Source organism: Tachypleus tridentatus, chromosome 8 (assembly GCF_004210375.1).
Source record: "Tachypleus tridentatus isolate NWPU-2018 chromosome 8, ASM421037v1, whole genome shotgun sequence".
Lineage (NCBI taxonomy): Eukaryota > Metazoa > Arthropoda > Merostomata > Xiphosura > Limulidae > Tachypleus > Tachypleus tridentatus.
The window spans coordinates 118,409,602-118,531,497 of NC_134832.1; the positions used below are offsets into that span (position 1 = coordinate 118,409,602).

At 31.5% G+C, this 121,896-nt stretch overlaps 3 protein-coding genes across 6 annotated transcripts; 1 reads left to right on the plus strand and 2 right to left on the minus strand.

Annotated features, from left to right (window-relative positions):
• Positions 1 to 5,950: 5,950 nt before the first annotated feature.
• Taf8 (TBP-associated factor 8) lies at positions 5,951 to 28,015 on the minus strand. Of its 4 annotated transcripts, XM_076451148.1 has the most exons (8): positions 27,662 to 28,015; positions 15,368 to 15,466; positions 14,318 to 14,380; positions 13,091 to 13,215; positions 12,611 to 12,758; positions 12,185 to 12,295; positions 11,224 to 11,369; positions 5,951 to 10,117 (listed from the first exon to the last, which is right to left on the minus strand). In XM_076451148.1, exons 1-7 carry the CDS (start codon positions 27,828 to 27,830, stop codon positions 11,269 to 11,271), a joined length of 816 nt encoding a protein of 271 aa, XP_076307263.1. In that variant the 5' UTR covers positions 27,831 to 28,015; the 3' UTR covers positions 5,951 to 10,117; positions 11,224 to 11,268. The 4 variants fall into 4 exon arrangements, with proteins under 4 accessions (XP_076307263.1, XP_076307262.1, XP_076307265.1 ...); XM_076451147.1 differs by lacking the exon at positions 5,951 to 10,117 and having other exon boundaries at positions 11,162 to 11,369; XM_076451150.1 differs by lacking the exons at positions 5,951 to 10,117; positions 27,662 to 28,015 and adding an exon at positions 19,983 to 20,097 and having other exon boundaries at positions 11,162 to 11,369.
• A 20-nt stretch (positions 28,016 to 28,035) lies between these two features.
• Positions 28,036 to 42,685, plus strand: LOC143223314 (isocitrate dehydrogenase [NADP] cytoplasmic-like). Its single transcript, XM_076451146.1, is given in 13 exon segments — positions 28,036 to 28,192; positions 28,304 to 28,343; positions 29,609 to 29,646; positions 29,649 to 29,714; positions 31,898 to 31,984; positions 35,358 to 35,518; positions 36,698 to 36,844; positions 37,064 to 37,131; positions 37,741 to 37,809; positions 38,335 to 38,486; positions 40,131 to 40,271; positions 41,816 to 41,978; positions 42,361 to 42,685. Coding segments are annotated over 13 exon segments (1,230 nt in total). The 5' UTR covers positions 28,036 to 28,176; the 3' UTR covers positions 42,443 to 42,685.
• Positions 42,686 to 44,407: 1,722 nt separating this feature from the next.
• Positions 44,408 to 109,572, minus strand: LOC143223993 (kinesin-like protein KIF2A). The gene is made up of 23 exons (XM_076452458.1): positions 109,371 to 109,572; positions 107,501 to 107,596; positions 93,672 to 93,713; positions 88,693 to 88,787; positions 87,138 to 87,206; positions 82,481 to 82,562; positions 77,326 to 77,427; positions 76,151 to 76,304; positions 70,527 to 70,630; positions 68,835 to 68,997; positions 68,369 to 68,459; positions 67,834 to 67,897; positions 66,271 to 66,362; positions 62,341 to 62,483; positions 61,903 to 61,977; positions 58,083 to 58,218; positions 55,355 to 55,465; positions 51,882 to 51,949; positions 49,026 to 49,146; positions 48,612 to 48,713; positions 46,810 to 46,882; positions 45,561 to 45,623; positions 44,408 to 45,222 (listed from the first exon to the last, which is right to left on the minus strand). Exons 2-23 carry the CDS (start codon positions 107,559 to 107,561, stop codon positions 45,143 to 45,145), a joined length of 2,091 nt encoding a protein of 696 aa, XP_076308573.1. The 5' UTR covers positions 107,562 to 107,596; positions 109,371 to 109,572; the 3' UTR covers positions 44,408 to 45,142.
• Positions 109,573 to 121,896: the final 12,324 nt, after the last annotated feature.

Consider the following 121,896-nt stretch of genomic DNA (forward strand, 5'->3'; position numbering starts at 1 on the left):
AAATTTTATATCAAAAATTATACCTGGTGTTAAAATTTGTTGATCTACGGTATGGATTCATGTTTGGTGGATCTTTATCTTGGGATTAGATTGCAATTTAGGAGGACGATCTGGCATGGAGTGAAAAGTACGACTTTTGGAACCTTGATTCTTGTGTGTTTAGGACTTCTTGGCCAAGTGTGAATATTCAATGAAACAGCCGAGATGTACTTTTCCCTGCTTGTTTGTTTATTTGTAATTAAGCACAAAGCTAAACAATATGTTATCGTTTGTGATATTCTTATCACGAGTATCGACACCCGGTTTTTATTTTTATAAGTCCCCAGATTTACTGCTTCGCCTGTGAGAACTATCTGCCAACCGATAAAACTTTACCACTACTTTAACAAAATATGAAGTACCTCCATATTTTCCAGATGTAATCCTACGGATACCAATATGTGAATTTATAAACCGTTGTCTATGACTCCTTTAATTTCCTGAGTAGTAGCAGAAAGAACAATGTTTCATGAGAGGATAATGAACAGGCGAAGATCTGACAGAGGGACAACAGTTTACTTGTATTTCTGAGATCTAAGAAAGCCATAATTAAATATAATCTTCAGATCCTAGAGGTTGAAAAAATCACCTATTTAGAGCAACTGTGTTTTATATACTTGAAGTTTCGCAGGAGGTTTATGGGTTCGTATAAAGTCACAAATTTATAGACTAGAATACGAAGACGGCATCAAATTGGAAAAAAGTGTTGTCAGGTTCTCTCAGTTATATTTTCTGATTTAAATCAGTTCGTCTGCTGAATGTACTCTGAATAAAATGAATATGTTTTGTAGTCCCGTGTCTGTTTTTCTATGACAGATATTTTAGTTTACATTTTTCTACCTTAATTCGAAATAAGGTTGAGAAATGACCAGAAATACTCAAAAATGTTTAATTTTTATTCATCCGTCGCGAATGTATTTTATTTGGTCAACTGGCTTATTATTAGAGACAACATAATTAAAACAATGGTTGGATGGATTTTTTATTTGAAAATCTTGAATTTTCTTCTGTAAGACTTCAAATACATCTATTCTGTGTCTGTTTCAGTATATTGTGTATAAAACAGAGAAACGTTACTGATATAGAGGGCTCTGCTTCTTGAATCCAGAATGATGAAATCTGGTTGGTTGTTTTTTATTCTTTAATCTGCAAATTACTAAGTTCTAACCCCATGTTTTTCTTTAAAACTTTTTTGTTTTTGTTTTTAGCAAGTAAAATTTTCTTAATGTTTCCTGTTTTGTAGTTGTTGTATTTGTCAATGATTTTAGGGCTATTTCAGTCAGCTTGATGTATTGTATCAATAATACATTCGCAAATAGTTGAAGTATTTGTGTTCATAAAGCAAAGTGAATCTTTAGGTACTTTACGGCATTGTCTAGCATATTATTTTACATAGTTGCAGAAGTATTCATAGATTGTTTTATACCGAAAATATATTGTGAATAGTTTATCCACCCAGATTTAAAGCGAAATTGTATTTGATTCCCCCCCTTCTGTATAGCTAAGTAGTTGCTACTTGCAATTAAGCACAAGGCTACACAATGAGCTACATGTGCTCTTCCCACCACGGGTATCGAAACTTGAATTATAGCGTTGTAAGTCCGTAAACATGCCGCTGTATATATCTAAGTTTGGGAATAAAAATAAATAGTTATTCTTGTACAAAGTTCACCGGTTTGGTTTGTTTGTTTTTGAATTTCGCACAAAGCTGCACGAAGGCTATCTGTGCTCACCGGTTTGGAGCTCAATATCATCATCTGTGTGACTTGTTGAAGTCACAAAAACTGCCTAACGCATTATGAAGTGATGTTTGCAAAGCAGTGACAGGTCTTCATTCATGTTTTGGGTATAATACAGTTAGCTTGTTTGCTGGAAAACTGAAAGTATTGAGATTAATGATATGGGATCCAAAGTTCCTGGAATCATTTGCTTCACGCGGAAAGGTTTGGGCCCTTCTGGATGAAATGTTCAGTATTGTTCTTGTTCAAGAGTTTACTTTTCAACTGTGCTGTTTGTTGCAATACGTACGTCGTTCATATTACCAGGCGTTGAAGTACGTCAACTCCCATATACCAGGCGTTGAAGTACGTTAACTCCTTTATATTCATATCCCTAGTGAAGAAAACAGGTGGGCAACAAATCTCAGTGATGATCTCGTTGTGAATTAGATGACACGTTCCCCATTTTTAGTAGTCTTCCTCAGTTTGTTATCATGCAGGTGTCCTTGACTGTGTCACCCTACTGATCACACATATATTATAAATGGCTAGATTTGCAGAGAAGTGTGGAAACAAATTACCTGTACCAGCATATGTACCAGCTTTTCTCTTCTCTTACAGCCATCTTCCATTACAACCTATTTATATCCATTGGTTATTTTTGTGAATTTTGTTGGTTGAAATAGTACCAGTATTCTGCTTGATTTTTGTTTTGCTTATCTCAGAATATAAACTTTGTACTGAATGAATATATGTATCAGTTTAATTAATTAAACACGCTTTCAATTTTAATTTTTTTATTAACAATTCTCATGTCTCTTAGCTTGAAAAGCTTTATGTCCTAGTCATTAGCATTATGCATGTTTTCTTCCGCCATTTTCACAGTGGTAGCTTGAGAAGGCTATATCTGATAATCAGAAAATTAGGCATGGACATTGTATAGGCCTGTGAAAAGAAGCCTGTTGGTTTTGAACCTGGTTCAACAATCAATTTTGATTTAAATTATATATATATATATATTCTTAAATCAGACAATGAAATCCAATAAGGCCTGTTGTTGTGGCTATATTGGATTTCATTCTTACCGTGATAAGTCTGAAAATCCTCGATCAATTTTCGCGAATGGTGCAGACAGTTGATAATCCTGTTAGAAGAAGCTCATTGGTTTTGAACTCGGTCGGAAATCAAGAAAAAATGTCGGATGATCATCTTGGATTTTCTTGTCACCGCAGAAGTCTTGGAGTGCTCCAACCAACCATTTTGACAGTTAGTGTAGACAATCAATTTTTCTGTGGGAAAAAGTCTGTTGATTTAAAGCCAAAACAATATAGGCTATATGGATATATTAAGACAAAATTGGATTTCCCACTGACAGGAATACCAGACATGTAGTTCTGGGCTTTTATTACTCAGTTCTCACAAAGAAACATTGCTGCAAATTAAACTTAATTTAAAATACATTTTGTAAAAGTTACTTTGGATTTAGATGCCCAGATAAAAAAATAATTTCTACTTTTGAGGGAGTGGCAGTCACTTTGATAAATATTTGCCAAAAGTAAAATTAGTTGTGCATCTCAAATGTCTACTACATAGTTTCAAACACTTTAGATACGGTGACGTTTAGTTTATTTCTCTGTTTGGTAATCAAATTTCAATTTTGGAGATCTGGCTCATAGACTACAACTTGTCAGTGAGTAATTTAGTGTTTATGTTGCAATTTTTTCAACAACCGAAACGACTGACATTTTTTGTAATATTAGTATATCCAATTTCAATAAGGTTTTGAAAGAGATCTAAGAAAACAAAAGCGCGATGTCCGTTGTTTTATCATTATTATTTTGTTGTTGTTTATTAAGGAAAATGATATAACACGTTTGTCAAATCACAGTGTGAACAATATTATCCTATTTGACACAAAATGCTTCACTTTGTTAAACTGAATTATCAAACAAAACCTTCAAATTACATTTTATTTTTGAATTGTAATTGTATGTGAGTAACAGCTGATTGTAAATGAAAAATATTTTTAATATTTAATGGTTTGTTTGTTTTGAATGTCGCGCACAGCTGCTAGAGGGCTATCTGCGCTAGCCGTTCCTCATTTGGTAGTGTAAGACCAGAGGAAATGCAGCTTGTCATCACCACCCACCGCCAACTCTTGGGCTACTCTTTTTACCAACGAATAATGGGATTGACCGTAGCATTATAACGCCCACACGGCTGAAAGGGCGAGCATGTTTGGCGTGACGTGTATTCAAGCCTGCGACCCTCAGATTACGAGTCGAGCGAATATTGAATGGACATGTCTTCTGAACGTCCACCTTTAATTCGATTGTTATGTCTTCTGCTAAACAAATAAATTTTATTCACATGTACTAATTGTGTTTTTTCTGTTGTATTTTTAGTGTTGGTCCCAGTTAGTATGTTAAATTATTATTTCTATGCTTGTAACTTACATTTATATTCGGCATGTACATTGTCACTTTCTACTCAAAATTGTTAATTATTAGAACACATTTTGGGTCGAGAGAATTTATTTTATGAATCTTCTTGAAAGTGACCAATAACTTCAAATTCCGTAATTCTCTATACGTGAAATATATATACTTTGTACGTCGGTCTGTATGTACGAGGGCTGTTCAAAAAATACGCGGACTGACGTCATAAAACAAAATGTACTTTATTTAGAAGTTACAGGCCTGGGACTCCTTCAAAGTACTCTCCTCCCCAACGCACACACTTATCCCAACGGTGTTTCCACTTGTTGAAACAGTCCTGGTACGCTTCTTTTGTAATGTCCTCCAGCTCCTTCGTCGCATTTGCCTTGATCTCAGGAATCGTCTCAAATCTTCTTCCTTTCAAGGGTCTTTTGAGTTTGGGGAACAAGAAAAAATCGTAAGAAGCAAAGTCAGGTGAGTAGGGGGGCTGGGGAAGAACAGTGATCGAGTGTTTGGCCGAAAACTCGCGAGTTCTGAGGGCTGAATTTCGCAGCAACGCGGTGCATCTTCAATTTTTCGGTCAAAATCTCGTAACAAGATCCAACTGATATCCCACACTCTTCAGCAAGCTCCTGACAGTCAGACGTCGATTTGCCCGCACCAGGGTGTTGATTTTGTCGCCGTGTGGGCGTTATAATGTTTCGGTCAATCCCACTATTCGTTGGTAAAAGACTAGCTCAAGAGCTGGCGGTAGGTGGTGATGACTAGCTGCCCTCCCTCTACTCTTACACTGCTAAATTAGGGACGGCTTGCGCAGATAACCTTCGTGTAGCTTTGCGGAAAATTCAAAACAAACCAATATTGTTGCGTAAATGAAATTTCGAGAAACTCTCCTTACACCTATAAATATAGCCAACACGACGCGCCAAGACAGTATATATTATGGGTTTGCTATAGTTGAAGTACATTAAACCTTGGAAGCTATAATTATGATTAATGCTTATTAATCTTGTACCTCAAATATTTGACCAGGAAAGTTATCGATTTAACTTCAGTGAAGTCGCATAATACATTCATATTTTTACGAAAACATCACAAAACTTCACTGGTAGAAAACTCGGCATGTGACTGGCGAAGAAATAATAATACAAAGCTAGCTCGTTGTTAAGTGGATTGTACTTACATCAACTCGAAATTAATTCGCTCATCGTGAACCCTTGATAAGATACTAAGGAAGTTCCATATCAGATAGCAGACTCAATATTTTTTATAAAGCTTTTTCATGTAAATTATTTATAATAACCGTTTTGTAAATTGCGTTATTGTTTGTATTTTAAAACATATCTGAATTAAAAAAGAAAACTGTGTATCAACCTTGTTGTCAAATACAATAAATTGGATACGAAATTAAAACAAACAAAAAAGTTACCAATAATGCTTAATATTTTTGTTATAACTACATTTATATTTCATTTAATATACTGAGATTATAATATTCAACGATAAAGTTGTTCATTTCTCTTTGTGCAGTTATTTTTAGTTTTTCACAGCATATCATTAAAAAATAAAATAGCTCGTGTTCAATAAATTTAGAATTAAATATTTTGATCATACGTTTTTGAACCACAAACTGTCTTCCTTTGCCTATAGATAAAGTATTTTATCCATGACCGTAAACATACTTGTGTACCAGTTAAACAAAAAATTAATTGTAGTTTTTTTTTTCTTAAATCCTATGAATTAAGTACATGTCTATTTATAAAAACTGGATATTTATTTTTAGAATGGAAAACATCTGTAAATATTATTATAAGTAGATAGAAAAAAAACAGCAGTTTCATAATCAAACATTTTAGTTATCTCTTTGAAAACCTTATTCTTTTTAGAATATTTATTCTACATTTTTAACGTCAAGGTAAGCAATATTTCACAAAAATTAGCCATTTCTTGAATTGATCAGATAAAATAATTGTTTAAATCATGTGTGTAATGATTTTATTAATTACTAGCCATATTTAAAAAAAATCAAGAACTTCTTTACACATATAGATGAGTGGAACTTATTTTATACACGTTTAAGATCAGTAAAATCTTGTGCACATGTATGAAACAAATATTTTGATTAATTAAATTGAACTCATAACATTTATAATAATAATAATATATTAAATGCATTACTTCACATTATATGGTTAACAACATTAAAAAGGCTTTGAAATTAAATCATTTAAAGAAAAGGGTTGGTCATAAGCAGGTGGGTGTTTGAAAGGAGTGTGACAGCTATAATTGGTAAACTAAATGCCCCGTTTTATTCTACAATAAGATATTAACTAACAAAAGAAAAATCTTGTGTTTTATTGATATTTATCTTATAATTATTAAATTCATTAAGCATAAGAATCTGTATTAGTTAGCTATAATTTCTTAATTCTGAACTTATATGGGTGTGTAAATTCTTTACTCTGCAATATGATCAAATAAAAAAATCTTAATACCAAATACCTAATACACTTTTGTATTAAGTAGAAATTTATTTGAAAGCGTCACCCTTAGGTGGTTGCTTTTCAATTTCGAGTTTAAAATGTGTAATAACTCCATTTTAATAAGTCACTATCAAATACTTGTATTAATACATTTTACAAAATAACTTATGAATGAAGCATCACAAAGAAACCTGTTTAATTGGAGAAGTTCAGCAAGTTTCATATATTCTATACAAAACACAAACAGTTATTGTAATACTAAATAAATTATGATACCCAAGATCAACTTCCCCATAAAAAAAGAACTGGTTGTTTTATATTTTAAAACAATTGAAGCATAGCATGATTTTTCCAAATTGTGAAAGTGTGTCATCTTTTCTATAGTATTCATGCAGCACAGGTATATTGCTCCAAAAGTTTATCCAATGTATTTTACACATTGCTCTTTGAAAACTGCTAACTTAACTACTTCATTGTTAGTATAAACATTATGAATGATCTTTCAACTCCAGGTAATGAGTTAAAGATGACAGATATAGAATATATCAGTTGCTTTTAATTCAAGATAAATATGTTCCTAAAGAGAAGGAAAGAAGAGAAGATGAAACCTAACTGGCTCACTGAGGATATGAAAAGAAATTCAAAATTACTGCCATGAATTTTTAAAGTTTATATTGAAAAATTTACAGAACAGGAATGCTAGATATTTTATGGTTAAAAAACAAATAAATTGGAGCTCTTAAAAGTACTTAAGAGAAACCACTGGCTAATACTGTTAAACAAGATTTTTAAAAGTAAATTAAAATTAATCAAAATGTTAAAATGGGGACAGGTCTCAAAATGATACTGATAATAGGTTTTGATTGAAGATTATTAGATGGCAAAGTTTTTTTACATGTTTTTACAAAATATTAGCAATATTCATGAATATGGGCAATTGTATAAGAAATACTGGAAGGTGCTCTGAATCATAGTTATTGGCTTTGCTTTTAAGGTTTTAATTGAGATTTTATTTTGGTTAGTATGGGGTGTTTTTGGAATGGCATCTATAATTTTCTTGAATATCTAAGCCTCATATTATTAATCAGTAACATTGGTTTACCCACTGAGTGAGTTAAGAAAATTAATTCACACAGTTTATTAGCAGATTAGTGAAAGTGATAGTGTTATTGATTAAGTACTAAATATGTCAATCATCTTGTTTTAAGTTGTGTCCTAAATATGAGGAATTTTTAATAAACAAGTGACTTTGAGTTTTATTAGTTTTAGAATTTCTGTTGAAATATTACTTGGAAACCTAGGCATAACTAGTAAGTGTAACCCATAGAATATTATATTTAAGAAACAACTTATCTTCAGTGGACTGAACTTTGCATTATGTTGACAGAGTATTCAAGAAGAATCCCACCAAAAATAAAACTAATGGTATAATTTTGGTGAAAATAGAATTGAAATGAGAATAAACTTCAATATTTTGACACATTTTTGAAGTAAGATTGAAAATTAGCAAGTAAGTTTGTTTTTGAATTTCATCCAAAGATTCATGAAGGCCATCTGCACGAGCCATCCCTAATTTAGTAAAGACTAAAGGGAAGGCAACTAGTCATTACCACCCACTGCCAACTCTTGGACTACTCCATGCCAAGCCAAAAATTAACTGCAGATTACAAAACAGTAAAGAGAATAATTAAAAAATTATTATGAAGAAAGAGAAAATTAAAAGAATAAAAATAAGAAAATATTTGATAAAGATAAGAAAAGAGAGAGACAAAGAATTGAAAAAAGATCAAGGGATAAGAGAGAGGAGTTAACAAGAAAGGTACAAAATGGAATTATGAGTTAAAACAAAAATAAATTTAATTGAACACAAGATCAAAGAAGTAATTGATCTGCAGAAGGATTATAACAGCAAAACTGAAGTAGTACAAAAAGTCATTATGAAATGCAGAAATACTAATGATGAAACTGGGAAAGTACAATGATACATTAACAAAATAAAAAATGAAAATACAAAAGGATATTTATATGTGGATAAAATATCTGAGAACTGGAGTGGCAAATACAAGGATTAACCCAGCCATACAGATCTCTGTAAATCCACCAAAGAATTACAACTTTAAACACGTTGTTACTATGGGATATGAGAATCAATTTGATCAAAATCTGGTTTGTCATCTATAATGAAAGAACTTTTCTGTACTATTCTATATCACTACCTAATCCAGTTCCAGAAGTTAACAGGCCAATTAAACAGCATTGCCTATTGAGAAATAAACAAATTTTGATTGGAAAATACAAGAAGAGGCATGTCTAAATCAGTTCTAAATTATTTCTAAAGTGAATAAATGATGTAGTTAATCAGCTTTTCATTTTGCTGTCCATTTAAAAGAACCAGCTTTAACAACATTAAAAAAAAACTTTCATTTAAGACCTGTAACAACTATTAAGCATTTTACAAACCAAAAATAGAGTGAGGATTAATAACACATTATTATTTATGCTTATTTTTACACTACTTGTTTATCATTTCTTTTTTACTCGTATTAAACCTGCTATTATTCAGAAGAGTTGGTGAATTACATTTGGTCATATCAAATTAGAGAATTATAGTTTAAGTAAATAATACCTGCAGTATCTCCAGCCTTCTTTTGTTATTTCTTACAGTCCCTATTTGCATGCATTTAAATATATAGTTGCTTATTTATCTTACTTGCTGGCTTCTTTTATGATCAAGTATGAGCAAAACATTACTTGATATGACAGCTAACTTTATATATTGTAATGATAATAAACATAACTATTAGCTAGTTGATATGGTTCATGATGGTTTACTGTACCAATTGTCTATAAAAAACACCTTAGGTGTGAAAAATGTGTGGCTAAAAAAGGATTGAGTGTGAAACTTAAAGGAATGAAATACAAATTGACAGAAAAATTTAATAAATCAGGTTTTGGTTTTTAACTAACACTACTTGTAGCTTTCTGCTTTTCCCAAACAAAAACTTGAACATGATGTTTAGGTTTAGCTAGTCCTAAAGATAACAAATGTTTTCTATTTTTTTTAACATATTACATTATTTTAAGCATAAATAGTTAGTGATTTAACAAGTTATCCTTCAAAGTAATAGGGTTTGAAGCAATAGCAGGCCACCTTGTTATTATAGTATGTGTATTTATCCATGTAGAATAATGTCCTTTGGCAACTGATAATGAAATGTAGACTGCCACCATATACAGAACCTTTGTTCATGATTTATTTAATAGAAACTGTTACTAACAATAAGTAGAAACTAGAACCAGACTAAATAAACATTCAACTAGCTCTCACTTTTGTCTAACTTGTATCATTGTTCAAAGGTGAAATTGTACCTTCTGGATCTCCAATTTTTCAGAATTCCCTGCAGTTCAGTTTTTTTTAAACTCAATGTTGTGGTTATTTCTATAACAGTAGAAAAAATTATTCCGTAATGCAAAATAAATCTGAATTTCTTGACAACTCAGTATGTATTATTACAATTTTACTTCTTTAAAATTGCCATAAAATGGTTTTAGTAATGTTGTAGAAATGAAATTATTTACCTATAGGCCTAAAATTTGTGATAAAAATCTTGCAAACTGTGGATGTTTTTTAAACTACTTTTTAATTTGTATAAATTAAAAATCAGAGATATATAAAAACAGAATTTCAGATCCGTCTTTTGTTTTTCATAAGTCACTGTTCAAGGGGCCTTTTGTTCAATAATATGATCTCAACGATGAGACAAAAGATTTGCTGAAAAGGTAATTGCACATGCAATATAATATTTTAAATGCTAAAAGCTGGTGAAAAATTAGAAACAAATAGGCCTAAAATTTGTGATAAGAATAATGTAAACTGCAGATTTGTTTATAAATCTTTGATAACCTGCCCATTTTGAATTCAAAATCACAGGTGTAAAAATAGCACTTCAGATCTATCATTTGTCTCTCACAAACCACTGCCCAAGAGGACTTTTGTTTAGTGCAAGAATATGTCAGTTTGGCTGGATAATGAAATACAAATGATTCTGTAAAAAGTTACAATTTAAATGCTGACAGCTGGTGAAGTATTTGAAGCAAATAGGCCTAAAATCCAAAATAAAAATCTTGCACACTGTTAAAGTATTACAAGTATTTCTACCTTTGAACAGAATAATGGGTTAGAAGGTTCTCAAGGTCTAGGTCAAAATGTGGCAATTTAAATACATTTATTTAAGTTCTTCAGTGTTCAGTTGGTATGAGTAACTATATAAGTTTTTTTAAAATTAATAAGGTAGAAATCCTGAGCACAAATTGCTTTGAATTTAAGTTGGATTATAGAATATAAGGTTGGTTGAAATCAAAATTTACTCACTTGTCTACCATATTATTTAAACATGCTTTTCTAACATATTCCATGAAAATGTATTCTTCCCAGAGAGACTACATCATGAGTGCATTATAAATAAAGTCAAAACTCAAATACTGAATCTAAGAACTGCTGTATTTATAAGAAAGAAAGTATAAAACAGGAATATATACACATACTATGTATTTCTATACAACTATGTATCACTCCCTACAAAATTCCTTTCAACGTCTGCGTTTTCTTGGCATCTTCACAGGACGTAAGTAAGGACTGTCCATCATATCCATATCATTATCAGCTTTACTGGAATTAACATCATCCGATCCTAATAAAAAAATAAGCATGTGAAATTAGCAGTAAAAACACACAAAAAATATTTCAGTAAATATCACTGTTACATCATACTATAGAAATTATATAAAAGTCTTCAATAACTTATATCTATGAAGTAACAAATCAACACCTCAGTAAAACTACAGAATAAAATAACCTTGCATACTGAGTATAATCTTCTTTACCTCTGTATACATGGGTGGGGGTCAAAGTTCACATGCCATACAACACGGTATTATGTATTTTATGTCAGTTATCAATTATTCATTTTACCCTAAATTATAAATTTAGCAAATTTGTGGTAGAGAAGGGTAAATATCAGAAACAGGCCAATAAAAAACTGTGTATATACAATTTAGAGGTTACAGAAAGTATAACATGCAAACTATATGATGGAGAAAAAAACTACATTTATTTTATACATGAACATCACCTTGCACTCTGATTCATCTGAGTCCGAGTGATGTTATCAATTCACAGACATACTTTGAGCACAAATACTTTCATAACAATTTTTTTACATACAACAGACTTATAATTATTACTAAAAGTTTACAATATTTTGTACAGATTCATGTATTAAATACAAAATTATAGCCAACATTCCTTCAACAGGAAACTAACCTTGTGTAAATTTGGTTAATTATTATATCCCAAAATATAAAATATTTCACCAATAACAAAAAATGTTTAATTTAGCATCTGTAAAATAACAGATACCAGTTGCCTTTGAAGTGTATGACTTTGCCAAATGAATGGTCTATGCATTAGAAATATTGAAGTGTTATTTACTCTTATGTTAACTACCTGTAATAGGTAATCTCTGATCTCTGTTACTTTCCCCTTCTTCTTCATATACCTGATCCTTAGGTAATAAAGCACTCAAGCATGGATTGGCTAAAGGCTTGCAGGCTATTACTGTAAATACAATTAAGTACTGAGCATATACTATTATATTTTAGTTAAATCAGAGTTGATCTAATTTGATTTTCCAATTAAGCACACATTTACTTGAATTACTTTTAATAATACTTTTAAAATCTAATATCTAAAGACCTAATAAAACATTAGACATTAAGTGCCAATGGATACAGTTTGCACTGATGCCTTGGATTTTTCAAACTTAAAAAAATCTTTTAGTATAAGTCACAATAAAAATCATGCAGTTTTTTTAAAGTAGCCAATAAATATTTTTTTGTATTTAATACAAAATTTTTATCATCAAAATCTTACAAGGGAACAAGTTTGTGTCATCAGTAGACAAATTGTGTGTATCGCCTGTTTTAGCAATAAACCTCGTCAGAGCTCTTTCAACATCCCGCTTCTGACTTGCTGCTTTTTCACGTAAAGCTTCATACTCGGTCACTGGTTGTTTATATGTCTATTAAACCAAAATAAAAATGTTAATACAAAAAATAAACTGAATAAAATATTCTATTATAAAAATAATACATGAGGGTTTCATTCTTCAAATTACAATTTGCAGAAATCTTTAAAAACATAAAAATATATTATGAAAATGTTTCTGAGAAAAAAAACTTTTAAAACAAATTTTATACATATATATAGCCATTTAGAAATGTTTCATAATTTAAATATAACAAGAAACTTAAAGGCAGTTGACATTTACAAAACAGTAAAGAATCTTATAAGTGTGATATTTAGTGATAATAATCTAGTAATTAACAATTTCCAACCTTTGAAATAACTTACTGGGGTGCGAATGTAAGCATGTGGATCAGGAAATGGAGGATAGTGTTCTGGAATATAACTAGGAAGTGGACGTTTTTCTCCTGCTTGGAGAATTTTGGAGTTGGATGGTGAAGGTGTAACTGATACTAACAAAAAGAATAATATAATTAGATTCAACAAAAACTATTCTGAGGCCTAATAACCTATCAATCTATTCAAACTTAGGTCCTGATTACTGCAAGTTCAGAAAAGAACAACCTGACCTTAAATCTCATCTGTCAAACACAAGTATTTCTCTCTTTTAAAGAATTCTCACATTGGTAAAAATAGAAAACACTTCTTTTCAGCTTAGCCAAATAATGAATGTTTTACCTATTGACACTTAGAATGACAGAACTATGAAAAATAACTTATACATAAGAAAAGCAAACATTTAGATATGTTATCAATATACCCACCTCCAGTGTTGTTATGTATTATAAGTTATCCCAGATGAGTCTCTGATTTATGTTATGTATTACAATTTCAAATAGCTGGAAATTTTAATTTAGAAGTTAAAGAACGTCAATATGTATCATACATTTTAATATACAAATAATAATATAATTTATAATGACAGTTATTACAAATGATGAATTATATACAAAAGTTTGACAAACAAACAAAACTGAGTCTTCTATCCAATCTGGAACAGAATATTTTATTAATGGTTTATGAAAGTGAATCAATTCTATGTTGATACACGGATACAATTCACTCGATGAGGAAGCTGGCTAACTGCTTCACTGGGTTCATCCAAGTTTTTCACTGACAAAAATATCTAATATTCTTATAGAAATACTAGAGTCCAAAGTTCATTCTCTGAAGTTAAATGGTTTATAATGTTCAAATTCTATAGTTTTCTGATAAATAACTATTTATCACAGTCATGGCTTTTAAGGCTTATGGTATATTAACTGTAGCAAACCAATAATATATCACTGTCTTCCCACATGTTGAAATTTATAAACTTGAAGGTGAGGTTTTGAAAATTCAGTTGGCAATAATGTAAAACATACATTATTGATTCTTATACTTGAAAATCTTCTACAAATTTATAAAATAGGCAGGACTTTCTTAATACACATTTAACATGTTACATGTATTTCTAAATATATATATACCACTAAAACAAACATCAATATTAAAATGAATATACATTAGTAAATCCATTAAAATATGAATTACCAAACTAAAAGAAATACTTGCATGTTGGTAGGTTAATTCTGTTTGGTCTTTTAGCATAAGATGGGATAGAATCAATGTTGATCCCTAAGAAACAAAAACTACATTAAAATACTGTAAGTCTAGTGTTAAAATTAAAATTTGAAACAGTACAGATAAAAACATTTTAATTTCTTTGACTATTTCCAGAAAGACTGCAAAGTTTTACAACCTTCTAGGTTAACTTTTTTAGCAAAAACCTGAAACTCCTTGATAAATAATTACGTTTATTTACCAAATACTTTCACAAAAAGGGAAAATTCCACAAATCCTCATTACTCTTAAAATATCACTACATAAGCAAATAACAATAGTTCAGAACACAGTCTTTTCCACTTCACTGCTTAAAAACACTAGCAATGGGAGGACATTTAATATTCTGCAGCTCCTATGAAAAAAACTATTACTTCCAATAATGTTTTACCCTTTAATAAAGCAACTTATCAAATAATACAATTCCAAACACTTAGAAAACTCTAACTTATAGTATTAAATATCAAACTGTTCTATTTAACAAAAGTTAATTGAATTATAATGTTTTAATAAACTATGTTATTTTTCCAAGTAAATATTCCCCATTTCTTAAGAATCATCTGATGAATTTGGTTATGTTGTGTCATTATTTTTGTTTGTTCGATGCTGTTAAGTTAATCTATAATATAAACCTTTAGATTTATAATTTTTAACAAAGTTTGTTAAAAATATTTCATCTAATAAACAGTTATTTCCTGTCCATAAATGAGAAAACCAATACATAAAACTGCTGTCACATTTACAAGTAAAGTGCATCATTAACTAAATTTTAGAACTACTGCTAAACTTAAGTTTACTGTTTCAAACTGGCAGCAACGTAAAGAATAATAGGAGAAAAGCTTAGCTCCACTTGCATACCTTCTGTTAGCTGTGGGGTTCTAAGTAAATTAGAAACTTTACTGAAATATAATTATTTTATACATAAGTATGATTGTGCATGAGAGTCACTTTCACAGTTACAAAAAAGTTATAAAAAGTATTTCATGTATCTTGCCTTCTTACCCATTTCTACAAGCGCCATAACGATGTCACCCACTACCGGCTGAGTCCGTCCACTTAACTCACAAAACCCATGAGTGCTTCTTGCTATTTCACTAAGACCTAAACAAAATATGAATATGACAAAGGAGTGAAATTTAAATATCACATACTAACTAAGGAAGTTTATGTTATTTCAGTGAGGATTAAAAGCTATTTCTAACCCGTGGCAACATTTGTTGCTTATGAACTATAATAAACGAATACTGAGTGATCTTATCAGCTAATAGTAATTTTGTAAAATCGATTACTTCAGACAAATATCAATTCTAGCTATTTAAAGTACGAATCATAAATAAATTTCTACCTTTACAGCAACATATAACCTTGGTAAGAGAAAAAAGGAAAGAAATTTCATGTAACGAACAGTTTTAATAAAAACATTTTGTAATTTCAGGTTGAGAAATAGTAAAAAACAAGTACAAGTATTCAAAAATTTGAAACAGGTAGCTGAAAGTAAACTACAATTTACAATTACAAAAAACTGAAATTTTATGAGCTTTTAAATCCAAGAAACAAAATATGCTGTGCTCTGTGGTTAGAAAACAACACTGGTAAACTTGGTCTAAAAGGCTTAATTAAATATTTCCAATACAAACAAACACATTCAGAATGTCTAATAATTTACCAAAAACAAATGCATATTTAAACTGCCTTTTAACGAAACCTCTAGTGGCAGTACGAGTTTGTTGTACAGTTAAACCACATAAGGATGTATACTGCGTTAACCGCGGGGAATTGAACTCCGTATTTTAGCGTTGCGAGTTCTACTGGGAGACAGCAATTTGGGAGTTCGTAAAGCTGATTTGTCAATATTTCAAACTGCTAGCTATTAGCAACCGAACACGTGTGACATACAAGCTTATATTTTATTAATTACAAGCTCAAGGATATCAAATTGTATTAAATCACAGTAGTTTTACATATATTCACAGCTCCTCAGTTGTGTACTCAACTGCATAATATTAAATAACATGCCAGGTGGGGCAATTTCAGGTAACACAAACCTAAAAATATAAAATCAGTAACACTGCAAAACATATGCACATTCGCTATTTCTTTTTGTTACTATAGTAATGATTTTGCCACGTGATACTAGCTGGCATTTTATCCAACAGTTCAATATGTTAGTTATTATTTAAACTGGTACATTTCCAGTAACTCGAAAAGACACAAAAGATACTTAGCGACCTCGACCTTTTAAAGCAAGCACTAAATATAACACACTGTTATCGATTTTCTGAGTTTTCTAGGCCACACATGCACCTAAGTGTTTCAGTACGATCCGTTCAAGGTTAGCCTGCTCTTCTCTAGAGGAAGTAACTATGTAAATCTAGGGCGCATTATGGAACAAAACGAATGCATCCCTGCACAACGGGCGCGACTCACAGGGAAATAGACCATCCACGCATATTCATCGTGGTCAAGGTCGGGATGGGAGAATCCAAACTGTTACGATTACGAGAGATAAGGGAGAGCAACTGGCTTATACTGTTACCCCCTGAAATCATCTCAACGTGGTTGATACCAGATAATCCAATCAGGAACACTTTGTACTCTTACGTCATTTTCTATCCGAGTTTAATCGTTATGAGTACAACGTTTTATAAGTTTAATTAATGAAAATAATGTAACTTTTATCAATTATTTGAAACATTAAAATTAATATATTAAAAGACGTTAGAAACTACTGAAGCTAATTATTACAGATAAGGAGATCAAAACAAGTCAACATGTTAAAAAGTAAAATCACACAAATATAACAATTTATAACCAAAAATTGACACAAAATAATCAACACGGACGACTGACCGAAAAACATTTAGAGGTTTCTCCAAGTCTCCTTACTTCTGTTTATATTCCTAACTTTACACAGAAATATTAAAATTACAATTTATACATTTTCATTTTAAAAATTCTAGACATCAAAATTTATTTTTGACGGTTATTTTTACAACTGAAAACACGCTATACGCTACGCTACAATTTCTCTTAATTAATGTAAGAAGCAAATTTGTACATGTGGTATCTTCAACTTAAAATAACAATTATCAAAAACTGCGGACATACATATACCATTCTCAGTTTGCACCTAAAGAAGAAAGGTCCATCTTTAGAACGTGTTGTAAGATTTTTATTCATTTCTACCTAGACTTCTTGAACCTACGTGTTGTTCTAACATCATGAATATACTTTATTTAATGGCTTAGTCTTGACATACTTTTCTTGTTTTTTACCTGAAGTAGTAATGTCTTAGAAAAAAACGTGTTGAGTCCCCAGTGCAACCCCTCCCCCGAAACGCAGTATTCTCGAATTTCTTTCTTTCACATTTGTTTGCCCCCCGCTAGTAGAGCGGTAAGTCTTCGGATTTACAACGCTAAAATCAGGGGTTCGATTCTCCTCGGTGGGCTCAGCAGATAGCCCGATGTGGCTTTGCTATAAGAAAACACACATTTGGTTTACTTAAATACAAAGCTGAACAATGCACTATATCGTCTCACGCTCACAGCTGAGTCACTGAGAAGCATCGCCTATAGCGTTCGTAGTACACGATTAATCAAAGTACGAGTTTGAAAAACAGTTATAACTAGATGCATGAATTTAATAACACCAAATTATAAATTTCGGAGAAATTCAAAAAAAGGAGAGAGAGAATGATAAGAACTAGTCGTCAATATAAATTATGAAGTGCTATTTATTTCATGGTATAAAATAGTTATACATGCAAAAATAGTTCATGTAATGTTTTTATATCTGTTACAGTCAATGTTGCAAACGAATGGCTTACGGTCAGAATTAAATGCTCTATATTTAACTTTATACGCTCTTCAAGGAACGAATTAAGACTAACATGTCCTGACTGTCCACTGTACTCGGTTGTTGCGACCTCGCGAGGACAATGCTGACACGTTTTAACACAAAATTACCTCACTGACCTAATATCACAAAATCTCGTGTTACACTTACCTCATTACAAACAGAACGTGGAAAAGAATGTGTTAAGAAAGCGTTATTCTGTGCCATTGCCACTACTTAATGTAGTTACACTGAACGATTCTAAAATTTAACCTTCGGTTATACAAGGACTTTGACATAATTACTTAGACAATGTTGACCCAATAAATACTTGAAACGACGTTTATGAACCTTTTCAATACCAGAAACCAGCTCACTACCTTTATAAATTATTCCAGATAATTATAATTTAGAATTTATTATGAATAATTTTCAGGTATTGTTGTTTTTGTTTTTCAATGGAGGGTGAATTTCACGGACCGTTAATATGGTTGTGACGGAAGAAATGAAAGAAAATACAAATTAGAACGCCATAATCTGACTTCTTCGCGTTTTCATATTTCCATAAAGTCCTTTTAAGTTTAAAAGTTTGAATGTTAATACATTAGTTTGAAGTAACACGTTATAATCTTAAAAGCTACCACGCTGTATATACAAATAAAAATTGCGTAACAATTGTAGTTAAAAATTAAAGAGCCAGTTGTTTTATTTCCACAAGCGTTTTTGTTTGATTATTGTTAAGCACAAAGCTAAATTATGGGCTATCTGTGCTGTGTCCGTCACGAGCATCATAACTTAATTTTTGGCGTTATAAGCCTTCACACATAAGCTGCCACTGGGAGGTACAAAATAACCAGTAATGATATATGCAGTAAACATAACCCTCAGTAAATTCAACAAATTTCATTTTTATCACACTAAAATCTCTATCAGAATAAAACGAACGTTCAAAGTAAAGAGTACTTTATACATTTATTTCATATTAAGAAATACACTAACAGCAAATTCGAAAATAAAATACTATAAACCAATAAAGTGTTTCATTCATATAAACAAATTATCGTTGGAGTTCACAGTTGGTTTAATCAGCGAAAACTAAAACTTAGTTGAAAAATAATTTGTTGAATCAAAATTGACTAATCATAAACTAAGGACAAACATAAGAAATTATAAACTGAAAATGGTGAGTCACAATAATAAGACCTATGATCTTTATACGGTTTGCTATCTTAGCAATTAAAACCTGGCCCTCCCATACTGGGTTGAGAGGCTCGGGCCACTTATCATCTTTCACGCCCCCTGGCTATAATAATAATAAAATGAAACATAAAGACAAAATAAAATAATAATTAGCCCGAAATAAAAATGGAATATAATTTGAATATTAACATTTAATAAATGCGATTTTAGCCTTTTCTGTGCATAAAAAAATTGCAAGACTTAATAAATGCAAAAAATAACAAGTGTCTTAATCTGAGGCCCCTTTGAACTTGAGGCCTGGGCTAAATGGCTCTACTGCCATCCCTCTAATTGCCTGTTACAAACTATAATAACTTTTTTCCAAAATACGCGATCAAAAGAATGAACGAATTTTACACTCACATGCTAGTTAAATATTCACAACGTGAAATATACCGATTACAAATTAAAACCGTAATCACTCTATTTTAAAAATAAGGTTCTAAGAATTTACCTTTAATTTTTTAACTTTTATTTAGAATATCACTAGTATAGTAACAGTACTTATGTTTTACAAATGTGTGAGCAAAACAATAAAACTTGCGTTGCAACATTATTCACTCGTTCCACAGAAACGCTGATATCACATTTTATAAAATAGCACAAGCTGAGTCGTATTATTCCTTGTTGTTGAATATCAAGGTTACTTCAGTTCTGATAGAGGTCACACTTACACTAAAAAGACACGATATAGAACACGTTATGTAGGACAAGGCCATAATACTGGCAAAAGGAAAGTGTTAAAACAATTGATTACGCCCATCACACGCTTCAAGGTTACGCCGACCCCCAGTAACGGTAGTGAACCAAGAGACGACCGTGAAATCAGTCAGCCAATCCAAAGAAAGATTATCCACACGCGCATGCGGAATACGACCTGCTCAATGGAATTTTCTTATTTACATATATATTTATATACAAAGACACACAAAACTTAACGGTTATATTAACTTTAACTTGCATTGTAAATAATTGATAATTGGGAAAATAAAACTTGAGGAAATACACCAAAGTGTAAATACAACGTCGCGTATCTACGAATAATAATCTCTTTACTAGAAGAGATTGTACTACCATCTGTTGGTAGTGTTTTATAATATTTTTTACTTTTTTACCTATTGATTTATGCGCTATAATGAGAAGTTTTAATATGAATATGTAATATAAAATACATATTGCATTGCAAAAAAGGAACATGATGCAAACTCCGAAGCAGCTCCTATAAATTCTAAAAATATAATTTTTGCCTCCTTTTTAACACACTTAAAACAGTACAAACGCTGTCATAACAACCTCTCTATATACCACTCTAAAATCAAGTAAAAAAATTGCAAAAATTAAGTATGATGTAGGAAAAACAATGTCAAAAAGTAGAGAAATACCACAGGATAAACACAAAAACATACAAAAAAAAAACCTACATAAGAGCCAAAAAGTACTGGACCATTCTGACAAGCTTATGGTTATTAACCTCTGTAATACTGTATAGTGCTATTCAGTTTGAATGCCTTTCAGCAGTGGGGGGGGTGTTATAATGTGACAGTTAATCCCACTATTCGTTGGAAAAAAAAGAGTAGCCCAAGAGTTGGCAGTGGGTGGTGATGACTTCCCTCTAGTCTTACAAATTTATCTAGTCTTACAAATTACCTGCTAAATTAGGAATGGCTACGGCAGATAACCTTTGTGTAACTTTGCACGATATTAAAAAAAAGAAAAAAGAATCAAACTTGAATTCATGCAATTAGCAGAAATTCAACATTTAGTTGTAGAAAAACGTTTTTCTTGAAAAAATTTGGGTACTTATGAAGTGCTTTTTTGTATGCTTTTGTGTATTTATCCCTACCTTGTTTCTTTAATTGTTTATATTGACATACCTACACCATGCTTAATTTTTGGAAAAAGTTTTTCATTACTTGTTTCTTCCCCTCTTTTACTTTTAAACAGTTTCATTAAAGTAGGTTGATAAGTGAATATCTTAGTTATTTATGTAATTCATAGCAATTTTGTCAGTTTCTTCATTGTCTTTGTAGAATGGCCTCAGATATTGATATTTTACCACACAAGTGGCTACAATAAATTATTAATCACCACTGGTCATAATGTTGACTTCTTGGAAGTTAATGCTGTGGAAAGAACATATGGAAAGTGTATAGCTGTATCATCCCTATATTCATGTTTGCATTCTTTTGTTACTACCATTCTCATATCACTTTACACTTGCAAAAAGTTCTTTACTACTTGTTTTGTGATGTATTTTCCCTATGATTTAAAGTTAGAGTATTCTATGAATGTGTGTAATAAAATTTAATATTATACAAACTGTTTTCACTCCTTCACTTCCTATATAACGTAAGGGTTGCCTCCATAAATACACCAGTTCTACAGTTTACAAAGCATCAAATATTGTACGTTATGATCATCCAATGTTCATCTATTATTGGCTGGTAATTCCTGTTACATCCTGTATTTTACTTTTTTTTTTTAGAGGAACAACATATTTCTGTAAGAAAGCTAATTTTAGAGATAATATTGACACCATTTACACAAAAATTATGATTTTTCTAGTTTTTGTTTTTTAGCTTATACTAAGCGCTACCATGCTTAGTGATAAGCCTGTTCTCAAGTGCTCTTAAAATGTCTGTTGTATTAAAGCCATTGTCAACATTTCACACACTTTTTGGCTAGTATAAGAAAAGAAAAACAAATGCTTTGGCTTTTTAGAGAGATTCCAGTTCTCCACTTTAGCAACATTCAATAATAGCAATTAGGTGTTTAAATAAGGTTATAACTCAACATTAACAGTTAATTGTTAGCATCATAGAGTAATAGATTGAATGTAGCAACCATTTTTTCTCCATCCATCCTTACATACACTAAACACTACAGCACTTAGTGATTCAAATGACAAGATTTTTAAACCTAAATTGTCCCTCAAGGAAATGAGCAACAAACATGAAACTTAAGTATATCTTAGATGTACCATTTATCATAGACTAATGTAATGAATCAGTTTTATTGGTAATGCATCACCAGTTACAATCTGAAGAGCATGAGCAAGTTAGATTTAGACTTTGATCAAAACCAACTAGCCTAAAATAATTACATGAGATAAAGAAAAGTAATCAGTATATTTCCCATTGATATATTAATTAATGTTTTATATTTCTGTAAAACTGAGAACTACACCCTATACTTCAATTACTGAGAACAATAAAAAAGGTAAAAACAATTTCAACTGGTGGATTTAACTGTCAATGTACATGACATCCAAGAATATTCTGAAGGTTTTTATGGGACTCAGATTACAACTTTTTTCTGTTTAACCCATAACCTATATGATATTTTGTTTAAAATCCATCACAATCTCAGCTATTACAAACCTTATTATCTTTATAACCCTTTCAAAGAGATAGAACAAAGTTTACACTTATAGTTTCTTGTTGTTCAAAGTACTACTAACAATGTGAAATACACTGACTACAAATTTAAACAGTGTATTTCTTGTTGGTCAAAGTACTACTTACAATGTGAAATACACTGACTACAAATTTAAACAGTGCAATAACTCATCTTAATGAAATAAGATTCTCAAATGTACATTTAATCTTTCAATTATATTTATAATATTATTTGTACAAGTATTAATATGTGCTGTTATATTATTTGTACATTCCACAGAAATACTGATAACACAGTTTATAAAACTGCACAAGGTCACTCTAGTTCCAATGGGTCTAACAACTGAACATCAAGGTTACTTTGGTTTTGGACTTATAAAATCTTTAATTCACCAGTTCTCATGTTAGTCACCCACAATTTTGTGACAGATGTGTCTAGGATTTATAAAATTGTTAGTATAGCAGTTTTCATGGTAGTCACTCACAGATTTGTAACAGAGGTGTCTAGGATTTATAAAATCTTTAGTTCATCAGTTCTCATGTTAGTCACCCACAGTTTTGTAATAGATGTGTCTAGTATCATTATATCACTGAAGAATAATTCTGCTCCTCAGAAACACAAAAGGTTCATAATGTTCATTTATGCTAATGGGTCATTCCATGCCAACTTACCCAGGACTTCCCAGTTCATGTCATAGATTTCCTTGACAAAATGTAAGCAGAAACTTCACTTTGATTTCTTCAGCCATGAAATACAGCTTTAGGATTTTGCATGGCTGAATAAATCAAAATGAAGTTGTTTTTGCTCAAATTTTTTCAAGAAAATCTATGACATTAACTGAGAAAAAATTCTTTTTCCTGGGTGAGTTGGCATGAAACGACTCTAATGCTTTCTCACACCATATCTGAACATCCATCAGTACAATAATAAACAACAACATAATGCTAAACATGTTGTTTACCTCTGGCTCTTCATAAACTGGGTAAACTACACTACAGAATAGTTGGTATAAATCTTTACAACTTGTCCATTAGAATTGGAATTTTCCAAACAAGATCAAAGCAGAAAATAACTGTGATTTACATAGAATACTTATGTAAATTTTAGACATAATTTCTTGTTATAATAATTTTATAAAATATAAAGAAATACAGTTAAAATCAGGTTGAATAACATTTTAAGTAAACAAAACTTATTTAAAATTATACACTGTAGTGAAAAAGAAACTCTATTACATTTCACACCTAATAAGTTCTTCAATAATGATAACAAACTGAGTGCTCTTGAATTTAGAGAAGAAATGTGGTATTGTATCACACAATACATTATTAGATAAAATGAAAATTTTATGGATAACTCAGAAGAGATATTACATTAATATAGATTAATTTCTAATTATCTAAAAGAGCACAGATGTTCTCTGTGTGGAGTATGTCTGATCGAGGTTGTCTCAACACAGACTTCCAATGGGGAAGAGGTAGAAGTGGGTATTCCTTTAGATACTGAAGAAGTGGAGATCACACTTGAGCTGGCTAATAAGGTGCAACCAAGAGAATTTGACAGGGAATAAAACAAATCAGTCAAAACCTCAGACAACAGCCAAATTGAGGGAAAGGCATATGGATGTAAACCTGTCTAATCCTGACTAAATGCATCTACTGTCAACACTTGAGAATGAGGTACTGGACACTAAAACAACTGCAATTGATCTCAGTTTGGGTTTCCAATAATCAATGCCTTTGAAACTCATTGGAAACCCAAACTGAGATAAAATTAACTGAAAAACCTTGTGACATGGCATCCACTCTGTTAGAAGATACTGGCTAGGTCTAGATAAGTGATCTGCAATTAAATTCATCAATCCTGGAACATGATATACTAAAAAAGTTGTATGATGGTAATGAGCCCAAAAGAGAAAATCCAAGGTATGAAAACAAGTCTCAAGCATGTATGCCTCCTTGCCAAAAAATAGGAGGTACAACTGTGGATTCATTGGAATGTATCATGACAGTTTTTCCTTTCAAAAGAGACAATCTAGAATCACTACCTGGTGTACTGCAAGGAGTTTGAGAGCACTGATACAGAGGGTTGACTTGTCTTCCATCTAGGTTCTCCTAACCTTAAAGCTAAGCTCACCATCCTTGAAGAGATGCACTTGTGAATAGATGGATCTCAGAAATGAGGTGATGGAATGTGTACCCAAATTCTAATCCAATCACCATATGCAATCAATTATGTTGCTCCTGAGTAAGGAGACAGGATGATCCAACAGATTGGAATGCCTAAATCATTAGCTATGCAGTGGCAACTGAAGGAACAGATAATATCAGGGAAAGCCTCAACTAAGAGTGACCTCTCCCTTAGCTGACAACAAACTCCAAATAGCAGAAGTGAAAGACAAGGTCTGGTTGACTTGTGTAGTAGAAACATTAACTCAAAGTGTTTTTATTATTATTAAACAATGTATAATAATAAACTTAAAAATAACTGCAAAAATGCTGACCACATTCAAAATCACAATGTAAACAGTAAATAAGCACAATGCTTCTGTTGATAGAAACCAGTGCCAAATGCTTTGTGAAGAAAAAGAGATTACATTATTGGAATTAGGTGCTTACCTAAAGTACCTAAATAGAGGATGCTCTGAAGATGGTGGAGAAATCTGCAAATTAGAACTTGCCTAAGGCATACGAGTGAGGTATAAAAGACTAGAAGCAAGCATTCTCAATGCTTAGATGGGCAAAGAGTGAAAACCCTGGTGATCGAGAAATAGCTATGGCATCAGCAGATGACAAGTATATTTTTAAACTATAACCTCTTTATACTTGCATTAAATACATTTGTAGGTACAACTTACAATCCCATTTGTCATACCACTAGTAACGGTACTGTTTGGATAGCTTAAGAGACTGATCAATCATCACACCAAGATCCTTTCTTTCATGACATTGTTAAGGTTATTCTTTCTCAAATTATGATAACCCACATGCATTATCTTCCATTTATCATAACTAAAACTCATCTGCCACTTATTCATCCAATTCACTAAATAATCTAAATCCTTTTATAAAGCAACAGCATCTTTCTCACAGTCAAAAATCAAGACCTTAATATCATCAGCAAATTTATGTAATTTATTGACTATTCCCTCATCTGTTATTAATTTAATGTATTAAAAAAAAAAGGGCATAAGCCCTGAGATGTCACACTTGTGAAATTAATCTTGTTTGACTAAACTCCATTCACAACTACCCTTTGCTTTCTTCCATCCAACAATTCAATGTTTTTTAAGGTAAGAAGCCCAAACCTAAACACAATACTTCAAATGTGGCCAAACCAGTGACCTATACAATGACCTTATAACATCTTTAGACTTGTTTTTCAACATATAGCATTCATTTTTACCTCTGTTAATATAAAATAATTACAATTTTAAATTAATAGTGATTATAAACAGTAGGAAGTTGATGTTTTGAAGACAAAAATGTATGAACAATTAGAAGACCTTGAGTAACAAGAAAGATTTGATCTGAATTATGATAAGGTGAGACAGTTAAAAGGAAAGCAAAAAGGGGCTGTAGTAACACTACTTTGACTGAACTAGAATTAAGAGCCAAATGGAAAGAACATACAGAAGTGTTATGTGATAGAGAAATTGATTTAGAATTAGGATATAAAGTAGAAGAACCTGAAGTACTGTATTTTCCAAAGTGAAGTAGGATAAGTAATAAAGGTCTTGAAGCCAAAAAATGTTGAAGAATGAAAAACAAAATACTAACAGAACTAGTGAAAAAACTGGAAGACGAACCAAAAACGAGTTTAAAGAATTAAGTAATGAAATATTAAAAGGGAAAATGGCCTGAAGTAAACATTTTCCATAAATTCCTGATAACACTTAAGAAAAATAAAAAAAGGAATATATCAGAATGTAAAACCACAAAAACATCTGCTTAGTTTCTCGTACACATTGAAAATAACACTAGGGGAACTCTAAAGATAAACTGAATCAAAGGGAAAAGCATATATTTGCAAAGATCAGCAGTTTGATTCAAGAATATATAAACATGGAACACAAGATACAACTGGAGTGATTAGAACAATCACTGAATGATATCTGGAATGAAAGAAAGATGTAACTCATACTTGATAGCATATATGGGTCCAAACTATTGGAATTGCTAAAAATTATTGGAGAGAGAGACAATTAAGATTATCTCTATACATGGAACAAACAGCTGTGATAAGACTACTCAATGGTGAGACAAAGGAAGAAAGAGCAGAAAAAGTAGTCATACAAGAGTTGTTCAATATCTATATATACATATTAATATATATTCCAAAGCAATTTTGCAGGGAGCATGGGAAAACCTTGTGTAAAGATTGAAAGAAAAATGATCAAGGCAATCAGGCTTACTCATGATATGGCTTTGGTTATATGTTAAAAAGGAGGGATAATTGAATTACTGAACTAAGTAGTTAAGAATGAAGATCAATGTGAAGAAACAAGGACAGTGAAAGTAAAAGAATGATTATATTTGAAAATGGATAAATGAATGATGTGCAACAGTTTTATTTGGGAAGTATAATAGATAACAGAAAGAGCTCTAATGAAATAAATTCAAGAACTGCCATATGAAAAGAAATATTTAGAGTTTCTTTTAGGAATGCCAAATAATATAACGTATAAAATTCTAGTCTGTATTTTTTAGCTTTGACTTTGAGTAAGTTTTGCTTATTGATATAAAAAAAACTGGTATTTACTATTTGGTTTACTTCATTAATTATCAGTATACAAACAGCAACAACACACACAAAATATCTTACAACTTTGAAGAATCTCTGTCAGAGTTTCGAGAGCCATTTTTTCAGATGCATGAAATCCTGCTTCCATACAGAGAGAACTAACAGCAGCAAAAAGTAATTTTCTTCGCGCATTTCCGCTTTGTACGGAATTTGACTGTTCATTAATTCCTGCCATAATATTTTCATGCATTAGAAAATCTAACAAATAAATACTGTTTCACAAATGCTATCAATTAGATGAAAAGAAATTATTATTTTCAAATTACCGTGTTGTTCTACAACATAAGTTATAGCAAATTCTCAATTTCAACTTTATAACAACTTGAAAACTAGTAAATCAAAGAGGCTGCCATGACAGATAAACAGAGCCACCTATTGTAATTACAAGTGCTGCTACCTATTATAAACAAGTTGCTTGAGTTGTTTATTTCAGCGTTGCCAGTCGAGTGTAGTGCTGTTTCAGTCAGATACACCATTTTATTTTAACGAATTAGTGTTAATAAACACTGTTTAATGAAATTCGTTTAATTGGTAATATGGGGAAAATAAAATGTAAGACAAAAATAAAATACATGTTCAATAATTTGAATTGTTTAACGCCACAATGTAATAGTTTTCCTTAATAAAAGTTAATTAACATTGCTTTTCCATATTTCTTTACAGGCGGACCTATAGTCGAAGCTAAAGGAGATGAAATGACAAGGTGAGAAAATTTATATTTTTGAAGTTTTACTTTCAGTGTGAACACGTTACGACTTACTTCCATTGGGAGTTTGTTGAGTTTTATATTTAGAGATGAGGAAAATTTGATAAAGCATAAGCTGATAGTAAAGGTAGTAAATTCGGTTGGCCTTGATTTTTTTCCACGTCATTGAAGAGAACATTTGGGTTTTTCCATGGTCATTTTTTAAATCATGAGGAAAAAATATGAGAAAAGGCAAACTTAGAAAACCAGTTAGACTTTCACCTAATTATAATTAAGAAAACTGAGAATTATATTTAAATACATTTCTGAGCAGTGTTGTTCAAGTACAAATTTAGCCAATATAATCATGAAATTTGGTTTCTGTTACAAAAATTATAAAGTTTAATTTGTATTATTAAAGTGTTGGATATTAAATTGATTTAAATTATTATTTTAATGTTTATAAACATTATTTTATATGAATGTATGATTCAGTTACTGCAAATGTTTCTGTTAAAGTTCTGTTCTTATAAGTCAACATCTTTGTTTCAAACAGATAACTTTTTCTTATGATAATTTTGAGTTTTTTCATAATAATTTTATTACTCAACAGGATGTGTCTTCTAAAACTTTTGGAAATATATTTAACTACAGCCTCAGGTAGTTATTTTGAAGGTAGTAGTGTTGTAACACAATAATATCATGTTAAATAACTGATTTTGGTATTATGAAAGGTTGTAGGTTTCACTTTTCAAGAGTTCCTTAAGAGGAGTTTATTTGTAATTACTATACCTGACTTTTAAAAAGCTTTTCTTTGTATTTCTGAATTTTATGTATATATTTGGTGTTACAGTTGTGTCCCATTGTGATAAAATTATGTATCAGGACATAATTTTGTTATAGTTATGTTATAATTTTTATAACTGGTTGGTTTATATTTTCACTTTTATTTCACTTTATGGGTATTGTTTGTGTTAGATTTACCTGTGATTTTTTGTTCATTTCATTTTACTATCTCAATGAGGAGGGTTGAATCCTTATATGGAACTCTTCCTATAATATCTTGTCTAAAAGATTATTACTTTTAAAAACAAAACAAAAATTTTAAATTTTAAAAAGTGTAGTACTATAAGGTTTTTTGTTTTACTTAGTTATGCAGTTCAAACACAGAATATTCCAGTAACATTTATCTGTAAAGTTACATGCTTAAATGTTATATTTTTGTATAGCATGTTTGCAAAATAAACTATATCACAATACTAAGAAAAAATTTCCTTAAACAGAATAATATGGGAACTGATAAAAGAGAAGCTATTGTTTCCATTTTGGCTATGGAGATTCATTCCTTTGACCTTGGAATTGAAAATCGAGATGCTACTGATGATCAAGGTTGGCAAGAGTTTATAAAACAACTAGTAATGAATCGCTAATAAAAAAACTGTTTTCAGTTTAGAGTAGAAGTAATTTCTGTTCTAAATGTATTTGATACAAATTTAGTGTTTAATAACAAATAACACATTTTGTGTACAATTCTGGGTATTTTCTGAGGAAAGATAGAAAGGTTCATTGTACATAATTTTAAAACTCTATTATTAGATTAATAATTTACTGTAATAAAGACCTAGATTATAATTTGCTGCTCTGTGTATACACATTCTATTGTAATTATTTATTTTTATGGAAGGTATTGGAATAGGTCTGAAATATATTGGTATTAATTCCATAGTAGTAAGTAAAAAAATTGAGAAATTTAAAATATATAAAGCATCAGGGTTTGACCCAAATTTTCCCCAAAGGTTTAAAAGGAAGACAAAGATCAGATATGCAAGATTAGAGAGTAGAAAAGTGTACAAAGATTGGAGAGTTAGTAGTATTACTTTAATTTTAAAGGGGATGATCAATGTTGCCCTGGAAATTATCAATCAGTGAGCTTTATTTTAATAGTAGGGCAAATCCTGGAATCTCATAAAAGAATATTTACAACATCTTATAGTAAAATATGATATAATGTAAAAAAGTTAATATGGATTCATCAAAGAGAAATCTTGCCTTTCTAATCCCTAATCTTATTCAAGTATATGTTATCTGGATGAAGAAAAGGGTATGGATTTAGTGGATTACAAAAACATTAGCAAAGAAAACCACATTAGTATGGGCTTGGGAAAGGCTAATTAATTGAATTGTGAGGTGGCTGGATGAGAAAAAAACAAACAAAAAATTGTTATAAAGCGAGTCCAATTGTACTGAACTCTTTTGTTACTAGTGAAGTACCTCAAGGATCAATGCCTGGGGGTTTACATTTTCTTTTTTACATTAATGGTTTTGATCGTCATAGTTAGCAAAGAATGGTAAAAATATTAAACTATTTCTAGCTGTATTAGCACTGTTGAGATATTATAGAATGACTTGGATCAGTTGGTAAGTTTGACAGATATTTGGCAAATGAGTAATGAATGACTAATTAATTACATTAAGTGTTAGATAATGGATTACATGTTTAATATAGAGGGCATGGCCAAGTGCAGCCAAAGAGTTGGCAGTGGGTGGTGATTACTACCTGCCTTCCCTCTAGTCTCACACTGCTAAATTAGGGAAGGCTAGCACAGATAGTCCTCAAGTAGCTAAGTGCGAAATTTCAAACAAGTTTAATATAGAAGGGAATAAACTCTACAGCATGACTGAAGAAAGGTATCTTGACTTAGTGGTGAATAAGCCACTTAAGACATCATATTTTGGGACATTGATTACATGTAAAAGAGATATTTATCTCTATATAAAAATCACTAATGAAGCCTTAATTGGAATACTATATATACTTTTTTGTTTCCTTGTCTAAGAAAGGACATTGACTTATTGGAGGGAGTTCAGGTAAGTGCTTATAGAATGATTCCAGAGGTAAGAGGGTTATCACTAAAGTGATAGGTTACGATCTCTGAATTTATTTTCATTTGAGAAAAGGAAGTGTAAGAGGTGAAATTGAAGCTTACAAAGCTATCTGGGGAATCAATAGGATTAAAACCACTGATTTCTGTGTGTTCTATTTTGAAGATAAAAGGATAAGAGAACACAAATTTAAAATTTTGGAAAAGGTAGGCTTAGCTCCAGTGAAGAAAATTTTACTTTTTTGACAGTGTGATTGACTTATGGAATAAGTCACCATATGTATTGGTGAAGTCCATAACTTAGTTTACAGGGGTATGAGAGAGAAATTGAAGATTTTGCTTTTCTTGCTACATTTATATAGTGGATGTGTGTGTATTTGAACTTATCTAAACATGTTTAATAAATACAAAAATGTTCATTGGTTGGTTGTTTCAGATGTGATTTACAAGCTGAGGTAAAAATATTGAATTTTTCAGAGAACTTCTTGTGGTGTTTTGTATATATATTTGTCTTATATAATATATAATTCTTAGTGAGTGCAAAGTTTGAAAAGTTTATTTAGAAATTTGTAAAGCCAGATAATTTTATTGAAGAAAAAATCCAAATGTGCTGTTAAGAAGTGAGGAAGTGTTGGTGGATATTACACTTGGATTAACAACTCACATTTTTTCTTGTTTTTTACAATTTAGTAACTGTAGACTGTGCTCATGCAATACAAAAATTCAATGTTGGAGTGAAGTGTGCTACCATAACTCCAGATGAAAATCGGGTTGAAGGTATGTTATATTTTTTTATACACAGAAAACTTCTTTCTTTTTTTTGCATCATATTTACTAATTCAACTCTTTAATGACCTTATAATACACCAGAATAGTTCATGTAAGAAATTCAGAAGTTTTTAGTTACATAAGCAAATGGGTTTTTGTAGTTTTGATTCTGATGAGCACTGTAAAGGAAATTTACTTATTTTGAACTTTATTGGATAGGTATGTAGGTGTAAAAAGTACTTAATTTCTTTGATAGATTGTTTAGGCAGAGTATTCATGATGAAACTTTGTAGAATGGACAGTAACTACCTGTTGTGGAGACACAAGTGTAGAAGTCGATGTTTCGAAAGTCTTCCGCCTTTCGTCTTCAAGTTTTGCTTAATTTATTTGGATTTAGTGTGTAGTTTTTGTGGTTGAAGGGTGACTTCAAATGATTTCCTGTCTCCCTGTTTTTTTATTAGGTTCTTATAAAAAATTTGTTAAAGAATGAACAAACACAGCTGGAGATGAAAAAAGGTGCCCTAGTGTGCTTATTTCTATGCCATGTTTTGTCTGGTAGAGCCCCACGTAGTGTGCTCCTTTAATTTCTCAGTGTGGTGCACTTTCAGTTATGAAAGTAGACTTCTAGTTTATTTCTTGGACTGGAAAAATTACGTGATCTACTCTGACTAAAACGTATGGTCTTGTGATTCTGATCCAGCTTTTGTATTCAAGAATCCTGATCTGTGAATGTCTACCTGGTTTATCATTCTAAGAGTATAATCAAGTGCAGTATTTATTTATTTTTTACATACAACCTTTAATTATTATTATAGAATCTTTTTGCATTCTACGTTCATGTTCCGAGTTTGAACTTTAAAGAGACTACATAAAATGAATCTTGATATCATATCACTGAATTTGTGACAGTTAAAGTTTCTTGTTATGAGTTGGTGACTAGAGAGCAGATTTCCTAATCACCACCTCCAGTTCATTTTTAAATTAATTATTTATTATTTCAGCATGTGATCATAAATCAAAATATGGTAGAAGTGTCTTTAAAGCTCCTGATTTTTAAACTTATTTATGAAGTATGGTCATCAAGAGTAGCTTGATATTGTATCTTTAAAGTCAGAATGCTTGTGCATACCACTGATGTTTCCATCATATCAAATAACTCCAGAGGATTGATGGATTTTTTTTACGACCTTATGAACACCAGATTAATATTCTGATAAGTGATTAGAATAACAAAAACAAGCATAACCTGAAAGTGTTTCTCTCATTAGAAACAAAAGTACATACTGGAACCTTCCATGCTATGTAACTGTGCAAGCATATGCACAAGTGCCTGCAATGGGCCAATGAATGAGTGTAGCAATATAATTAAGATCAGAAGAATCTAGATCATATTATCATCAAAAGAAAGAACATTAAACATATTTTACGGTTATTTTGTTTTGGCAGTGAAGTAAAATTTTAGCAATTTGTGCTGTATTCAACTCTGAGAAACTAAGGGAAGTTTTTAGCTAACTTATACATATATAGATAGCCAGTTAAATTCTAGTAGTTTTGAGATGTTCCATTTCTGTACATAATATCAAATTACTTTCAGATATGAATTTTGTTTGTAGACATCCAATATAATGTGAAAAAAGTTTGTTATTGAAGTACACTCCTGAGTACAAATAGGCCTAAAAACAAAAGTAAATACTAAATTTTTTGTATTTAGGTTCATTTTTTTATTTATTTTTATGCATTTTGTAATAAAACTAACTAAAATAGAAAACATTCTCACCTGCACTAATTTGTGTAATTCACACATTTTGAGATACGGTGATTTAATTTGATCTGTTTGTTCAAACTTAGATGTCCTGCTGTGTTATATTGAGATTTTTGTGTATTGTGGGAGGGCCTAAGCACATTGTAAAACTAAAAGGAAGCAGATGTGAAAAGATTATAAGCTAAAGCTGTTAGGAAAAATAATTGTGATTGTCTGTTACATTCTAGAAAGAAAAGTAATAAATTATTAAACCGTTTTATTTTCATGTTAATGTATTGATAGTGTTGCTAATCAAAACTTGTTAGATATTTATCTGTTTATTTTACTGTCTGTTTCTAACTGCCTGTACATAGATAGAATACTTGGTTGTAAACATCTTATTTAGCCTTAGAGGTACCTCCTGATTGCAATGAACCAAAATCAATGGTCGTGATTATCTGTTTGTGTTGTGGATGATGGTGTGTGACTCATTTAGGTGTCTAAGCAACTGTTTCATTGACTTAGAAGTGATTCCACATATGTGATACCTGTAGCCAATATATATCTAAAAAAATGGCTGGTATGGGTAGAGAAAGCACTATTTAGAGGAGCAAACAACGTTGTTTGTTGCTCTACATAGTGCTTTCTCTATCCATACCAGCCATTTTTTACATATATAATATTCTCTACAAGTGGGTTTTCTTGTCATTATGGATTATTCTGTAGCCAATATAGATTCTAATCATGTGATGGCTCTTTACTATAACTTTGTTTGTTTGTAATTAAGCACAAAGCTACACAAAGGGCTATCTGTGCTTTGCCCAACACTGGTATCAAAACCCAGTTTCTAGTGCTGTAAGTCTGCATACATACTTTTGTTCCAAAGGGGGGGGTGCTACAATAACGAAATCTCATCTTTGAGTTTTAACCATGGCCCATGATCATTTCAGAGCACTTTAAAGTGACATTTCACACAAATCATTATTTGAACTACTACATCTATGCATGTGTGTATGTACAACATAGTCTAATTGACTAACTACTTGCATTATATTGTATTACATAAATGATCATCAGTTACTTGATTTGCACAATAATGAACAAATTGAGTTGATTCATATTATTTTGTAACCATTGTTTTTACTGTGTCCCAGATATAGTATCATAACTTATCATAAATCTCTGATCTTCACAGTGTAGCATATGTAATTGAACATGGTGAAATTTTGTTACATAAAAAAATCACTCTTAAGTTTACTGTTAATGTTTAATTGAATTGAAGAAGTTTTTTTTCATTTGGTCTATTTCTTTAGAAGATAAAGTATATTTTAGAGAAAAATTATTGATACTTTCTGTCTTGGAACTCTATAGCTTTGTCAGTTTCTTGTAAATTTTAAATAGTTTTAATGTAAGTGCTGTTGGGTAATTTTTAAATCTTTTTGCCAAATTGCTTTGTTTTGCTTTTTTTACTTTTATGATTTTTAAGGAAATCCTTTTTTATGTTGTTTAAAAATTATCATATAGTAGAGCATACATGTTAACTTTTATAAAGGTATAACCTGTTTTTGTAACTTCTTTTCTAATATTGAATATCTGTGAAGTATGCACAAGATTTATCATCAAATTCAATTTCAAAAATAGAGTTTAAGTTGAAGAAAATGTGGAAATCTCCAAATGGAACAATTAGAAATATTCTTGGTGGAACTGTTTTTCAGGAAGCTATCATCTGTAAAAATATACCCCGCTTGGTTACTGGGTGGAAGAAACCCATTATCATTGGTCGTCATGCATATGGAGATCAAGTAAGAAACAATTTGCAATGTTCTTTTGGTGTATTTATGTTTAAAGCTCAAGCCTTTGAGATTTTTATACATTAACAATATGTTAATCCAATACATTTTTATTTATATTTTTTCAATTATATTTCAAAACCATCAGAGATAATTTCAAGCACACACTAGCAGTAGTTTGTATGTTTATTTCAAGTAAATATCTGTATGTTTGGATTTAATTTGTTTGGAAATTGAATAGATATTGAGATTGCTCTTCATAGTTGCATTAACACCCAAGTCTTTAAGCCTTTGTCTAAGCATTTCTGATGAATGAGAACAATTTTAGACTGCTATCGCTATATGATATTAAAGCATTATCTTCATCCATGTTAAAATCATGGATTGTTTTGAAAACTTATTATTTCAATAAATTAGTGCTTAAAGAAGTTTTTAATTAACTTTGAGAAATGATGTATGGAGACCATTACTAGTGACCAATATGATGAAAAATATAAATTATTTAATGTATTATTATTGAAATGATGTAAAGTCATAGTGATTTAAGAAATAATTCATCTGAATGATATGAATTTCTTCTGTCTCAACTTTTCTGCATGTTCTGTCGAAATAAGCCATAAGTTATAACTATTTGTACAAAAGCAAAGATTTTGACTAATGGTTGACTGGAATTCTAAATTTGGAGTATAATTTTCATTACACATTGGAGTCAAATTTTTAATTTAAAAATATTGAGTAATAACTTTAATCACCTTGTTCTAATAAAGATTTATTTCAGATCTAATCAATTTTATCAATCAGAATAACCAGTTCAAATTATTTATAAAACAACAATAAAAATATTATAGCTTTCCATATCTCTAACTTCATGTTTTTTCATAACTTGAACTAATTCAGGTATAAAACTAAGTAATTGTGTAAAATACATAATAAATTTACCTTAAAACTCTTAATAAGTAAATAAATAAACTCGCACTGTATACAGTTTTTTTTTTGTTAATTGAATAATTACTAATTTAAACACTTCCTGTGACATTTTCATTGGCTGAGCATGGTTTAAGTGGTTAGCCTACTATACTGTGATTAGAGTATTTAAGTAGATAGAGGAGGGTGCTTTTGACTAGCACTGGTTTTTCCTTTAGTCTACCAGTTCAAAATTTATAGTTTATTGGTGTGTTTTTTTCTTACCAGTACAAAGCTACAGACTTTGTTGTTCCTGGATTGGGAAAATTAGAAATTAAATTCACACCATCTGATGGAAGCAAACCAATTTGTCATAGAGTATTTGATTTCCAGGATGGTGGTGGAGTAGCTCTTGCAATGTACAACACAGATAAGGTGAGCTGCATCTAATAACAAGTGAAATTTATGCTTGAATTTTTAAATGTAAATAAACTTTTAAATGCTGTTCTTAATGACATGTCCTAACCAGATTGTTTTTTATAGAAATTAGAATGTAACTAATTCAAAGAACTTTTAATTATCAATTAGAAAACTGTAATTATCACAGTAAAAAGAGAAATCTGTAATTGTATAATGATTTCAATTTATTTTCAGTCTATAAGAGACTTTGCTCACAGTTCATTCAAGTTTGCTTTAGAAAAAGGATACCCACTGTATATGAGGTGAGGGTAAAAGGTTTTTCAAAATCACCATGTACACATTGCTGAAAGAAAAATAAACGTTAAATCACCATGTACACATTGCTGAAAGAAAAAAAAGCGTTAAATCACCATGTATACATTGCTGAAAGAAAAAAAAACCCGTTAAATGGTGTTAACCTTCAATATTAATAAATTAATTTTAAACTAGTTAGGAAAATGATTTTTTATTGAAAATTCTAAAATGTCTGCAAAGTAAACAGGCTTCACATATTCAATTGTATTCCAAATTTGTTATGTCGGTGAATTTACTAAGGTTATTCTGTATTTATTATATTAATTTTATAAAATGTGTGTCAACTGCATGATGCTTAATTCTTTTACAATATTTCAAAAAAATAAAATATTTTTATTTACAAATATTTGCATCAAGTTTCTCAAAATTTGGCTGAATAAAAGTATTACAAGAGTGAAATAACATATGTCAAACTTAGCAGGATCAGATGTTTTTTTACAGCCTGGTAACGTTGTTTCATTATTACAAATTTTTTAATTTCAAGTTTTTTATTTTTGCTACTTTGTGAATGTATGATCATTTATATACAATTTAAGTCCTGCTATAAATTTTTTCAGTACAAAAAACACAATTTTAAAGAAATATGATGGTCGTTTTCGTGACATCTTCCAAGAAATATATGAGAGGTTAGTGAAAGTAACTTTGCAAAACTGAGTTTAATTTTGAGACTTCAAACTTTATTTTAAGTAGATATGATAGTTTTGGGATATTTAGAAATATTATGTTATCAATAGATTTGTATAAATGTTAACATTTTAAGTAGTTGAAAATTAAAAAGGACTTTTAAGTTGTCCATAAAAAAAAAATGTCTTCTCAAATATATTTATCTTGTGTACAAACCTTGATAGAAGTTTTGATCCTAATATATTGTGGTATAAGTAATAATTTAAATTAAATTAAAATTGAAATCTCCTTATTTATTGTTAATATTTGAAAATTTAAAAGTTTTATTCAGATATTTTTTTTATGTGACAAATAAGACCTTTGAGTTTTCTTTTAACTTTATCTGAGGCTTTTGATTTTAATAACTCCAAGAACCATATGAAAGTATACAAACGTGTGCTTGAAAGTAGTAAGTCAGTATGAAAATACCATAAGATACATTGTATAATGTCTTCTGATTATCATATTTTTTTGCATTATTAATCTAGTGATTATAGAATGAAATATGAGGCCAAGAACTTGTGGTATGAGCACAGATTGATAGATGACATGGTTGCTCAAGCCTTAAAATCTGAGGGAGGCTTTGTTTGGGCTTGTAAAAACTACGATGGAGATGTTCAGTCTGACTCAGTAGCTCAAGGTGAGTATGTTATACAAATTAATAATAATACATTCATCTTCTCATTAATGGCTTAGTTATTAAATACGATAGTTTTATATTCACATAATGTCTGTTCCATTGTTTTTTCGTACTTCTCCCCACCCATTACATATTTGCATATTGCTTTGGTGTTTTGATCATTTAGTTAGTTGTTTCTCTCCATGAATAATCAAGATCTTACAAAAAACTGTGGTTTAAATATCCATTAGTTTTCAAATTAAATGATTTAAGATTGCAATGTATTGAGAGAATATGTGAGTATAAATGATAGTCAATTTGTGACTTTGTGTTTAGAATTGAAGTGTGATATTCGTGTACAGTGATATCCTTCAAGTAGTTCAAAGTGTCAACAAGATGTACATTCTGGTAATGTACTGGGGAAAGTTCAAAAACAAACAGCAAAAGAAAAACAAACACAAGGGAACAAATAGACAAAATTTAATTTACTAAAATGTATGTTTAGTATATAGTGACTGGCTTCTCTATTCCAAATAATGATTGTATGTACTGGATGTTGGGATGAGGGTGCACAGGTGACTGGTAGTAAAATTTCTACACAGGACAAAGATAGAGAATCGTGATATACTGAAATAGTGCACTTTGAAATTAGACAAAGATTGTAACTGTGTTATGTACAAGACTGGCTATTTCAAGTAAAATATACAGGAATTTCTCTCCAGTTCTTACAAATCTGTATTACCTCTTAAGATGGGCTTTATTCCTTTAGGGGAGTATAAACCAGCCACAGGTTCAAAGTGATACATGCTTTGAACCATTATTTTTGAACCTGGTTAAAGATAATGTTTTATCTACATGCAAAATGATTGCATGAAAATTTACCTGAATATATGTGATTAAACTTACGTTACAATAAGTTATACAAGTGTGAGAATATAAGCGATTTCAGCTAAAATACCAGTACATTTTTGGATCACATGAAACAGTGAGAATATATTGTATGTTTATTCAATAATAACATTAAAGAAAAGTTTTTATGTAGTTTTTTAGGTAAAGAAAGTTACTAACCACATATATGAAAACAAGAACTAAATGTTAGTACAGGTAAATTTCAAAATAAATATTTGTGTACAGAAAATTACTATGTTCATATATTTGTAAGTTTGTAATATTTTTTTAAAATTGCAATAGCTGGTTTAGTGGCAAAAAATATGTCTAAGCAAAATGCAAAAACAAGTAAAAAAGTATGCGAAAGTGACTGTTGTTATAAACAAACATGTTATTCAATTTATATAACCTACGTGTATGTATTCCATCTAAGTGACTTCTTATGTAATGTCTTGAGAAATATTATTTTAAGAAATAAGACTAATAATTACATTTTTTTCTCATAAAGCTGGTTTTAGAGAGCATAAAATTTCAAACATTAACTTCTGTTCACTTTTCAACTAAGTAATATTAGTAAAAGAAATTTTGAATTTTTGAAAGTAATGATACTAATGGGAGTATTAGGCATTTCCTTTTATTTGGTCTTAGCATGATTCCCTCGTCCATGCTCTATTGTCAGATTTTAATACTTTGATAAACGTTTGAAACTGATACTTTTTATGCTGTTTCTTTGCCAAGGTGTTTAAAGTACATGATTCTGTATGTTTGAATATTTAGGTTACGGTTCTCTTGGCATGATGACAAGTGTATTGATGTGCCCTGATGGGAAAACAATAGAAGCTGAGGCAGCACATGGCACAGTCACGCGCCACTACAGATTTCACCAACAAGGAAAAGAAACATCAACCAATCCTATAGGTGAGAAAAAAGCAATCTTTTTCCCTCAGGTTATTATGAAAGTCTTGAAATATTATATTGATTAAATACAAATTTAAGTGTAAACCTTTTTAATTTTGACACCATAAACATAAAACATGTTAAATCCATTTTCAAGGCTCATTTGATATAAAAGTTTTCATTTAGGTTGTGGACAAGATGTCTAAAACTAATATGTCCTTTGTATCAAATGTATTTTACCAATGTTTTGGTGTTTATTAGTATCCATGAAGAGTACATTAGTATTTATTTCATAATCTACTCTATTACATGAACAGTGTATCTGTAATAGGTCAGTCTTGACCACTTTGCTAGTTTATTGGTCCATAAAGCTTTGTTTAGTGTCCAGTCTATTTAATAATTTGAAATGAGAACAAAATATTTTAGAAGTGCATTTGACGAAGACTATATATTAAAAAGAAAAAAAGAATTCAGCATACTTTATTCATGGGCAGATAAATTGATAATTATTTTTTATGATCAAATTTTGTTAAACCTTTGTTGGTTCAGTGGTAACTGGGTGATAGCCAACTCATTGACAGTAAATTATGCAGAGAGACAGATTGTTGACTGAACAAGTTCTCGAAATATCAACTTGTAACAGCAGATTGTCGACAATTGTGTCCCGAGATGGATTTGTTATTGTGTTTATATAGGGGGAAATGCATGCATGTTTACATGTACCTGTATCAGGTTTACGATGTATATGAGTAATTTGTTGCATTTTTGTTAAGTACAAAATACAATGATTCAATACAGATGAAACACTATAATGCCAATGGAACAAAATTATACCCCATGCTCCTGAGATAGAATAAAATCTGTGCATTGTCAAAGAATTCTTGATAGTATGTAACCACATTCTGTATTCATTCATTTCTTGTCTCAGACTTTTTGCATAAGTTTTGCTTGCCAGTATTTATCTGTAGTATAGTGGCTTCAATGTTATGCTGCTTCTTTCGTGTTTCATTCAGTAATGAAAACATCAACACGCTTCTCTTGTTCACCATTTTGTTAGATTTGTTATGTCATCCTTGTACAATACTATTAGTCCTAGTAATGATTTATACAGTAAAGAAGCTACAGTCTTGTCAAAAGGTTGAGCTAATTATTCTACTTCAATAGCCGTAAGCACTCATCGTGCTTGCTATCGGCAATACTACTGGTTCGTTCACAATATTGCCATGTCAATGAGTCTCAGCAAATGGATTATCACTGAGTGGTCTGTGAACTGGTAATATTGTCAAAGAATTTGTCCTGTCACCATGTTGGCTATGCCAAGTTTATCCTGAAATCATTTATTTCCTATGAACATTATTTTCTTTATCCATAAATTTGAGAAGTTGATATTAATTGACAGTTAAGATGACTTGTGTATAATCAGAGCCCCTGAAGTCTAATTGGTTGTATTGCAGTAACATACAGACTTTAAAATTATTTGTATTAGTTCTAATGTAAGGTTTATATTTTTCCATTGTATCATACAGATCAGGGAAAGGAAGTCATAATTTTAATTTTTTTTTCAGCATCAATATTTGCCTGGACTCGAGGATTAGCTCACAGGGCAAAACTTGACAATAATGAAGATTTAGCAAAATTTGCTAACACTCTTGAAAGTGTTTGTATAGAAACCATTGAGGCTGGGTACATGACTAAAGATCTTGCCATCTGTATCAAAGGTCTTAGCAAGTAAGATTTTTTTTATCTCCTTGTATGACTAAAGATGTGGTTTTGGATATAAGAATTTTGTACATGGAATCTAGGAACTCCTCCAATAAATTTAAGTTAATCAAATTACAAACAAGATAATATTATTTATACTTTTAATTAGGCTTAGGGATGAATTTAATGATTGTTTTTTAAGTTAAAAGAATACTGAATGTTTAATTTCTAAAACTCAGAACATAATTATATATTAAAGTTCTCATGTAGATTTTGAATATTTAAGATTCAATCACCTGTGAACAGCACAGATAGCCCTTGAGTAGTTTTAAGAGAAATTAAAACATCTGAAAAAAGATTTTTTAACTTGCATATGTGTTTGACTTTTTTTTCCCCATCTTCATTGCAGTGTAACACGATCAGATTATCTTAACACCTTTGAGTTTTTGGACAAGCTAGCAGAAAATTTGGTGAAGAAATTAGAGCAATGACTACTGAAAAGTTCCAAAAGTCTACTGTGAATGCAAATTATACTGACCAAGGGTTTTAAATCTTCAGGTTTTTGTATTACTTATAATCATTTAGGGTATTCCAAAATAATTAAATACCCTTTCAATATTCCATATTCCTTTGTAATAATAATATATTTGAGGTGTACTGTATATGTTGTTTCTTATTCTGGACAATATGATCATGTAATATTGCATTCATATTAAAAGCAGGAACTAACTACATTAGATTGTTTTGTTTTAGATTTATATTAACTTTGTGAAACTTGAGTATGCACAAGTTATCATCACATGCACCACAAAAGGTTTGAAAAAAAAAAAAAAGAATATCTAGTATTCTCAGAAAGATGCTGGAGTACTTTAGTTTCTGTAATTAAACTCAATGAGCCAAATGATAAGATAGATGTAACTGGCTCTAGGACAAGAGTTTATCCTCTTTGTCACATAACTAGGTAAAGTACCTTCAACATCTTGACTTTGCTTTTCATTTTATCCTGTGGCTAAATACGAGTTGCTTTATTATCAGTTTAATCAGTTACCGGTCTAGTCAACAGTGGCAAGAGGTATTATCGCACATGGTTTTCAATGAAGTTACCAAGATACAATAAGCTTATCTAGATTCTTTTGACTCAGTGTATAAATACAGGCAAACAAAGTTTGATCCTATCTCATCATTTCAAAGTTGGTAAGTACTAATCCGATGCATCAGTTCGGTTTTGACACAAACTTTCAATAACAAGTGCAATATACGGTAGAATTTTTTGGACAGACATAACTGGATTCACCATTGAAAGATTAGTTATAATGCAAGATCTGCATCATAAAATGGTTTTATTCATTAATTTACAGATATAATTGTATTTTAAGCACATAAGGATATTCATTTCCTCAGAAATGTCAGTCAAATTTGAAAGATTTGTAAAGGTATTGAAAACAGTAATGCACATTAGTATAGTTACAAAATCCCTTGGAAGTTATTGTATTGATTGATGTTCATAGATTTTCAATAAAACAAAACTCATTATTTAATTATTCAAATTGTATATGTAGAGGTATATGCACCAGAAGTAATTAACCTTTAAATAAATGTTTCCATGTTAAAGGCTTCTCAATTTTAAATATTTTAGTTGCAAGTCTCACTTAACCATTCTTTCTGCCACAATGAATGTAGTCAATTTTCTAGCTTTTTAGCCGGGTTTGTTTATATTTTCGTCTTACAAGTTCTCCTACAATTTTTCTACTCCAGTGTTCAACATAACAATTAATGCCTTCAGTTCCTATAGATCCCATTAGTTTTTTAAACTGTTTGCATGACTTTGCAGTTTGAAGGTTAATCTGCCACAGATATATCTTGAAGTTCAAAATGTTGTACTTACCATAAACATTACCATCTAGGAATCAATAATAAACTATACTTAATGAGCAGATTCAGTATACATGAAAATTTAACTGAAAGGTTTCTCATCATCCTTTAAATACTATATCCATTGTGCAGCTAGTATATAAAGATTGAAATACACTATTGGTGCATACTGTGACAGGAGCTATCCTAATTCAAGCATTACATCTCAAAATATTTTCTTGTTTTTCCTTAAGGAAAAAGTTTCATAGTAACATGCAACACCTCTAATTTAAATGATAAAATTTCAACATTGTCTTTTGTTATATAATAAATTGTAATATTAAAACTGAACATAGAAGAGTTAAAATTATTTTGAAACTGTTTAATTTTAGAGCCAAATATTCATTAATTCCAACAAAAGTTTGACAAACTTCCCCAACCTACAGACCTGAATCTTTTTTCCATGCACTAAAAATTCAACTGAGCAAATGAGTTTCAGAAATATACTGTTCTGAACAACTTTCATAGCCCTAAAAATTAAAGAAAGTATTATAAGTTCATTAGCAAAGTACATAAGTAAATAGTATTTTGTACCACAAAAGACCTTTTATTGAACAATAGAATCTTTATTCAGAAATAGCAAAAGAATTTTTGTGACACCTTTAAAAATAGGTTAGAATGTAATACAATTTTAAGCAAGAAAACCACCATATAAAATTAAGAGGGCAAAAGCTCTCATTCAAGAGGAAACTGTACAATTCTTAAACTACTGTACAAGGTTCATCACAGAACTTAAAAGTAAACTGAGTAAAGAAAACGATGGTCCATGTTTCACTAGAATATGTTTACCCATCTATAAGAGAGATGAATAAGGATATTTATCACAAGCTAAATATTTTGCATATATACATAAATAATTATTGTAGTGTTAACTAAGTTTAAAAGAAAAGAAAAAGATACCAGTTTTGTCTAAGTATCTAACAAAAAAGTTTTCTTGGTTAAAAAGTTCCTCCACTAGAAAATTGCTTATTAAATTATTCTACCTAAATGAGCAAGAAGTTGTGTGTAAGTCTGTGATGATGTTTTTCAACTTTGACTTGCTGCTTCTCACCACACAGCATTGTTCCAAACTGTTGGAAGTGATTTACAGCTACAGTACTACATGCAAACATACACACATGCCTGTAAAAGGAAATTAACTGCAAAATAAGTGAAAATACAAGGCTATCAGACATTTTATACAATTGGTCCCCCATGGGGAATAATACAAGTCTCTATGTTGCTTGTTGGAGTGGACGAAAAAGGTCAGGAGAGAGAGAGAGAAAAGAGAGATATTCACTTTATTTAGTTGGAACACGTTTGATGTTCTTACTCATCTGTTCTTCTTCTGCTAATTGTTGGCGAAAAGAGGTGACTTTTTCTGTAGAGAAATAACAATGCATTCAACAATTGATTTCTCCATAAAATTTGGTCTTTAGCAACACATGAAAAAATCATTTTCTCTTGTACTCAAAATTAGTCTTAGAGATGGAGTTTCAACCTATTTATAGAATAAGATTACAAGTAAATTCACTGCTTTGTATTACTTCCTAAACTGAAAATTGTAACCTTCACATTTTTATCTTTGGAGTTTACCTACATCTTCGTGTAAATGCAAGTGAAATACTGAACATATATGATGGCATTCTATGCCCATCTGACATCACCCTCTTCAACTGTGAGAAAAAATATTACAGTCCAAAAACTCATTTAAATTACCTTTAAAACTTGCCAGAGTTTCAATCTTCTCTGATAACAGATCTTCCACTTGCTGAGCATAAGCTGTTAAACAAAAACAGTCTCTCTAAGAGAATCAACAATAAATGTGTTTCTTCTAATTTATGCCCTAAGTTTCCTTTAAAATATTCATTGTTCTTGATAACTTTTGGTCAGTAACTAAATTCAAAATATACAATCATCATGCGATAAATTATGATGTGTTTACGAAAAAAAAAAAAAAAATATATACACACAGTAAGTTTAGATTTTTTGAGCCTATACGTTTGAGTAAATGTTAGAGCCATACAGCATTGCAATAGGTTATTCCTCTGACTAACAGGGGTTTCCCCCCGGGGGGCCGCGAAGCCTTGGCAGGGGAGTCGCATAGCCTTGTTAGAAGTAGCTTGGGATAACATTAATTTTATTTCATCAATTACATTTTCATGTTGTGAGTGTCAAAAGGTTGGGAACCCCTGGACTATAAGGTCAGTGGATTATATCAACCTTGTGATCCAATAGTGATGCAAGAGCATTTAAATGTTAAAATAAGGTGGTCAATCTACACACAAACATTCAAACTGAAGATGAAATAGATTGAACTGAACATAATACATCATTTGACTGATTAAAATTTTAACTTTGTATTGTTTATAAGTGGTATGGAGAACTACTGGCAACTTGTTAAAGAGGGGATGTTGACATGCGAGGTATGACAATGGTTCCAGTTTATGGCTCCATTAACAAACAAGATTGAAGATAAGAATTAGGGTTTGCCTTAGCAATATCTGTACTATAACAAATTTAAATTTTATTCCGTACTTCTCAAATGTATGGCAAATAAACTGACCTACAGAATGGATCTCATGATTTTCATTGTGGAGGAGATTGAGGATGTTTAAAAACATTTTATAATAAAATAAAAAACTTAAAAAAATTATGATATTAAAACTAGATTTATTAAATTACATTATGATGCCAAACTTATTTGTATATGTTGATAATAAAGTACTTTACGTTTGAATGCAACTTTAAAAAAGTCATGAGATGCTTACTTTGACCTACCAATAGTGAGAGGATTAATGTTTTTTTTGTACTTGAAACTGTACAACATACATTCACTCAAACTATCATGAGAACTGCAATTTCTTATACAACAAAATCACAAAATAAGTAACAGAAGAATGGAATATTGGTTAACTTATGGGCAGTATTTTAAACAAGTGCAACTTTCTAAATATATGAAACATACCATCAACATCATAATCAACTTCGTTTGCCATGTTCAGCAGGCTGATATCAACTTCTAACCACTTATTACTTGCCTAAGTAATAAAAAAAAAAGAATTGTTGTTTACAAGTAAATATTTACCTCTACAAGCAATAAAAGTTAAATAATTTTGTTCAGTTTATTTAATGCTTGAAATGGAAAACTTTAGTAGCAGTATGGAAAGCCAGTACAGTTGTAGAGTTTTTAATAACCCTTATTTTACTTGACACTTAAAACAGTTATAAGACCTTGAGTCCAGGTGAGAATTAAGTTCTTAGCCATATCATGCACAATGTATAATCACCATGATTGCTGTCCTAGACTAGTTGTCTTTGAACATAATTTTTGCTTCAATATCTTTGTAGAAAAGTCCATCAGTTTTTTTTTTTTCCAGCAACAATCCTGACAAGCACTTTTAGACAATGTTCAAATGTATTTTTAGAATAAGTTAACAATGGGTGAAGAAAATGGAGTTCAAAACAAATGTTTTCTCCAAACAAAAAGCACACAAATAACCATAAATGATTAAAAAAAATTAAAGTGATGGCAAAAAATATAGATTAAAATACGTTTGCTATGCCACGCAGTCACTTAACATCTCATTTAGAGCACTGATTTTTATACAACTTTTTTAAATAAACCACCAAATGTTCAATGCAATGTATTGCCTTCAGTTCACATCTGGTCCACAATGAATTTTTAATTTTATATTAAAAGTTAAAAACTCATTGTAGGATGCAGCCAATAGACCATACTTTGCACATGTCTGGTTTAATGAATGAAGCAGTGGCCTTGTATTTTTTAGTTTTAAAGTGACAAATAAAATAAAATATGGAATTATAAAAATGCAAAAGTAATAATAAAAAATGATAATGCTTAATGTCTGAAACTTCAGTTAAAATAACATTAGTAAGTGATACATCAGTCTTTCAATTTCTCAGTTATTTTGGTTCAACAACATGGAATTTTATGTAAATGTAACTGATATATTATGAAAATTGAATAGTACAGGGCTATTCAAAGGTCATATCCCATAAAGGATTACATGGAATGTAATGAAACATTGCATTGCAACTGTTCTTGTTATTGCAGTTTTCAAATTCTCTGTACACTTCCTTAAAGGAATGTATATTTTAAACGGCCCTGTGTATTAACAGATGACCTATAAAGTAGAACAATGAAGATTGTCAAAATAAAAAAAATATATAAACTGAAGAAAAAACAACTGAAAATGTTGCATTTACTTAAGTACAAAAGCAAAAAAAACAGTAAGTAAAACAAAAAGTAGTTTATTTTGTAACCAGAATAACTTTGTATTTTAAAAGTTTAGTGTCCTTTCTGTTTTTATGTTATTTTAAATTAAGTTGACTTATTGGTAGTAAACCTGTTGCAAACACCCCAAAACAATACAAGGCTAGAAAATATTAACAACTATCAAAGCAAAGGACAACTCAGACCCTTTTATATTGAATATCATTGTTAAACTTATCATATTCAAGCAACAATTTAGTTGAAAATAAAGTATGTTTATTGGATATTAATTAAAATATGTGTTTTTTTAAAAGCATAAACTAGATAGTATTTAGAAATATAATTTAAGTCTCATGCAAATTTTAGGAATTGAGGAGAAATATCAATGGTATCCTATAGTCCAAAAAGAATTGAGAATTACAATTTGTTACAAAAGTTACATTGCACATAGTTTCAAGGTCAATTAATAATAAAGCCTTTATAAATGGACAAATGTTTGTCTTACAGTTTATTAGATTAAATGCTAAGCTTACATCAACAACAGTTTTGTGTATGTCCAAAATCTCCTCTTCCATCTTCTGGAGGTGAGATATTGTAGCATGGAATGTGACAAGATCATCTGAAAGCTCTTCCTCCTGACAGAAAAATAAAGTGTAACATCTACTATTGGATATAAAAAATATTATTAAATAACTTATATTTTATTCAACAATTTTCAAGCATCTTCATGCTATTTGTGACTAAATCTCTTTCTCTTTTTCACTTATTAGCTTTAAACTTAGTTGAAATTCTACCACACTTTATATAAAACTAACTATAATCCAACACAACAAAAATAAAAACTACAGTGTAAAGGAAGCATATGTATGCTCTGTTAATTGTTGCAAAGTCTAGTTCTGTTATATATGTTAAAATTGTCATAACATAATAAAACACAATTAACTTACATTTTTAGATCTCAAAAGAGCAAAATCATCATCATCATCTTGTGTCATCATCTCTTCATCTTCATTTTGATCAGGTCTAATCTCAGGGTTTTCAGGATTATCCACCCCTAATTCTTTTACCCTACAATAAATAAAAAAATACTATAAGTGATAATTGTTTGGTTAATTGGCATTTAATGGCATAAAGTAACGAGGCCATCTGCCACAAACAGGTGATAAAAAAATGAATAAATCTTTGCAAAAGAAAAAAGGAATTGTTTCATTTCTTTTGGAAGTAAAAATTCCATGAAGTGTTAAGAAGGTAAAAAACAATAAAAACATAGCAACAAATATACAACAGCTAAAAGTAAACAAGGTAAAAACAGTATGTGCTAAAATATGGGATTTCTGCTTTGTTTTTATTTTTGGTGTTGTTGAAACCCCAAAAAAAAGGTAAAGCCTAAGTAGAATTAAAGAGCCAATAGCCCATAAAAAGCTAAAAACACAGTCAAGTAGGATAGTGTCACTGTCACCCATGACACTATTCAAAGTCAATGGTACATTCTGAGTGTAAACATATCTAAAATGGTGCAGCCACTCCCAGTCACAGCAATGGCACAAGAGTAAAATGTGGGCTATTATGACAAGACCACACAATGGTGCATCAGTACCAGATAAAAGAAAATGAAGTGTTACAAAACTGTGACCAACACAGAACTTTGTCACGAGAACTTCCTCCTTACAATCCCTGTGGAAACTACATGGCCAAAGATCAATTGTAGGTTAGATCTGGAAAAGCTTGTTGGAATGTTCTTCATCCCAAGCCAATTGCCAACTGGAGTGAAGCCAGACCTTTATCACAGGACTGTAGTCCATACACAGAACAGACCCAGCAATAGTGGCACCACAGCAGACACACATAGCTGAGGTGTTGGTGAGCTCATTCCTCTGAATGCCGATGTGGCCCACTATCTGTATAAAATGGATATAAGCAGATGACAAAACAAAATTGGGCATGGTGGTTCAAAATGTTAAGAACAGGATAGGTCACATGAAGCAATTCCAGCACCTGCAGACACCTAAGAGAGTTTGTGTAAACAGTATAGTCAAAGTACTGGTTAACTTCCACATGATCCAAGGCAAGAGAGATGGCATACAATGTAACACTGAACACAAAAAACTGTAACAGGGTCTGTACACAACAAGTGAGCTATAAGAAACAATGGCAGAGCCCACAGAGCTCCATGACTTTGAACCATCTGTATATAAAAGTCACAAAGAGATAATTCGAGACATTTGGCAAATAGAAGATGGTACTTCCAGTCTGGAGTATCCACCTTCTTCAAGGGACTCAAAGAAAGATCACACATAGGACTAGTAACATGCCATGGAGGAATGGGCCAAACACTAGACTCTGAAACATCATCTAATGCCAGATCCAAGTCAGTCACATGTGCCCCCAGGTAGAGGTCAAAGGTGGAATAATGGACCATCTTTTAATGAATGGAACAGGCCACCAAGGACAGAAAACACAATCCTAGGTGAGGTGCTTTAGCAAGGAACACACTTTAGCAGTATACTGCAGAGAAAGATGCAAATGTCAAAGATGTAGAGGTGGTAAAACTCTGGACCAGCAAAATACAGAATGCTCCCATACAGAACCAAAGCCCCTCAGGGTGAATGGGGTCCAGTATTCTAAACACAAAAATCCTGGCTAAACCATAGACAAGAGACCTGTAACTGGGTTTTGATCTTATGAGGGCACAATAGATCTTTAGCATAGAACACTGATCAGCTCTCCAAGAGGTGGAAGAGAAGTCACAGAAATTGTTCAGTGCCATGGTATCCCTGACACAAAGCTGCTTGAAGTGTGTGGAATAAAAGTCACCCTGCAACCAAAAACAAGTCCCAAGAATTTCAATTCTGGCACCACGAGAAGAACATTGTCAGTAGGAGTGGGGAGATCTCTGTCAGAAGATGGTGAGTGTAGTGACTGTGGTCATGACAATGTAGATTTGCAACTGAAGGACAATGGAGAAAGACCTCAGCAGCCACCAGAAACAAAAACAAGAGTTGGCATGTACTTGTCAATTTCCTTTTTCACATAGGGCAACAAGCTCTGAAGATAAGTCTGAAAATGACTCTTCAGGAGGCACAAAAAAGTCAGTTTGCACACACACCAAAGTAGCAGAGTGGAAGACAGCACCATAGGTTTTTGTCAAAAGTTTCAGTGCCGCAGGATAGGACATGTTGTTAACAGTATTCAAGCACTGTACCTCTTTTCCCTCTACCCACTTGAGACAAGAATGAGAATAGGAAAGTGGAGGCCATAGCAGTTAGGTTCCTGGTCACATATATCTGGGTCATGGTCTTTGCCACCACAACAGGCTCATCAAGTGGACATTCAGATCCTAAAGGAAATCAACTGAAAAGATGTTTATTTTAAATTTCACACAAAGCTATATGAGGGCTATTTGTGCTAACCATCCCTAACTTTGCTGTCAAAAAACTAGAGGAAAGGCACCTAGTCATCACCAACCACCACTAATGAATAGTGGAGCTGAAAGTCACATTACAATACCCCCACAGCTGAAAGGGCATACATGTTTGGTGGGACAAGGATTGAAACCTGATGACCCTCTATTTGCAAATCAAGCATCACTTGGCCATGCAAGGTTCAAAATGTGATAAAATCCTGGTACTTATAAAGAATGGGCCTCTCTTCTACAGATAAAAAAAAAAAGAGAAACTGTTTTTTAAGTGACTTATAAACCAATTTCATCCTGCATCTTATCATAATCACATACTGAAATATTAATTCTTCATACTTCATTAAAGTTAATCATGTTTAAAAATAAAATATTGAACTAACATTACCTATCTGCATATCGAAGGGTATTCAATGAATGCTCACAGGAACTCAAACCAGGAGAAATCATTGCTATCTGTATATGAGAGAACAAAATAATGTAATAAGAAAGTAAAATTATAGCACAGCAGTATGTTAAATACACTTTTAATAGTACTGAAGGAAATCACAGAAATTAAAAACATTTAAAAAAAGTTTCATATCCAGATTGTGATAAGACCCAATAGATAGCAATGTAATAAAGTAGTGTTTCAAATAGAACTTCCTTTTTCTCTGTTATACAGAATGTGTAGAACACTGTCTAAATTGTAAGTTTATAATAGTTGGGAATTTCTCTCTAATACAATACATTTTCAAAGTTGAAGTTTTATAGAATCAAAGTTTGCACAGTGTGGCTCACCACTACTCTTACAATATACATATAAAATATCATGAGACAAAATATTGGTAACTTTTGCCACTAGATTCTCTTACGAACTCAACTGCAAATTTCAAATATCAAACCAATCAAGTCACTGCTACAGTCTTTACGCTAAAGAGACAATTTAAAAATTACTTACATCAGTTATATTAATGAACAGAAGCTTACTATCAAAGCTTACAAATCTTTGTCTCATAAAGAGGCTGTGCATCTAAGCATACATGATTTCTAGTACTACATACAGCATTTAAAATTACAGCAATTTCAAGTGATATCTTACAACAGTTTACAACATTAAACTTTCTCTAACCATTAATTTAGGTACCAATATATTAATTAAACTCCTTTATACTGTTAAGTCTATTGAACAGCACAAGAAATATATTAATAACTCCTTTATACTGTTAAGTCTATTGAACAGCACAAGAAATATATTAATAATTCCTTTATACTACAAGTCTATTGAACAGCACAAGAAATATATTAATAATTCCTTTATACTGTTAAGTCTATTGAACAGCACAAGAAATATATTAATAACTCCTTTATACTACAAGTCTATTGAACAGCACAAGAAATATATTAATAATTCCTTTATACTGTTAAGTCTATTGAACAGCACAAGAAATATATTAATAACTCCTTTATACTACAAGTCTATTGAACAGCACAAGAAATATATTAATAATTCCTTTATACTGTTAAGTCTATTGAACAGCACAAGAAATATATTAATAACTCCTTTATACTACAAGTCTATTAAACAACAAAATGTAAATTCAAGCAAAAATTACTTGCAAAGTATGGCAGTATAAAAAAGCAATTTCTTTATATTTTTAATGTATTTATATATAGAAAGTCTAGCTGATGTGTGGAAAGAATTTACACTTTTTAGCATCATGTCAAAGTCAAACATAAGTTGTACAAGTGAGATAACAGTTTGTTCACAATAATTCTGTAACAATCTGATTCACACATCCAACATGTATTTGACAATAAATCCTCTTAAACTAAACATATAGAAAGTTTAGGTGAAGAATGTTATTCAGTACTTTTTTTTTTTTATGAACAATGTATTAAAGCATACCTTAAAGTCTGATGAGACCATCTGTATGAAAAGAGGTTATATGTTATCTTATGAATTATTTGGTTCAGTATACTTTTTGTTTTGATTACTGGTCCTCAACAATCCAGGGTTCTAGATTTTAATAGTATGCTGTACATCTCTTTCAGTATAATTTCTCCCCTTCTTGTGAAATTTTGAGGTAAGTTGTTTCTTGTGTTTTTCATGCTAAATTACTTTAAAACTTCTTAGTTTGTGTTCCTACATTGTCTGGTCATTTTAACAGGATCTTCTAACTAATGTTGGGTTGTATCATTATTTACTTTGTTAACATCTAGAAATCAGTGTTGCCCAGAACATACATAACCAAGAAGTTATCTTGTTTTAAAAGTAGTTCATTCCTCGAGGATTATCACTTGTAATCAGCCCTCTACCACGACAATTCCCTCCTATTACAAAAACTTACTAAAATGTACATTCACAAATTTGGCAAACTTTTAGTAAACATAACAAGTCTGTTGTACATACAAAAAACAGGAATTGTAATAAAGTACTTAGTACTTACCAAGTCAATTTGAGTGCAAGGTAATTTCAGAGCTAAGAATAAAACTTTTTTCATCTATAATTTTCATATTTGCATGGACAGCATTGTGTAAAAAAACACCTATGAAGTTGCAATCATACCACACTAAATACACAAGGTTGTTTCAATGTAGAAAATTAAGTACCGTGACAAGTTTTTTTATATATTTTGTTTTAAGTTCTCTTATATAACCTAACAAATTTTTAAATTTTCGCATATTACTTACCTTTTAGAAAATTAAGTAACAATGAATAAAAGAAAGTTAATACATACATCTGAACTTAGGTCTTATGACATTGACAGCAAGGCACTTTTTAGTTTTTGTGACTATGTTGTCTATAAAAATCATTAATATTTCTTTCAAATATTCATGTTAGAACATAAAATTATCATGTATAAGAGCAGAATATTCTATGCCTATTTCAGTATAACTGGCTTTCAAACTGTGCTTTAAGTAAGCTAAAACATATCACTTAGCTGCTTGAAGCTGAACACTAAACTGATGCTGAATATACACTTACAAGTGATAAAACAAAATAAACTGCACAACGAATCTTGTATAAAAAAAATCTGCTCATTCTTTTATCTTTAAATAATCCAATAACAATATCAGAAAAAAAGTATTCACATTTTCAGAGAAAATAGTATGAGAAGGGAATCTCATGTAAGTTTGATATTATTCTTATATTTAAGTAAACCAAGAAGTCTGGAAGTTCTAAATTTACATTCTGATATCTTCATATTCATAGCACATATTTGTAATTAGTTGAACTTACAGAAAATCACACAACTGTAAAGAGGAAACCTAATACAGACAAGTTGGATCATAGACATGTCACATAGCACAGAGAAAAGAAGGTTGGAAATTAATTAAAATTCTCTTTTGAAATTAAAGCCTATAGAATATCAAAATAGAAATTACAAACCACTCTGATACCAAAGATGTAAAAAAAACAATGATAAAGTAATCCCTCACATAAAGTGATTGGAAATAGAAAAGCTTGACAAATGTCAAATGAAGCTACTCAAACTGGGGCAAAGCATGATGCCTGTTGCACTTTACCAGCCCATCCAGTCATCTTTTCCCCAAGTTTTGGGAATACAAGAATAATGCTTTTGCTTTTTGGTCAACAACAATGCATTTATATGATTCAAATAATAGTTTTATACACCAGATGTTTATAAAATGATGTATTCCACAACTGTACATGTGTGTGTGTAGAGGAGATCCTAATAATATGGAAAGTTGTGAAGATGTATACTCAATAACATTATTAATCCCTGTGAAGTTGTTAAAAAATTGCAGTTCTTGCTTAATGTTAAAGGGAGACTGCAATTATGATATAAAGTTCAGATTATGAATTATTACAAATATCTGTTTTACATATAATACTGTTTGATGTGAAATACTTACCATACATGTACGAGAATTCTCTCCAATGAATGAATCCCTCAAAACCTGGGTTAGTTTACTTGCTCTGAAAGGCAGATGAGCTCCTTTATGCCCCAAAGCTCGAATACACTCCTGAAACAGAAAATAGTTTCAGAGCTCGACTCATAAAATTCAATGCAAAGCATATTAATCTTTTTTATTGGTTAAATAAATCGGTCTGTTAAAACAAAGGACAAGAGAGATATGGTAAAATTAGTGACCAAAAGTCATTACCAGAGTTAAATATTCACATAGCATCTCATTAAAATACTACTTCCATACTCCAACTTTTTTGAAATGTATTATTAATTTCAGACAAAATTAAAGAAAATGGAATTTGTGCATAATTTACTACACTGCTAAGTCCACAGTACTGTGTTTGAACTATTTTAAATACAAACACAGCACTGAAGAATGTACCTAAGCAACAAAAGATGAGAAGATGTTAAAATATGAGGGTGAAATAAAGAAACCTATGTTAGTATTATAAATTAAAACAGTGAAATATGAATCAAAAGATAGATTGGACTATTTAAGAAATGTTTTTACCTTCATGGCTTTGTTTTATTGTTGTTACATTTCATCTTGAGGTACCTTTAAAATTCTATAGGTCAGTCTGACCACTCTTATTGAGCTTATCTTTTATAACAGTCGATCTTTTTCATTTATATTATTCAATTATTTGTTTTTATTTTCATCGATAATATTAAAACTCCCCTTTTATATACCTGGTATAAGTAGGGTCAATAAATGCATAATCATAAAAATGTTTAAAAAAAGCCAAATAACAACTAAAAAATTCAAACTCAAAGTGATCATTAAGAGTGAATTTTATGACCCCAAAAGTATTTTTGAATGAAATAGTTTATTTTATGCATCAAAGTATATGAATAATGCAGTCCTATACATGAAAATACTCATATTCACATTACCATTTTTTCTTGTATTTCAGCCCATCCTCAGTTTATATTAATGCATATTTTGATATGTTATGAAATACTGTTAAAAACTAAATTGAACATTTAAAACTGTGAATTTAATACTTTAATATTTAAAGTTGTGATAACTCAAGGTTTTCTTTTTAATCATCTTATCTACACATGGACAAAATGTAAAACACCTACTATCTTGTTTCTGTTGCCCTCATAACCCAACTGACCTGAAAGTGATGTAAAAATATAATTTTTTTCTATATATACTCTTCAAAAAAAGAAATGCAAAAGGGATATTTTTGTTATTTTAAAGAGAAATATATGTAATAATGTTACAAGCTTAGAGTATGTGATGTTACACGTGTTAAGGCACTGATTGTCAGACCAAAATTACAATAAAAGTTGTGCACTTTGAAAACGGAGGAAAACATCGGATTTTTTGCCAAAACGCATGCGTGTCCAATAAATTTGTTTGAAAGATCTGCATGTTCTGCAAGTGCAACATTTGCAAAATCCCTATAAAAGTGATGGGTTCTCGGTTTCCATAGCTCAGTGTTAAGCCACCAACACGCAATACAGTTATGCCAAGACTGACTGAAGCACAACGCAACAACGCCATTGATCACTTGGAAGCAGGCAAATCTCAATCAGATGTTGCCAGAGCTGTGAATGTCCACCCAAGCACCATCACAAGGCTATGGAATCGTCACCAACAACATGGATCAACTTGTGACCGTCCACGATCTGGCAGACCTTGTGTGATCGCGCCCGCACAAGATCGCAACATCCAGTTACGTCACCTTTGAGATAGGACCACCACTGCAACGTCTACTGCCTCAACCACACCAGGGCTGCGTAGGATTTCCGATCAGACCATACGCAACCATCAACGAGATTCTTAGGCCCCATGTGCAACCCATCATGGTGAACGTCAACAACGTTTTTCAACATGACAACGCCCATCCTCACACAGCCCGACTCACCACTGTCTTCTTGAGACACCACAACATCAATGTTCTTCCCTGGCCCTCCAGATCACCAGATATAAACCCCATCGAACATCTTTGGGACGAGTTGGACCGACGTCTACGACGGCGACAACCTCAACCGCAGACTCTACCTCAGCTTGCAGCAGCTTTGCAGGCTGAGTGGACAGCTATTCCACAGGATGTGATTCGTCATCTCATCACTTCCATGGGCAGGAGATGCCAAGCAGTTATTGATGCTCACGGGGGGCATACTCGTTATTGACGTTGAGTGACGTTAAACTTCACCTAGTGAGCGTGGACTTCACCTTTGCAGACTTTGGACGTTCATCAGTGAACGTGCAAAGTTTCACACGTCATACAGAACTACCCGGAATAAACTTGTTAACAATATGTCTCGAATTCTGCCTTTTGCATTTCTTTTTTTGAAGAGTATATTTCAATGAGTTACTACTTGAGTAGTAAACCTGATAACCATTTCTGATTTTCCAGTCCCATTTTAGAAGTTTCTGTTAATAATTTTTAACATTAACATAAAGAACACGAAAATTTTAAAAAATAAAATTGCTCAAAGACCCAAAATAAAATATATAAAACTTTTCACTTAGTACAACTTTACAAATAAATTCACAAAAAAGTACTAAACATTTAGTGAAAAGTTTAAATATGTTGTTTGCATGTCATAGTCAAAAGATAAGAGCACAATTTGTTTATGAAGCTCACTGATCTCCGATGCAAATCTGAGAGCTGAAGCAAGAAGCCATCACTGATAAGATACAGAAAAGGTCTAACCTTAAGTGCTAGCAAACTTTTATTGATTTCTGCACCCTCCATTCTAGTCTGCCTGTTTGCACTAAGGGTGTCTGCTCCACGTTCATTCCCTGCCAGGTCTATTAAGGAAAACTTTCCGTGAAGTCGACCTGTCATCCTAATGGATAAAAATATATAATTAATCTTGGTGAAAAAAATAAGAAGCTTTAGTTAACAAAAAATAGCTATTTTTCAATTTCATGAATAACATGGATATATTGTTGCAGATTAATGTATCAAAAACATTTTACCCTAATCCACACGAGCTCCATTTCAAAGTTAACTTTTTTCTCTATTATATCCACAAGTCTGACATCTTTGTTGACTCGTTTAACACAGAATCAGTAAATTTGACCAACTACATAACATTTTTTGTACTCATTTAGTCTTTACAGATTTGATACTATTAACTTTTAATACACTGTGCATATCTCCACAATTTGTGGCAATCTTTCAGTTAACAACACGAGTCTTTCATGTACATTTAAATCAGTGAAGTACTTTTAATAACCTCCAATAAAGATTTGTACATGAATACATTGATTACTTTCAATCGTTTGTTTTCAGTAACACTTTATATTTTTTATTATTTTCTCTACCTTCTCTCTGTGCAGGAGTGGTCAAATGGACCAACTTTGTAACTAACAAGAAAAGAAATAAATCTAAATTACCCCTTTCTTCTTTCTAGAATGATTTCAAATTGTCACATGAAACTTCATTCATTTATCCTGAGTAACTTTAAACTTATAACAGAATACATATCTATAATTAAATTTTACTGTTTTATTAGTTTTTGAACTGTGTAACTACTTCCCTCACTATTATAAATTGTAAATCACTTGAGAAAGGTGCAGCTCCCATGCGTGACTCATAAAACATTTTAATATTTTTATTATTTAATTTACCTGATCTAATCTAAACTAACCTAAAAAGATATTTTTTTTAAATTTTGGTTACATTTATAATAATAAGTAAAGAATAAACATGAAAAGCAAGAATTTGCTTACCCAGTCTTTTTTCTTACTGTTGACTGTCAAGGACAGTTAAGCTTGCTTGTTTATACTAATGGTAGTAATGCACTAAATTTTTATTTAATTAAATAACGCATCAAAGAACATATGCTGATAATATGAAAAAGTAGACAATTTCCACCAACTTTCTAAACTTCTGTGGCTTTCTAAAATGTGACAAGAGCTATTACAAATTCATTCAAGCTATTCATTAGTTTTCCCTCTTAGCAAATTGATAATTATCTGTTCAGTACACAACATTAAAGAATACATTCATTTAATAAATGAAAAGCTTGTTTTTATATTGGTTATGGGTAATACATAATTAAACATATAAACAAACTACTAACAAATCCTGAAAGAGAGCATGTGACAGGTGGGTCTGGTTTTCTATTTTACAGGTCTGTTACCAAACAAAATTGAAGGTTATAAATAGATTTATTTGAGCAATGACAATTTTATACTGATTAATTTACATTTAATTTCATACATTTTGGAAGGGTGGTGGAGAGAATAGAGAAAAGAAGATGCCGAGAGAAAATGTGTTACACACTGAGAAATTCAGGGTTGTTTTTTTAAATATTTCCTAGTAGAATTAAGTATTTAAAACTTGTATACTATTAAAATATGAATTATTAATTGGAATTTATGCTATACTAATTGGTATAACTTAAATAAAAAAGTTTAATAAATATTTGATTGTAAGACACTGAATACTTGTTGTGCCATGTGCAGTAAGGGTACCCGTGGTGATAGGGTCAAGTAATACACAACAAAATGCCTCATACACAATTACATGCTTGTATATTTACCAATGTTTAAAACTGCCATCATATTATTGGAATAGTTTATCAGTTAGTGTATTTAAAGCCTACATAAGCCACCTGTAAAACCATTCATAATAACTGTTTTTATAAACAGAACAATTATCTATTTTTAAAAATCAGTGGGTTAGTTAAGTACCTATTTACCATTACCAACCCATGATATGCAAAAATGACACTTTTACCATTAAAAGAAATAAACTGCTAAAGTGTTAATTCTATGAGTCTACCTCAATCTTAATACAATGTTTGTTTCTTATAGCATCTGCACCCACAGCATTACAGAAACTAAATTTTCATTTACATTTACTAAAAAAACTAATTTCTGGAATACAGTTAGTGGACAACATGAAGAAATTAAAAAATTCATAAAACATCTGTACAGAAGAGATTATAGAACTAATGTATATCAATACCATACAGCTTATGATTTATTCAGGTCCTTTTTTAAATTCCTTTATGAATACAATAATTAATTTTTACCACAAGTAACTGTACCAGTAAATTATGGTTAAACAAAGCTGTTTATAAAATTATTTTTTTGCTGATCAAACTTCTTATCATATTTATATTTTCACTTAGCATACCATAGGACTAATACTACTTCAAGACCAGTATATAAACCCATTAAAACAAATTGTTTACTGTCATGTGGATAAATTACACTGGATGGAACTGATTAAAAGTATCATTACTGGCTGTTAGTAGAAAAGAAATTGAAACCTTAATTTTCTTCCTCAAGGGTAACACTTTATTTAAAATATTACATATAAATGGTACTTTTTCTGAAAATGAGCTACAGGGTAAACACATTACCATTCTCAAGATGACTGCAAATAAGCAGAGACATTTGAAAGTCAAACAAGAAAATTTTGTGCTTTGAAATTTAATGTAAAATGATAAATTCTCAAAAATGTGGAAAAACTTGCTTATCATAATAAGTTTCACAGAATTACTGAAACTAACTGCCTAGATATTTAGTTTTGTATATGTGTGACAATAAACCAAAATAATGAGTCAACATCTGGAACCTTAGTGTGATGGAAAAAAAAACAACAAAGACCAAATATTAAGTAGGTGTATGCAAATGCAATAAAGAAAACAAAAATGAATACACAATTAAAAACACTTAATTCAGACCAATCTATAAATTCATGTTATAAGCCATAGATTGGTCTGCTTTAAGTATTTTTAACTGTGTATCTGTTTTATGTTTATGCACTTTTTAAGATATTGCTCAACATGCAATAAACAAAATGTTTTCTTTAATTTGGCATGTTCAGTTAGAGAAGTGCATTTACTATAATATAATAATATAATTAAACACTATATTTATAATGCTGTAGTTATTTGTGAAGAAACTGAAAATAAATCTCTTAAGCTTTAGTAAAGGGGTGGAAGGGAGTATAAAAACTAATTAGAAGTACACAATAACTGAAATGTGAACACTTAATGGGTTAAATGTATCTACTACATACAAAGGTTTCTCTAGATATTGTATTGTTTCTACCACAGAATTATAGTCTGTGTTATAAAGAACATATCCTAAATATGAACTTAAAAGGAAATTGTTATTCACTGTCTTCAACAATTATAAAACTCAAATTAATTTTACCTAATTTATAATTTTCTGGACTATGGTCTTAAATGATAAAAATGAATATAAGCAGTCTGTACTTTTCCAAAAAATGGCATCTACTTATATCAGTCATTCAAATAATGGAATAAGAAATTAATGTTATTATAGATACACAAAAATATATTTTAAGTTGTGTGGCTTCCTCTCCCTCTTTTCTATAATTTTTTTGGAACATATCTGACCACCATTTTAAACACCATGAAGTTGTTTTTCATTAGGCAAAAAATATTTGGGTGGTTATACATATTACTTATATAATCTATATTTTTTATTTGAAAAGGAAAATAAATTTGAATATTTAGAGAGAAAGTAATTCCATTATTAATTACCTCTTTTTTAAAATAATCTGGAAAACAGCATGCGACCTTGACGAGTGCTGATTGGCTGAAGTCTGCCCTGATGTCCTGCATGAGAAAAATTTAAGTTCATTTTGTGTTTAGGCTATATTAACTCAAATGTCATGATAAATTCTACACATTATAAAAACAAAACTACACCTGTACAATATATTAATATATTATAGCTTTTATTTCTAATGTCGTTGAATTAAAACTGTTATAGTTAAAGACTAAGTTTTCACTGCATTTTTCTTGTATAACTTAATTTAAAATGAGAAAGAACACCAAAATATTTGAATTTGTGGAAATGTATTACAGACCTGATGGGTTTCTTCAAATCAGGTTTAATCAAAACCATTATTAATTAAATACTGAACTACTAATCCCTAAAGTACACACTCCTCTCACCTTCACCCAAACTAATCTTACCTGACACTGTTACCATGTTGAATTAGCTTAAGCACATCATCCACACATTCTACAAGGTTTTCCTGAAGGCCAACAACTTGCACCTGCTGTTTGCCATCTTCCAGGACTCGTAATTTAGATTTATTATTCAACAAATCAAACACCTATGAATATACATGTGAAAACAACAGACTCAGCATAACATATACAGATGATAAATTTCAGGGTTAACCACACTTACTACACCGAATTCAAAAGATTCATTTTTAACATAAGGAAAGGTTTAAGATACTTGCACAAAATCGTATATTAAAAACTGCCTTACACAAATCATTTTCTCAACAAAATGTAAATTTCCTACTGCCAGTAATCTTTTTAGATTAAATGAACGATGTGATAAGGCTTAGCTGATTTCAACTCTAATATAACTTCCAACTGAATCATTTACACAGTTTGAAGTAAATGACATTTTTCGGCCTCAGAGTTGAAGCCTTTATCAAATCAGCATGGTACAGCTTATTTTTATAGCATGGTCCTCTTAGTTAGAAATTGTTGTGTTATATTATTAGCAGATGTGTTTCTTGTTAGTGTGGCTGTGTTTCTTAGATCTGATATTCATATTTCAGTAAGTCCAGATCACTTTGGTTTTGGGTAAGAAAAGTCCCAGAAATTCTTCAGATATACACAATTGTGTGAAAGATTGTTTTTATACACTGTATTGAAATTTACACTTTTGGAAGGTTTTTATAAATATTTGAAAAAAAGGTTTAACTTAGAATTTTTAGAAGATTCTCTGTAGTTTGTGCCTTAGTTCTGATATACGTTAATGGTGGAATTAGGACTTCTATGATTCTGATCAAGTGGTCATATCACCTTAAGGTATTTAGATATTAGGTTAGATTTAACCAATGGTCTGAAAGTTTTTTTCCTTCTTTTATTCAGTTTTCTTTATAAAGTTTAACTCTTTCAACACAGGCTCAGTCAATCTGACTGACCACATGACCTCTTTGTACTCATTTAATGTCTTTATGGATTTAATACTTCTTTCAACATTGTGTGTATGTCTTTATAAAATTTGACAGTCTTTCAGTTAATATTATAAGTACTTTACATACAACAATCATATTTTTCAGTGAACTACTTTTAATAAATTAAATTTAGGTTTGAACATTAACATATTAAGTAGTTGTTTTGAATAGTATGATTTTCATGTTAACATTGAAAATACTTTTCTTAATCTCAAAAACCTCAAATTTCCTTTGTGCAATCCATAAAACCTCCTATATACATTTCAAAGGTTTCTTTTCACTAACAATTTAATTTTTATTGTATTGTTACCTTCTGACTTGTGTCTAACTACTATCCATGCTATTATAAGTTGTAAATCACTTGGAGCATGTGTGGATCACATTATACCATTGAATTACATTACTCACATGTTCCTTTCAAAGTTGCCTCATTCTTTGTGAAACATTATGATATTTATTTTACTTAATGTAATCTTAATTAACCTAAAAATATCCCAATTTTTACATTTTAGTTGTTGTTTTGAATTAAGCACAAAGCTATACAATGGGCTATATGTGCTCTGCCCACCACAGGTATCGAAACCTGGATTTTAGCATTGTAAGTCCTACATTTTAGTTACTTTTGAAATAACAAATAAAGAATAAACATGAAAAACAAGAAATAAAGTATTTACCTTATCTTCTTTTTTCTTGCTATTGATTGTCAAGGACATTTAACCCTCATAACATTTATATAAGGTTATGGGTTAAAGGCCATGTAAATCACCTTTATTGACTTGCATTCAAAATTTTATTAAACTACTATTTTGTGATATGTCAATAAGTTTGGAATCAAATTGTAGATTATAATTCAAACTTCATTGTTAAATTAAGAAATTAACTCGCACATAAAAGTTAATATTACAAGAACACAAATATAAATGTAAGGGAGTCTTCTGATATGTTGAATGCAGCAGTGTTTAAAATTAGATGTTTATGTCAGTATACTAGGCCTACAGTTTCGTACAAATTTGGAACTCAAATTATTAACATTAGCAAGCTGGAACATAAAATAAGAACCTGATATATTTTTATTTTGCTGAGATATGGCTTATGTACTGAATCAAACACAGTGGTCCTGTTAACCTCTTTCCCTCATGGAAAACGGTCCCCTTATATACACTTAATTCAATATATGACATGTGAATAACTAACAGCTTATAATGCTCCCAAAGTGGTTTTCTCAGCCATTTTAATCTGTGAAAAGGCTACTGTGTTCCTTCAATCCAAATTTTCAAGGAGGTATGTTTTGTCTTTAGTTTGCTCAAAGTTTCATATTTTTTTAAATATAAATACATCTTACTTACTAAGCTTAATAAATTAGTGGAATTCTATGGTATCAGTTTAGTTATTCATTATTTTTTTGTTATTCAACTGTATATCTAAAACTAAAAAAAAAATTTGTTTGATATCCTTCACATGTGTAGCAACCCTATGTCCAACAGCAACTGAGTACAAAAGTTATAGCGAGTAGAGATAGTTATTTGCGTTACTTCTTGATTTATTGTTCTATATTAAAAAAGTTTAATAATTTATTTCTAAATAGTAATAATCTATATATCTTTAACTAATGTATAATAATTTAAATGCAACTGTATATTACAAAATACTAGTCTACTAATGTACAGCAAAAACAGGGAAGACTAAAGGTCAGTGTTATATTACTGTACATGTAACATGAGTATACATACACTGCATCGCTAAAAGTTGTGTAATGTTAGCTAAGCATGACTGGAAGGTCAATATATTAAAAAATGATAAATGTATATAGCATTATGAGACTTAAGCTGCTTAAACATTCATATTTTTGTGTTGTAACATGTAGTCATTCTGGCACGAAAAAAGCATAATTTATATTTATTTCATAATTGTTTTCATGGTGGTTATGAGGTAAGTCAAGTGACAGTTCCCACACAGAGAATAGAAAATAACCAAATATAGTCTTACTGAAAACAAACATTTGAAATGTATTTAGGAGGTTTCAGAGATTATACAAACATTATTAAAGTTTTTGGAACAAAGAATGTTTTAAAAATCATAATAAGAAATCACTTTGCACTCAGACTAGTACTAAAACAGACTATTTTCACAAACATTTAAAAAATATATCATTTAAAGAATCTGATTATTTGTATGCAAAGTACCTGTAAACATAACTAAATATATACCACACTTTGTGGGAATAAACATACTGTACCAAAAGGTACAGTGAAAACACTAACATGTGCAAGTGTAACTCATGTATATTACACTAAGCCCATAGCAAAAAGGCTAAGCCAACTTCTTTATGCTAACAGTAGTAATGCACTAAATAATTTTTATTTAATAATGCACCAACTATACAATGCAAAAACTATACAATTTCCTTTACCTCTCACAATTTTTGTTAAAAATTTATCCAGTCTAGTCATTAAGTTTCTCACTGGAATGCTGGTTGTATACTGAGTGAAACTGACTCTCTGTTCAGAACACAACATTATGCAATATACTGGTTGATAAATGAAAAGCTTGACTTTCTATTGTTTATAGGTAATATATAATTAAACAAAAGAGAACTATCAACAAATCCTGAAAGAGTTATCTGAAAGATGAACAGTAAATTCATAGCAGGCATGAGCAGAGATTCAATAAAGAAACTTATTACTTGTGTCTTTTGAAAATACATTTTTAAGTACAGTCTGTGAAAGACAAATGATTCATAAATAATTCAAATATGAATCATACAGACATTCAAGCAAACAAAGTGTAAGAGAGATTTCTGTATACAAAATAAAGTTATACATGAAAGTATCTAAATATATACTATATATAAGGAAGAAATTAAATATTTAAATTATTTTATCTGTAAGAATAAGTTATGGTCTTCTGTTAACATTAAACCTACTTTTCCACTATATATTTCAAAAAAACTGGATGTCACAATCAAATCTTCACTTTGGTATTTAGCTGAATTCAGAAACCTGAAGACATCTTTTGCTGTACATGAAAGAACAGAATGTCAGATATTATCAAACCAAAATAAAATATATTAACATTTGTTTACTGCATTTTTATATCAACTATTCAAATTTTATTGACTTAAATACATCAACTAAGCATAAACAATTATATCTACCAACAAACCAATAAATCATATGTACACCTTCTGTTATTAGCTAGTTTTATCCTACTTGAGTTAAAATTTAACTTGAAGACACTTAAGTAAATAAAATTGGCAATGCCAGTGGCCCTTAAGTTTCAGATATAGGCATTCTTAATTTGAACTACTGACTGAAGGAAGGGTAATCAACCAGCAGAAATCATAGCAATTTAGAGCTTTCTACAGCACATAGAACTGGCTAACATGATTGATTCTAATTTTTATAAAGTTTCCACAACTAAAAGTATACAGTATGGTTAGTTATTTCAAGAGGTTCACTGTTTGAAATGTGAACTACAGTCCCTGTTAACTACTAGGCAATTCCTAATCAGTACATGAACTGAGTTTTCAGATACTTACTTTACTATACAACAATATGATACAAATGAAAGAGTAAGAATGTACAAACAGATAAACACTAGCAACATACCATCTACATTTCAATCATTAAGTTGTCTATTAAGTGTATTGTATAAATGATAAGAATTGCCACACTGAGAACATTCTTGGTTGAAAGCAGTTTACAATATACGAATTGTATAAATCTGTGAGATACTGATAAGTAGCAGTTTACATTTTTTTACTTTCTCATTGTATAAAAAAATCTTGTTATAATCAAGATATTAGTAAAAACAGACCAAAAAAAATGAAATAAAATATATTAATTATACTAGTTGTTTAACTATATCATGTGGGACAATGTGGTTTTACAAAATTAAACAATACCACAATCTTGGATATCTTTCACAATAAAATGTTATTAAAAGGGGCATCAAGCCCAATGGAGAACATTCTACACATTTAGACAGTAACTTCTGTGGGATTTCACACATGCTAACAAGAACTGACAGAATATTCACATGTAAATCACAATAACTTTTTATTGAATTTGTATTTTAGTGGTCCATGACAGTTTAGGGAGGCAACAATCCAGTCCCTGCACAACTGCCATTTTTGTTAACTTATTTAACATGGATTTTTATCTTTGTGTGTGTTTATATATCAAAGCCACATCAGGCTATCTGCTAAGCCCACCGAGTCGAATGGAACTCCTGATTTTAGCGTTGTAAATCCCTAGACTTACCATTGTACCAGCGAGGTTTTTTTTTTTTTTTTATCTTGGTTACCAATAAAATGGTGCATTTCACTAGTCACAAACACAACCATCTGTTTTTTTTTTTTTTTTTAATATTAACTTTATTAAAGAACTATATCTAAATACTTCCTCTATAGATCAGGAAAACAAGACAATTTAAAATTCCAGACTCTTGTACAGCTAACAGCATGAAGAACAATCATAATACTGACCTGCTAGAGCATAGATACCTTTGGTACAATCTTGTGATTTTCCATGAAAGTCTCCTCCCATTGTCTAAAGGAACAAAGATCAAAAAGAAAAATGTCCTACATAAAAGAACCACACAAATAATTTATTGAAAACAAATATTAAAGGTATGTATATCTTTCATTGACAAGGACAACATACATCAAACCAATCAAAAGCCAATACCAATTCATATAACACAGAAAAGCAAGTTTATAAACTACAAATGTAAAGTACAGAAAATGATTTGTGCAAGAATAAAGAAACACAAGAAAAACATGTTCCACCTGATTTATTCAGATAAATTAAAAATATAATTGTTTTTATATCATTATATTTTAAATCTTAGGTCCTGTTATAAAACAATTATCTTCACACTAACATTTTAATATCAAAAAGTTAAAATTCCTAACCCTATTCCCCCCACACACACAGCCACAATTACTTAGAGTAAAAATATGCAGTTTTTATAAAATTGCAAACGTGAAAAAAGATGTGTAAATTTCCAGTAAACCATACATGTGTTTTCCCACTTCCAGTTTGTCCATATGCAAAACAGGTTGCCATTCCACCTTCAAATATAGTTTGAACCAATGGCTTAGCTGTAAATCTAAAAATATACAAATATTTTTCATGATTTACCAAATTTGATGTGGAAAAAAAAAGTAAAACGCTAAACAAGTTTACTTTAAAAAAAATATCTTAGCCATGAAAGCATTAACAACACAATTCTAATCTTTAAAGTGATTAAAAAGCTAGTACTGTTGGAACAAAACACATTCCAACATACAAGACACTTTACTATTCATGATTTGCATCTTAAAGATATTATTTCAGTTTGGATATACCAGATAATGCTTATAAAAATTCATCAAGAAAGAGAATCAAATGCTGTGATTTCTACCTTGTTAGCTGTTAAAAGAAATTTATGAACATTAATGTAGACAGTTTAATATATGCATTTAATCATAATTATCTCACTTACTTATATACTAGATCGTTATCAGATGACTCATCAAAAGCATAGTCAAATCTAAATACTTGGTTTTCTAGGTACTTGGTCAGATCAACCTTAAGCTTGGGCTCATGGACTACAATGTGTTCTTTATTTGGTACAGTAATTACATCCACTTCTTTTCTTGCATTTTCTGTTTAAAAACATGAGTACAATAATGCTATAAAATTTAGTTTCAGTTGTATATTTGTTGTATTTTTCCAAAGAAAGATTTAACTATGTATAATCAAGCAGCAGCTACTGTTTCTACTCAAGCAGTTATCAGTGAATTGAAATAACTTTAGTATGTCAAGTGAATATTAATTTTCTAAGCAATCATAATTTTTTTTTATCAGTTTAAGAGTCTACTTTAATCATTCTATTAAATAATAAGTAAACAGCAACCCCTTTTCTTTTTAAAGAAATTTAATATTAATTTTAAGTTTTAAATAAAAGGCACTGTTTTCTTACTAATAAACATTTATCTATAAGTTATAAAAACAAGTTGTAATGCTAGATATTTTTGTTTTACATTCTTGTAAGTTATTTTCACAGAACCCTACAACCTCAGCAGGATGAGTTTAGCATACAGGTGTACCTATAATTTTCAATTTTCTACTGCAATTTCTCACTCAGTTATCCTTGTACAGTACTTACAGTTAGGAACTTTAATGTTTAAAGAAATAATGGATATTCCCAGAAATCTAACATTTTTGCCTGTATTAAAAAAAAAAAAACATTCTGGTAGTTGTAGATATTAGACATAATTCATCCACAAAACAAGTAGTTGTCCATAATTGTTACATGATCCTTTGTTAAGTGTTATTATTGCATCCTACTCAGTCTATACTTTAACCTTCTTCAAGATGTTATATTCACTTTTATATTTTCTTATAGATCCTGCAGATTCCAGGTAAATATTTGGCCAAAGAACTTTGTTGAATAATAGGTATTTAGCCAAAATATTATCCTTAACTCTGGATACCAGTAAATGCATGAAATTTTAACATTTATCATATATTAAATTTGTAAGTGATTAGGATTGAAAAATAGCTATTTTTGATCAAAAATTAAGTGGGGAAAACCTTCCAAAAACTTCCAACAGCATAAAATTAATAATTAAAAATGATTCAACAATTTTTCTTTTAGTGACAAATAATTTTTAAAAGAAAATAGCTGAACAAACACTTATCATGGACAAACATGTTTAAACAAAGGAAAATGTCTAACTTCCAGATTCATTAACTACCAAAAAATCATATGTTACTTTTTTATGCTTAATTTATACATAGAAAACCTCTCTAAAACTATCCATACTAACATTTTTAATTTTCTTTAATTCTTTGACATACTCAATATACAAAGTTATTATTCATACATCAATGTACATCTACATAAATTTTATATTCATGAATTATAATTTAAACAATTCATTTCTTCTGTTCTATCTTACAATTTAAACTTACAGAAAATGTTATCTCTTTCTAATGCATCTACCATAAAAGATAAACTAATTATTTTTATTTTATTAATTATACTTACAATATTTACCAACTTGTTTGAATTTTTTTTTTAAATCTAGGATATTCACTTGTCTGTTAATAAGCTTTTTTTTTTAATAACTGTAGTGAAACAATTCATCACAACAAGAAATCTGAATTAAAACTAAAAACATTTACATACCTTTCTTATTTAAAGGTCTTTTCCTGACTGCGACACAAATCTGTTGGACCTGAACAGGATCATTCATTGTTATAGGCCTAAATTCTAACTGAGCTCTGTATTCTCTGTTGAATATCATATTAAAAATATTATGATCACCAAAATATCTATAAATGATTTAATTATTCCTGTTGTGTTACACCTCAAAATATTTTAACCATGAACAAGTAATATTCATATTTTTTATGCATTGATCACTAGTCTGGCAAATAAATATCTTTTCTTTCATCATACCAAAAGGGCATTTATGCCATAAACATTTTTCAGTAGTGTAAAAATAAAACTATCTTTATATCTCTAAACCATAAAGACCTAGTAAGCTAACAGTTCTGTTACCTTACAAGGTCTACTGAAGTGTAAAATTCATTATTTGATTGATCAATACAAATTTCTTAGATTATGATATAGGACTATCTATCATGTTTTATACAAGGTTGAAGAATACCAAAAGGATCACATAAGGGTAGGATTACACTTCACATATATGGTAAAATTAAATCAAAATATACTAGAACCCTTTACTTACATGGTCATTCTCAATCAGGTACATTTTCGTTGGGGATTTGTACAGGGCTAGATTTGAGTTGTATGTTCTGAATATTACTTTTTTCTTTTCTTAATGAAATGTGTATGAAACCAAACAAATACTTAATCTTCTACCTTGCATGGATTATATAAATTGAAAACCAGTTACCTTATGCTGTTTCATAATTCAGATGATGTCTAAGGTATGATTCACTAATATTTAATACATATTTTAGTATATTGTACGTATAGACCATTTTTTGTCATTGTTTTTAACTTCAGTTAACCAGTGAATAATTTAGTTGAAATAGATGAAAATCTAACTTATTTCTTGAATATAACTAAGAAGCTATCTTCTAAATGAAGCAGCATCTCTGATTGGTATAAAAAGGATGACCCCATGGTTACAGACATCCATGAATTCATTATAAAAATATCACCTAATCAAAATATAAGTTATGTGCTTTATCTGTAATTAATTCATGCATACAGAACAAGTTTAACTGTGGTGATGTTTGAAAGTGAGAATGAATGAGTTATCCTGCAAGAAATTGCAATAGTCATTTATAGTAAACCTGTCAAGTATCTGTGAAGCTACTGGTCATTAGCTGACTAACTCAAAACTCAATATAGTATATAATTATCAAATTGTTCATCTAAAGTAGAATTGTTTTCTTAAGAAAATTAGCCAAAGCAAACACCAAGATGTTTTTGTTTTAAGAATTAATCCTCTTTCCAATAAAATTATCCTGAAATTATCACAATTACATCAGTGTAATTAGAAAATAATTTTATTTTATTTGCCATAATTCACATAGATACCTCATGCAACTTGCTTAATGATATAAGTTAAGAAATAAATAATAACAGCACTGTCACAATTATACTAAATGTTGCAGCAAAATACATAATTAAGGAAATACTATAACCTTTCATGTTCATGCAGAAGCAGCCATCAGTTTGGTAAAGATTCATTAACACAGAACCTCTAACTACATATAATTAATGCAAAAGGAACCATAATTTGTGGTTTCTAAAGAGGTACATTCTCTCTCTCTCTCTCTCAAGTGCTGACCATATTTTATAATAAAAATATTTCTTCTTGTTTAATAAGAGTAGTAATATTTTATTAAAACATTTTTAGCCCACTTAATTTTTAACATTTTTCTACACTACAAATACATTTCCAATAGATACCTTCTTCTATCCATATAATACCTTTTGACTTGTACTGCCCTACATTTGCAAAATGTTAAATTCCAATATAATACCTCACTACCACTTACATAATAGCAAGAATCCCACAACGAAATGGTGGGGAGCAAGCACAAAAGTTGCCTAGATGAGTACTTTTTGGAAGACATCCAAAGACACACCATGCTGTGTGACATTCTAATGTATATGACTACACTCATGGGAGACTGCACCCCATCTTGTACTAAATATACTCCTCACCCATTGTTAAAATGCATGTTGCTAAGTCACGCAGAAAAGATGCACATCTGACCTTTAATCAGATGTACCAGATGGTGTAGTGTAGCTACAGTCATCAGAATATGTGATGTTCCCTTCAAACATACTACCAACATCTTAGAGAAAAAACTACAATCCATAATAGACGATGTAGGTATGGTGAAACTGGAACAACTAGAGCCCATGAACAAACCAAAGGTAAAGTCTGGATACTGGAGAAATTGGAATATAAAGGTATGGATCCAAAATATCAACCATAGTCATCCATAGACATGGAATGAATGACCATTCCAGAGCAAGGAAAGACTTTGATAAACTGTAGGAGGTTGATAAAGCAGTTGAGGTTGAAGACATCAATAACATGAAACCAATTCCCTTTTTCTTTAGGACAGCAAACAGTGGGAATAAAAACCCAGATAATGGTCAAATACCTGTTCTTTAGGATCTTTGTTCAAGAGATCTGAAATTGCTCTGGAGAGATGCTGGCAAGAAAATGGATCTTTAGAAAGGAGAAAAATGTGACAGATAAAATGGGGAGGAGCAGAAAAATCCCTCTGTTAAAACCTTGTTAAAAGTAGCCACACCAATGAGCAAACCTTTCCAACTGCACCCCTTATGATGCTGAAACCCATGAGAAAATCACAGACCTTGGAAAATACAATGATGAATTATTTGGAAACTTGCATCAGAAATATGAGAAGGTGGCATCAATAAAGGGGAAGTTGCAGATGGTGAGATCTGGTAACAGGAGAAGGGGACAAATAGGAAAAACAAGAAACAATGGAGTAGAGGGAAGAATGTTGATGTTCAGCATCCACTTGAGACTCTAAAGTATCAGAGAGATCCCTGAAAAAGACTGGCACAAAAAAGGAGTCAGATATAGATTATGTACATAAAAAGTTGGCAGATGCACATGAGACAAGATAGCATCTTTGCCAAGAAGATCCCAAAAACAAAGAAGCCATGTATGAAGAGACAAGGGGTGAGGAAGATAAGAGCACCAATGTAGAAGAAAGCAGGGTGTGTGCATCTGCTGAAAACTCCTTAGAGGAACATTGGATAGTCTCAAAAAGGTGAGTTGATGAGAGATAAAGAGGGTGTAGTGAATGTGATGTGAAAATATGATGACTAGTGAAAATTGTAGTGTGGTAGCATATTCAAAGGCTAATGCATGAATCAGAGACTAAGGTCCAAGAATTCAAAAATGTAAATTCCAACCTAATATGTACCAAAGCATGACAGTCAGCCAAAAGAAAGAGCTGAGGCATGTTGGTATCTGAACACAAAATGTACAAGCAACTGTCCAGCATGGACTTAAATATCAGTTAAGGGAGAAAAACTAAATAATCTGACACTGAAGTTAGATGAAGAAGAGAGGTAGAGGAATCACAAGACACAGAAAAGAAACAAGTAATATAGATGAAAAATCATTTCCAAAAATGGAAATGCAGAATGAGGTAGATTGAGAGGTGTAGAATGGTAAGTCACAGCAAAAGCAGGAGGTAGAAAGGTTGTCTAAATCTTCCTTTTCAGGAACAGATTATCCAGAAAAAGGGAGATTTGGCTGCAGTTACAAAGACAGAACTGGCTATATGATAAACTCTAACTAGGTCAAAAGCCTCATCTGCTAAAAGTGTGTAACCTAAAGTTACAGAAGTAGTAACTGTTGTTGGATCAGTTGTGGCAGGATCCATACCAGAAGCCACTATAGTAACACTAAATCAAGAGTTCATTAAAAGTGTCAATATACTTCTACTTAGAGAAACTGCACACACATGATAATAGGGAACACAGGGCAGAAATTGAACAAGACTGCGCATAGGAATGCCAAATCAAAAAGTGATGAAAGTGCTCTACAATATAGAAAGATTCAACTGCACTAAGAATGTATATTTCACTTGCTGGCTGCAACACACCTATACCATGTGAAATCATGTGAGAGCAAGGCGATAGCATTAAAGCTAGTTATGAGTGATAATTGCAAAAACAGAAGGCAACATATGCTGAGAGAAGCTATTATTTGAGAATATGTAAGATATGTTATCAGAACATTTCAAATTAATGGTGAGAATGGTTGGGTAAAATTTAAATATTTTACTTTTGTATTTGTTTATTCTGCAATCTCTTCCTCCAGTTCTGGAACTAGCAAGATCAAACTTGACAAGTGAACTCTCAGTGGCTACAGATTGTCCATCCCTGTTTATATTGCAATTCCCCAGAAGTTAACACAGACAACATGGTCATAAATAGGTTGTCAGGGTGGCTGAACCCAAATATTGTATTAAATTGTATGTTCCTAGCTCCCCTCAGGATCCTTTGGAGCATTATGAATAAGTCAGATTTTCTAATGTGGTTTGATTTCAGGTTTGGACTACTTGGGATAGCTGTAGAAATAACTGGGGACAATGAAAGAGCTCAATCAGTATATACTTGGGCCTCTATGAATGATGAGAAGGCCTATAAATCCTGCATCTGGAAAAAATGTATTTTATGCTAACTAGTTTAATTTTGGCAAGCAGTCAAGCTCAAACATTAACAAGGTAAGAGTTTAACAATATTATGTATAGAAACACCAATTTCATGATTTCTAATGTTAGCACAAATCAATACTTCATTGTGAATATAGGATGCTTTCAATGTATAAACTGCTCATACTTAATGTTTAAAACTAGTACAAGTTTTTACCTGATAGCAAAAAGTATGTCAGGTTCTTACTTTTGTTTACAAACATTATTTTCATCTAATATAAAGATTACAAAAATGTTAAAAATTATATGTACACAGATAAAAGCTTACACATAGAATTACAATTATATACACTAAAGGCTAGAGTATCACCTGTTACTCCCACTAATACATAAAGTAGTGATTTGGGTTCCTGGATGAATATTCACCATCTTAAGTTTCATTATTAATTTCAACCCTTATTCCTGTTATTTTGTACTAGTATGGTTGAACTAATTTTTCTCTACAGAACAGTAAGTTTATCCTATAACCTGAAAAATCCCATCTGAATGGATTCCATTTTGTGTCATTTTTATATGTACTTTTACTCTTAACTAATTATTACATTAATAAAATATGAAAATGAGTAAGTGACTGATAAAGAACTCAAAACAACTTGAAGGGAAGAGAAACTTATTTTGAGAAAAAGTGTGTATCCATAAAACTTTGTTTCAATAAAGTTGTTTTCTCCATATTCTAAGCATATTTTTTATCACATAGGAATTTGTGCTCTGATATATTACCCTTTGGATAAGCTACACAGCAATAGAAAGAAAGTGACTTAGATTGTGTAACTTAACTGTTTTTCCCTGAAAGCTATGAAAGTGATACAACTTAAAAGCAAAGTTCACTTATGAAACAAACTTCTACCCCTCTCCTTGAAGATTTTTTATAATAATTTTATATTAAAGCTTGTATATTGTTTTCTTTTAAATATTTTGTCCTATAAAGCCAGCACCTCGTGTGTTTCAGCAGTTCAGTAATCATCTAAGCAAAACAGCATATTATCTGGTTAAATCAATTATTACTTTTTAAAGTAATGATGAGGAGAGATATAAAATGAAAAATGTAAACATCTTCACCTTATCATTCCAATAAATTCCCAGTTTGGATTTCCAGGATCTACATTCATAAGCTCTTGTTTTTCTGCTTTCTGTTCTGCCTGTCGCATTCTCCTTTCTTCTCTCTGTTTCTTAATTTTGTCCACTTCTTTAACAACGTTTGTTCGTCTCCGGGCTACCAATAATGAAAAGATTTACCGTCTTAACACCTACACTTTAAGGTTAATAAATATGCAGAGAAATATATATATACATATATTTGCAATTTTAGTTTTGCATTTCAATAAAGAAATACAGAAATGAACATGCACAACAAGCAACTCAATGAAAAACTTGTTTTAAAAGCTCAGGAAAAGCATCAAATGACTATGAAGGCAGAGTAACAATCAAATAATAGTCTGTAAACTTAAGATAAATATTTCATTACGGTTTCTCTTCTGTAAACTGAATTACAATTGTGTGGTACTTTCAGACATCTAGGACAAGGGTGTGAACACCTCAGTTTCTACCCAGAAGAAAGTAGAAACACTGATTGTGATTTTACAAAAGGCAATCAACTACTATCTCTCCCTCACCTCTTACAAAATCAAATTGGACAAAAATTTTGATTTTACAAATGGCAATCAACTACTATCTCTCCCTCACCTCTTACAAAATCAAGTTAGACAAAAATTTCTTTAATTTACTGTTATCATTCTAAAGTTAAAATTTTAATTTCTTAAAAAAACAACTTAATTTTCAAGTGAATCACATGATAATAAACATGAACACTGTTCCATAATTTTTTTTTATATTTTGCGCTATAAAAAACCTAAATATATTAGATAAATTATATCTGTTTTTGCTTTGAATTTATATCAAGAGCAATTGAAATTCCAACCATTTCAATAAAAATTCCTGCCAACAAAAACTATTTTCTTCTCTTGGAATGTGTGTGTGTGTGTGTGTGTGTGTGTGTGTGTGTGTGTGTGTGTGTGTGTGTGTGTGTGTTTATACAAACACACAATAAATCCTTTTATTTGATTTTTATTATAACTTAAATTAATATTCATAAGTTCAATAATCCTTTTTTTTCTTTTAAAAAAAAACCAAAACAGGGACCAAACTAGAGCATACATGGTGCATTGGTGACTACTGTGTTAGCCTTCTGTGTTGGTTGGAGTGGTCCAGTTGTGGTAACAGGAGGAGGAGCCATCACTGTATTGTTGATATGGTTAGGAGCGGCACCTGGGAAGAGTTCTCAGAGTACCCATTTTGTAGCTGTGCACGTGCACAGGTCTGACGAGTTCGAACTGACCCTAATCACATAACAGATGGATACACACATAAGGAAGCACAATAAAAACAAGTTAATTACACTGATATAGAACTAACAGCAATTAATATGCACATAATTCTGTGATATAAAAAAGGGAATCTTACTGAAAACAACTTACAAGATAAACGTTTTAGAAACAAAACTATTTTTCTTTTTTGTACATCAATAATCACATGTAACTTTGTTTCTCTTATTAATTTCACTTCCATTGAAATGACCAATATACAGTTATCATCAAAAGATTGCATACCCTTAAGGAAGCTATAATTTTCCCACACAGAAAATGTATATCCAATAGGTGCTTACTTCCTTTCATAAGATTAGCTGTTCCTGTTCAGTGATGTCACCTATATGCAAACGTTTTCTTTAGACAGGATACATGCCTTCTGCTCCCCCCATTGAAACAAGTTTCCAACATGTCTTTAATGCAAAAAATCATGCATTGCCTCCTCCCAAATAAAAGCATGACATGCTCACATAATGCACGTGGCTACCTCTACCAATTATGGCTTCAAAGTTTGGTAGAATAGATCAACACCAGAGAAAAATTGGGTATAAGATGCAGAACTTAAATATTGGGAAATAGAATATGTGACCAAGGTTGATGAACAAAGAAAGGAGAAAGTGGAAGAGTGACCAGAGAAGAGAGGAGCAACTGTTATAATCATTAGAACCGAAGTTGAGCTGGCCAATAATGAGCAATCAAGAGGACCTGACAAAAGTGGAGTGGATGATAGAAATCAGCTAATGAAGTAACTGGATGAGTGGGTAAACATAAAGATACTTATGTGACAATCCTGGTTGAAGGCATCAACTACTAGAGCCTGTGGATGAGGTACAAGTGACCAAAAAAAAAAAAAAAAAAGAAACGTAACTTTGTGTTGAAGCCTGTAGTAAAGGCATCCACATAGAGAAAACCCCATCAAATGCAAAAATCCCTGTAAAGGAGAAGATCTAATGCCAAATACATAAATGTCACAGCTAGAAAGATAATCCACAACTAGACTGAAAGCACCTGGCACATGACAGGCAATAAGGCAATGATGACATGATTGGGCCCAGGATAAGAGATACAACATTTGAAACCAGAAATCACTGGACCACATGCCCCCTTGGTGGTTGATATGTGCTACCACCATAAAATTATCTAAATGAACCATCACCAAACAATGTCAGGCAAGAAGAAGAAAGTGATGCAATGCATGATGTTTGGCTAGAAGTTTATGAGCAGTAATATCCAAAATGCTTTTTCCACAGGACCAAAGCTTCCTGGTGATTGACCCATGTCTCTTATCCCTGAAGAGATCTGTCCACAAAAAAATGTATGTCCAGATGTAGGGGAGGAAGCTGCATGCCTGCTGAAATACAGGCCTTGACCAGCTACCAAAGCAGATTCTCTTTCAGTAGAGGTAAGAGAACCTAGCAAGGTTCCACCATTTGTAAAATGCCCATAAAATGGATTGCATATGGGTACAACAACAGGAAACCAATGATGTCTTTGAAGATTCTATCCCCAAAAGCAATAGAACCTCGAGAGCTGAAATTTGGAACTCAAATTTTTGGAAATCTTGGATCCTGTACAGCTTTACAATAACTAATAAATTTCTGTATAGTCTTCAGATGATTTACTGATGATGACAGCAATCATCCCATTTCACACCCTCTATTACATTAATTAACCCTTAAACAGCAGAAATGTTGTAGGTAGCAGCATTAATTGATGATGGCTGCTGTTTAATAGTTAAGAATATTCATCACCTACAATCAAGAATTTCTTAGAATTAGTTTCTATATTATCATTAAATTTCTAGCACATTATAGACAATACAATTAAAGCATTAAAGGGTGTGAATATTTCTGAAATAGTATTGAAGTTTTTGAAAATACAAGCAAAATAAATAATTAAAGAAGTCTTTCTTTTAAGTGCTTACCTCATCCACAAAAACAAGCCTTTTATTACAAAAGATTTTTTCCTATAATTATTTGTTTAAGATATTTCTATAAATTATCTATTTACATTGTATAAACTTTTGACAACTGTAATAACAGTCAAAATAACGACACTTTTTCACACAGAAAAATACAGTATTTTTTATTAGATTAATAAAATAATTAAAAATAATCTTTTTCATTTTTGTGATTTTAAAACCCATCAGTTTATTCCCTGGGTGCATTAGAAAATTACATGAAGGTTGTTTAGAATTAATATTATACAAAGTAAACATGAAAACAGAAGACGTGAAAGTTAACTACACAGTTTGTTTTGAATTTCCCACAAAACTACACAATGGCTATTCATGCTAGCCATCCCTAATTTAGCAGTGTAAGGCTAGAGAGAAGGCAGCTAGTCATCACCACCCACTGCCAACTCTTGGGATACTCTTTTACCAATGAATAGTGGGACTGACCATCACCTTATAATACCCCCAAAGCTGAAAGAGTGAGCATGTTTGGTGTGATGGGGAATCGGACCTGCACAACCCTCAGATTGTGAGCTGAGCAATTTAACCATCTGGTCATGCTGAAAGCCTATGTCTAAATAGTAATCACTAACATTATAACAAAACTTAAAGTTAATCCAAATACATTAACATAAATTAACTCATATATATCCATGCTCGAAATGAAATTGATGTATTTGTTCTTACTAATCATTTTGATATTCTCCTATGTGCTTTTGGTTATATTAAATTTCTCCTGAATATTTAACATTTAATCTTTTTGCTTTTGTTTTATCTCTCTCACTCTGTGTGTGTGTGTGTGTGTGTGTGTGTGTGTGTGTGTGTGTGTTTAGATATAATTTGTTATAAAAAAAAGCCTAAACACACACACAAAAAATGGAAAAGCAAAATATTTTAAACAAAAGAAAATGTTTTGCTTTTCCAGTATATGGTTTACCCTCTTAATAGCAATGTACCACACCCTTCTATTATAAGAATTATCCCTTCACAGTTATTCAGTTTTGTAAAATTTGCAATAAATTACAATATTTTATTATTAATGTTGAAATACCAATACAAAAATTAATATTTAATGGCTTTAATAAATAAACTTTAAATAAAATTAAAATATTCTGCAATAAATATAAGAATATATTAAAATATAAAGAAATAAAAATTAAAAAAATTTACTAAAAGTTTCTGATAATTATTTTTTGTTGTGGATAAGGTCATTTGAACAACTTGTCACAACTTTTTTGCAGATGAACACCTTATCGCATATGAAGGCTTGTTAAGAGTCTGAAAATTGGCAGTTACAGTGGACTTAATGGGTGGTAGTTGGGAGTTATACTAGTTAGTTTGAATAACTGATTGGGTCCCTTTATACTAGTATAGTTCATCTACTGTGCTACTAATTAGTGCCTTACCACCATAATGGGGGCTTGAATGCCAATTTCAGGAGGTAAGTTTATTTAACTTACCCCAAGTGGTAGTTCCTTATTAATTGTTTTTCTTCTTTATTACTTTGGAGAACAGTAGTCACTGTCCTACAACTGTCTGTAGGCAGTGATGGACGATATAGATGTGAGATGTTGTGCACTTAAGCAACCACATCTTGCTCTCTTAATCTGTATTCCTTTGATTATTATTAAATTATTTGTCATGTAAGATTGGTGAATGGAGGGTAAAACTGACAGATGATGTATTCCCACTACCAAGTGGATCCTACTTCTGCAGCCACCTCCAAAACCCAGGTTTCATTTTATATACCACATTATAGCCTGTACCCTGAGAATCCTTTTGATTGATGCAGTGTTTCTTATTTTTGTTTTGGCTTGTATTTGTTTATATCAAATTATTTCCAATAATTTTCCAAACATATCTTTCACCTGGATAAAGTTACCAAGTTTTCCAACAACTTACATCCTATGTTTCACATTATTTTCAAACATTTATGTTGGGTCACTATATTATCATCACATTAAATATCAGTGAATCACTCTGAACCAGTATGTAAGCTACAGAGCACTGTAACTCATTCTGCACTAAAGCCATTACACTGCTTAAACACACTACTCAAAACCACTACTTAAGCCAGATGAAACTCACCAGACATAAAGAGAATGCAAACTTAGCCTCTATTTAGCATCCAGGAGAGCTACATAACTCCTCAAAGCAAAGTAAAAGATCAGGAGAACAGTACAAGGAGATAAAAAATGATAGGTTTATATAGTTTCAACTATATTCACTTCAGAAAATTTAACATTATCCTTACAAAATATTAGTCAGAAATATAATCTAAAATGTTTTGCTTGAAAGAAATCACCAAAACAGTAAAAAGCAATAAGGAAGACACTTGTGCCAACAAAAAATCAATAAATAATAATCAAGAAATAAGCAAACATTATTTTCTACAAGGTTTACAATCAACTGGAAGGATGCAAAGACTAAACTTAGAACCCACTATGTCTTCCAAAACCCAAACAAGTGATAATTTAATAATGTAGCAACAAAGTGTAGAAAACGTTAGGCTAACTTAGTAAGTACACTGTGAAAACAAAAAGAAACTTTTTTTTCTCTATTCATAAAATACTCATGACTGATGCAAAACTGTGAACTTCCAAATACACTGAAAGCAAACAAAACCTTTTAATGGGCTATACTTTACAAACCACTGATCCAAATGAGTAAATATTTTAATTCAAATTTAATTTTCATAACTTTACTTTCTCGACAAAATTTTACACCAATTAAGTAAATCCTGGATGTACTGTTGCTTTTCAAACAAAGCACAAATTATTTATGATATATTTTTTGTTTGTATATTTTAATTTAGAAATTTTATTCTAAACCAGGCTTACAGTGAAATTTTAACTCTGCTCAATGTAAAAGTAAGCTAGTAACAGCAGCTAATGTTCCTAATACTGGCTTTTAGACAAGTCAAGCAAAACTTGATTTATCTATAGACCTACATGTGTAATAAAAAAAAACATTTAAAATAACATTCCTTAGTAAAGTCATTAGACAACTGCATACAAACTGTTGATGTATGCAAGCAATAATTTTTGGGTTCCATACATTTTTACTATTTACCTGAAAGTAACAAACCAATTTCTGAAATTCTGATAACTTGTTTACCTTGTTGTTGCACAACTTGAGAAGGCCTTGGAGGAAGCTAAAAAGAGAGAGTAAGTGGAAATATATATATATGTGAAATTAACTAAATACATTTAAATGAAGTTGAACAAGTAAATAAAATCATGAAGAACAATTGCATTAGAAACAGCAAATCCCAACCTCTGATTAATTATATTATAACCATAATTCTTTTAAAAAGCCAAAACAAAGCACGTTAAATTTAAAAATTAAACAAAATATGCAGAAATTTAAAAAAGATCCTAGGGTACAAGCTACATTGTATGGTTAAAAGCTACAATTATGGTTATAAGAAATCAGACACCATTTGACTAAAAGAGCTTTGTTTTTATATTAAAAATGTTCTTAACAAAGTAGCTCATAAACATTTAACATATTTGTCAAACATGCTTGATACATTGCATAAACCACAACTAAATGTAAAAATTTTGTGAAATAAACATCACATAAACAAACCTTTTACTTTTTTACACCAATAAAAGTTTAAAACAAATAATAATTTCCCATTTCTCAACAGTTCTCACTAAACTTACAAAGAAAACTGACAAGATCTTTACATATATTTATATATAAAGATTTTTATTAATAAATGACTATTATATAAAAACATATGGAAATCTAATGAAATATTTTATTCAGTAGATGAACATTACACAATGTTTTGTACTTTCCATGCTCAAATTTACAAACCTACATGAGGGTCATAGTAAAATAAAAGGTAAAACAGAAACTGAAAAATTAATCCAACTAGAAATGTATTCTCTTGCAGCTCAAACAGTACTACATGTTCATTACAGCCAAGAAAACAAAATTACAAATCTTATGCAAAAACTGCTTTCCATAAATATGATATAGTGAAGAATCTTAACAAGATGAATTAAAATGTTTTTAATACTACTTGTTTGATAGTTATTTACCTGATTGTTTTCTTCATCCTCAAAATGATGTGGAAAAGATTAAAAACCAACATGATGTCATTAAAAATGACAAGTAATAACATATCACTAGTAAAAATATTGTTTAAAGTACATTTGTTTGTACTTAAGATAGATATGAATACTTAACACTGTTACTATAATACATTAAGAGAAACTAATTTTACAAGTTACAACTTTGGACACTAATTGTAGCTTCAAGGTAAATAATATTAGCCTACATTAGACTAACATCTGTTAATGAATGCTAATATATGTAAAAATAAACTTGGGACTGCATATGACCAGTCTTTACAGTTAAGAATTAAAAAATAATGTCCTTGTAGGATGAGCAATTCTGAATAAACAAGAATTTAGAAACTACAAGAAACAGAGATCTTTAACTTGCACAAAGTACATGTTCCCACCATCATTTTAACTCAAACCACAAAAGATGATGCTATATGTTCTAAACCATTTGTTTCACAGCAAAATTTTAAAAAATGTGCAAAAGCAGCAGTTATAAAAATATTTCATAATGAAAGATTAAACCATCTGTGAAATTTTCTTTTCTTCACCAAAATGTGTAATTTCAGTGAGAAAAAAAAAAAAAGAATCTATGAAGGACATAAGGGCCCATTATTTCTTTTCATTGAAATGATATGTTTTGGTGAAAACAAAGAAATATTCACAAAAATTACAAACTAGTCTGCTGCTGATATAATAATAATAATTACAAATAATTGTGATTATACAGTGCTATTATAAAAACACCTAAAACATTTTAGGCTATTAGTGATATTAGAGGTGATTACATAAAACATACAAAATATTAATTTTTTGATTATTAATTTTTGGTTTTTATCTTAATATACTTTACCCAAAAATTTTTCATACTTTCCATTACAAATATTAAAATTAGAACAAACTGGTAGAAATAAATTTTTAACTGAAGTATTGGAAAAATCAGATAAAAAAACTCATGGTATCCATATTTATTTAAGATGTTAAATGCTACCGATGCTCTATACTTTGTTACTTCTTACTCTACTTGTATGTAAGTAAACATTGCCAAATAGCAACAAAATTAGACAGTCCTCACGGTAGTGAAGAAAATAACTGAACATTCACTTCCTTTCAACGTGTTACTTTATTCCATCAGCCTCCATGTAGCAGTCTTTCAATAAATTGTAAATTAGCTCATCAGACCCATTTTATTTCCTTCACTCTTCAGTTTTTTTTTGATACTTCAAATAATGTTTTATTTTATATATTAAGATACTGACTTACTTTTTCTCTATGCTTGACTTCATAAAATCATCTTTATAACAACATTTTGTTTTCATCAAGTTAATTATGATACAACCCAGCAATGATCACAACAATCAGACTATGAGTGGAGATAGTATCAGGTAATAATGTGATCCAATCATATTAAAATGATGCAATGTTAGGCCATTATTTACATTATTATTGATCAGCTATTCTTTAATGGTATTCATACGAGTAGTATACGGTTGAGATCTGTGCGTTACATTGACAGAGACAAAATAAATAAATTCTAAGCAAAATTATTTTTGTATTTTCAGAACTAGTACCCTAGAAGTACTGAAATGGTAGACTGAAAATCTGATATAAACCAGTAAAACTACACTCTAATAAAGTAAATTAAAAAAAAGGTGGATGAAGTTTCTGGCAAAGTTTGGAATAAATTAGAAATGTACTTCAATGTATCCAATAAATATCAGCAACTACAATACAGTTGAACCCTGTTGTAGATGTTGATAAACATTTGTTTATAACAAACAAATATTATAAAAACATTCCTTTCTAAACTTATTAAAGACACCCATAATAAAATAGTGTTAAATTATTTTCAGAGAACTCTTGACATTTGTAGTCATCTGAATAATAACACTATGTAACAAACTTTTTTACTTTTCCTTGTTCCTGGGGAGAAAGTGTTATTTCCCAATTGCTTATGCCTAACATAAATGGAAAAGACCTATTTTTCTCTTCAAACTTTGCTTTTGTGACCTGAGTAATGAAATTTTCAAATTTACCCATTTTCCAGAACATTCCAGGTAGATTCAGTGCTGAGTAGTTGATAGAGAATTTTCTTGAACTTTCCATAGTATATATATATACAGATGCTCACCACTTCAGTTTAATTCTAGTTGCCTAAGTGAGCACATAGACCTATCTGATTTTATCAGGGATTGCATCAAGAAGCTGCAAGCATTCTCCAGATGCATTCTACTATGTATGTAGCCAATTTATCAAGACAAAAGCAAAAAAGTACTCTGTGACAGCATCTGCCAAAATATGTGAAGCCTACAAGAAAGCACTGGCCACAACAGACGGAGTTCTCTGTGAGAAGGCACAATGTCAAGTGTGAACCACTAGTAAACCTCTACAGGATGTTCCTGCCAGTGCACATAAAATTGGGTCTTATGAAACAATATGTCACAGCTCTTGATAAGGAGTCTGCAGCCTTCAAGTACCTTTGAGACTTCTTCCTTAAGCTGTCAGAGGCAAAGGTCAAAGTTGGTATCTTCATTGTACCACAAATAAAGAAGATCCTGGAGTGCACAGAATTTCCCAAGAAGCTCAGTATGAAGGAAAAAAAAGCTTGGGACAGCTTTGTTGCAGTGGTTCGGGTCTTCTTGGGCAATCACAAAGCTGAAAATATGGAGCTGATTGAGGCTCTGGTAAAGAACTACAGCAAAATAGGCTGCAGGATGTCCCTGAAAGTCCATATCCTTGATGCTTATCTTGATAAATTCAAAGAGTACATGGGATCATACTCAGAGGAGCAAGGTGACTGCTTCCACTGGACTTTGAATGTCACTACCAAGGAGCTTATAACGAAAACATGATGGGAGACTATATTTGGGGCCTGATACGTGAAAGTGATTTACATTACAGTTGCAAATCTCGAAAAACTACTCACTTCTTAACATTTTTGTATAACTTTAGTATAAATACATGTAAATCTTGATTCATACGTTGTTTTATTCAGACCTTATGTAAATGAAAATGTAAAAATTTGCCCATTTTTACATATAAAATAGGTTAATTTCTAAATTATCCAGGTCACAAAAGCTAAGTTTGAAGGGAATAATGGCCATTTTCTGTACTTTTACAACATAAGCAATTGAGAAATAACACACACTATCCAAGAACAAAATTTGTGTTACACAGTGATACAAATGTTCATAAAAATTCACATTCTATACCTGTTGTATATAGTATGTTTAATACATACTATTGCAAAAGCCAAGTCAACCAAATTATTAATATGACAAGTAAGATACTGTTATGCAATCTGATTTCTTCTCAAAATTAAATCTTTTTTCTCATTTGTCAAAACACTTAAAATGGTGTATAAGCTACAAATAAAAAAATAGAGTACTTCAAGTAATTCATTATTATACAATTTTAATATACAAGTATGTGAAAATTAAGTAAACATAAGAACAGAATGAACTTATATCAGCATGTACATATAGTATATATAACACAGTGTGAGAAAATAACATTCATAACATTCTACCGTAATATGGAAAGTTTGTGTTTATATTAACATGTATGGTATAATCCAAGAACTACTTTGAAACCAGATGTTAGATAACTATTAAAATCTTCCATAATAGCTTAATATTTAGTTTTTGCCCTACCTTCTTGTTAACATTCCTAGGCACTTCACATATTCCTGGATTAAGTGAAAACAAGGTATCATACTCAATCTACAGAATAAAGATACCTCATCAATGTTTTGCTTATAGTAAATGTCACACTAACAAATACTAAACCCACAATACAATATTCTGATATCTGTTGCATAATATCAAATAAAATACAATATAACACAATGAATGCATAAAGTGCAATATAGAAGAGAGTAAAAGAAGAAAGTACAAGTATGATGGATTCAATTATTATTCTATATAATATAACATTATCATATATCTTATTATAATGGTGAAGTTAAGATGAATTTATACAGGTATATGCATACAGGTGTAATGCATTACATGTCCAAGGTAAAATTTATTCTGTACACATTCACTGTACAGGAATGATGCATTCCGTGTTCATTGTAAACTTAACAGGGATTCTACACATACTCAATGTAAATGTATTATATTTTTCCAATGTAAAGTAATATTGATTCTATTTATAATAAAAGTATGATGCTTTATGGCAAAGATAACATGGATCTAATGCAGTTCATTACTGGGAGTGTTTGTTGAGGTTAGACAAAAAAAGAAACTTCATTTTACTTTATATAATATCTATATTTTTCCCATTCCCTGTAGTATTTCTATATTTCCTGTAAGTTCATACAAAGAACCAAGATTATTTGTCGGCAAAAGACTACAAAAAAACACTAATGAAAAAACAAGAAGACTTTCAAAGTGATACTATAAAAAAAACGAACAAATAACAAAACCAGTACCTTAAAAGCAGGTCAGAACAGTTAACATATTTAGCAGGAAGTGCATGCACTGGCATGAAACTTTTTTTTTCCATGACAATATCATTCAGTTACATGTCTCCTTTTAAATATGCCTATAATAAGCCTGTTTAGAAAATTTAAATATTTTTTTTTTCTTTCAATAAATACATAGTAGCTGTAACAACCAAAGTAAAATGCACATACACACTTAACACTGCAAAATTTTTAATATTTTGTTTATTTAATCCATGAAAGGACTAGAGAAGAGCTTACAATAAAATTAAAGTTACAAAGTTATGCGATATTCACTGTTTATCTTTTCCAACTTTCCTTAAAACATAGAAGATATTTCACATTCCCTCTTAATGCGAGTAAGTGGTAAGTACAACATCTTATGAGTCACAGCTGTTCCTGGCATAAGTCTAGCCTTTCAGGAAATATGCAAGTCATGGGAATTACACACATGTAAACCACAGTTTTTTCACTAACAAGTAAATATAAACCTACACTGCTATAATGTTTTATGGAGTACACAGAACCTCAAAAAATGATATATTATTACTCTTAAATTATTTTATTTTAAAAGTGCACAAATGAAACTACTTTATTTCAAGCAGTTTGTATAATAACCAAAAGAAACAAAATGAGTTTTATTTATTTATTTATTTTGATTGGACAACTTGTTTCTCAAGTTTGTAATTTAGCCATATACTATGCCATAATAAAACAATATAAATTATGAATAGACTATCATAACTGCATTTTAAACTGACCTCTTTTCCTTTTGTTTCTCCTCGTTCAAACCATTCAACAGTAACACTTTTTGTGGCTATATTAATACCACTAATCACAGCAGAATGTATACGACCTGTAACAACATTATAAATTACTGAATACATTTAGATAAATATTTCAAGAAAGAAATAAGAAAACAGTATCTGCAATAGTTTTATCTTGTAACTTTAGAATATAAGTAATATAACAGCATGAAAGTTGATTTTTCCAGAAAACATTCACAGTTCACATCCACAAGATTTACACATACAGCTGTCAAGTGGGCCTTTTGACACAATATAATTTTGACACACACTGATTGACAGTATACTATATATAACAAAATTTAAATAATTACAATAGAAGCCACAAATGATTTTTGTCAAAGTATACCATAAGATGTATAATTATAAATAAAGATAAGTAGTCACATAAAAATAAAACTAACAGTTTATTCAGTCAACAGTTCCAAGCAGAAACTGTAGTGAATACACTTGTATTTTTATTTTAATTCAGAAGATAGCTTCATTACAAATAAAAAAACTACTCTTTAAAGTATGTCATTACCAGCCATTCAAGTTCTTACAATTTGAGCAAACAAACAAACAAACCTTTGACAAAAATAATTAAAAGATCAATCATGAGGCAGAAAATTTATGTGGTAAACCGTGAACATTGTAAAAATATCTTTATAGACATTTCAAAATTCCCTAATGTTAGATATTTCACCAAAATGAAAAAAAAAACATTTTCTGAACAGCTTCCATTAAATACAAATCACTCAGTTTAAAATGATGATTAGCAATCACTTATTTCAACACACAATTCACTAGTCATACTATTAGGTTGAGGAATAATTCGTGAGCGTTTTTAAATAATTTCATTCAAGCATTACATGCAAGACTATACAATACTTCAATGCATGAACACATTACACCCAAAACGTTTATTATGATACTTTATTTCATGTAATACCTAGGTATATAGTATGCATTGTTTTAAATGAAATTGCAAGAAATTAAATGCGAAAAGCAGATGGTGTCGAAAATGCTTGATTTTGTCCACTTGACAGTCCATTTAATGAGCTGAAAATGAAAGCAAAAATTAAAGACATATAAAAATCAAACACACCATCTATTAGAGCGAAAAATTATCTACCAAATGACATGAAATATTTTGCAAAAGCATTTCATTTATGAATATATTTGTTTAACTTGAAAAAATGCTCACGAATTATTCCCAAACCAATAATTTTGTTCATAAACTGCACATTGATGGTTGTGATAGCAAATGCTGAACACCTACAATAATTATTTGAGGTTAATATACATAAATTACATTTTATAAGTGAACATTTTCTAAAACTGAAAATGTATTTCCAATAATACTTTACTCCACTGACATTAACTATTTGTTGATTTCCAGGGTTTCCACGTTTTGTCCATCTAAGCATTGAGAACACCTGCTCCAGTCTCTTATACCACATTCAAATGCCTTAGGCCAATTATAATTTACAAATTTTTTTAACCAACTTCAATACACCCTCTAAGTACTATATACTAGCTCCTCATTCCAATAATGTAATCATTTTATCAAGATATAAACTGGCTTTTAGTGGGGAGGTAGAGCAAAAGAATGTCAGTAGAGGTAAGCATTACTGGAAATACATCTTCAGTTTAGAAAAATGTTAACTGGCAAAATACTATAGGTAGAATCTCACATCAAGAAATGAAGGGGCCAGTTCAGGCATGATCTATAGAGAAAGCATCTGTGTAGAACTGGAGCACATCCAGAAAAGGTATGCTCTTCACCTGAAACTTAGTTCCTATATCAAATGTAGAATAGAATATGAGTAACTGTCAGTATAAGCCAGCCCCCAACCAGATAGCTGAGGTTCCATACCTCAGGGATAGAATTAAAGTGTCATGATACCCAAATCCCACACTTTTGATTGGATCCCAACCTGTAGCCATAGAGTAATGCATTTCACACCACTGGAATCACAATAAGAAAGTAAGCAACACCTAAATGGACACTTTCTTCAGCTCGGAATGATCAGATCATGAAAGCAGTACTCAACGAAATAGAACTCATCCAGTCTGGAATTATGAACATTCATCCTCATTCCCCAACCAAGTGGAGAAGGAGTATTCTGCTTGCCCATGGAATTATGAAGATGACATGCAACCTGTGGTTAACCAAGGACCTAGGATTGGACCACTTTACATTTGGAATTATAATGAGATGTTTGTTTGTTTTTTGAATTTCGCACAAAGCTACTCAAGGGCTATCTGTGCTAGCCATCCCTAATTTAGCAGTGTAAGACTAGAGGGAAGGCAGCTAGTCATCACCACCCACCGCCAACTCTTGGGCTACTCTTTTACCAACGAATAGTGGGATTGACCGTCACATTATAATGCCCCCACGGCTGAAAGAGCGAGCATGTTTGGCGCGATTGGGATGCGAACCCACAACCCTCAGATTATGAGTCGCACGCCTTAATATGCTTGGCCATGCTGGGCCTATGATGAGATAGTGGTCCACCTTCCACAGACAATATATGAAACCAACATTGATTAAAGAGTAGAACCATGCAGTCCCCAACTAGATAGCTTTGTGTCAAATCTGAACCAGAGCTATGAGTAGGTTACCATGAAAGCTGGTACTATTCCTACTGACATTTGGGAAAAAAAACAACATCTAGGAACCCTATATAGTAGGAGGGCCCCCAACTTCATCCTCTTCAACAAGAGTGGAAGAACACACTCAAACACTCTGGAGGAAAAAGTCTATGTCTGCCACTCAGTCAATGGAAACTAGGAGTGGTAGAAACTCCCAAGTTCCACTAGTAGAGTCTGGGACAGGTGGGTAAAATACACTGGGGAGTCCTGATAAGTGCTCTGGAAACTATGGAATAGGTGAACCAAGTTCCCTACATTTTAAAAAGCAAACTAATGCTGATTTATTCAACCAAAACATTGGCAGGGGTGGGTAATGATCCCAATTAGCTTTATTCATGATTGTAAATGAGTGGTGGTCCATAATAAGGTAATACCATCTTGTAAGTGCCTAGATTGTCTTATGGAACACTCCATTTTGACAGAGTCCATTGCAACCTGTAGTTCTTATAATGAAAGTGGTTGCTAGTGCAAAATTGAGAACAGAAAACATACCTGCCTGAGCAACACAGTTGGATCCAGTGAAAAATACAGGGACCCTGGAAACAAAAGAGTATAAGATTGAGAAAAACACCTCTGGTTAAGGTCTAACAGATGTAGTCAAAATAGCAAGGGGTAATCAAAACCCTTAGGAGAGGAAACTGACAAATAGAAGGATCTGAAAGAATGAATAATCAATTCTTAGTACTTCAAAATGAGTTAGTATGAGCCATATAACATTTAAAGCCCCTGACAGGACATAAGAAATTATCAGGACTGGCACAATCACAAAGGTAAGAAATGGTTAGCAAATGGATTAGAGAGAAGCATTTTTTCCCTTCCCTGGCTGCCAAAGTCTTTAAGAAGAAAATACCTATCAGAGAAATGATAGTCCCATGCACATGAATTGCAAACAACTCTGATCAATGATGTCCACAGGCCAACAACAACAACAAAATTACAATTTAACAGAAGGATGAGAAAAAACACAAAACTAAAGAGGATAATAAAACTCATGTAAAATAATTGAAATTCTAATTTCATAATTGAAAAGGTTGTTTGAGCCAGAGACTATGAAAGGGTTTTAGTAGACCTGATAAAAATGGGGATTCAAAAACCTATTAAATTCCTCTTAATACACCACTGATGATAAATACTCCATTTCTGCTGATAAATGATTATGATTGGCCTATGGAGAGATTTAGTTAAATACAGAGAAACCTTGGAAGATTACCCCTTATGTTGAGCAAAGGACCACATAACTTCCAAGCATGATCAAGGTTGTCTCAATAGCAACTACCATCGTGAAAGAGGCATAGGTGGATACTCCTGCAGATACTGAAGAAGCAGAAGCCATGCTTCAGCTGGCCAATAAGATGCAGCCAAGAGAACTCAACAGAAAATAGAATGAACCATAGTCAGAACCTGAGGCAATAGCCAAATCAGGGGAAAGGCATACATATGCAAACCTGTCCAGTCCTAAGTGAACAAATCTACTGCCAATGTTAAGGATGAGGTATTGGAGACCTAAAAAACTGCAGTTGAGAATTATGAGTTGCAAAGGCATCAATCTTAAAAGGGAAACTGAGAGTAACTCCACCAAAATACCTGATGTAACATGTGTTACATTTGAAGAATCTAGTTAGATAAAGGAATATGATCTGCAATTAAACTCATCACTCCTGGAACATGGCATGTTAAAAGACTGATGTGATGGAAATTAGCTCATTAGAGAAGATCCAAGGTAAGAAAACAAAGGTCTCAAGAATGTATGCTTCCTTGCTGAAAAATCCATGGGATTGTCAGAATGTTTCATGATAGTGCTGTTTTTTTATTGTTAAACAATGTATAAATATAAATGAAAAAATAATCATCGAAACACCAACCACATTCCAAATCATAATGTACATAGTAAATAATTACAATGCTCCTGTGATAGAAATCCATGCCAAATGCTTTCTTAAAAAGAAGTGATTATGTTATCAGAATGGTGTACTTGTATACAATACCTAGTTAGATGGTAGGGAAACTTGCAGATCAGAATTTTCCTCAAGCATTTGAGTGAGTTATAAGAAGATTTAAGCAAGTGTTCTCAAAGCTAAGATGGACAAAGAGTGGAAACCCTGGAGATCAAGAAATAGCTATAGTGTCAGTGAAAAGTATGTATGTTTTGGAAACAAAGTTTACACAAAAAGAACAAATTCAGACATTTTAAATTTTAATTATCCACTTAACTGTGGTTTGACATATATTTTACAGTACTCCCATGCCCTCACACTACAAATGGGACAAATGTTTCCCACTGTCAGTACTGTTTACACCTTTCTCTGTTGTGTCCAGGTTCATTATCTTGACTGTCATCACTAGATGGAGAGATAGCATCCTCTTACTTCATTGCCTCTTCATCATCACACATTTGAACACCATATGACTTTGACAATCTTCTAAACTATCAGAGTCAAGTCTATCAAGCATATTTACATAAAAATTATGGTTACTACTCACCACTATATTTTAACAGATCTAAACTACCATTTAAGTATCCACACCAATTCTAGCATTTTCAATGTTTCTGTTTTATGCCCATTTGTGCTGTTTTTCATGCTGCTATTGGTAGAAGATTTAAATAGTGTGGACAATACAAGACATTACCAAATATCCTACAGGTCTGGCAAAAAACAAAAAAATGTTTCATTATGCTACATCTCCCAGTTGAGATTTAACACAATGAGACTCAATGTTTAGGGACAACAAAGAACCTGTTGGTCCATCTTGAATGTCCCATCCTCTGAGGCAAACTATTAAATAAATAAATTTAAACAAAATTAAAGCCAGTCCTTATCATTCATTCAAGCTTTCCTTTGAACCCACTCAAATTTTCTGTCTCCATAAGCTCAGAACGTATGCATCTGTCTTATTTAACTCTGTTTTCATCTCTCAGTTGCTCAAGATGTGGAATGCTGCTTAAGTCTTCACAAGCATAAATTGAAGAAAAAGCAGAATTCAATAACATAGACATTTCATAATCAGATACAAGACTTCCTTTATCATCACTCGAAGATCTTATCTCCATCCTAACATTTTATTTACCCTCAACACACTTAAAAATTAAAAGTAATAATTTTTTTTGTTTTCAGCCAAACTTTTTTCATACATCTTTTTGGATGTCCTAATTTCTTATCTGAAGAACTTTCTTAATGTTCTACATCTTCTACAAGGCCAGTCAATTTAAATTTCTTATATTTGTAATGCTTTTCTTTAATTATATTTCTCATACTTTTGTGCATCAACCTGGTTTTTCATATGCAACTACCTTTTTCTTTCTGTAAGGAATATATTTGTTTTGAATACTGAAAACCTTTTTTTCAATTTTCCCATTTGATCAAACACCTCAGCTGCCCAGTTCACAACAGATAATTCTTGTTGCACCCATTCTTTTTTTTTTTTTTTGAAATTTGGAATCAAAATATTATTACTGATTTCCATATGCAACAAAACAAAGTCTAATACAACAATAATCACTTGTATTGAGGTGTTTCCCAATTTTTACCCTCTCAACCATTCCTACTTTAATAGTTAACAATAATTATTTCTACTCTGTTCTTTGGCCAGCTGGTGAAAAACTCCATCTTACACAGTTTCCAGGAACCTCTCTCTCTCTCATGGTGTGATTCTCACATTTCCCAATCACTATATTTGAGATTAAAATCATCCATAATTATGGACTTATTAACAGCTCAAATCTTAATTTCACTATAAAGTTTCTCACTAATTTCATCTGATAGTCTGTAACAAATTCCTATAAAGGTTTTTTTTTTTTCATTTGATATCCACTAACAAAAACCCAAATGGATTCAATCTCCTTGCTATTATCCTTAACATTCTCAACTATTCAACAGGATGTAACTCACACTTTACATATAGAATCCCACCTCCCCCTCTCATTACTACCCTGTCCCTTTTAAATAATCTATAACCATGTATTTAAAAAATACTTTCATCAAAATTAAACATTTAAACACTTCACTTGTTCCCATTTTATCACAATCTATTCCAACTAGTCCCCTCAAGTCATCTAATTTATTTGTTACACTTCCAGCATTACAGTCATAACAAGTAAAACTATTCTTATAACTTTTATCCTGATTTCCTTTGTCAAACTTTACTCTATCTCAAATTTAGTTCCTGGCCCTCACCACTACCTAATCCTAGTTTAAAACATCCCTTACAGCTGAGTTAATAACTCTTGCTAATATGACAAACTCTATTCTACTTAAGTGTAAACCATCCATTCTAAAGAGTTTTCTCCTCCCACTTAGCTGATCCTACAAGTCCAACCAGTTAACCTGCTTATCCTTGCATATTAATTTAAGTCTAGCATTTGGTCCTAATGGGCTACTCAAAATTCCATATCCACAATTAATTCTTGGAAGTTTCCCTGACACAATTAATTTATGGCCTTCATTTTTTTTTTTAATTTTAATCAACCCTTTGTATTTATTAATCAACTCTTCTGATTTACTCTTCCCTATGTCATTAGCCCTTATGTGCATAACGAAAACTGAATTATTGCCAGTTTCCTTCATTATATCTCTTGCTCTGTCAGTTATGTCTTTCACCTGTGCTGCAATATAGCATACTCTTAACTCTTTTCCCCTTATTTACCCCCACAGACTATTCTATCCACATGCCATTACAAGGAATTGCATACAATTATAACATCTGAGTTCATAATCTATATCCTTCTCTATTCCTTTTGTTTGCCCCCTTTTACATAAGTCAACAGCTGAAATATGTTGCTCAACATAATAGGATCTTTACAATGGTTCACTATTTTAAACCCTAATTCTACCCTTTCTAACTTCCTGACTGCCATTGTCAATTTTAGCTGATGTTTCCCTTGCATGTAAAGTTTTAAACTCTTCTCAAAATCCTACTGTCAATTCTCAGAGTTTTTATGCATCTCTTATCTCATCTTTAGTTAGTATAGCCTCTAGCTCTTCACCAACCTGCAAGCTATATATATAAATTGAAAATCCTCACTATTAGCTTCCTGACAAATGCATAGTAGTCCAGAGTTCTCTAATAAATCTCACTCATTACACCTATCACACCTAACAAACCAAAAACGGTTAACCCCTGGATGAGTCTTAACCATTGTATTATTTTGTAGAATTAAAATAAACACTCAATCCTATGGTTAACTACCAGCAGCATGTTGTTGACACTGTTAAGCCTAAGTTTGACATCTAGTTTTTAGACTGCATTTATTAAATAAAACAATGTAATTGATTTGTCTTGTAATCTCACTAAGTTCAATTATAACTTGAGTTTTTTCCTATTAGATTTGTAAGGAAAAACTAAGAATTAAATTTTTTATACTCCAGAATAAATTGAAATTATTTTAACTTTTATCTAGATTACTTTAAAACTATACTGATTAATTCAAAGTACTAAATTTTATAGCAGAAATATCCTTTTTGGAAAAAACTACTGAAAACTTGATTACACTACACACCTAACTTTCAAAATGTTAAAACATATGATACCATCATTGTAAAAATAAAATATACAATGGAAAGCTATAAACATTAAGAGTGTTGTTAACACAGAAATTCTATATTATCTTAATATATGTTGCAGTTTTATTCTTATTCATTAATGATTTTCAAACTCTGTTAGATGAAAACTATAACTGCATACCAATTTTAAGTTGTTAGTTTAGTTTTGAAGTTAGAGCTATATTTCAACTATAAGAAAAGTAACACTGAAACAAAATGTTAAAATACTATATGCTAATGTTTCTGATAATACAGGGTGTTCGGAAAGTCACTGTGCACTTATATATTTATTAACAGACAAAACTGCACAGTGACATTCCAAACACCCTGTATATTTCTCTTGTTATAATAAGACCTCCAACTCAGAAGTTACTATAATTACTATAAGCAGAAACCAGACAATTTAAAGTAGGACGAATTTGTCATCGTTGTTGTCCTATTTTGTAGTTTCACATTTTGGACATTTAAGATTTTGTGTCATACATTCAAATCGGCTGTTAAGATTTAGATCATTTCTACTCCTAGGATTATTGAACTACAGTGAATTAACTCCAACTTGCCAACATTAATTTAAAATTTACAGTGACATGAAGGTTACTGTGAATTTTAACAAAAGTCAAGCACTAATTATGTAGATACTGTATGTCATGCCTATCTTATCTACTTTTATATTATTATTTCATGGCAAATAAGATACGGTTCTGTGGTTCTTGTACTGTTTACAATACCATGTCCATTAATAACAGTAAGATCACTTTACACATGACAAGATACTTTTACATAAAGCATACAAACATTTACAAATTGTCTCCTTTAGGGAAGAGAAGTTTCAAAATTTGTACAAAACAGAATACTGCATCAGTCACTATTAAAAAAAAAAAGTCAAGAAAAGAAAGTTTTATATAAAACATATATATGGGCACTCAAAGCATTAAACAAGTTAGTGAACAAGAGATGTTTTTTGGTTTTAAGAAGATATTGTAAGTGAATACAATATTCTCCTCAAAATATACATCACAGAATAAACATAAGTTATATAACAATAAAAATTTAATATTTTCTAGAAATATTCTCCGTATTTAAAATACTAAGTGTTTATACTAGAAAAATGACTGTTTTTAAAAAGAAATTGCAGTTATATATATCAACTAAATGATAATATGAGAATATTTAGTAAATTTGATGCAACTGTACTCTGATTATGCAATCTCATCAAGATACATTTGAAGCGACGTCTGGTTTAGTGAACTCAAATATTAAAGCATGGAAAATATGCTTCTGTGAAGAATCAATTTGCTGAAATACTTCTTATAATGTAATACTATCCTCCACTCACCAGACAAGTTATTTGACATTCTAGAACCGTAATTTTACTGAAACAGATTGGACTGGCTATGGCAGGTGGTTACTTGGAATACCATATTGATCAATACTCTTTGTGATTAGACATTTGTATTCTTTCCAAAAATGTGAAGTCAGTTAAATTAAATAAATATGTGTACATAACTATACTCTGTAAAACCCTCAAAAATGTGTGATGCCCATCAGTAGGCTCTCATTTAGGAAGGCAACTATGATTACAATTACCTTATTTATTTCTAAAGGTCATATAATTTTAATAACCTTTATGTATTAACATATTGCTATAAACTTCAGTAATTTTACATACATTCTACTATTAATTCACTATAATTATTTCTCTACAAAACTTTACTATAGCATATACTGTTATGGTATGCATCTTTTCTCAACAAATAGTGCACTATTTGTTTGTTGTTGAGTGCAGAGTTACACAATGGTGAACTCTGCTGAGTGATAAATTACTGAAACCCAGTTTTAAGTGTCAAGTCTTCAGACTTATCATTCAACCACTTCAAGAGCAATTGTGTATGGATACATGCTATTTATTACTCATATAACAAATAACCACATTTATCAACTGTCTGTAAAGTATGCAACTTTATTACTTAGAGACTGAAGGCACATAAGTGTCAAAAGTAGTTCCTATACTGCACATTTTCTGATAGTTTGATCCATTGACTGTGAGGTTTTTTCACTAACTTTCCAACAAGCACTGCTTGTACCACACAGCCACTATGAAATTTGTTCTTAACCAATCCATGATTTTTATTATTATTGCTCACTGATCAGGCTCTTTGACACTTGTACTTCCTTAAATCTTTCTTTTTAATCCTGAAGCTCTGGAAAGATGGTATTCTGACTAATATGTGATTTGAAGAGCTTGATGCCTGCATAGCACAGTACCACTGCAGTAACATTTCATACTGAAAGAGTTGAATACATTCAAAAATCTCTTATTGTTAGAACATTTCTGGCTTCTTACCATATAACCTTAAAGTGCTCTTCATAACTCACACAGCTACAACTGTCTTCAGCCAGTGGTACATTCCCCCTTGCAACCACCTTTTTTATTTACATTAAATCCACTAAACTGTGAAACTATGCAAAAAAAGCTTAGGCAAGTTATCCAATGAACTGATACTTCATTAAACTATTCTATAATGATAAAATTACTTTCAAAACCTCATTTATTTTTCTTCTCTGAAAATTATTTTTCTTTTATATCATTTTCTTAACTATTTTGTCCATTCTACTACAACTGAATAAGCAGTGTCACTGAAGATGTGGTTCTACTGTGATGCCAATCTTTATGCACAAACTTTCATACATTATGCAATGAAAAACTGGTGAAACTAATTTTCTAATTAGTTTCTTTAATATTTTGGAGACAACAGCAGAGCAAAATAAGCACATATCAGAAATTACTATTGTTTTCTTGATGTCACAAATGTTCAAAAACATATACATCTTAATTCAAATAGTTCATAGGCAGTGGTTTTAAGACAATTTCTTATCAGTCACATCTCAGTCTATGTGAGATTTGATGTACGGGACAAACTATTTACAGTTAGTATGTGACTTGTTGCCAATAAATTTCAACAATAAACAAACAGCACACAATCCACTTATTTTAAAGTAACATATTAAAACCCATAAAATGTATATACAAAAGTCTATTACACTAGACTTTATTACACTAAATTTCAACAATAAACAAACAGCACACAATCCACTTATTTTAAAGTAACATATTAAAACCCATAAAATGTATATACAAAAGTCTATTACACTGTTGGTTATTACAGTTCTATCCAAAGCTTTAAATAATTCTCTTTTTTGTCACAGTCCACACATGCTGGTTCAGTTACTTTAGAACAGAATTTGAGTGGATGAGATATCCTTCCTATTCTCTTATTACAATACAGCCTGTGACACCATCACTAAAAATCACCACTGTATGCTCTTTATAGCTAAGCTCACTATCACACAGTCTAGAAATTACTATTGAACTAAATTCTTGTGTGTATTTGTAGACCAACAGAGGTCTAAAACATTCCACATACAACTAGATATTAAGATACTATAGTACTTAATTGAAATGAGAAAAACCCAGAGGGTACTACTAAAATTAAGCAATATAACCATCACCAATTCATAAACAGTTATGCAAACAAACCTGTGACAAACCATCACCTCCAAAAATCACTAAATGTAATACTGAAGCTGCAAAAACTACCTATATCATTACACATACAGTAAGCGGTACATAGAAACAGTCCTGTATATCTACAAATAAGACCCTCTTCAGGAAAAATATTTACAATATTTTTATACTATATACAATGACGGTTTTCAGTTCATGCACAAAGACATATTCGTACAGTATGCACTAACATTTGTAGTTCCCTTGATGTCTTCAACGTTGAACCAGTAGTTCGGGAGGTACAATCTCCACCTCAAGATACTTACACTGTTGTTTTTCTGTTGCTTGCTACATGCAAAGCATTGATGGTTTGTCAAGATGATGAAATTTACAGATGGTAAACATGATGGCTAAATGTACTCATCCAATCACAGCAATTCTTCTCATTACTTAACAACATTTTACAGTTTTACAGGAAAAAGTACATCTATATGTTCTTGCAAAAGCATTACTTCTATTCCAAAGACTGATGTGTCAGCCTAAGCAATAGATAGCTCATTGAGGTCTGACATTCTCATGACTGGCAAACTTCCTGACATGTTCTTCAACTTCTGGAATGCCATTTGCTATGGCTGTTCCCACTTCCTTTGTTGGGTTGGCCTTTCTTGGTCAGACTAGTCATTTGTGCAGTGATTAATGTAGTTTAGGATGAACTTCCTAAAGTATGCCATTAATCCCAAAAAGATTCCAGCTTGCTGCTTGTTCATAACAGCTGATGCATCTTGTATGCAGGTAAACTTCTCTCTTCCATGGACATCTATTTAGTCAACCACTTTGTATCCAAAAAAGGTCTAGCACAGAGTAATAGACATAGCACTTAGATAGTCTGATTTGCTATCCTCACCCATCTGAACAGCTCTCAGTTTCTTCAGGTGGTCTTCCCATCTAGCTGAGTCAGAATGTCATCCACAATGCTCAAGGTTTTGTGAAACACCTTCCTCATCATGCAGTTAAATCCAGCTCCTGAGTTGACTAACCTAAACAGCATCCTCTTGAAAATGTAGCATCCATCTGAAGTCACAAAAAGAAAAAGATGTTTTCTCTTTAGATTCTGTCTCCATCATGATTTGCCAATAACCTTTACAAAGGTTGGTCTTAGTAAAGAGCTTTGTTCCATCTAGTTTCTCCATGATAGTCTCTGAGTTGCTTGTAGGTTTGGAGTCAGTCTTCATCATGGGTTCAGTTTCCAGAAATCTATGAAGTTGTTTGAGCCATCCATCTTCTACATAATTACCATTGGTGAACAGTACACTGAATTCAAAGGCTTAATGATTTCAGCTTCTAACATCACCTCAAAGTCTTGCTTAATCAGATCTCTCATTGCACAGGGAATCTGGTAGGGCTTCATCTTGACTGGATCTTTGGTCATGGTCCCAAATCATGTGTTTCACAAGGTGTGTCTAGCCTGGTCTATGTGTGAAGACATCTACATGCAGGCACAGTAGATCTTGTAGCTCCTTCATCTACTTTCCTGTTAATTCTTCATTGATAATAGTGCCTTTCTACCTCTCTCCAGCTAGGAGTTCGTAGGTCTAGCAAGTCTTCATCTTCTATGATAAAATCACCATCTTCTGGTTCTGTGTCAACCACACATGCAACATTCATCTGTACTTCAACAGATGTACCCATTAGGTATTCTCTTTCAAAGAATCTCTCCAAGAGATTAATGTGATAAATCTTGGTCTTCTCATCTACTTATAGTCTGTTATGTTGAGCACTGCCGACACTTCAAAAGGGCCTTTCCAATACATGGTGAGTTTGTTGTTCTCAGTGGGTAGCAGAACCAAGACTTTATTTGACATCACAATGTTGATCCACTACTTTTTTATCATGCAAGTGCTTCTGACTGCCTTGGACTGCATACAGAATTTCTTGAGTGGGTTGACAAACTTCCTCTGATCAGTTTCTGATGTCTAACATATACTGATATCTGTTCCTCACTTCTAACTTTTCTTATCCTGTCCACAGTTCTTTCAATATCTGCATCAGATCTTGTATTGTTCTTTTGTACAGTGACACAAAGGGTGAATATTCTGTACTCACTACAGAACTTTTTTGGTAAGCAATAATACTGTCTACAGCTATTTGTCCCACTCTCATGGGCTCTCCTGGCATGTCTTCTTCAGCATGCTTTTTTATTGGTTTACACTCTTAAAATGTATCTTCTTTTGATGACTGTCCATAAATTTACTGATGATTGGCAAGCTTGATACATTTACACTATAATATTTATTTACTTAATCATTATATATAACATTTAAGACTTTTATTTCACTCATCAAACCATACACAGTATAAACTGTACACAGACAAAACTATAAAAATCGAAATACAAGAGGGTATTTTAAAACTACTTATGTTTTACGACACCTAATTTCACTCTTCAAACATGAAATTCTTCTTGCAAGTTTTACAAAAATTCTTGTTAGTCCCAACTTTTTTTTAGTGAAACAATTTCATTAACATGTCAAAGAATTATATAAAAAATATATTTTTTGTTTCTTTTACTTTTCACAGAGACTAAACTATAAAGTATCAATTAGATAATGTCTTAAAAACAATATCCCACTCTTCAGTAATTATGATATAATAATTCCTTCTTGTAGGATAGTTTTGCCAAATTCTGTTTAAAAAAAAAAGATTTTGCTACAAATTGTTCATCCTTTTGATTAGACCTAATTATGTGTAACTTAGTTGTAAGCAGTTTGCAAAGCACCAAATAAATGTGTCAGGCCATTTAAATAAAAGTAACCAAAACTTTATGACATCTCACGAACGTGGAGAAACATATACCTAAACTAGTCTTGCATGGTTTTACTTGTGAACCTGACCTCTTACATATAAAGCAAAACTTTTGTTGAACCGGTTTAGTGTAACTGGGTGTATTCTACTAGACGTTTACTTTCGCATGTCCACCTAAGGACTGAGTGAGTTACTCTCGTGAATCAAGTTGATAATTTCATAAGACCAATATAATATAGTTACTAAACAGCTTGTATACAATGGTTCGTATCCAACATAACATGCTTCTTGCATGGCGCAATCGCGATCCCAAGCAGATAGCTAAAACAATATTATGTCACATGTAACCTGTTTCTACATTTTCGTCATACGCGATGACTCACAACGTGGTACCAAGACAGCGTACTGATTTCTTCCCTGGTCGTTAGCAAACCCACAAACCTCGATCCATAAGTAATATATTTTCACAACAAAGAATAATAACAAACAAATGTTAGATATCAATACGAGCTTTTTGCCTAGAGTTCATTTAAATCAGTTATAACCACTATACATAATTTTAAACTGTATTGTATAAATATTATATAAAATTACGTCCCGTATACAGTTATTATTAATGATACCATCATTGTTTAAAAACCGGTCAAATATATTGTTAACGCATTTATTGGAAAATGTGTCAACTATGTGTGCAGACCTTGAACAAAAAACATACTCACTTAGAACCTAAATCATTTCCTTTGTAAAGAAAGTATTATAACAACTACACTATCAATGCCAATAAAGCTTTCTGTTATTTTTTTTAATAGGTAGGTTGAACATTCACTACATGAAGTACTGACAACATGTCTATATTTATCTTAAGATGTCCTACGCTAGTAGTATAATTACATACATTAAGGTTTTCATACATCTTTAAATTCTGGATTACACGTTTTATGTGGTTGAAAAACAAACATTTTTGGAAGAAAGAAATACGTATTGTAGCTTTTCTGTATACATTTCTTAAATTATATACGTATATGCGTTTACTACAAACTTTACGTAGTATTCCCATCACACTGATATAACGTTTGTGACGTCTGGTGATTGCGAAATTTGCTAGCGTTATTGAGAGTATTAAAAACGTAAAATTAAAAAGGCTGATAAATCAGTAAAACTGAGACACGTTTATGTAGTGTTTAAGAAGCATCATAATTCTCTTTGATGTGTATGTTCACATAAAAATACGACTATTCATATGTTTGATAACTAAAGCGATATCAGTGTTAACAATCGATATTCCAGTCTAAAACAACCCAACAAAATGACAGATAGGAACTATACGGATTTTCGTTGACATATTTAAATACTTCGAAACCGCTCGACTTTCGTAGTACTTCCATGTTTAAAAATATAAATCGGGGAAAAACTATACGATATCATTATCAAACTCCTGCTAATCTTTTGGTAAGAACTGTCAAAGAAACTCTCACCACGAGTGCAGTGCACCACATTACCATGCGCAGCGTTTAACCATTCTTTCACAGCCTAAGCTACTAACTAAACACAAACACGTGTCACGCACATGCAAAAACGCTGAGCTTCAAGTATTCGCTTTAACCGAGCATATTTATAAAACCATATTTGTACCCTACATCAGAATGAATTGGTCGTTGCACAAATAACTGGAGTGTTTTATACCTATGTGTGTGTTTGTATATAAACACACACGTAGACATGTATAATTTCCGTAAATAAGTTAGGCGATCCACTCAATTTTTAAGTTACTACATTTATATACAGCACTTCGTAACCTGATATGCATGGTAAGGTGTATACGCTTCACACTAGAAAACAAAAATAACTAAGTCAACGCCCTGATAATCCATACATTTAGCTTTAAATCACTTCTGAAGAAGCACCAGTTTCAACAACAAACAACAGCAACTCAATTAACTAATCACGTTATTTTGTCCAAGTACCAACTACTTCCATTTGCTAAAAGGATATTATTTTAAACAGTGAGAATTGAGATTTTAAAGTACATATTGCTAAATTCATAAAAATGAATACATACCAATAAGGACATAATATTTCCCAATACTTTAAAAACTAATAAAACATTCTCACACAAATGATACTATTCATTACAAGTATGCATCATATTGGTTTATATATATTCATTACTGGTATCACTTTTTATATAGACTCAACTGTTCATAGCACCTAGTAACCTCATATGCATGACCTGATATTTATGCCTCACATTTTAATAAAGAATATAGTTAGCAGCTCTAATAACTCTAGTAGGTCATGGTTATCACACCAAGTTGATTTTCAAAGCTGGAAGCAAACACTGTACCCTTAAAATTAGTTGAACCTCTCTCCATGGTTAATTCATTCACTGTTAATTCATCTAAAGTTTGGAGAGATGATGCAAAATCTAAGTTTCCAGGTAAAATGATTATCACAACCCAGGATGAATGAAACTTTATAGTCTGTCACACACATTTAGCATACTAAACTATGGATGCTCTAATTGCATGCAAAAGTTTTGCAAGCCATACAGCATATACAACAGACTCATTCAACTATTATACCCTGTATAGAATATCAACTGTCAATGGGTTAATACATTTTCTCTTGTGTATTTCTCTACATGTCATAAAGTTACATCAAAAATATCCTTCCTCTTAAATGAAATTTTTGCACAATAAACTAAAAGTATTAAATCTACTATAAAAGATATATAATTTTTCAGGAAGTAACTAAAAAGTTTGAGATATAATGATTAGACAAATGTTTTGTATTTTTTATATTAAATATTAATTTTTACTAGTGTTTCTTCAGACTGATATTCTTGCCCCATACACGGTTTTAGTAAGAACAAGTGATGAGTTGAACCAAAAATTTCAAAGAAAACTTCAAGTACCTTTACTTTCTCTATAATAAGTCAACCTAAGTACAATACTATAATTCAACAAGAACAGAAAATACCTTATCTTGTTTAGTGAATAAAGATGAGCATTAGTGTTCTTAGATTTATTTATGGTATGTCATAATAAGTAAATTAAAATTGTATCAAACACTTACTTCATATTAACAGATATAACAGGTCTTATTTGAAACAACTACATTTGTTTCTCAGCTTCTGGTTAAGTCTAACATCTTTTTTAACTCACTATATCACAAATACTCCCTTTTGTATTTGAATTACTTTTGGTCGGCTGTTACGTTTTTATCTCAAAGTAACAAAAATGTATATTTTTCGATTTTTTATATTTATAATTTATGCTTTACATCCAAAGCCTTTTAAAAGCATATAGCTGACTTCCACTGTGATTTTACTATTATTGTTTTGCAATTTTTTTCCTTTTACCTTAAAGTAGGGGTACTATTGCAACACATTGATTCATCTATTCTCACATTATTTTAGTTAAAATTAATTATATAGATGAATTAGTTTTAATGAGAGTTTTTGGTGCAAAAGCCTTAACACAAAACTCAAATTAAATGAAATTTTTTACACATTTACATCTACTTTTAAGATATCAATAAACCATTTAAAATTTTCTAGAACTATTAATCTTAGGAAATTTAAAGGGCAAACATATAGGACTTAAGTACTATAAATGTTATTTACCTGGATAAAGTAGTTTTTCTAGAGATGTACTTTAAAGTTAACTGGAAAAGTTCAATATTTGAAATTTATAGCAGCATAACAAATATCCATGTACCACAAATGGGGAGGGGGGGGAAGAGCACAGTCAATTGCATCTTAAGAGCAAATTAACTGGTAGTGCTCTGTCATATAATTCACAATTATAAAAAGAACTACATTTATTTTCAAATTTCATAAAAACATGTTTACATTAATACATCTACAGTGTATTTTAGTGAAATCATGTGATGGTCCATTATGCTCACATGATATTGATTTTGGTGTTCAGATATGACTGTTTAACTGTAAACACTATTATTTTGTTTTTAAGAGTTCACAAACAAAGATTACTATTAGATATCTCTAACTTCATATCATTCTTGTGAACATTACTTGAAAAATTAAATCTCAAAAAAAGAAGGTTTACAAACTCAAAGTAACTGATTAATTTAAAAACTTAATGGTCAAAACTCAAATCTAAATACTACACACAACTAGTTCAACTCTTCTTATAAAATTTATACTTTAGTATTTTAAACTTTATTCTCTACTTCATTGTTCTCTATAATAAGTTTGACAAATATTTAAACTTGATAGGTTTTCCAGAAAGATTTGCTTTTATACCAGTCTTATACTTACCATCAGTTCTCTGGATCTCCACATTTATACCAATTTTTAAACCTCCTAAATCAGAGTTCATGTTGTGTTAACTTTTTCCAAGTAATGCAACAAGACCTATAGATAACAAAATACTAGAATCAAACACAAGATAGTTTCTGTAATTTCCTTTCTTCTTATTTAAAAACTAAACCACACCCTACAATACAGTGTATTCAATGTAATCACTTAACAGTTAAGTAGTCTTTATGCTTCTGGTCAATTATTCTGCTGGCTTTTCCCACTACAGTTTTAAATCTGTAATAGAGCTTAATATGTCTCATAGAAACCATGTACACATGCTATAACTACTTAGATTATACAGTATATTATATTACGTATATAAACACACACACAATTCAAATACAAAGACACAGTTACTAGTGTAATAAATTCAAATTACTGTAAGTACAATACTTATAGACAAACAACTTTTTCGAGTTAATTACTGTATTATTCATACAAAATATTAATTAAAAGGCATGTTCTAGGACTACCTTCTTATCCTGAGCTAAAATTTCTAAACCAGTATAGAACACTTAGATGTTAATTTACAGACAGTTTAAATCAGGGTCTCAATCACTCAGTATATTTTATTCTTCTGTAAAATTTATAGGAAAACAAATAGCAATATATTACATAATATTATAATTTATCTAATAAAAGTAACAAAAAAATCATATCCATTTATAATAAAGCATCATATTTTAATACCAATGTAAATCAGAATTTTCTTTACTAGTTTAACACATGATAAATTATCTTAGTCAACTAAAAGATGTGGAAAATTGAACTGTGACTATGACTAATAAATCTAAACTAACACTCAGAGAAACTATGCTTGCTAAAACAGGCACAAAACTTGCGTTAAAGATGTTGTCAGTTTTCTTTGCACATATTTCTGCTAACATACTAGAATTTTTATGTTAGTAATTTAATGTATTGTTGTATCTCTAATCATTTCACTAATAAGAGATTTAATACAGCATTATCATTATTATTGTAACTCTTCAGAATGTTTTAAGTGCAGTGACACTGCAAAAATGGAATTTATACATAAAAGATTACACAACTGAAATGTTTGGGACAACTGGTTTAGACTAGTATTAATATGTTGGTACTGCATATTCTACAGCTCTTGTAACATTGACACTGTGACAATACGACTACTATTAGCTGTATATCACTGTCAATGTTACCTGTCATGTAATTGTTACAACAAAATAGAATTATAAAGTTTTATTATTAACCTAAACAAACCAATACTGGCTAGTAATATTAATGGTATGCTGTCAACCCCAGATTAAAGTATTGGCTTACTGGTCCTCATACTAATTAGGGGGCCTCAAGCTGTGCCTATAAATGTATTGCACACAGAGGTTCTGTCTCAAGTGGACCTCTATAAGCTGAAAATCCTTGGGCCAATAAAACCCCTCGTCTTGAATGCTATATTATTAGCCATAAAATTCACAATAACAAATACTAAAGTAACATTGCTATTAATATTATGTAACAGTAGTTGTACTAGTAGTATTACTATTACTTAGACGTTATGGAGAAAAGCAATACTAGTACTACTAGGACTTATAAAACTAACAAAAGTAATTATATAATTTTACAAATGTTCATAACAGAATCAAAACTAACACTGATCAACGCTAACTTTTAATTTTATAGTAACATTAACAATATACTACCTTCCAATATTTCTAAAAGTACTAACATGAACTTTAACTGAAGTTTATCTACACCATCAGGGTAAGAAGTCAGTGTACAGCAGTTTAATCTCTCGAGCCCTATTATACAAAATAAAATTAATAATAAGTATATTATTAATATACCACTAAATTACCTAATTTAGGGTTCCCAATCCTCTTCAGGTTAACAGTTCTTATGTGGTAACATTAAATTAAAAATATTTTATCAACTACTGCAAGTACTAACAAACAAACGTTAGTTTACGTAGAACATCATACACCACAACATTCATTTTCCAGACTAACTCGAATAAGCCTTCTGCTTTCAAATTCCAGCATTCTGATGTACCTGGAGAAACTAATGTAAAATTGAAATTACAGTTTTATACACTACAACTGGATTTTTATCTAATTCGTGATAATCATTCATTTAACATTGCAAAAATTATTAATTAAATAACCATTGGATTTAGTCAATAATTATAAGTACTTGAAATATAAAGATACAAAGTGCATATAAATATTTCTTGAATAGAAACTGTTTAAGAATTATTCTTTCCTAGACGATGAAATAATTCGAAAAACATTTGAGAACTCTAAATAACATTTTAAGCAAAACATAGAATATTAGAGAGCACAATCATTTCATTAATTTTTCATATATTTTTAACTTTATTTGATAGTCACTAACTTCAAAAGTAAAGAAAACACAACAAGAAATGCATTCAAAAAATTATTTTTATGGTACAATTGTTTGGTTGGCTTAGTTGCAAAACTGCGGAATCAGCTGTTTATGATATCACAACGCAGGATCAAATCTCGAATTTTCGTGTTTTAAGCCTTGAAACTTAACGTTGGATCACAAAAGAAGGAAGTTGCGTACGTGTGTATATGATTGTTTCATTAATTTAGTGGGACAATAAAATAACTAACCAATTTATTGATTATTCGCAGTTTAATCAAACTTTTTTTAAGGATTAAAAACTAGAGCCAGAAGCCTACTGAAGTGATTGAGTAATTAATAATTTATTCAAAAACCCCATTCTCCAGTTTTTGACCCTCATCTATGTAACGGACAATAACTCTCCAAAATATTTAAAATTGTGGGGAATCGTTTCAAAACACATCTTATAATGCCTTAAATAAACAATACATTTCTCGGCCTTTCGCTTGTGTATTTAATGTCCCACAATATGCTTGGTTAAAATAAATTTTCTGGTAGCATCTTAAGAAAATTATATCTCACATAATTCATATTATTGTATTAGATATGGAGATAGAGTGAACAATTATAATAAGATGGAAAACATAGAATTATCTGTATAAACAAATTCATTTATAATGTAAAATAAAATTCACATTTTTAACAAGCTTTCACATTTTAAGCGTCTCTTCGGTCCAACCTTGGACTGAGAGGGACACAAGAAGGTTTTGGTACTTATATATGGTACTGGTCCTGTATTGTGAATGTAAACTTTATTTTAGATTACGTCGTGTTGTGCATTTACGAACATTAGAAGGCCAATCACATTAAAGTAGTGCCATATATTTAGTATCACTGATATACTTTTTAATTTTCTAATCAAAATTGAGTCTTTATTTACATACAGAAAGCTATATTAATAGTTCAATGAAATTTTGTAATTTTAGAAATAAGGAATAGTAATTTAATATTTATACGATCCAAGAAATAATTTTATTTACACTTGGGCAATTTGCATTCTTAAAATTAATTTTTCTACGTCTTTTGGTTATCTTGCGTATCGTAGGAAATTAATTTATACCCCATATGTTTCAAGCTATCTTGTGAAATCCTTCAGTAGATGTTTATAGAAGGCATTTTAAGACATACCAATTGGTACAATAAGTGTGCCCACATAAGTGTGTAAAGGGACTGTTGTTAGATTGCACAAGAAGCAATCAATCTAAGATAATATGCAGTAAAAAAGTTTTAGTTTCGCTGAATTTCACCTGCTTTTATTGTTACTGTGCTTCTATATTTCAGGGGAAGACGTGATAGTAAATCATATGACTACATTTATTTATATCTTGATACAACAATCAGTTACGTTATTTTCCTAATATACTTTTAGGTAACTGATTAATGTAGCTTATCTGGCTTGTATTATCTGAAACACGAAATTAAAAGATTTGTCTGACAGAGAGGCAGCCCCGAATTAACCATTAAGCAAAATAAGCACGTGCTAAGGGCACCAAGGAAAGGGGCACCACAGAGTCTTTTCCCCCAGCTATCATGCCCTTAACTCTTTCACTGCCACACTCAACTTTAGTTAATTTTTTGTAATTGTCTTTATCTGCCGTGCTCGACTTTACTCTGCATTGTTAAAAAAAAACGATTTCTTCGGCTTGGTGAGTGACTAAAGTTTCCAGAAACTACTTAACTATGTATCTGAAGTAAGAAGTCATTGATTTGCGAAACAATACTGCAAAGAGCAGTACAAAATGTTGACAGAACTTCAGGTAAAAGATGATTGTATGCTATGATGTCTGACCTTGAAGATGAAATATTTTTTCAATCATTCCTTCTGTTGTGGTGATTCATAAGAAATTGTAGGCAGTGGAACTGTTTTACCTTTTACTGCTTTATTCTGTCACATCTACAGAAAAATAAGAGTGTGATACCACAGAAACATTAGTCAAACAAAATGGTGACAGATGTGTACAGAAACGTGGCTAGTTGTTTTTTTTCGGCTTCTGTTTTCATACGTTATATTTGGGTTATTATCTTGTTCGTTTTAGTTTTATTTGCGTTAATGTTGCGTTATTCATGTGTGTTTTGTAATATTTTTATAAGTCTTTCTCACTGAAGCTTTCCTGAGCCGTAATTTTTTTTTTTTTTGGCTTCAAACAACTTGCTGTAAAAAAAAAAAAAAAGAACCTCCTTTGTGTGTGAGTACATGTTTTGAAATTTATGATACCATGAAAAAATTTAAAAAGGTATGCCACCGTTCATAGACTACATGTAACCTATAAGAGTATTTGGGCATGTATGTATTCCCTTGTGATTATGTAATAAAATAAACAGATAAATCACATTTAAGACCGAGCACCATTGTTTTCATCCCAGTTCTTAAATAGCCAACAAAATTTTGTCAAATATGCCATTTTTAGACCACAAAATGGAGATCACAATTATATTCACTGTACTTCTTCCTTGATTCTATCCTGACGTCATAATGCCCCGATCAAGTCCGGCTCTCTTGGTGATATTTTTATGAGATGAACGAATAATTTGAGACTGAAACACAGAGATAACGACGACAAACTTTCAGGTGTAATTCAACTATTTTGCGACTATAAATTCAGATCAGTGTGTGTTTTATTGCATTTCTGAAAAGCAGGGAAAACAACTGGCTGATCGGAGGAGTTTAAAGGCGATAATTCGACCTTTTAGGTCAAATTGCGTGAGACTTCGACATGTTCGACAACGTAATTCTAAACGTTGTTATGTATACACTATACTTCTAGTAGTAGTACAGTATTGTGGCACCGTGGTAATACAAAGATACTATAAAGAACCAACAAATCAATTTAGGATTGTCTGTAAAAGTGCATGAATTGAACAAGATCACGTGAGCAAGATTAGTACTGAGTACTAGGCTTAACGTTAGTGGCGTCAGTTGCAATGTGTTAGCATTGGGCCTAACGTTAATGTTATCTGAGAACCGAGTGACAATAACGTTAGGCCAAAATACTGTAAATAGTTTAATGTAAGTACACTGGAAACGCTCCTGTAGCCTGGAATAATGAAGTGGACTATTCCCCACTTAAGGTTGTCGATTTGAATTTGCCTTCGTATCCAGGCATGTAGATAAAGTTTCAGACATATGCCTATTTTGTTGACGTATAGTTTGTTGGCTCATTTAAAGTCCCCAGGTCAAAACTGAGCTCAAAGTTGAGGTTACAACTTATTCTTCAGATATTTGAGTAGGGTTAAGGTACTCTAGCCTAGGCCTAACCCAGTATTTAGTAGTTAAATGTGCAGTACAGTTTACAATTGATTACACTATGTAATACAAATTTTGTTCCTGGATAGTATGTGTTATTTCTTAATTGCTTATGTTGTAAAAGTACAGAAAATGGCCATCATTCCCTTCAAACTTTGATTTTGTGACCTGCATAATGAAATTAATATATTTTCTATGTAAAAAACGTGCAAATTTGCACATTTTCATTTACATAAGGTCTGAATAAAACAACATATGAATCAAGAATTTACATGTATTTATACTAAAGTTATACAAAAGTGTTTCGAAGTGAGTAGTTTTTCGAGATATGCGACTGTAATGTAAATCATTTTCACGTATCAGCCCCCAAATATAGTCTCCCATCATGTTTTCGTTATTCGCTGCTTGGTAGCGACGTTCAAAATCCAGTATATCTTGGTGGAAGCACTCGCTTTGCCCCCCTGAGTATGTTTCCATGTTTTCTTTGAATTTGTCAAGATGAGCTTCAAGGATATGAACTTTCAGGGACATCCTGCAGCCCATTTTGCCGTAGTTCTTCACAAGAGCCTCAACCAGTTCCATATAATTTTCAGCCTTGTGATTGCCCAAGAAGACCCGAACCACTGCAACAAAGCTGTCCCAAGCTTTTTTACCTTCCTACTGAGCTTCTTGGGGGAATTCTGTGCACTCCAGGATCTTCTTTATTTATGGCCCAACAAAGACAGCAGCTTTGATCTTTGCCTTAGACAGCTTATGGAAGAAGTTTCGAAGGTGCTTGAAGGCTGCAGACTCCTTATCAAGAGCTGTGACAAATTGTTTCATAAGACCCAATTTTATGTGCAGTGATGAGAACAACAACACCTTCTGGAGGTCCACTAGTGGCTCACACTTGACATTGTACCTCCCCAAAGAGAACTCAGTCAGTTGTGGCCAGTGCTTCCTGTTGTTGTGCACTGCAGTGTCCCTGCTGTCCCAAAGGCAAAGATGACAGGGAAACTTGATAAAGCCTCCTTGGAGACCCATCAAGAATGTAACCATTTTGAAGTCTCCAATAACCTCCCAGCCATACTCATCATACTTCAAGGGTTCTAGCAAGATCTTGACGCTGTTGTATTCCTCTTTGAAGTGCACCAAATGAGCCAGGGGAAGAGACGTATGCTTATTCCCGTTATGGAGCAGCACGGCTTTGAGGCTTCTGGATGAGCTATCAGTGAAGAGGCGCCACTCGTTTGGGTTACAGGCAATTCCAATCGCCTTGCACAGACCCAGATACATTGTGGCAGAAGCAGAGCCCATCTTGACGAGTTAAGAAGCTTGAAAAATGTCGGTGACGCTTCCTCTGACTTGCGACTTGTACACTTTCATCTAACAAATCCCACTCCTTGAGCCCAGATGTCAAAAGCTCGGCATTTGACTTTGTTAGACCAAGATCTCTGATCAAGTTATTGAGGTCTCTTTGGTTGGGGTAGTATGTGTTTCTCTCACCAGCTGCACCTCTGAAATTGTAATTTGGATCATCAACGTCTACCTCCTCCTCTGATGTGCTGCTCTCTTCTGAGGATGACTATTTTCTCTCTGGCAGAGTGGGTACAGGGAGCTCAGGGCAGTATGGTACTGAGGCGATGGTTGATGGAAGGTCCGGGTACATGATAGCAGATGCATTCTTGCCAGCCCAACGTTTGGAAGGATCCACTCTATAAAAGTAGCAATTGTTTGAGTGGTCAGTGGGTTCACACCAAATTCTTGGAATAGCGAACTTCATGGCTCTCTTTTCCCCTCTGTACCATTCTACAAAAGAGGAAAATAAAATTGTTTTTCATATGAAGAATAAATTTATTTCATCCACAACTAATGTGTAAGAGGTTCATGTAAAATATTTTATATGTGATATTTTTTCTATGCTGTTGGAAGCTGAAAAAATAAATTAAAAGATATTTAAGTTTTAAAAGGTCTAAAGTTTGTATAATATAAAATATTACTGTTCAATCAAGCAAAAATTGTCCGCATTACCTTCTAGAGGTTTTATTTTTCAGTTTGCAGTGCTCGCAGGTAAAATGAGGTGCCCAGGGTTTGTCTTGATCCCCGACAGGCATGCCGAAATATGCCTTGTTAGCTTCACATATTTTAGCAGATGCTAAATTGGCCACATACATAGTAGAATGCGTCTGGAGAATGCTTGCAGCTTCTTGATGCCATTTATAATAAAATCAGATTGGCCTATGTGTTTACTTAGGCAGCTAGAACTAAACTGAAGGGGTTAATGGTGAGCACCTGTATATATATATATTACTATGGAAAGTTTCAAAAAATTCTGAAAGGTTCTTGAAAATTCTCGTAAGTTCTACAACATTCAAAAAAGTTCTTTAAAATTTTTGTAAGTTCGAGAAAATTGTCTATCAACTACTCATTATTGAATCTACCTGGAATGTTCTGTAAAATGGGTAAATTTGAAAATTTCATTACCCAGGTCACAAAAGCAAAGTTTGAAGAGAAAAATATGTCCATTTCATTTACTTTAAGCATAAGCAATTTGGAAATAACACTTTCTGCCCAGGAACAAGAAGAAGTAAAAAAATTGTTGCATATAATTATATGTATGTACAGAACGATCACAATAGGCTACTACAGTATGTATTGTTGATCACACGTTATTTTGGAATACTTTTTAGCTCACAGTGGATTTGCATATTGCCATTTACATTGCTTTTTGCATACAGCTACCATAGCAACAACTTTAATGAAACTTTTGCAATGACTGAAAACTAATTCTCCTACAATAGATTGAAGCCAGTTTCGAATCGATTCGAGACTGGTCTTGAGTGGTTTTGATCCAGTCACCAGTCAGAGTTCAGCAAATCAATAAAGGTATTTATGAATTCAAGTTTATGTGCTGATGGACCTAGGTCCTAGGATAACTTTCTGACAATCTTTGTCTAAATGTAGATCTAGGGTTTAGTATGTTTGACTGTCTTACCAACGTTTTTCTTTATGAATTTTAGTGTTTTTCTAATCATTATAACTATATATGATCCATATTATTTTGTGTTTTTTTTTTAATTTTCGTCTCTGTAGTTTCAGACTGCAAGATGAAACGTTCAATTATGTAGTGCACAAAAGAGAAAACTGGCAAAAAAAAACAATCAACAAAAAGCTTTGGATTTAGTAGCCAAGACTGGAAAGCTAACTAATTTTTTCATTCAACTTACACAAAATGATCTTCCAAATCAAAACCCATTTTCACCATCAGAAGTTACTTGTACTGCATCTTACTCTGACAAGATTGAAGTTGAACCAAGCTCGACACCTACAAGTGCCACTTTGTCCATTTCAAGGTCAGAACATCATGATGACGTTGAGGTATCACAGACTGGCTCAACTGGCACAAGTCTCACAACTGATCTCGTTTTGCCTGCAAATTCTCCTGATATCTCTAGTGTTAATGTTGATGCAAGTTGCTCTACAAGACAGTCTAAAATTGAAATAACTGCTGAAAATCAAAATCTACTAGACTACGGTAAAATGCTTCAGTCTACAAAAGATAAAGAAACTAAAGCAAAAGATCCAGGGTTGTGGCTCGATTTTTCTGCTGAAGATGTGGCTTATTGGATTGCTTGTGGACCCACTACAATGGGCCATTTGGCAAATCTTGCCGGACTTGCAGTGCTTAAGTGAAGTTTGCAAACTTAATTTTTTAAAATGTAGGGGTCAGTCGTACGACAATGCTGCTAACATGTCTAGGCGTTATAAGGGGATGCAGCAGAAGATTTTAGAAGAAAATAAGTTTGCTATATATGTGCCCCGTGCAGCCCATTCACTAAATCTGGTAAGCCGAAGTGCTGTTGACTGTTGTCAAGTGGCAGATAATTTTTTCTCTACAATGCATTTGCTCTATACATTTTTTCAGCCTCAACCAGCCAGTGGAAAATTCTTAAAGCTTGTCTTGGAAATGAAAGTGTGTTAAAATCCCTCTCTGATACCAGATGGAGGCACATGTTATGGCAACAACAGCAATTTTGAAGTCTTTTTTTAAGATTTCTTTAAGATCTATCACAAAAGGGAGGCAATAGAAGAGAAGCAGACAATATTGCAAATAAGATGCAAGAGCTAGAGTTTGTTTTTATGTTGATCATGAGGGATGAGATTTTGCAAAAGTTTCATAAAGCAAATGAAGTTTTGTAAAATGAGGATGTGAACTTAAAACGTGCAGGTTTGTATGGGTCGTTAGCTGATCAACGACGCACTTTAAGGAATGAGTTTGGAAGATTTGAAGCAGTTGCAAAGGAAATACTACCAGATGTTGATTACAATTCAGCTCAAACTTGCAAACGTGTCAGAAAGATGGTACTCAGTGATGGAAGTGCACAAGAAGTAGATCTGAGTGCTAAAAATTAATTTCGTATCACCACCTTCTAATAATTGTTGACAAACTAGAAACCCAGATGGGAAGAAGAGGAGAGGTTTACAAAGAAACAAATTTTCTTTCCTGAGTGATGTGCCAAATGATGTCACTTCATCTGCTGAAACTGAAAGGTACTCTCAGTGTTCCCAAAAGCTAATTGATGCTTACCCAGAGGACTTGGATGCTAATCTCTCTGCCGAGATTCAGTGGTTTCACTCATATGTGCGCCATAAGTTCAGTGCAACAAAAACTGTAAAAAACTAGTTCCAGTCATTCTGAACCATATAATATAATTTCGGAAGACAAAATTGAGTGTGAATTTCTGAACGTAGACATTGTACTGCGTATATTTTTAACATTAATGGCCACAAATTGCACAGCTGAGCGTTCACTTTCTCAACTCAAGCATATTAAAAATCCAAACAAAACTACTATGCGACAAAACAGGCTGAATACCTTGTCTCTCGCCCCCCGCTAGTGCAACGGTATGTCATCGAATTTACAACGCAAAATCAGGGGTTCGATTCCCCTCTGTGGGCTCAGCAGATAGCCCGATGTGGCTTTGCAATAAGAAAAAAACACACGCCTTGTTTCTGTTGAGTGTAGAAGCAGATTTTTAACACCAAATTGGTTTTGAGTACTTTATAAGTACAAGTAAATAATTTGCTTACAAGGTTTTAAGTTCAAAGTGAGAAACTGTTAACATCAAAGTGATAATATTTTTTTAATGAAAGGGTTTTGAGTAAATTTTTCATTTTTGTTAACATCAAAGTGAGAATTGTTAACTCAGAGTGAAAACAAATATACAGTAAAAATCTTTTTAATTATCATTAATCAAAGAAGTGATTTCCCACATCATTTCTAAGTAAAAGGCCTCAGTCATTGCTTGATTTTGATCCATGCCCAATCTATTAAATAAATAAACTAAAAAGTTTTTCTTTAATATGGGCCCGGCATGGGCAAGCCCGTTAAGGCGTTCGACTCGTAATCCAAGGGTCGCGGTTTCGAATCCCGGTCGTAAAACATGCTCGCCCTTTCAGCCGTTGGGGCGTTATAATGTGACGGTTAAAGAGTAGTAAAAGAGTGGGTAAAAGAGTAGCTCAACAGTTAGTGGTGATGACTAGCTGCCTTCCATCTCGCCCCCCGCCAGTACAGCAGTATGTCTCCAGATTTACAACGTTAAAATCAGGGGTTCGATTCTCCTCGGTGGGCTGAGCAGATAGCCCTATGTGGCTTTGCTATAAGAAACACACACACACACACGCCTTCCATCTAGTCTTACACTGCTAAATTAGGGACGGCTAGCGTAGGTAGTCCTCGAGTAGCTTTGTGCGAAATTCCAAACAAATTATTTGATATCGTTGTGGAGTCTGGCCTGGAAGAAAACTACAGAAGGGTTATAAACTTTTATTTCACTTTTAGCACTCATTGAGTCTTTATGTCTTGTCAGTTAAGTAATGGAGGGGCCAAATGGGAGCACCATTGTTGGGCTGTGCTAAGGCATCAGTTGCCTTTAATTCGGCCCTGCATAGAGGGGATGATTTTTTAATCCAAGTGTATGTAAATTTTCTACCTGAGCACATACACTGCTAGCCAAAATCGTAAGGCCAATAAACATAAAGAAAAAATATGCATTTTGCATTGTTAGACTCAACCACTTATTTGAGTAGAGCTTCGAAAGATGACAACAAGAAAAGGGGGAAAAAAAACAACGTTTTTAGCATTTAATAGGGAAAACGTGAATACTATGAAATTAGCCTAAATACTAGCTAATCAAAAGTTTAAAACCATACTGAAACGAAGCGTTAATCGGTAAACACGTAACGAAATTTAGTCATTTGTGTTCAAGCATTAGCTTTGTCAACATCTCCCACTGACATCTCTTGTGTTACATTGGGTAAAAACATGGCAAAGGCTAAAAAGTTGACAGTGTTTGAACGTGGCAGAATTGTCTAGCTGCTAAAGCAAGGTCTGTCTCAACGTTCCATCGCTAGTGAGATTGGGAGTAGAAAAACTGCTGATGCAAATTTCTTAAAAGAGCCTGAGAGATATGGAACGAGAATTTCCAGTGGTCGGCCCAAGAAAACTTCGCCGACATTGAGCAGGAGGATTCAGTGGGTTGTCCGGCAAGACACCAGCCGATCGTCGAACCAGATTAAGGCCCCTATGGACATAGAATGCAGCTCAAGAATAATACGAGAGAAAGGCTTTAAAAAACTGTAAACGTCTTCAAAGACCACGCCTCCTTCCACACCACGAAACATCTCGGTTAAAATTTGCAGAGAAACACCAAACATGGGACGTAGAAAAGTGGAAGAAGGTTTTGTTCTCTGATGAGAAAAAATTTAACCTGTATAGTCCAGATGGCTTCCAACGTTTCTGGCACGATAAGAATATCCCACTGGATACATTTTATACACGACACAGTGGAGGAGGTTCCATCATGATCTGGGGTGCTTTCTCCTTCCATGGAACAAGGGAGCTTCAGGTTATACAGGGGTGTTAAACAGCAGCTGGCTACACTGGCATGTTGGAGAGAACATCCTTATTGACTGAAGGCCCTCGTTTGTGTAGAAATGACTGGATCTTTTAGCAGGATAACGCTGCAATCCACAATGCTCGCAGGACAAAGGACTTTTTCATGGTGAATAATGTGATTCTTTTGGACCATCCAGCGTGTTCACCCGAACTGAACTGCATTGAAAATGTTTCGGGGTGGATGGCAAGGGAAGTCTATAGAAATGGACGTCAATTCCAAACAGTGCATGATCTTCGTGAAGCCATCTTCACCACTTGGAATAACATTCCAGCCAGCCTTCTGCAAACGCTTATATCGACAATGCCAAAGCAAATGTTTGAAGTTATTCCCAATCACGGCCGTGCAACTCACTACTGAAACCGCTTGTTGGGCATTTCCTACCCTGTTTAGGACTTCTTTTTGGTATGGTCTTAAACTTTTGACCAGCTAGTATTTAGGCTAATTTCATAGTGTTCACATTTTCCCTATTTAATGCTAAAAGTTTTTTATTTTTATTTTCCCTTTTCTGATTGTCATCTTTCGAAGCTCTACTCAAATAAGTGGTTGAGTCTAACAATGCAAAATGCATATTTTTTCTTTATGCTCATTGGCTTTAAGATTTTGGCCAGCAGTGCATATCATTGAACATTTATCTTCTACAAGTTGGTTTATTATCGCCTTTTTTTTTTTTTTGCAGTTTGTCACATATGTGGTGGAAGGTCTCTTATTGGGAAGACGGAGATTAAAATTTACTCTCACATGTTTAAAACTGTGGTTTATTAATTTACTGCTATGGAAGAATTCAATGAGTGATCGATGTTAACTGATGTTTGTGTTTTCAAGGTCTTATGTAGTTCTTAGAAATTAATTTTTCTTTTCTTTCAAAATATAATTTTTATAGCATTTTTTCTTTGTGTGATAACATTAAAAAGTTAAAATTGGAATTAATGAATAATCAGCAAAGAAGATTCATCAATCACTATCTTCCATTGGGCACCAATATCCATTTCGACATTGTTCTTGTGAAGTTATTTACTTTCCTCTGGATAAAACTATATTATTTTTCTTTTTTGTATTGTTTAAAAATATTAAAATATATGTTTGTTTTGAAATATTCTCCTTTACAATATATATTATTGTAAAATTATACAATTGGTAGTATTCAAACTAACCCCATCAACTGTAATATATATACATACTAAATGCTTTCTACTCATTTATTTAACTCTGTAGCTCACAAAAAGTTTTCGAAAATTTTGTATAATAATGGTGTATAGTTCTAACAATAAAAAAATGGGTAAAGGAAGTGGCTAAGTTTCTTTCACTTTACTGTTTTGGGTAATGTACCTTCAGTGTCATGTGCACCTTTTCGTGAGAAAGATTTCTACGAAGTTGAACATGCTATGTGAAAGTAGACAGCGATTTCTTCTACTGTTGAATCAGGTGTCATCTTTTGGTAGCAGCGTCTTTTATATATTTATAAGAATGACCAACAATATCATAGGTAATTCATGTACACTGAGAAAAATAGTATCATTATCGATTTGTTTATATAATACTGTGTATTCTTAGGCTAGTACAGGTTTTTCTTTGGAGATTTACATATTTACATTTCCCTCAGTGAGAGTACTCATACTTCAGTAAAGACACTATATTCTGTTAATATATTAATTTTTGTTTGCATTTGGTATACACCACTTCACTCTGTTTTATATTGCATTCAGGCAATTTCAAACACCATATTTACTCTATAATTCGCTTCGAAACATCTGTAAATCCTAACTGATAATTTTTAG

Excerpts from the sequence above, each read along its gene's own strand:
- Taf8 (XM_076451148.1), bottom strand. The coding sequence starts at position 27,830 with ATGCATGAAAATATTATGGCAGGAATTAATGAACAGTCAAATTCCGTA. Across the intron at positions 14,381-15,367 it reads TATGGCGCTTGTAGAAATGG|GGATCAACATTGATTCTATC; the intron begins GTAAGAAGGCAA and ends TTTGTTTCTTAG. Across the intron at positions 13,216-14,317 it reads CAGAATTAACCTACCAACAT|TATCAGTTACACCTTCACCA; the intron begins GCAAGTATTTCT and ends TCTTTTTGTTAG.
- LOC143223993 (XM_076452458.1), bottom strand. The coding sequence starts at position 107,561 with ATGAACTCTGATTTAGGAGGTTTAAAAATTGGTATAAATGTGGAGATC. Across the intron at positions 82,563-87,137 it reads CTAGGAATGTTAACAAGAAG|CTTCCTCCAAGGCCTTCTCA; the intron begins GTAGGGCAAAAA and ends CTCTCTTTTTAG. Across the intron at positions 77,428-82,480 it reads AATTGGTTTGTTACTTTCAG|GGTCAGTTCGAACTCGTCAG; the intron begins GTAAATAGTAAA and ends TTATGTGATTAG.